The following is a 144,179-nucleotide window of genomic DNA, read 5'->3' as shown; positions in this document are numbered from 1 at the left end:
AAATAAGTCCTGGGGATGTAATGTACAGTATGGAGACTATAGTTCACAATACTGTATTGCATAATTGGAAGTTGCTGAGAGAATAAATCTTACTCATCACAAGAAAAAAGAACTTTTGTAGCTTTGTGGTAACAGGTGTTAACTAGACTTATTGCGGTGATCGTTTTGCAATATAAACAAATATCAATAATTATATTGTACACATGAAACTAAAATAAAGTTATATGTCAATTATACCTCCATTAAAAACTAAAAGTTTGGGGGGAATGATAACAGTGACAGGCAGAAAGACAGAAAAAGTAGTCAGTGTATATCCAGATGGTATTGATTGCTTGAGCAGGTATCAGATAAAAGGGATTTATGGCTAAACATACTTGATTATGACTGCAAGCTACCCACTAAAATTCTTATAAAAAATGCAATGAAAGTTTAAAAGCTAGCTAGAGGAGTAAAAGTAAAGATAAGATTATTAATTAAAGGTCAGAAGGAATTTCTTTTAATTATCTCATTGTTGAATTGAAAGTTAAATTCTTGAACTTTGCAACATAATCTCTTAAGCTCTAAACTGAAATTATTTCCTCACATACTTTTAAGTGCATTTTAATACAGCACTATACTATTAGAAATAGAGACATTATTAGAAATTCACACAGAAACAAATAATGTAATGAGAAACTTCATCCCATGGTCAATCCATTTTAGATGAAGTAGTAAAAACATATAATAGAAGTTTTGAATAATCTAAGTAATAATACTGAACATGCGTTCTTTTTTCCTCTGCATTTTTGTTTAAGGCCCAAGTTCTAACCTCTCCCAGAGCTTTTTTTGAGTGAGCTCCAAAATAATGATCCATAAATTCTCAGGGACATGGCACTATGGGCTGAATTGTACCCCTACCCCCAAATTCGTATGTTGAAAAACTAACCCCGGTACCTCAGAAGTGACTGTATTCAAAGGTAGAGCCTTTTAAAAAGGTAATTAAATTAAAACAAGGTTATTAGGGTGGCCCCTAATGCAATTTCACTGGTGTCCTAAGAAGAAGAAGGAAGTGGGACACAAAGAGACATGGAGCACGCACACAGATGGATGAGCACATGAAGAGGTCAAGGAGAGACTCCTCAGAAGAGACTGAAGCAAATAAATAAAATATTTAAAAAAAAAGAGAGAGAGAGAGAGAGAGGGCGCCTGGGTGGCTTAGTGGATTAAGCTGCTGCCTTCAGCTCGGGTCATGATCTCAGGGTCCTGGGATCGAGTCCCGCATCGGGCTCTCTGCTCAGCAAGGAGCCTGCTTCCCTCTCTCTCTCTCTCTGCCTGCCTCTCTGCTTACTTGTGATCTCTATCTGTCAAATAAATAAATAAAATCTTAAAAAAAAGAAAAAAGAGAGAGAGACTGAAGCTACTGAAATTTTGATTTTGACTTCCAGCGTTCAGAACTGGAATAAATATTTCTGTTGGTCAAGCCACTCAGTGCGTGGTATTTCGTTATGGCAGTCCTTGTAAACTGAGGTAGAGCTGGACCTATCCTCACCTCAGTGTTCTTTTTTTTTAATTTAAATTTAATTCTAATATAATTAACATACAATGTTATATTAGTTTCAGGTGTACAATATAATGATTCAACAATTCTATATATTACTCAGTGCCCATCATGTTGCCTCTATGCTTTAAAATATTATGTATATAAAAAAAGAATAGGCAGAAGAAAAGCTTAAGAGTAACTTGATATTTTTGTTTGTTTGTTTTAAAGATTTTATTTATTTATTTGAGAGGAAGAGAGAGAGCATAAGCCTGGGGAAGGGGCGAAAGAGGCAAAGGGAAAAGCAGACTCCCCACTGAGCAACAAGCCCAATGAAAGCAGATGCCCAACCGACTGAGCCACCCAGGCACCCCAAGAGTAACTTGATTTGAACTTTTTTTTTTTTAGGTAGACCAGAGTGGACGAGGGGAACAAGATTGATAAGCTTAACTACCTAAAACAAAAGAGCCACCAAAAAACTAATATTTATTATAAGAAAATTCTAAGCAAAACTAAAAGCCAAATAAAACAGGAAAATTATTTAATCTCCGTAGAAATCTTAAAAATCAACTTTATGTGAGTTAAACGTAAACCTTAGATAAAATTGATATATTCCTAGAAAAACAGAACTTACCAAAACAAACTAACTATATATATATATCTTCTATGTATTATAACCATTGGACAAATTGCATCAACATTGCAAAATCTATCTACAAAGAATAAATCAGGGGAGATGGATTTATAGGTGAATTCCTAGCAAACATTCTAAAACCAGATCATTCTATTCATATAAAAACCCTTCAAGGGGCGCCTGGGTGGCTCAGTGGGTTAAGGCCTCTGCTTTCTGCTCAGGTCATGATCATCAGGGAGCCTGCTTCCCCCACTTCTCTCTGCCTGTCTCTCTGCCTACTTGTGATCTCTCTCTGTCAAATAAATAAATAAAATTTTTAAAAAAAAAAGCTTCAAGAAAATTTAAAAAGAGGAAGCAAACATTTTCCAACTGAAATTAGTAGGAAAAAGCCAAAAAACATGAGGCCAACTTACAGAAGAAATGCAAAGAACAAATAAACATATTTTAAAAGATCCAAATGCACTAGTAAGCTAAAATTCAAATTAAAACCATAATTAGATGCCATTTTCGCTTCTCAAATTTGTAGTTATTTTGTGGGTGTAGCATGTTGAGGACTGGTAAGAGAACAAACTGTTACAACTTTTATGGAGAACAACCAGAGAAATTTGGCAAAATGTATTAAAAGCGTTTATAAAAATATGTTTTTAAATACAGTGATTTTCTACTTATAGAAATGTATTTTCAGCAAATCAGGAAAGTGGACAAATGGGTATGCTTACTATAATATGATTAAATAAGAGGAAAAATTGATGAAGATTTTAATATTCCTATATGAGAGAATGATTAAATATACCCCATTACATACATTCAAAAGAGTGGTTTGCACCATATAACTATTACATTTTCTTTTTTTAAATTTTCTTTATTTTTTCAGAGAGAGGGAGAGAGCATGCAGAAGTAGGGGGAGTGTCAGGCAGGGGCAGAAGCAGGCTCCCTGCTGAGCGAGGAGCCTGGGATCATGACTCAAAGAGAAGGCAGACTCTTAACCAACTGAGCCACCCAGGCATCCCCAAATATTACATTTTCAAAGGATATCTGGTGAACTAGAAAAAAAGATAATGATACAATAACAGATTAAACACAGCAGAACACAAAATTAGGGCTGAGATGCAATCCCCACTTTGTATGAAAAATACTGAAGAGAAAGACATTAATGACATCAAAACTTTTATGGAGGTTATTTTTATATGTTCATACATGTATTTTTGTTCAATACATATTTGTTCATACATATATGTTCAATACATATATATTTTATATGTAACATATTTTATATGTTATGGAGGTTATTTTTATAGGTTATGTTCCAAGAACATATGATATTTACTTTTTAAAATTTTTCTGTGGAAGGTTGAAGGTTTCTGCTAGTGTATATCTATATCTATATCTATATATATATCAGTTTTACAATCAGAAGAAAAGCAAATATTTTTTAAGGTGTCAGGGGCACTTACCTATGGTGTGAAATGTTCTAATTAGAGTAGGGATGGGGCAGGAATAATGGAAAAAGTTGGGCTTAACCAGTGATGGAACGCTGCAGGAGAATTAATGAGAATCTGTAGAAAGCACAAAATATTTGTAGATAGATAGACATAGATTTTAATCTTGGTTTAGCCACTCATTAGATTATGTCTTCCTTTGCAGCTGCTTTACCTATAGGCTCAAAAGTCTTCTTTTGAGGGCTCTTGTCTTAAATAAATGAGCTTATATATTTAGTATGCCTAGCACAATTCTAATATAGTACATGTTTTCCATAAAACTTAGATCCTGAACTCTTACTACTACCTGAATATTATCTTTTGATCTGTTAGTGTTGATCTTTTTGCCTAAGATCAAATTGATGTTACGAGTATTTCCACTATGACCAATTAAAACCTAGTTCCATAAGACCCTATCCTTGTAAGGTAAATTTAAAATGACATTTGGCACATCTGAATACAAAATTATATCTCCCTTCAGGCATAATTAATTGAGAGGAAATAATTCATCCAAAGAGGACTAAAAAATGTATTACCTAAGTTAACAATCATTTGACTGATCTTACTAATCATTTCAAAGTCAAACCAGTTATACATGGACACAAAGTGAGTCAATTTATTAATTAGATAATATCCTAATTGTCCATCTTATTGTCCATCAGTAATTTTTAAAAGCACCAAAAAATGCCATATTGTTATAAAAGGCAAAATAAGAACATTTTTTGTTAAATTATTTCATAAACTGTTCTCACATGTTCTTATTTTATTTAAGATTAGGTAGATTTTCACAGAAGTATTAATAGAATCAATAAATAGTGATAAGTAATCAGTATTTGCTGTTGATAATTTTTTGTATTGGTTTTACGGAGTTAATTATAAAGAACCTGAGGGGACACCAGGCACCATGTTTCTAAAATATCTGGCTTGTTTAAATATACACAAAACCGTATTATACATTTATACATAAATATTTTAGATTAAGGCACTGTTTGCATAATGACTTTGACTGGCCTATATTTCTACAATTTTAAGCAAATGTGCTTTGTCGTGAAAACTTGAATTAACCAAGAAAACATCTCGGTGTACAGAAAGTGATTTTTGGTTTTGGGGTCATAATGTTCTGTTTCTATCACAAAGCTGAAGAACTCAGAAGTGATGTTTGCCTGACTGTTCTTTTCAGCTGAATGGAATGGAAAATTACACAAAAATTAAACAAAGAAACTGCCTTGACTTTCTCAATTGCTTGGAAGTGGAATTGTTTATTCAATCATTTACATGGTGGCCTTGGCCCACAGTGCCCTTGATTAACATAAACTATTCTCCGGAGGTGTAAGAAAAGCAGCTGGAAGCATACATTTTCTTCACTTTGACCCTGCTAAACTCCATCTGGTCTGGATTTTTGCGCCCAACAGGTTTTGTGGTTTCCACCCTTGTCTTTTCATGATCCAACCATCTTTTTAGAATATGGATCAATGTCTTTCACTTCCTTACCTAAAATCTTCAAATGGCTGCCTATTATGCTTAGAATAAAATCAGAACCCCTAACTACAGCCTACAAGGCCCTACAAGCTCTGTCCTCTGACTTCATTTTACAATCCTGCCCACTTCTACACTAGGATCTACCCATACTTTCCTTTTTACTATTGCTGAAACACATCAAATTCATTCTCACCTCAGCACATTTGCTCCTGCTGTTCCCTTCACCCAGAATGTCTTGCCCTGAGACTTGCCTATAACTGTTTTGTCATATACCAGCTCCTCAGAGAGGTGTTCCTCAGAGAGATGTTCTAAAACTTCCTAATCCAAAGTGGAAGAGCCTTTCTGCCTAGTTACTATCCCCTGAGCCTATGGTTTTTTTCTCCATAACACCTGTCACTAGCTGACATTTTATTCATTTATTTATTTTCTTATTTATGGTCTTTCTACTCCTAACTAAAATTTCATCTTCATAAAAGCAACTATCTCGTGGATCATATTCACTGCTGTATCCTTAATATCTAGGGTAGTGATGAGCACACATTACTCAGACCATAGACACTAGTGACCTGAGCAAATAAATCAGTTATGCAACACATCAGCTGGGATTTTTTTATCTGCAAGCAACAGAAGTTAACTGCAGCCAATTTAGGCAGAACGGCATTTACTGGAAGGCTATCACATGGCTCTCAGAAGAGCCAAGATAGCTGGAGAAATAGGCTTAGAAGATAGGCAGAAAGCACACAGCTAGAGGGTCGGAATCACGGTGAAAATGACACCAGAAACTGACCAGAACAATGCCACCTTTGGCCCTGCTAGTCACAGGCAACAGACATTCTATTACGATTGTCCTCACCATCACTGCTACTGGATGCTGGTTGCTGCCTCTCTGATCCTCTGATAGAATCCTCTGCTTGTGCTTCTTTACTTCTTTTTCATGCTCAATTTCCTTGCAGTAACAATCTCGGTCACCTGTCTACAACCACATTTGAAGGTAAATTATAAAAAAAAATGGTTTCAAGCCTTTGGGACTTTGGTAGAGGAAGATGGACCTTATCACCATAAAATTAAAAAAAAAATGTGAGAGGCAAATCATTGCTTTTTGTATCTTATGATTAGCCATGACCCAGAAATTCATTGACCTTGCTATGCCCTTAGCAGGTCTTTCAATTGATTCAATAATCACATATTGAATGTCTTCTATTTTCTCTTTTGATAAATGGTTATTGAGTGGTTAGGGAAAGGTGATAACAAACTCAAGACTGGTTATAAATAACCCCATAAAATATAAAAGTCAGGCAAAAGCCTAATAATCTCAGGTATCTATAGGCAGCTTAAAACACTGATGAAAGAACATGCCTCCACTGCAAGGCCAAGGGTTCACAATCATGTGATTTCCTTTTGTAAAAACTCATCAGAGCAGACACAGAAGATTTGGACTCTAGATCCATAAGTTGTACACCCTTACTGAATGATTTTGGGCAGGTCTCTAAGCCTTGTTTCTTTACCTGTAAAGTGAGAATATGAATAAAATTATAGCCTTCTATTACTGCCTCATCAGGTTTTTCTGAGGATCATATAGGACAATATACAAGTATATTTCAAAGAATAAAAGATAGGCAAAATACATGTAAAATATCAGTATTAAAAAATAACAAGATCTATTGCAAGTGGGAGCCATATCAAGAACCACCATTTATTTATCCTTTGCTAGGTATTTCCAACATGCATGGCCCCTCATTTTCTCAATCTATCTTCCTCTCCCAACCTGCCTGAGAACAAGTATCTTTCTCAGGTCTGTACCAGATCTACTAGATCCTCTCAAGGATCCTTCTTAGCCTCATGCTTCCTATGGGGAGATTTTAGCTAAACTAGACATACTCTCGGTCTCCCTCCCTAGGGAGGGATTTGATTAATGAATTTGGGGGTAAGAAAGTGATCCTCTTTAAGACTGTTAAGTACAAATAAGTCATTTTTGCCCTATATATCATGTTGACCATTTTGTCCTATACTTGACAATATCTCTGCACAAAATAAAATTCTCATTATAATGAGAATTATCTATATGCATGATTTTATAAAATCTTAGATCTTAGAGATTTGATTTGTTTATGCTATGATTGGGTAGGTTATATACAGAATATTTTATGTACATTATTTCTAGGCAAATTTACCCTGAAAATATTTCAGCAGCTCTACCTTTATTCATAATCAAAGGAATAAAGACTTTCCGCTTGTGAATACTTTAAACCGTGCATTAATTTTAACTTGCTAACACGGTAAAACATGGGAAATGTTACAGAGAATGCATAAGTCATGGTGCTTACAACACAAGAGAAGCACAGTGGGCAGATTTTTTTTTTCTTTTTTTTTTTTAAGGCTCAGCTCAACAGGGAATAGAAAAAAGAAAACACAAATGTCTCTGCCCTGCTCAGGGAAGCCTAGCCTTTGTGTGCTGCTCTCCACTCTCTCACCGATGACCCCCCCACCCACACCATGAAAAGGCAAAGAGAAACTCCAGCCCTCATAGCTCCCCTGGGATTTGAAAGAACAAAAGAAAAGCAAACACTCCCAGGCTTCCAAGAATGACAGTTAGGCAAGAATAGTCTGTCTTTTCTTTTTGTTTTTCTTTTTGTTTCTCCCTTAGTATTAAACAAACAGACAAACAAACAAACAAAAAGATTAGTGAAAAAGCAGAAATCCTTTTAAAATTTATTTCTGTTTTGGGGTCAGAGTTTAGCATTTTTTGGCAAATTAGAGCAGAGCTTATTTTGTCCCCCACCTTTGAACATTTCAATTGTTAATTCCTACGCAGAGTTTGATTCTCTTGTGATCCACTCAATATTGAAAACCTCCAATTTCTTTCTTTTTTTTTTTTTAAAAAACCATATAATGTATTTTTATCCCCAGGGGCACAGGTCTGTGAATCTCCAGGTTTACACGCTTCACAGCACTCACCAAAGCACATACCCTCCCCAATGTCCATAACCCCACCCCGCTCTTCTAACCCCCCTCCCCCAAGCAACCCTCAGTTTGTTTTGTGAGACTAAAAAACTCCAATTTCTTGAGGTGTCTATATTATTAATTGAGTACCTTCAGTGAATGCTGATGTGCAAATGACTTCCTTATGGGACCTAAAACCTGTCAAAGCCTTATTCCTAGGACTTCAGCTCATCTTGCATGTCCACCCAGTGATATGCCATGACAATGACCTGCCGCTAAGACAGACAGCTTAACGAGAATATTATCATGCCACAGTTCTGAGCTCAGTTATTGTGACAGGCACTTGGACCCACCCTCGGCAGGTGATTTGAGACAGGCCAATGGATGGCTAAAGCTATGCTGAAGGGCTCAGTCCCAATCCACACTGAGGCAGGAGCTTCCCTGCCCACTTCTGTCTCCTGAACCTTACTCTAAATAGTAGGACATGTGTGGGAGCCACATTCGTGTTCAATCCAAAAGACACCACCACCAAAATAATATCTGGCTACCGCATTTAGTATCCTCATCCTCTAAATCCTGGCATGTTAAGACAGGTCCCCCTCTGTGAAATCCTTTATTTATGTTTCTTCCTGACAGTGGGAATCAGACATGGAGATGAGTCATCTAAAGAGAGCAGGATCTTCTTTGGAAGTTCTGCCAATTAAATACACAAGTGCCTTTGACTTAAGAGCAACCATACAGCCTGAATTGGATGCTCCTGACCTCTCCTGTCCTTAGCATCCTATTCTTACGGGTTTGCTCTTAACCCTCAGGTTATTCTTTTTTAGTATCTCTCTGGGCTCCCTTTCTTCTTTCCCTTATTGTGGGTATTGGCCAGTCTTCCATCCTTGACTCCGCTGTTAGCACGCTACACCATGAATCACAAACCAAAGTGCTCACAGGGATCTGAAGATAGCATAAATAAATGAAGCAGGCTGTTCGTGACAAAAATATGTGGTTCTCTTACTCTTCAATACAGTAATGAGCTGCCTTTTCCCTTATAAGGAAATGACAACAGAAAGAACACAAGCCCTACCTTAAATGGCAGCTGATACTTAGAGTCAGGGAGATACGGTGTAGGACGCTTGAGTCTGGGGAGTGGGAGAGGACAGCTGTTCTCAGCTATGGTCAGTGCCTGGAGATAGGTAATACGACAACTAGAGAAGATTTTCCATTTCTCAAAAGAATTTGGAAATCTAGATTCTTCTATATAAACTTTTACATGAAATCTCCAATATTTAATATTTTCCTCAAGCATAACATATCTGTATGCCAGAAATGAGTACACTGGCCAAAGAGAACACATCTCCATGCCAGATACAGTCAGTGGGTCACCAGTTGGCGGCTTCTTCACCACAGATTACTAAAGGCGGTAGTTTTCAAAATGCAGGGCACAAGTCATTACCAGATCATGTAATCAAGCCATGGATCACAAGTGGCATTTTCAAATGAAATAGAATTTTCATAGAAGAAAACAACTAAAAAATGATAAAATATATCACATTTAATAAAGATGGGTATTATTATAGGAGACACGCATACATATGCATCTGTGTGTGTGTGTGTGTGTGTGTGTGTGTGTACGGTGGGTCACTATTAAATTTTCTTTGACTGTAGTCAAAAGATTGGAAGGTCACTGCCCAGGTGATATTATTTCATTCCTTTACCTTCTATTACAACTTAAGGGTTAAAATGATTGTGGGGCACCTGGGTGGCTCCATTGGTTGAGCATCTGCCTTCGGCTCAGGTAAAGATCCTGGCATCCAGGGATCGAGTCCCACATCCGGCTCCCTGCTCAGCAGGGAGTCTACTTCTCCCTCTGACCCTTACCCCTCTCATGCTCTCTTCCTTTCTCTCTCTCTCTCTCTCCAATAAATAAATAAATATTTTTTTAAAAATGATTGTGAAATATGCATCCCATACTAAATTTTTCTCTTGAACTTTTGCCACTTGCTTTATTTTAAGATTTTATTTATTTGAGGGGCACCTGGGTGGCTCAGTCGGTTAAGCGTCTGCCTTCAGCTCAGGTCATGATCTCAGGGTCCTAGGATTGAGCCCTACATCAGACTCCCTGCTTGGCGGGGAGTCTGCTTCTCCCTAAACCTCCACTTCTACTCCTCCCCTCTCTCTCTCTCCCTCAAATAAATAAATAAAATCTTAAAAACAACAACAACATTTTATTTATTTGAGAGAGAGAGAAAAAAAATCACAAGCAGGTAGGAGGGGCAGAAGGAGAGGGAGAAGCAGACTCCCCACTGAGCAGGGAGCCTGATGTGGGCTTCATCCCAGGACCCTGGGATCATGACCTGAGATGAAGGCAGATGCTTAACTGATTGAACCACCCAGGCATCCCTTCAGCCACTTATTTTTAATTATCTGCAGGATATTATCACTTGGATAATCCACAGGTCCCACAAACACAGTATAACAGAACAATTAAAGTAATGCACCTTGTAGTCAAATGGATCTCAATTTGAATCTTAGGATTTGGGAGCCTATTTTCTCATATTTAAAATGAGGATAACTGAACTATCTGCATAGGGTTTGTTATAAGAATCTCTCCTTAGAACAGTGCCTGCACATACAAAATAAACAAATATTGCTTGAGCACCAAGCATATTCCAGACATTGTTTCAGACATTAGAGACAGGTAAGAAAACTCTGCTCTTCCACAATTAGACAGTGCTGGTTTTCAATAATTCAAGAAAGGAAGTTAAAATTAACAAAACATCTCCTCAATGTTTTCCCGGATATGCACAGTAATCCTTTTATAATGTAATCTATAAATATCCTTTTCCAATAGCTCTGAAGTGTACTAATTAATGACCACAAGGACGACATTCTTCTTCCTGCTGAATGTCAGGAGGTCTCCTCTCCTCTTGAGTGTCGTGAGCCTCCCCGGCCCTAATTTTGCTCTGCTAAGGAACTAGGGTGTAGAATAAGATGATGACTGTCTTGGACCATTGAGGCAGCTATAACAAAGCACCATAGGCTAGGCAGATTATGAACAACAGAAATTTATTTCTCAGGACGTGGGGCTCGATCCCAAGACCCCGGGATCATGATTTGAGCCAAAGGTGGACGCTTAACCAACTGAGCCACCCAGGCTCTCCTGGGGTTTCTTTCTTAAGAACAGTATCCACTCATGAGTGCTTTTCTCTCCTCCTCCCTCTTCCCTTCCTTCCTTCCTTCCTTCCTCACTTTCTTCTTTCTTTCGTTCTTCCATTTATTTATTTGAGAGAGAGAGAGAGGGAGAGAGAGAGAGAGCACAAGCACAAACAGGGGGAGTGGCAGCCAGAGACAGAAGCAGACTCCAGTCAAGCAAAGAGCCTGACCCAGGGCTCAACCCCAGGACTCTGGGATCATGACCTGAGCCAAAGGCAGATGCTTAACCACTTAACTGACTGAGCCACCCAGGTGTCCCCTGGCTTTTCTTTCATGACCTAATTACCTTCTAAAGGCCCTACCTCCTAATACCATCATCACACTGGATGTAAGGTTTACAACATATGCAACTTATGAATTTGGGGGAGGAGGAAGGGCGGAGACACAAATATTTAGTCCAAAGCAATATCCTTTTCCTTTGAGAAGCTTGTTGACAGGGAACACATGCACAATCTGTGGTAAATTCCTCATTAAACTTCCTGCCTCCAGATCCATTCCCTTTTAAAACATCCATCACACTGAAACCACGGACTCCCTATAAAATAGATTCTGGTCATAGCCCCTCACATTCTAACCTTTTAATGATCTTGTAGAGGGCTGAAATCCTAGTGGGATTTACCAGGCCCTGCATGATTATATCCTCACCTCTCAAGCATCATCTGGTCTCAAATTCTGTCCTCTTGTCAATTAGGACAACTTAAAATTTCTAATACATTTAGCACTCTCTGTCAATTGATACTGTCAGGAAGCCAAGCCTGTGACTGCAGTTGTCATGGTTATAGACTAGCTTCTGGCCTTCCAGGCATCACCTTCCAGACAGAAAGAGTAGAGGATTGAAAAATTCTGCCCGGGGTTGAACTGTATCACATAAATATCCTTAACTGAGACCAGGATATTATGCATTTTTATTTCCTATTTTCTAGTAGTGGAAAAGAGAAAAGGGATTGGAATCGGGTGCTGGGTAAACACTGCCTATACAATTGGAATGCTGGAGCTGATTCATCCCTTATGAATCCTTAATTCTTTTTTTTTTAAAGATTTTATTTATTTATTTGATAGAAAGAGACACAGCGAGAGAGGGAACACAAGCAGAGGGAGTGGGAAAGGGAGAAGCAAGCTTCCTGCTGAGCAGGGAGCCCGATGCGGGGCTCAATCCCAGAACCTGGGATCATGACCTGAGCCGAAGGCAGACGCTTAACGACTGAGCCACCGAGACGCCCCGAATCCTTAATTCTTGAATGTGTTTTTTCATGTACCTAATACACTAGGAGTCCTGAGTCGTCTGCTTCCTGTTATTTCTTCAGCTTATCTCTTAAAGTTTTTCTTTTCTTCTCTGAGTTGTGCTTTCCTTCCAATAAATTTATTAAGAGTTAATTTTCATTGTGTGCTACCGACAAACCCTAAATGATAGCATTTAAAAAATGATTCCAAGTGTTTAGAGGCCCAGGTAGTATCAAGCTGATGAATATTCCTCTCCTTTTTAAAAAAATTTTTAAAAAGATTTTATTTATTTATTTGACAGAGAGAGACACAGCAAGAGAGGGAACACAAGCAGGGGACAATGAGAGAGGGAGAAGCAGGCTTCCCGCCAAGCAGGGAGTCTGATGCAGGGCTGGATCCCAGAACCCTGGGATCATTCCCTGAGCTAAAGGCAGACACAACAACTGAGCCACTCAGGTGCCCTGAGTATTCCTCTTTTTATAGCTTAGAATCTACTGAGCACTTATCCCTGTCCATGGAATATCTCAGTAATCTACAATTCTCAGTAATCTACAATTCTCAGTAATTACATTTTAGGATCAAAATTTTAAAAGAATATTTATCAGTTGTTAAAGTATCCAAAATAAATTTATTGGAAATGTCAATATTCACTCAATGGAACATTCTGGTAAAATAAATTTTTCCATTCCTAAGATCCACTCTTATTTGTGCAGATTGGCTAGTGACTGGAACTGGTTAAAATATGGTGCCAAGGGGTTACTAGCCCTTTGTTAAATGAAACTCATCATTATTTAAATACAGTAATTTCATTAATCAACTGCCATTAACCTTAAGATACTCTTGATGATTTCTTCAACAAATCCACAAGAAAAGTACCAGGAAAAGAAAAAAAAATCTATGTGCTAAAATGTTTTAGAATATAAAATAGGACAGAAGAAAAATAGTAGAATAATACAGACTCTCGGTAAAAACTGCATTTGTAAAAATGATGATAATAGAATATATCATAATGAGAATGATGTCTGTAATGATACTGCTAATACCACTTTAGATAAGTAAAGACCTGTTAAAGATGAATTTTAGTATTGTAGAATCTGCTGCCTTACGATCTCTACAATGACCTTCTTACATTATAATCAAATATATCACCAAAAGAATCTAGGAAGTAAAGCTCTACTAAGAACTGCTAATAATGTAAACTTATATGCACAAACTACTATGAATATTTTGAAAAGAAAGCACAGTTTCTAAGAATTTAGAATAAAATCTAACCAACACTGCAAAATGGTCTAATCTTATTCCTTTAGCTGTTAGAATGCCAGAGCATGGCAACAGATTATTGAACAACTTAAATAAGTAGATTCAGCATGCTGTTACTGAAGCAATTCCAGTCATTTATATTACGGACTTTTCAACTTTTAAGCTAGGAAATACTTTATTCAAAATAAATTACATGAAAGCCTAGTATATGAAAACAGAATGAATGTGATGTTAAACATCTCTCAGAAGAGATATTTATTACAGTAATATTGGAAAGTTCAAGGTAGACATTTTAAAGCAATATGCCAGCAGTTGCTAGGAAAAAAGTAAGCCAGAAGTCTTTTGAAACTTTTTGCAAGACTCAGCTTTAAGAATTAGGGAGATGAGAGAAGTCAGAGCAAAAATAGTAAGTACACTATTCACTATTGCTACAGAAACATGAAGCCAGTATTTCACTAATTACACCTAGAGAAGGAAAAAAGGAAAAATAAAGCAGAAGGAAATTCCCAAATCACTTGAATTTGATTTGGGGATACCCCTGACACAAATACCCTGCAATCATGCTGGCTCTACCCTCACTTCAGCAGCCTGGGAATAATTTAGGAATGTGAAAGTGGAAGTCTGAGGTCATTCCAGACCAATAGTGGGTATAGAATTGCCCATTCATGTTGATGTTAATTTCTAATAATTATAGAGCTGGGAGCTCAGACGGCTGGATGGTTATGTTTATTCTGTTTCACTGTCCTGCTACCTCCATCTAAACCAGTCCCCAGTCCTCACCCCTACCCCCAGCCCCACTACAATCTCTTCTCTCTCTGCATCACTTGTACTGCCCTTGCCACCTCCCCCTTTTCCCATCAAACTCTTTTGGCCCAGAGATCAGAGTAGCTGTCATGGTCAGACTAGTTAAAGAAGAATGAATGACTCTATCTGTCTCAAATTAAAGGCAGCCTCCAGAAGTGCTTTCAGAGAGTCCATACTCCTTTGGTACTCTAAAGCTTCTCTCCTGACGATGTGGACATTTAATCAACCTGCTTGCATAACTTATTTTCCCCCTGCCTCCTGGCACCAAAATACTTGCTAATACATAGAAAGGAGAATCATGTAACTAAATGTTAGATAATGTAAAGATATTGAAAAGGAAAATAAGATGAAATTAACTTCTAGGGATCTACCATATGGGCTCCTGGTTATCAATCATTTTAATAGCAAAAAGCTTTTACACTACTTCTAATTCTTGGATTAGATACTAACTAAATACAAACACAGATGTAAACATTAAATGCCTCTTTAAAAAGTCAAGTGAAGGGCACCTGGGTAGTTCAGTGGGTTAAGCCTCTGCCTTCAGCTCAGGTCATGATCTCAGGTTCCTGGGATCAAGCGCCATATCGGGCTTCCTGCCCAGCAGGGAGCCTGCTTCCCCCTCTCTCTGTCTGCCTCTCTTCCTAATTGTAATCCCTCCTGCTGTCAAAATAAATAAATATTTTTTTTTAAAAAGTCAAGTGAAGGGGCTCCTGGGTGGCTCAGTGGGTTAAAGTCTCTGCCTTCGGGTCAGGTCATGATCTCAGGGTCCTGGAATTGAGCCCCGCATCAGGCTCTCTGTTCAGCGGGGAGCCTGCTTCCTCCTCTCTCTCTGCCTGCCTCTCTGCTTACTTGTGATCTCTGTATGTCAAATAAATAAATAAAATCTTAAAAAAAATTCAAGTGAAAAACTTACTCATTAAGTACCTTCAGTATTATTTGTACAAGTTTCTTGAAAAGAAGGTTAGTGACAGTTAATCATCACCTGATATTTATTGTGGAACCAGAATATGCAAACTATAAAGGAGGAAATCATCTGACAACACCCAGTCCAGGAAACAAAAACAAATCCATGCATAGCAGAGAACTACACAATAAAGCTTTCTGGTTCAACAATCAATACTATTAATTGAGGATCTACTATAAGCCATGCATTGTGCTAAGTATTGAGAACTCACAAAACAGGAACAAAGATCTCTCTGTGGGGCATACAAAGATAGAATACCCCAGTGGTCCAGGCTTGGGATTGTACTGCATTTAAATCAACAGAAAATCTGATCTTCTCTTTTATTACCCACAAAAGTTCTTGTCTATTTGAATATATGATCCTGGAGAATTCTCATTAAACTTACTCCTTTGCTATATTCAGACACCCTGAAGCTTCTGGGAACATCTCACACTTTGTCCCTGTAGAACCCTCATTCTCTCCTACTCTCCCCATTCTTGCCATCTGGGCCTCCTGATTGTCTTCTCTCCCTTTCCATGCTTCTGCCTATAATGACAGGTTTCACTTATTGATAATTGTTATGTGTTCAGGCAGAACTCAACTTTCGGAATCATCTGGTCTAATGGAGAAGTAAGAGCTATAAATAAATATTTCAGTACTGGGTGATAAGCATCAAAACAGAGACAGGCACAAGTTTCCAAGAACTATGATGGGGAGAACAACTCATGGTAGGCGCAAAGAGGTGGCGGTTAGGGGCAGGGACAGTAAGAATGGCTTTTATAATCAAGAAATGCCCTTTCTGCAAGTGAAAATATTGATGGTACCTGGAATCCCTCCTGAAAAAAAAAGCTAGATTAAAACATGAAAGTCCCCAATTTTTGTCTCCAATACAGAAAGCATTCAGTTTCACTGAACACTTTTTTTATTTAAAAAAATTGCACACCAGTTCTTGCCAGTATTTGATGATTCCTGTACACATAGTTTCTCTGGGTTTTATTTCACTGGCCTGCGTTAAGATAGCATTTTCTCCATTTGCTGTGCCCTTCTACCACCTCCTCCACAAATATTTGCAAAAGTATGTGCCTCCATTAGGAAACACTATACACACACACACACACACACACACACACACACACACACACCTCAAAACAAAAGTCATAAAATTTGTAAAATCAAAAATCATGAACTGATGAATTGTACAAGGAACTATAGCAAAATATGGAGGTGAACATAAGAGTTAAATTTATAAATCTTCAAGAAGTAATGTAAGTTCATCTCTAGATTTTCATAACTCTTCTCTTGCCTATAATGTATTTGGAAAGAAATAAGAATGTATAAACAAACAAACAAACAAACAAAAACTCTAGGAGACTGTTTCCATTCTTAAAGTCAATCCTAAAAGCTCTGAAATTTGACCCAAACATGGCTATGGAGTCAAAAGGATATAGAACAAATGATTTATCACAAGTAGTGGCTGTATTTTTAAATGCATCAAAACCAGAAATTCAAGATGTAGATTATAATGTAATTTTTAAGACTAGTTAAAAACCCCTCCCAGTGGAACAATATACTTATTCAATTAGTTCAGGTGAATAAATATTATCCTTTAATTGATATCTCATTTGTCTGACAACAAGCTGGAGCACACTGTTCACACAAGCTACATTTCTTGCTATAAAATGATAAATTTTAGGAGATAGGGTGCATAATGGAAAAGCAATTGTTCCAGAAGAGATGTGTATAACTTGTAATCTTAAAAAATTAATTCTGCCTGGGCTACATTCCAGTATTTCAGAACAATTATTACCCAAGGAACGCCTCCAAATGGTAGGAAACGAGAATGTATACCCCTGCATACCCACTCCCAGGCACAGCCCAGAATTTTGTGGGGTCCCCGAGAAACCTTTTTTCTTCTTTCTAAACAGCAATTTCATTAAAATACATGTTCTACAAGAAGGTGTGAATGGAAAAATGAGCAGTGGAAGGAAAGAGGCCAAGAAATGGAGTTGTGGAAACCATACAGTAAACAACTGCTGATAAATATGAACATTCCAGTATAGTTAAGGGGAGTTTAGAGTGCAGAAAAGATTCCTAGGATATTTTATTAATACACTTTGTTAAAGTTACAAATGCTGAAACCTAATTCATCCTTGAGCTTTTATGGTTAGCTTACTATTCTATTTAAGAATCTAGCAAATATTTACAATCACTTGCTAAGGCCATTTGAGTAATCCTGCTTGGTTCCCACTTACCAACTTGATAACCTAAACACCTTCAAGTACTGTAAACATCATTTATAAATTTAAAATATTCTATTTCCTTTTTAGTTAAAAAGATCTGATTGATAAACCGTTCCCAATACTTAACGAATTTAGACAAGCTAAATTGACTTTATGAATATGATAAAACTTGAGTCCTTTTAATATTCTAGTGATGTCTATATCCTTAGTAATATCCACCAAATTGATTATTCAATTACATACTTAAAACTAAAATTATAAGATTTCACTCTAAGATACTCGATTTTTCTCAAATGTATAAAGCACTAATTATGCATAAATTCCTACCATAAAAATATTAGTATTATGGTTCTGATTATTTTAAACATTTTATACTAATCCTAAATATTACCACAGCTAAACAATGTTTCTCTCTCTGGAGACAATGGCATTCTCAGTTTATTTGGTTACTTTTGATTAGTAATTTCAACTGAGAGTAAGATTTGCAACTTGAGAAACCCAGGAAAATTCTTACCAGCCACTATTTAGGTGGCTATTATTTGAGGAGTCGTCTTCTCAGCATGCTTAAGATTACCCAATGGCTGGAAATTTTGACCAGATGTAATTTTCATACAAAATTCCAAGGATCCACTTCTTACTGCATACAATTCCATGATCCAAAATAGGAATGGAGTCTTTATAACCACCTAGTGGGCCTTAGGCAATCCCCAACCCCCATTCCCATTGCCACCCACTTCCCCTCCTATCTAATCTCCTCCTACTCTCTTTTTTACTTTCTTTCTTTTTAAGATTTATTTATTTATTTATTTGAGAGAGAGTGAGAGAGAGAGAGCAGGACAAGCAGTGGGGGAGGGAGAGAGAATCTCAAGCAGACTTTTAGCTGAGCATGAAGCCTCACATGGGGCTTGATCCCATTGAGATCATGGCCTAAACTGAAAAAAGAATCAGACACTTAACTGACTGTGCCACCCAGATGTCCTCCCGCCCAAAATACATTTTTCTAAGCAGGAAAAAGGAAGAAAGGAGGAAGGGAGGAATGGAGGGCAGGAGGAAGGAAGGAAGGAGATGGAAAGAGATACTCGTTGCTCTCTTAGTCAATCGACACAAGTTCCTTTCCTGCTTTTGGTACTTGCCCCATGTGCTCATGCCTCAGGACCTTTGCACTGGTTCTTCCTTCTGCATGAAACAGTTGCCTCCTAGAAATACATGTGGCTTCCTGATTATCTTTAAGTCTTTGCTCAGATATCCCCTTTTCAAAGAGCCTATGCTGACTACCCTATTTAAAACCACAACCCTGCTCCCTCTATACCCTTTCCATGTTTCCTTTTTCTCAGTCACTCAACACATCTGACATACTATACAGTGTAATTATTTACTCATTTATTGCCTCTTCTCCAAGACTCCATGAGAGAAAGAATTTTCTTCTTTCTTAGTCAGTGCTGGATTCCCATCACCTAAAACAGTGCCTGACACACTGATGGTTCTCAAAAAAAAATTGTTGAGTGAATGAATAAAGGGAATGAAGAAGCTGACTTCTGGGTGTCACAAAGAGAGTCTGTGTGGATGCTATTTTTTTTGGAGAGAGAAGCTTTATCCTTTTTAAAGGTGCAAAGCCGCAGAAGCACTTGAGCAATGGCTTTGGCAAGTAACATGTGGATGTGGAAATAGCCCCTCCTGTTCCTCCAGCAAGCCTGTGATGACCTCTGCCTGTTTTCTAAGCACTGTTGGTAGTAATCATTCATGTTTCTGAGTAAGGTTATATATTTTTTTTAAATATTCTTTCATCAGAATTTTCCCTCTTTAAAATCAGCCTCATCCCTTAATTAGTTCAAAGTGGTAACTGAAGTTCACACCCCAATGCAATTCATTCCACTTCTTTACTGGAACCTCCCTGTTTCTCATTTGTTCCATTAACCATAAGGGGAGTTGAGAACGAATAAATTGTTTTCTCACGGTGAAAGGTCTGAATAGAATAATTAGACCAGTCAATTCCCAGAGTGCAATAGATAGATTTTTCTTTCTCTGATTCATGCCACATCTCTGCAAGCCACAGCACTGTTAGTTATCAAATATTCCATAGACGTTCTTGAGTGGAATCCCCTCTGAGGGTATCAGGGAAGCTTGGTACAGATCAAAAAGGACTTCACCTCAAAGTTTATTGTGCAGGAGGGAATTGTGTGAAGGATTCCTCAACTTCTTTTTATCACTTTAATACAGGAACAGAACAAAAGAAGAGCTCACTCTGTGGTTCTCTCTGTTCTGCGTATCTGGTCATCTGCTTTCTCTTTTTTATGGAAAGTACTGGATTGGAGGGAAGGATAGAACTACTTGCTATCCATGTTCCTCGATCAATATTCATTATGTCGGAGTAAGAACATCTTGCCCTGACTTGTACTACCCTAGAGAAAACCAGTTAAAGTCTCATAATAAAGACAATTCCCAAAAGGCCTGAAGACTAATTTGTGGTGGGGTGAGTGAGAAGCCCCAGGAAAGTACATACTTGGACTCAAAGCAATGAACAAAGGCATGAATGAAAAAAAAGTCAGGTAGAATCTTGGGCTTTTTCAAGACTATCCTTCCCGTGAATTCTGCTTTACTTAAACCAAAAGGTTAACATGTGCAATTTGACAGCCTGTGGATACCATATTAGATGACAGGATGCCCTCCATTCTCAGAAGAGGAGCTAAACTAAAAAATGGGCTATAACCTTGTGGAATATCTATTTTATAGTGGGTATTATCTGCTATATTTAGAGGAAATGAGGTCTTTGTTTTTCTGAGGTTAACCCTGAGGGTTAAAAAAATTTTTTTTTAATTTTATTTTTTTTAATTTCTTTTCAGCGTAACAGTATTCATTGTTTTTGCACCACACCCAGTGCTCCATGCAATACGTGCATTCCTCAATACCCACCACCTGGTTCCCCAACCTCCCACCCCCTGCCCCTTCAAAACCTTCAGGTTGTTTTTCAGAGTCCATAGTCTCTCATGGTTCACCTCCCTTTCCAATTTCCCTCAGCTCTCTTTTCCTCTCCATCTCCCCAATGTCCTCCATGTTATTTGTTATGCTCCACAGATAAGTGAAACCATATGATAATTGACTCTCTCTGCTTGACTTATTTCACTCAGTGTAATCTCTTCCAGTACCATCCATGTTGCTACAAAAGTTGGGTATTCATCCTTTCTGATGGAGGCACAATATTCCAAAGTGTATATGGAACACATCTTCCTTATCCATTCGTCCAATGAAGGGCATCTTGGTTCTTTCCACAGTTTGGTGACCATGGCCATTGCTGCTATAAACATCGGGGGTACAGATGGCCCTTCTTTTCACTACATCTGTATCTTTGGGGTAAATACCCAGTAGTGCAATTGCAGGGTCGTAGGGAAGCTCTATTTTTAATTTCTTAAGAAATCTCCACACCATTCTCCAAAGTGGCTGCACCAACTTACAATCCCACCAACAGTGTTAGAGGGTTCCCCTTTCTCTACATCCTCTCCAACACATGTTTTTTCCTGTCTTGCTAATATTGGCCATTCTAACTAGTGTACGGTGATATCTCAATGTGGTTTTAATTTGAATCTCCCTGATGGCTAGTGATGATGAACATTTTTTCATGTGTCTGATAGCCATTTGTATGTCTTCATTGGAGAAGTGTCTGTTCATATCCTCTGCCCATTTTTTGATATGACTATCTGTTTTGTGTGTGTTGAGTTTGAGGAGTTCTTTATAGATCCTGGATATCAGCCTTTTGTCTGTACTGTCATTTGCAAATATCTTCTCCCATTCCATGGGTTACCTTTTTGTTTTGTTGACGGTTTCCTTTGCTGTGCAGAAGCTTTTGATCTTGTACAGAAATCAGTGGTTTTCTTACACACTAACAATGAAAATACAGAAAGGAAAATTAAAGAATCAATTCCATTTACTATAACACCAAGAACCATAAAATACCTGGGAATAAACCTAACCAAAGAGGTAAAGAATCCATACTCGAGGAACTACAGAACACTCATGAAAGAAATTGAAGAAGACACAAAAAGATGGAAGACCATTCCATGCTTTTGGATTGGAAGAATAAACATTGTTAAAATGTCTATACTGCCTAGAGCAATCTATACTTTTAATGCCATTTTGATCAAAATTCCACTGGTATTTTTCAAAGAGCTAAAGCAAACAATCCTAAAATTTGTATGGAATCAGAAGAGACCCCAAATTGCTAAGGATATGTTGAAAAACAAAAATAAAACCGGCGGCATCATGTTACCTGATTTCAAGCTTTACTACAAAGCTGTGATCACCAAGACAGCATGGTACTGGCATAAAAACAGACACATAGACCAGTGGAACAGAGTAGAGAGCCCAGATATGGACCCTCAACTCTATGGTCAAATAATCTTCAACAAAACAGGAAAAAATATACAGTGGAAAAAAGACAGTCTCTTCAATAAATGGTGCTGGGCAAACTGGACAGCTATATGTAGAAGAATGAAACTCGACCATTCTCTACACTGTACACAAAGATAAACTCGAAATGAATAAAAGACCTCAACGTGAGACAGGAATCCATCAGAATCCTAGAAGAGAACATAGGCAGTAACCTCTTCGATATCAGCCACAGCAACTTCTTTCAAGATATGTCTCCAAAGGCAAAGGAAACAAAAGCGAAAATGAACTTTTGGGACTTCATCAAGATCAAAAGCTTCTGCACAGCAAAGGAAACAGTCAAGAAAACCCTGATTTTTTTTAGAGATCTTGAAAGTTGGTTGTCACTAGGTAAGCAAAAGATTTACATCTGGACAGATCACCCTTGTTTTAGAAAAACACTTAAATGGGCCCATCAGTTTCACTCATGTAATAAATATAATATAGAAACCATACCTTAGAGAAGAACTGCAAGGTCATTACTTACCTGAATGCAGATGCTGAAAGTGAATCAGGTACTATGTCATTACTTTTCCATCTGCTTTTTGCTTTTAATAGATTGTGGTTTAGAGTGATAGCTGTCTTCTAGTTTTATTGAAGATGGGGTTTCTATTTCTCTTTACCATTTTTCTTATTATTTTAGGATAATTTATGAGGGTTATATGGTGAAATGATTTTATTACGTCACTTTAAGACTGGAAGTAATATGCCATACATTTTAGATATTTGTGTTATCATTGTGGCAACTCTATGATGTGAGTATACTGGGAAAGACAAATTTTATTAAAATAAACAGAATTGAAGAGGCTTTCACCTTCTTGGGAAGAGGCATGGTTCATCCCTCTTTAGATAAAAAATGATCTTGGACTTTTACACATCCTCTGATGGAAAAAGGTTGGGCTTGCTAATTATTATTTGAATGACTGGGGGCTAGTCACAGAAGTTGCTATATTTTTCTGCCAATTACATATGATAAGGAAATTTGAGTTTCTTTAGGAAGCCTGGAAGAAAAGGGATTAGTGGTCTTAGAACTGGGAAAAGGAAAAGGAGAAGAGGAAAAATGCAAAGAAAGAGCAGAGGGGGAGGACGAAGGAGAGAAAAGAAAGGGGGAAGGAGACAGAGAAGAAAGGGCTGTGATGTTTTTGAGCCAATATCAGTAGGTACTGACATGGGAAGAAAGTTGGCCAGCAAGAAATTCCTTGTGCCCTTGTAGAGTACATATAAAGTGTACATATGTATAGAGCATTATGTTTAGTATGAAACATGTACAATAGATGAAAATATGTAATTATATTATTAGGAGCACAGATACTAGTAAAATGTAGTAAAATAATTAGGAAATGATGAGTTTAGTGTATCTGTTAACTTTATTTTAAACCTTATTTAATTATAAGTATACTTTAATTTTTAATAATGGCTATGTTTAACAACTAACTCACAAAGTGCTTAAAAATTTAATGACCAGCTCTCATGAGCCAGTAGGAGCTAGCTCCAGCACACCTGAGTCAGCCCACTGTGATTTGGAATGCATTCACAATTTCTAAGCATTCTTAGAAACCAGTGGATTTAAAAAAAAAAAAAAAAAAAAAACCTTATCCCTTAAAATCAAGGACTGAAACTTACATTTTAAACTCTGTACCCAGAAACTCTAGGAGATCCAGGTAGTACGTAATCAGAGTAATGGAAAAGTCTAAGAACCAAGGTAAGCAGATGAGGCATGAGAGTTACCAAGAAGTAGATATGGGTATGAGAATCAGCATGCAGCCACAGAAAGCAAACCCTTCTCAAACATACCCAAACTCAATATAAAGACAAATATATAGCCATACAGGGCTGAAATTATTCCTGGAAATGGAGAGTTGGGTTTTTTATTTATTTATTTATTTGTTTATTTATTTATTTATTTTATAAACATATATTTTTATCCCCAGGGGTACAGGTCTGTGAATCACCAGGTTTACACACTTCACAGCACTCATCTTAGCACATACCCTCCCCAATGTCCATAACCCCACCCCCCCTCTCCAAACCCCCCTCCCCCCAACAACCCTCAGTTTGTTTTGTGAGATTAAGAGTTACTTATGGTTTGTCTCCCTCCCAATCCCATCTTGTTTCATTCATTCTTCTCCTACCCCCTTAACCCCCCATGTTGCATCTCCACTTCCTCATATCAGGGAGATCATATGATAGTTGTCTTTCTCCAGTTGACTTACTTCGCTAAGCATGACATCCTCTAGTTCCATCCACATCATTGCAAATGGCAAGATTTCATTTCTTTTGATGGCTGCATAGTATTCTAGTGTGTGTGTGTGTATGTGTGTGTGTGTGTATCACATCTTCGTTATCTGGAAATGGAGAGTTTTGAACGTGCAAGGCAGGACAGGTGAATAGTTGCCCTTATCCAATGACATGGGCCCTGAAGTTGCCTTTCCACCACCTAGACCCGCTCTGTTACGTGTACTTTTGTTGTGGGGGGCTGCCCATGACCTTTGGAGATGCTGACTTCAACTCTAAATCCAAAGATGGGGCATATTATTAGGACCTAAGAAAAAAGATTCAGAGTATTCATACCACCTAGTCCTAGATACACTTTTAGACCAGCAAGACGGGAAGGAGAGTTTTTTGAATACATAGTCATTTATTCTATGGAAAATGGAAGTACGTTGACCTGAGAGTTGTCAGCAGTCTGTTGGGACCACAAAAGCACAACAGCTTTAGCATGAAACTGATACCGCTGAATGCTAGAAAGAAGGAAGGAAACCAGGCTCTTGGTGATGCAGCTAAACCCCTAGATCAAACTGATCCTAATACCCATATACTTCTAAACTTCTAGTTCTGTGAACCAATAAATCTTTAGGACTTAAGCCAGTTTGACTTGCATTTTCTGATACTGGTACTGAATGCATTATAAATGACAAAATCTTCAAAGTGATCAAGTAGGTGTTCATTGAGAGTCCAACATGACAAAACATGCCAGAGAAATCTGAGAAGTGAAAGATCAGAGAGGGCTGGTGTGGCTCATGAAGATGACACTAGTGTCTTTCTTCAGAAGTGCCCCTGAAGGAAATATAGATGTGGCAGATGAGAAAGAGAAGAGACTTGTTATCTGCAAGGAAGGCCTGACCAGCTGGGTAGGAATGGGCTAGGACTGGCTGAGCATGACCCTGCCCTGCCCTTTCCCCGGTCTGACAGTTAGAGGAGGGAATTCATTTCCTCATGAGCAGAGGCTCTGCCTGTTGCATCAGCTTACACTGAGCCAGCCTCGTGCCTGCTCCTCAATCATATATGGTAGCTAGAGGAAGTGAATGCCAAGTTGTAAAAATAGAAAAACAGATAATGGGAAGTTCTCTCTGATTTTCACCTGGAGAGATACGTGGAAGATGAAAGTGAGTAAACCAAACTGCCAGGTAATCCACACATCAGACATAGATTGTTACATGACCGACCTTCTTGGAAAAATTTGCTTTGTCAAATGTGATTTTTTTAGGGGGGGGCAGGATATTGATATTCTATAATTAGTTAAGAGAAATGTCTAGAATCCAAGTCAATGTACACAGTAAACCAATCAAAATCAGATCCATGCGATACACTCAGACTGGAGACACTGCTCTTTGACAATCTGACAAACTGGAGTTTGCCCCTCACTCAGGGGCGCCACCTGGACTCTTGTGCGAACAGGGAAACAGAGCTAATGAAGCAAAAGGAAGAGCAAAAATAGTATGTAGTCAAAATCTGAAATTTAAATGTAAGCTCCTCAGAAGTAGGCCCTCCTCTGGTTGCCAAGAAGAAATAGGGTAAAGTGTCTGACCATCCTTAATAACCAAACCTGTGCCTCTCTGAGCTTCTGGCCCTGACATGGTAGCAATTCTGCAGGATTTCCTGAAATAATGGCCTATAATTGCAGATAGTCCAGCAGGAATTTTAAATTATTTTTAATATGGTTTATATTTTCATCTATTTAGTACTCTAAAAATTGTTATTTATTTATTTATTTTTAAGTTGTTATTTATTTATATCAAAGTTTTTTTAGTATAGTTGATGCACAATGTTACTTTAGTTTCAGGTGTATAACATAGTGATTCAACTTCTCTATATGTTACTCTATATTCGCCACAAGTGTAGCTCCCATCTGCCACCATACAATGCAATTATAATATCATTGACTCTATTCCCTACCAGAAGTAATTTTAGATATCACAACCTATGCTGACATTTTTCAGAAGTTTTTCTTTCCTTTTTTCCTTTTCCTTCTGTTAAATTTACTGATCTGCTCTCTATTCCCCCCCTCCTCCATCAGTCTGGAAATTCTCACACAAACATACTTTAGAATCTGATCCACATGTTATTCTTTCAAGAACAGAGGAATAGGGAAAAAAATTCATATGTGTATTCTACAGAATACTCACTAGTATCTGGGACGTGGGAGTCTCAAGCTCAAGGCCATTCAGAGCTGGAAGAACCAAGACTAGAACCAGAGTTTCCTGAATCACGGGACTACTCCAGTACCCATGTGCCCCTGGGCCTCTTTGTACACCCAGGGAAAACCAGAAACATTTTCTAATCCAAAAGATCATTTTCTTATAAAAATGAGGAGAACATTATTATTAATCTTTTTTACTTATAACCTCCCTCTTCCTAATAAGAATTGAAGCAAACTTGTCATCAAATGCCTTTTCAGGGAGGCAGGGCAGAATTGGGTATGAATCTAAGCTCAATCACTGACCAGCTCTGTGACTTCTAGCAAGTTTCTTAGTCTCTTTGTCACTTGTTTTCCCATTTTCTATAAAAAAGGGTTACTGATACTTGCATTTGGGCATGTTGCATGGATTATAAACAATCTATAAAAACCACACAGCACAGTGACTGGTACAGAGTAGATCCTGAACACATTATACTTCTTACTATTTCAAAACAAACCAGTTCAAACATTTGGGAACCAACCTATGCTTCTAGATGACAATATGAGCAAAAAAAAAAAAAAAAAAAAAAAAAAAAAAATATATATATATATATATATATATATATATATATATATCCCCCATAGAAGATTCCTGTAATTGTATATAGTAGCTGTGAATCAAGTTACCAATCAAGGACAATATATTTAAATCAATCCTAATCAAATTAAAAATAAATTCTGATAACTTGCCTCAAAAAAGGAAACAATTAAGATTCCCATTAAGACAAATTCAGTAACCACAGAAGCATACAGAACCACACAAAAGAAGATAGTGGCATTCTTTCCATGAGTATATGACTCATTTTCAGCTCAAAGATGGTGTACAGGAAACAAATGCTCATTTACCTACTAGACGGCCCAGAGCTACAGATACAGACAACACTCCACTCATTTTTTGCATATTCAGGCAAAATATTTTGTCCTTTCTTACTGGACTCAGTCCCATTTTTGCAGGTGTAACTTTTATAAGCAACACGGCGGGGGGAAGTGTCATTTGAGAATGTATTTATTTGAAGCCCACTAAGAGGACACATCCACCTGGGTTTCTCTTTAACCTTCAGGCTGCAGTATGGCCTCACAGCCATGCTAGAGAAGCAAGGGCAGAGAGCCAAAAACAACAGAAAAAGAATATGATACTCCAAAATTATCTGGGAAGGACAGGTGTGCTTTTTAAAGCTGCTTTTTAAAGCAGCTTTAGCTTTTGCAAGCAGCCCAGATATAGCAGATAAACTGAGGGTCTCTAACTTTGCAGTAAGAGATACAGAATTTTCATATGGTATATGGGAAAATAAGTCACACAGTATATTGGACAGTTGTCCCTGTGTTATCAAGTGGCCCTGTTCTCTCATTTCACTAACAAATGTGCAGACAAACATACATTGTGGCAAATGCAAGGAAATCACTAGCTTGGTTTGGAACTTAAGCCTCCTCATTCTTTGGGGTGTAGCATTATTCAGGCAAGAAGAGTCCATGGTACAGCATTGCTCTTTCTCTCTAGACTCCTTTAAGACTCTGAAACACTACAATAGCTAATATGTTTCAGTGTATGAGTAATTCTGATCTCAGATAGACAATCATTGTGGAGGAACCGCCATGATAATAGTTACCTCATTTTAAAAAGAAGATTTCATTGTGAAATAAAAATATTCAAAATGGCCACCTATATTTTGGCAAAAAAAAAAAAATCCTCTTCTTAAAAAGTAGAGGGCTAATAAATATCTGTCAAATGTATGAATAAAAGGACAAAGGAATGTTTTCGTGGATTCTGATTTCTAGAGAGATACTATCTCAAGCATAGCTCATTCCTTTGGTGAGAATATTTAGACAAAACCTCATGGTTGTGCCACGAACCTCATGGTCAAGAGCAGATTCAGGAACACTCTTTGCCTGTCCCTTCATGCAATTCTTCTCTACTCTCTGAGAAAGAATGAAACAAAAAAATCCTCTCTTCCTGCTGTTTCCACCCCTGAAATACTTACAGGCTGATGTCTCCTTGAGTCATCACTGAGCTAAGCTGCAATCTTTTAATCCTTTCTCAGAACTCATTTTCTCCATCTGCTTAATCATTGCATTTACTTCTGACCCCACCCAATATGCTTATGTCCCTCAGACATAAAGTTCTAAAAATGGAGATAGGCTTCAAGGAACCAGAGGAATGCCTGGCAACATCAAGCCATGACAAGAGGACACGTTCTGCTGTGGGATTCTGGCACTCCGTCTCACCTCCTGGGTAAGCTGCAATCTAGACAGAGCTCCAGGGGCAGTGCTATAGCACAGGAGAATGTGCACTGCTTTTGGCCGGGCACACCTGGGTCCAAATCTTAGCTTTCTCATTGTCTACCTGACGCAATTTATGTAGCCTCTCAAAATCAGTTTCTTTGTCACAGGTAGCTTGGGAAATGCTAGCTACATCGTAGGACTCAAGTGAGAAATAAATTAGTTAATATATGTAAATGGACTATACCAAGTATGTAGAGGTCTCTACCTATACCTCTAGAGGCCTGTATATGCTAAACCTCACACATGGTCCGCACAGTGCTCCCAACAGCCCCCAAATCTAAAAGTTCAACCAATTTCTCTCAATTTCTTACCACATTCCATTCAACTTACCAGGAATTTGTGTCTACCCTTCCTCCATTTTATCTAAACTTACCCATTTTTCTCCATGGATGTGAGTCATGGTGGAATCAGCTACCACCTGACAGGATCGACCACCATTTCTTACCAGGACCATTGTAAGAGCCTGATTCTCGATGCATCTCCCTGCTTTCAGTCTTGCCCCTTATAAACCATTCTCTACACAGCAGTGATGTCATCTTTGTAAGATTAATTAGATCAATCCACTTCTTTGCATAAAACCCCACATAGGTTTCCCATTACACTTAGAAGAAAATCCAAACTCTTTGCATGGGCTATGGGGCCTAACTGGACGCATCCCTGCCTGTATCTTTAAAGTTAACCCTCTCTACTCTTCCATCCCTCATTCTGCTTTAGGCACAGAGGCTTTAAAAATAGTAGTAGTAATAATAATAATAATAACAATAATAATAATTTTATTTATTTATTATTATTATTATTATTTTATTTATTTTATTATTATTTATTATTTTATTTATTTATTTGAGAGAGAGAGAGAGCATGCCCATAGGCAGGGTCGGGGAGCAGAGGGAGAAGCAGAATCCCCACTGAGCAGTGAGTCTGATGCCGGGCTCCATCCCAGGACCCTGGGATCATGACCGGAGCCAAACGTAGATGCCTAACTGGCCGAGCCATCAGGTACCCCAAGCCACAGAGGCCTTTTTATTTTTCTGAAACTCACTGAGCTTATCCTGGTCACAGGTACTTTGCCCTTGCCTCCCTTGAGGCTTCAGTGTTTTTTCTCAGATCCTCAGATCTTCATATGGCTGATTCCTTCTCATTATTCAGGCCTAAGGCCAGATATCACCAAGAGAACCCCTCTGATCACCAAATCTCATGTTGTCTCTCCCCTGGACCCCAAGATAGTCACTCTCTAGTACATTATTTTGTCTTGTTTTCTTTATATCGCTTATCACTATTTGAAGTTACCATATTTATTTACTTACTTGCAGAATGTCTGCCTCCCTCAAGAGAATATTAACCCTGTAACAGAAAGGCCCTTGTCTACCTTGCTTATCTCTGTACTGTCACCTTCTAAAATAGGGCCGGGCAGAATGTAGGCACTCAATAAATATTTGACAAATGAATAGGTGTTTTAAAGCTTGTCCTGGAAGAATTGAGCTCTGTCATACTGTCCATAAACATGAAATCACCAAATAAGATATAGAGTCTCAAAGTATTCTCACAGAAGTTTAATATCCAGGTACTAAACTTCACACTGCCAGAAAATTCTGGAACATTATAAAGTGATTCAAAACACAGAGCATATTTTAATTCTAGTTTTGTACTACCTATCCTTGTGACCTTGGACAAGTCCGTTAACATATTAAAACTGATCTCCTCATGTGAAAAAGTAAGGATAATAAGACACACATTAGATGGTTTTGTGAGGAATAAATGAGCTAAGCCTTTAGCTCAGTTCCTGGAACATTGTGCACACTTAATAAATGGCAGTTATTATTGTTATGGGTATTGTTATTACAGTAATTAATTTCCGGCACCATACTTTACAAAGAACATTGACAAATTGGAGCTCATCCAGGGGAGAACAAACAATCCTGTGAAGGGTCTGGAAACTGCAACTTGTAAGGAACAACTGAAATTGCTGAGGATGTTTACCTTGGAAAAGATAGATTTCAAGAGGAACATGATAGCTTTTTTTTTTCAAAACACTGTAAAGAACTGTCTCATGGAAGAGGGATTAGATTTAGTCAATGCTGTTCTACAAGTTACAATTAGAGCCAAGGAGTGGAAGTTAAATCTTGAACTCTTCAACACCTAATAATCAAACTGTCCAAACCAATACAGGATTGACTTCTACTTATAAAAGTAAAAGAATTAAGGTAAGGTTACATATATTTTGATTCAGAAAATTACATATGAAGCCATTTACAATAACCACAATGAAGACTTTGTATCAATATAAAAATGTTTGGCATGTGAGTTGTAAAAAAGGAGACTAAAGTATGCATATATGCCGTGATCCCAATTCTGTATTTATCTGAGAAGAAAATGAAATGCGCTGTTTCATGAAGTAGTGTTTCCTGTCACTGCAAATGTTGAGGCAGAGGCCAGACCACCTCTTAGAAGAAATGGCATTCAAGAAGTGGTGTGTCAGAGAAAGGGCTAGGCAGGGAGAACCCCGAGAAAAATTTCAAAGTTCATGGGTCTCTGATCCTACAAAATTCATTGCTGAATTATGGTAATACAAAATAATGCTTTTTTTTAAGGAGTAAAGAGGTCTCTTCAAATATTTTCATTTTTTCCCAATTAAGCTACAGGGGAAAAAAAAAAAAAGATCGACTCTTAAAAGACCCAAAGTATTGGGCTCTGTGGCCTAAAGGGGATATTGCAGCATCAAGTAGTAGACGCTTGTGGCCACTATTTCTCTTCTGCCCCAACCAAAGCCTGTCCATCTCTCTGAATCTGATGTTCTGGAGGCTTCCCTGTAAAGGAGGAAGTCGCATGCTTTCAGGATCTGAAGGTCTATGATTCATCTTGATTATTTTGTTTGATAAATATGAACTTGGCCAAGAATTAGGAAGCACCTGAACTTTGTAAATATGAATGTCCAAGAAGACCAACAAAGGAATAACTTTAGGAGAATTCTGGTCCAAAAATCAAGGATGGTCCTATCCCCTGCCAGGTTCACAAAGTAATAACTGATTCCTTTCCTAATTCAATGGGTGAGAAGTTGACCTCTAAGAGACAGGCACCCATGAACAGGGTATTCTAGTAAAATCTCTTTGTTTTATACATAAGATGAAATTACTAGGTCACCTACATCGAATTCTTAGCCTCTGATGATAAAGACACTCTTTTTTCACTGTTGTTAAAGTTCCAGGCAGAGCTTTCAGACTGTCTACATCTTGGAAAGACCAATATAAAGAGGATTGCCATTTTCAAGCACTGAGGACATTGTTTGATCCTCTCTTGAGGTCACCTTCCCTCCCATTTCATACCTCAGATTATTTACAGTGGTGGTGAGAACTACTTTTCCTTTCATACCCAGTGACTAAGAGATGCACTTCTTGAAATAGAGATATTACGAAGTAATATCCGTGTGACCTTGGACACAAGGTGACCCCACAGAACTTCTCAAGACATCATATAAGTTACAGTTATAAAGAACAGAAGACAGTTTCATTCTCTTCAAGTCTTTGGTTATAATTCATATAGATTATCTTGTGGGAATGGAACAAATTAAATCTTGCTGTTCCATGCTCTCTCAGTGAGAGTTCTGACTTTTATATTTCAGACGAAGAAAGCATTATAATGTGCCAATGGTCAGGAATGCCCCTGCTTCTATGCCCAGAATTTTTTTTTAATGCCCAGAATTGACCTAGAGTCCTCAAAACAATGATTTTAGGCTTAAATAATTACCATTTGAAAGGAAGTTAGTCTTTTTTTCTTCTAGAATTTAGAATTTTTTGTTAATTTTGTAAATAATTGAATTAAAATTCACATTGTAGAAAATTAACCATTATAAAATGAGAAATTCCAAGAATTTAGTATACTCACCATTTCCTCCTTCCTGCAGTCCCTACCAGCCTGTTTTCTAGCTCTAAGGATTTACTTATTCTGGAAATTTCATAGAAATGAGATCATATAATATGTGACCTTTTGATTTTGGGAAGACAGATTTTTTTTTTTTTTTTAAGATTTTATTTATTTATTTGAGAGAGGGAGAGCACAGGAGCAGAGGGAGGGGCAGAGAGAGAGGAAGAAGCAGACTGCCTGCTGAGCAGGAAGCCATATGTGGTCTGGATCTCAGGATCCCAGGATCATGACCCAAGCCTAAGGCAGATGCTAAACCAACTGAGCCACACAGGCATCCCAAGGGAAGATAGACTTTTAATCATTTCCAGTATATACTTTAAGAAGAAGCTACATTTGTGTAAGGAAAGAAGCTACATTTGTGTAAGGAAATATATAAACATTATCATAACAATTTACCTAAAAAAACATTCTTTTAAGACATGGCATTTGCAAAATATCTAAAGTGCTTTTAGGAGCACACACATACAAAATGCATCTTAACTGTCTTTGTACTCAAAAGACCCACAGTTTGGGAAGAGAGTGACAAAGGAAGGGGACTGGGTGCCAAACAGGAGAGGCCACTTTTTTTTTTTTTTTTTTTTTCTCAAACAGGAGAAGCATGGCAAACAAGGGAAGCTTGGAGCTTCGAGGTCCTTTCTTGTCCATGTCAAGAAACGGTACCATTATTAGTTAGAATACTTGGTTGCAAAGTTCCAGAAATTAGCTTAACCCAAAATGGGGAAATTTTATGGTGAAGCAGACATTGTTTGTGACATGTAGTAGAACAGAGCCTAGACTCAAAAGAGAAGCTCAGGGAACTCCCTCTCTCGTGTTGGTTCCTTTATGCATGTTAGTGCCAATTTATTCTTTGCTCTCTGCTCCCGTGGGCAAAAAATGGCCATCCCACAGTTCCCAAGTTTCTATCTTCTCTGTTCAAAAGAGTCCGTATGCACGGAAGCTAAGATCATGGGATCCAGAGACAGACTGGGGTAAGTCTAAATCCTAACTCTGCCATTTAGGCTGCATGACATTGGGGAAGTTATTTAACCTCTCTGATGTCAGTTTAACTGAGAAAACATATTTAAAGATTACTATCATATAGATCTTCAAAAATATTATTTATTACTTTTATTATTATTATTATCATCATCATCAACATCATTAAAGAAGTCAGCCTTAACTGAGTTTTGGTCACAAACTCAGCTTTCTAGGAAAGAAACTGCTTGATCTAATTTGGATCTGGTGCTCGTCTCTACTCCATCAGTCATAGCCAGAGGGTACAGCCACAACTGAGAGCAATGGCTACCAGCAACACATTCCTGTGGTAGAGTGAGGAGAGTATGAGCTACAGAACCCAGGAGAAAAGATGGTAATCAGACAGAAGGGATATGGAGAGAAAAGTCAAGGCTCCTGTTCTGCCCAGCAGGCAGCTAGCTGCCTGTGGATCCCAGTCCATAGAAGGAGAAAGGTGTTGATTAGCTAACCCCCTGGGCTTTGAAATCATAGTTTACATTCTTTTTCTTCTTTTTTCTTTTCCTTTTTTTTTTTTTTGATAACTTCAGCTTGTTTGGGTTATTCTTTTGTTCTTTCTGACCTTTAGCTTTAAATTTTATTTTATCTTAATTGCTCTTAGCTCATGGCCTGCTTGCTGCCTTCCAATTTCTTTTAACTCATGTTTTCACTTTTGTGTGTGGGGGCGGGTGGAGAAGGGGTCAGTTATTGAACCTAGTTTCTGTATCATTTAATCTTTACTTTACTATTTTATCTTAGGTTTTACTCTAAGTTTTACTGTTACTTTTAAAGCTTTTTATTGTCTCCCATTTTTGTTCTCACAAATACGGCCAGTAATGCTTATTTTTTTTACATCCTGTAAAAAAATGCAGGCTGCTGGGTATTCACTTCCATTTACCATCTCGGCCAACCTATAAGGGTTCTCAGCGCCTGAGGCTGATCTTCACAAAAATCTTATAGCAACCCACATAATTCCCCTTTACAGGTCCCCTGTGCTGAGGTTTTGCCTCAGGCTCTTTCTCACCCTACTTTGCTTCCATCCTCCCAGGAGAAAGCGCCTCCCATCAGCAGACTGAGTAGGCAGGGAGCCCTCCTCCTCTGGAGAACTAAAAGCTTGCAGCTCTGCCAAAGAATTATTGAAATGGATACACCATTCCAGTTGAAGGAGGCCTTCTCATCACTGGGGAGCTGCAGGACTTGGCCCCAGGACTCCTCTCTTCTCGGTCCACATTAGGCCCTGGTTGATCTCTCAGATGCCATCCACATGCTGATGACTCCCAAATTTGCAGAACCCAGCTTCTCTCCTAAATTCCATAGAGCTAACTTCCCACCAGAAATCTCAACTTAAGTGTCCAAAAGGTATCTCAACTGTAGCATGTCCAAAACTAAGCTGTTGATTCTCACCCCCCACTGAACCAGCTCCCCTTGAAGTCTTCCCTATCTCAGATAATAATAACACCATTGTCCTAGTCATCTAGAGCCAAAATCTAGCAGGCAGCTTTTACTTCTCTGTTTTTCTTATAGCCCACATCCAATAAATCAGCAAATCCTATTGTTTCTACTTTAACCTTCCATCACCTTTCCCTGGAGGGGTTGGAGTAGCCTATTTACTGGTCTCTCTCCTTCCATCCCTGCCTCCTAAATTCTACTCCTTATAGGACAGCTAGAGTGATTCTTTAGGCCATATTATTCCCCTGAGAACTCCAGTAAGGGTCCTTTTCTTACTAAGACTAAAGACTTTGTCTTGACTATGAGCCTCAGGGTTCTACATGATCTGCTCTATCACCTAACTCTTTACTCCCAAGCTACCCACACTTGTTTCTTACCATTTCTCCCTGGTTTATTCCATTCTAGCTCTGCTGACTCCGTTGCTGTTGCTCCAACACCAATCATGCTTCCCCTACAAGGTTTTTGTATTTGTTCTTCCATCCTCCATCCTCCTGGAACTTTCTTACACCAGATATTCACATGGTTTAAACACTTCCTTCATGTTTATACGGAAAGTCACTTTATTGTTCTGCATAAAATAGTATCCACCTCACCATCCTGTCACCGTCCCTGCTTTATTTTTCTTCATAGTACTTTTTGCCATCTGCCTCAATTAGTTATTACCTGCCTCCCTTTATTTAAATGGAAGCTCCAGTAAAAGAAAAGATACTCTTTTCAATTTGCTCACTGCTATATTTCTAATACCTAGAATAATGCCTGTTACTAGAAGATGCTCAAAAGTTGTTTGAAAACTTGAGTTTTCAAATTGAATGATTAAATAAATGATGTGACAAATCCTGGCATTATTCAAGCAGCATTTCAAACTATGTGTGTGTGTGTGCGCGCCGCACGCGCCTGCGCGCATGCACTGCAGGGGCAGGTAATGTTGGGAAGGAGAGAAAACAAAAGTGAAAAAGTAAAAAGGAAGGCATCAACCATTGGCTGAACTCCACCTGTATGGCAGGCACTGTGTTAGGTGTCACTTCTGGGTTATTTCTCTTAATTCTAAATTTTATAAGATAAATGACAATGTTTTTTCAACTCTAGTAGCTTCTCTGAAACTTATTTCCCATTATCTTTATCTTTTCACTCAAGCTATAATACTACTTGCAAGAAACATAGCCTTTAGAAAACAAGTCTGCTAATCTACATATTGTATGTTTTCCCCCTTATCTATAGGAAATCCATTATGGCAGGTGAATTGACCATATTTATCATGGTGAATTCAAAATAAAATGTGAACCACTAAAGAGCGTACAAAGTATTATGGGTTAATAATGAAAGGAGGAATTAACCTCAATATATGGAGTCAAAAAAGACTTTAATGAGAAGGTAGAATTTGATCTGGACCTCAAAGAATTGACAAGCTTTGTAAAGTCAGAAGTCTGATATAAAGCAAGCTATAGTATAAAGAAAAGAACTTTAAAATACATAGTGTGCACAAAACCTTTCAGTAAATGTAGTAGGTGCTTCCAAGATGGCCCCATTGATCCTCACCCCCTGGTATTTATGCCGTTGTGTAATCCTCTCCACTTGAATGTGATAGGACCAAAGACTTACTTCTAACCAATAGAATACAGCAAAGGTGAGTGGGATGTCACTTCCATGATTAGGTTACACAAGGCTCTGACTTCTGTCTTGGCTGCAGATTCCATTGCCTTCTCTGCTTGTATGCTTTGATGAAACAAGCTTTCATGCTGGAGAAGCCCAAGTGGCAAGTCACTAGCCAAGAGACAGTAAGGACTGAGGCTAAGCTCAGTCCAATGACATTCCCCGGTCAAGACTTCACTGACACTGTAATTCCAGCCTTGTGAGAGACCCTCACTCAGAGGACCCAGTGAAGCCATGCCAGGATTTCTGAATGTTGCTTTAAGATGCTAAGTTTTATGGTAATTTGCTGTATAGCAAGAAATAACTAATTCAGTAAGGGACAAGTGAAAATTTGTATTTTCCCCCAAATATGTTTTGCAACAGATCTTCTAATTGTTAATTCAAGCATTTATTTAGTACATACTTATGATGAGTCTTCTTTATGAAAGTAATGTTGTTATAGTTACCATAAAGCCTGGAATCAATCACAGAAAGACTCTATCCTCAAGAAGTCTAGCAGGTAGGTACAGTATACTCACAAATTACTATAAAACAAGTAGACAGCGCTAAGCCACAGGAGTAGCTGGAGATGATTCAACCAGAACTCCTGATGGAGGGGCTTTTCAGTAGGATCATAGATAGTTGGGCATGCCAGTGGACCATATATAAACAAATACATGGAGGTAAGAATTGTGGGTTATGTACAACAGACAAACAGACAATTGTGGGGTATGTCCAACAGACAATGTGTCCTATTCTGTAAGACACATTCAGGATACAGGGGATGCGCAGGTAAACAGAAATGAGAAGTAGGCTTGGACCATGTTTTGAAGTTCTTTGAATACTGGGTGAAGGGCTAAGAACTGGTACATTTTGGGGCACCTGGGTGGTTCAGTCGGTTGAATGGCCAAATCTTGATTTCAGCTCAGGTCATGATCTTGTGGTCCTGGGATTGAGCCCGTATCAGGCTCCACACTCAGCAGGGTCTCTGCTTGAGGCTCCTCTCTCTCTCTCTCCCTTTGCCCATTCCCCCACTCACCCACTCTTCTCTCTCTCTAAAATAAATTAATAAATCTTTGAAAAAAAAAAAAGAGTTGGTATATTTTTGGAGCATTTGTTCAAACTCCATTTCCAAAAACAATGCAGTCCCAGTTTCCTTTATGAAACTTTCCTCACTCTGAAGTCAATACTTTTTAATATTGGGCCAAGGACAGAAACTTCCTGTATTTTTATCATGTTGCAGTTCATTCAGGATTAGTTATCCAGCAAGTCTCCATGAAATGAATGGCTCACTGCATTTTATAATGCAGTTTGAAGACCTATCATTGAAACAGAGATTAACACCATCTATAAAGTATTGGGTGTATTTTTACTAAGTGCAAATTATTTTGGTCTATGTCTTTATTTGTTTCCAGTACCAAAAACTCTTCTAATTATTTCCCCCCCAAATGTCACTTACTTTAAGTATTCCCATTTATTCATCAGGGTTTGGAGGTAGGCCACATGGCTACAAAGTATGTATTTATGTCTAATTTATACACAGTTCTTGCATGTACTTTAATCAAAGGTAGCTGAAATGGCACTTGAACAATTTTTACTTGAGCATTTACCAGCATTCAATCACTTCAAAAATCCATCCCAGAACATCTTGAGATTAATCTTCACAAGTGGCTCTCTCTACATCATCTCTGCTAGTTACAAAATTCTTTGTATAGGTTCTCAGTGTGCTTCATAAGATTTCTTTTCACCCAGCAGAAAATGGCTCATTTTAGAGTCTTTCATATATTACTTTAGAAGATAGCAAAAGGTTACCATTTTGCTCCCCTAATAGAAAGGTATTTACAGACTTCTGTAATTATACCTCTGTACCTATTTAAATGCCCCCAAACAACACAGAAGTATTCCCTAGACTTTCAAAGTGTCAAAGTATTTTGACCTTGTCTTTCTCAATTTTGCACTCTACATATCTAATCACATAGCACATGTAATCCTATTGTTATAGGATTAACTGTCCAAGGATCATATTACCATCTCCATATTTTACCAACTAAAAAATATTTATAATTCAGTGTCATAATTTTTTTTTTTTGATTGATGATGTTTAAGCAGCCTGGAGAATTAGTAGGGTCCTAAGCAGGGTTTGTAATTGATATTTGGAAGGCTGAAGCCTTTTCCTTCTCAAGAGGCAGTCTCATTAATGAGGGCTGCCTATTTGTACAATGCAGGAGGAGGAGGAGCCTGACATCTCTTCAGGGTGTGAAATTCTGGGGCTCTTTTCCCATCAGAACAGCTCCACAGAAGCAAAAGAGGCAGAATACCTCTAGGAAAGAAAGGCTCTTCAAACATAGTATTTACAATTTATTCATAATTCTCCAATCAATGTTCAAAAGAACTTAGTAGTTTACTCCCCTAAATCTCACATATAACAAAACAAATTTACTCAATTAAAATTAGTTCACTCTGGGGTGTGCTTAAATAGTAAGTTCCTTGATTCACTCAAAACTACTTTATAATATAATTGACACTGGAACTTTTTTTTTTTTAAATTGGAACCACTTTTAAAAATAGGTTCATTTAAGCAGTATAATTTGATTTTTTAAAATAACGGTTTATACCCCTATATTTTAATTTTTGTATATAGTTAATAACTTGATACAATGTCTGAATGGTTCAGAGACCAGGATACAAAGCATTTAACTTTTTCTCCTGGCGACCAGGCTTGGAAAAGGAACAGAGAGGAGAGAAGTTTTTGAATTTGAAATGTAATATAGCTCAGCTACATGAACTTTTAAAGACTCATTCATGTTCTTTAATTTTTCCAAATTATCAAGCAGCCAATTTCATGAAAAGCTTGCTTTTTTATAATTTCTTTCCTTCTTCAAATACATATTTCTTTTATTTCCAAATGCACTGCTTGAAATCAAAAGATTCACTTTTGGACTCTCTGTGATCTTGACTGATGTTAAGTCTCTCTTAATCTCAGCTTGTCAAGGTCAAAAGAATATTTACTTTTCATTTTTGCTATGATAGCATAGATCTCAAGTTTGTTGAATGCTTTCCTTATGGTTTTTCTGTTTATTAAATTAAAAATGCACTCATTTATAATATCTCACACAAATCCCTTCTTATATTTTATTTACTCCTCTATCCATAACATTTACCTACAATCTTCCTTTTTATCCTTTTTACTTTAAGTTTTTATATATTATTCCCCTCAACCCATTGCATAATAAATTAGTATATTCATTTCCATTCATTCTAAGCATTTTAGTTTGTTATCAATGACCAGAGTGTAAATAATTCAATAATTCAAAATTCATTACTAAATTTAGAATAAAACCAAATGAGGTGGTCATCAGGAGACAAACTTTTTTTTTTTTCTTTTTTTTTAGAGTGCCCACATGAGCAAGTATGGTGGGGAAAGGCAGGGAGAGGAATAGAGAGAAACTTAAGCAGACTCCACACCCAGCACAGAGCCCTAGGTAGGGCTTGATCTCAAAACCCTGAGATCATGACCTGAGCCAAAATTCAAGAGTCAGTGTTTACCCAAATGAGCCATCTAGGTGCCCCAAAAGACAACATTTCTGTCCAAGACTATAAATTCCAGAAAGACAATGACCTTTTGGTGTTAACTTTTTTATTCTGGGTGATGGGTGAACTTTCTGGCACACAGACTGCATTCAATAGGTATTTGTAGAATGAACAAACTATAGGAAGTCAGTACTATCATTTTCCTCATTTTATCAATGAGTTCACATCATTATTAAGTGGTAAAGCCAAGATCGAAAACCACGTGGAGAACTCTGGAGTTTTCTTGCATTATTTTCTCACATTCTTAATTACTGTGCAATTGTGCCTCTCCTATAAAAAAAAAGATAGGCATCTAAGAGTTCCCCTCTTAGAGTTAGGCTCTTTTAAATATTTGAGAAATTAACTAACCTAACCTATAAGAAAAAGAAAAGAATTTTACACCTTACATGAATATTCTTTTTAAGTAATATAATACTCTCATTCAAGCATGGAAAACACTGCCAGAATATTAAATATTTAGATCTTGGAAAATCATTAACGTGTAATTTCTGCTGTAGCATTTACTTTTACCCAAATGTCAAAGCCTTGTAATTGCAGGCTTGCAAAAGCAGTAAATAAATCAAAGGGTACACTCCTAAGGGTATGAAATATTGAGATCAATATTATGCTATTACTGCTTGGTTTGCATGTCAGAAGAGACAGGTGAGGCAAATACCAGGGAAACACAGTGGAGATCAGCATACTCAGCAAACACTGGACTCATCTCTGAGATGACAGTAAGTAGGTCCTAAATTTTCTGTCCATAAAACCTACGTGGCTAATTTTCACTTTAAAAGCTCCAATTTATCTTTTGGGCTGCAGATTGCACAATGATCCATTATGCAATGGGAGTTAAAGTCTAGTACCAGTTAGTTGTTTCTGAATGCCCATGGCTACCAACCCTTGACATTACTGTGTACAAATGATATGTTTGGTCAGGAAAACCCCAGAAGGTGATGACATACAAAGTTGGCAGGGATCACTATGGAGAAGACACATAACAACCAGTTATTGTTCTAGTAGGCTGCATCTGGTTTCATGCAGATTTGGTTTAAGATTTGAAAGTCTTTTGAATTATGAAATCCTAGGGCTGTGGCACAGGATCTCTGAGGCATAAATGCCCCTGCAGTTCATCCCTAGGGAGTGGGGGGTTGTGGGAATATATCTCTGAATCCTGGCAATAGTCTCCATAATTATTCCTAACTGTACAGTTATGGAGCTTAGTTAAACTGCCTCTTCCCCAAATCTTTGGGTAAGAATTCAATCTCATTTTCTTAAGAGTTAATGAGATCATTTTTAAAAGTATTTTTCAACTCTATGATGAGTTTCAAGTATAGAAAATCCTTGTGATTTAACAAAACAATTTGAAAATTAGGTTTTATATCCTATTTTTATGAGAAAATGTTGGCATTTTAAACAAAAAGAGTGGAGAGTTGTAAGGCAAATATTTACCTATTTAAAATAGTAAACTATTTCTAAATATCATAGAATAATTTACATAAAAGTACTATACCTATATTGTAAGTAGAAGCTAGCATTGATCTTATCAACTTAGTTACTATACTAATTTTATCTACTATATTTACTGTCATTTTTTATTCAGTCTGTATATATTAAAATATCTCTGACTTAATATGATTATCATTACTATCAGTCTGTGCTTATAAAATATTATTTATATATCACAAATATGTATACTTTATTATGTCACTATTTTTATGTTTTCTGTCTTTTTAAAAAATGATTATTTATTTATTTATTTATTTATTTATTTATTTGACAGACAGAGATCACAAGCAGGCAGAGAGGCAGGCAGAGAGAGAGAAGGGGAAGCAGGCTCCCCGCTGAGCAGAGAGCTTGATGTGGGGTTCGATCCCAGGACCCTGGGATCACGACCCGAGCCAAAGGCAGAGTCCTTAACCCACTGAGCCACCCAGGTGCCCCTATGTTTTCTATTTTTACGTGTAAACAGAATGATCATTAATTTGGAGGGTCACCTAACTCCCAGGCTTTATCTCTGGAAAATGAGAAAATGGTTACTTAGGAGTAGTAGAGCATGGCATCCCTCTTACAGACAGGGAGAGAGTAAAGTTTAACAGAACTACTGAATTGAGAAGCTTTGTTATGGCCAAGGAATACAAGAGGTCATTTTTTTTTTGTCACTGGTTGAATATTTTTTTTTTTTTTTTACCACCCAGTGTAATCAGTGAAACAGAGATAAATGTCCACACTACTCCTAAAAATTAAAAGCCAGAGTTCAGGGGCAGCTTCTTTAAAAAATAGATTGCCACAGAAAAAAGTTATAAGCAAGAAAAGTCTTCAGTTAATGAAGAAATACTGTTAACCTTGTATTTATTACAAGGTAGTGTGTATGACTCTCTTGGAATGCACTCTTTTACTCTTGTTCCTTGTCTAAATACACTGAAGTACTAGTCAACACCTGTATCCTGAGCACAAAGTAATGACTTCTGAATCCCTGAAAACTGACTACTTTCCACTTTGTCCACCTAAATATCAATCTTACAACTTCCATGAGAACAACTGTAACAGAATGTTAAATTGATTTTCCTATTGTCATAGAATTAGGGGCCCAAATACAAAGTATAATTAGGCCAATCTTAGTTGAGAAGAGATCATTAATTCAGGGCTAAGACATTGTAAACTTGATGTGTGAACCCCTAACACATACAAGGGTAGGGTTTAACTCATCACCTCTACTTTAAGGATATGACTGGTAAAGATGTCCTTAAGAGAGACTTGTCAGTAGGTATGCCTTTCAGCCACCACACACAACGGTATGCTGGAAGAAGAGCATCCACGCCCCCACCAACCAAACCAAATGAAGTGGGCTTTGGAGATCCACCCAGAAAGCTCTATCTGTGTCTTCCGAAAGTTAGGTGACACAGGCTGTTTTATCTTACTTGCATCTGAAAAACTTTAAACACGAAAAAATTTAAACATGAAAAAATCTAAACAAGAATCTTGATTTCTTAGAAAGCAGAGTGAGAAAAGAGGACCATAAAAGAAGTTAATTATTCCATCACCGATGGTGGAACAAAAATGTGTGTATTCTGAAAACCAGACATGGATTCTATCATAGGGAGCTGAGCTTTAATCTTCTTTATAGGGACCTTGAATGGAAGGATGCAGTGACATCCACAGAGAGAATCTGAGGAGTCAGAAGCTGAGGAGGAAACTCTACATGACTGAGTGTAGGAGGCATCACTTGGGTCAGGGACTGGCAGATGAACATGCCACAGCTGTGGGCACTCCTAATTACTCCTGAAATCCCACCATGAGCCAGTACTGGCGTGTCTTCCATGGCAGAGACAGTGGAGAGCCAAGGGATATAGGGAAGACTTTTTCAGTGCATTTCTCCAAACCATCCTTCACCTCCCTTACCTCAGAGAATCCAGAGGAAGCCTAGTAAATGAGGAAGGCGGGCAAGAACTGGGAAGAAGGGGAACAGGGACCACCCACGCCCACCTTTCCATTTCAGAGTTGTAGCCAAAACTGAGATTAGATGCATGAGATGCGAGATGAAGTATACTAGGCCATTTAATTATCTAGAAGTGATACTCATGTGACACAAAAAGCTATGAATCATCTAAATTTCAACCAAGGGAAGGGAAGAACAATTCAGCAGAATGGGTTTACAGGGACAGTAATGGGAAAGAATGAAGATGCTTTCTGCTTGCTTTCTGTCAGTCCAACTCATTTAATAAGGTGCTACATTGTGGGGTTTGGTATTTTTTTTTTTTAGGATTTTATTTATTTATTTGACAGAGAGAGAGATACAGTGAGAGAGGGAACACAAGCGGGGGAGTGGGAGAGAGTGAAGCAGGCTCCATGCCGAGCAGGGAGCCCAACATGAGGCTAGCTCCCAGGATACCGGGATCATGACCTGAGCCAAAGGTAGATACATAACAACTGAGCCACCCAGGTGCCTCTTGTTACATTGTGTTTACGCACACATTTTGTGACTAGTACTTTGGGGCTAAAAATTATTTTTCTATGAATAATAATAGTTATGATGACTTGTTGACAGCTTATGAATATCAAGACACTGTGTTTAGTATTTCTTCCATTTTTAAAAAAATTTAAATTTAATTAGCCAACATATAATGTATCATTAGTTTCAGATGTGGTATTCAATAATTTATCAGCTGAGTATAAAACCCAGTACTTATCATATCACATGCCTTTTTTTACAAGCATTATTTCATTTGAGCTTAACCATCACATTAGAAATTCATTAAATGGGGGCGCCTGAGTGGCTCAGTGGTTAAAGCCTCTGCCTTCGGCTCAGGTCATGATCCCAGGGTCCTGGGATCGAGCCTCACATCGGGCTCTCTGCTCAGCAGGGAGCCTGCCTCCTCCTCTCTCTCTGCCTGCCTCTCTGCCTACTTGTGATCTGTCTATCAAATAAATAAAAATCTTTAAAAAAAAAAAAAAAAGAAATTTATTAAATGCATTTTGCAGTTCAGGAAACAAGCACCTAGGTTAAATAACTTGTCTAAGGTCACACAACTAGGAAACTCAGTTTTGTCTGAATTCAGTTTTGTCTCCAAAAATTAGATTTTTTAAATTTTTTAAATTTTTTTATAAACATATAATGTATTACTAGCCCCAGGGGTACAGGTCTGTGAATCGCCAGGTTTACACACTTCACAGCACTCACCATAGCACATATCCTCCCCAATGTCCATATTCCCACCACCCTCTCCCTCCTCCTCCCCCCGGCAACCCTCAGTTTGTGAGATTAAGTGTCTCTTATGGTTTGTCTCCCTCCCGATCCCAGCTTGTTTCATTTATTCTTTTCCTACCCCCCTGAACCATCCACATCTCTACACTTCCTCATATCTGCACTCCACTTCCTCATATCAGGGTGATCATATGATAGTTGTCTTTCTCTGACTGACTTATTTTGCTAAGCATAACACCCTCTAGTTCCATCCACATCGTTGCAAATGACAAGATTTCATTTCTTTTGATGGCTGCATAGTATTCCATTGTGTGTGTGTGTGTGTGTGTGTGTGTGTGTATTTATATTTATATATTTATATACACACAAATACCACATCTTCTTTTTCCATTCATCTGTTAATGGACATCTAGCTTCTTTCCATAGTTTGGCTATTGTGGACATCACTGCTATAAACATAAAGGTACACATGCCCCTTCAGATCACTATGTTTGTATCTTTAGGGTAAATATCCAGTAGTGCAATTGCTGGGTCATAGGGTAGTTCTATTTTCAACTTTTTGAGGAACCTCCATGCTGTTTTCCAGAGTGGTTGCACCAGCTTGCATTCCCACCAACAGTGTAGGAGGGTTCCCCTTTCTCCCCATCCTCGCCAGAGTCTGTCATTTCCTGACTTGTTAATTTGAGCCATTCTGACTGGTGTGAGGTGATATATCTCATCATGGTTTTGATTTGTATTTCCCTGATACCGAGTGATGTGGAGCACTTTTTCATGTGTCTGTTGGCCATCTGGATGTCTTCTTTGCAGAAATGTCTGTTCATGTCCTCCGCCCATTTCTTGATTGGATTATTTGTTCTTTGGGTGTTGAGTTTGTTTAGTTCTTTATAGATTTTGGACACTAGTCCTTTATTTGATAGGTCATTTGCAAGTATCTTCTCCCATTCTGTAAGTTGTCTTTTGGTTTTGTTGATTTTCTTTGCTGTGCAAAAGCTTTTGATCTTGATGAAGTCCTAAAAGTTCATTTTTGCCCTTGCTTCCCTTGCCTTTGGCGATGTTCCTAGGAAAAAGCTGCTATGGCTGAGGTCGAAGAGGTTGCTGCCTGTGTTCTCCTCAAGGATTTTGATGGATTCCTTTCTCACATCAAGGTCTTTCATCCATTTTGAGTCTATTTTCATGTGTGGTGTAAGGAAATGATCTAGTTTCATTTTTCTGCATGTGGCTGTCCAATTTTCCCAACACCACTTGTTGAAGAGACTGTCTTTTTCCATTGGACATTCTTTCCTGCTTTGTCAAAGATTAGTTGACCATAGAGTTGAGGGTCTATTTCTGGGCTCTCTATTCCGTTCCATTGATCTATGTGTCTGTTTTTGTGCCAATACCATAATGTCTTGATGATGACAGCTTTTTAATAGAGCTTGAAGTCCGGAATTGTGATGCCACCAACTTTGGCTTTCTTTTTCAATATTCCTCTGGCTATTCAAAGTCTTTTCTGGTTCCATATAAATTTTAGGATTATCTGTTCCATTTCTTTGAAAAAATTGGATGAGATTTTGATAGGGATTGCATTAAATGTGTAGATTGCTTTAGGTAGCATAGACATTTTCACAATATTTCTTCTTCCAATCCATGAGCATGGAACACAACATTAGATTCTTAATCACTCTGTTTCTTCTGTAAAAAATTGAACTAGGTATTATATAAAATAACAAAATAACTAATGTTTTAAAAAATATATGTCCATGTATTGGGTGGAGCACTGGGTGTTATATGCAAACAATGAATCATGGAACACTACATCAAAAACTAATGATGTACTGTATGGTGACTAACACAACAAAAAAATACAAATGCAAATACAAAAAAAAAAGTCCATTTCCATTTTATCATATTACTCTCCATTTTTATATCAAAAAATTCTCACATATTATATGCTTTTATCTAGATGGCACAAATGAAGTTCAAGGGCAATATTGTTCAATAGAATTTTTTGCAATGAAGGAAATGCTCTGTGTCTGTGCTGTCTAATGTTATAGTCACATGTGACAGCCGGGCACTTAAAAGTGACTAATGCAACAGAGAAACTCAATTTTTAACTTAATTCAATTTTAATTTAACTTCAAATTTAATAGCTATGTGAGGTTAGTGGCTACAATATTGGAATAATCAAAGATAATACAGCAGGCATATCTTGATTGGTCCATCAGCTGACAGAGCCAGGTGGATGGGCACATAATGGAGGCTCTAGGCTATCTAAAGAAAAAAGCTCTAGATCAAGGAGGAGCTAGGTGACTCATTTGAGCCAAAAACCTCCCAGCAAAATATACCTAACATCTGGGATGATACTGAAGTTTCAAAGATTCTTTAAATTAAGGATTTCTAATAAATTTGGGGATGCTCTCACAGAATCCAAGCTGATAAGCTATACAATTAATTGTCTTAAAATGTGGGGGTTTTTTTCAGCACAAAAACAACAACAAAAACAACTCTAATTTCCCAGTGGTTAGATTCAGAGTAACCCAAAAATGTACTGTCTGAGAATCAATGCATGTGTCCCAATAGCTAGAATATTATAATTATTTGGGACAATATTTTGAGAAAGACATTGTGAAAATGATTCAGAAGACAACAGCAGTATGGAAAAGGGTGTGGAAAGATAGTCATATGAGAGAACACGGGATTATTAGCCAAGAAAAGAGAAAGCACAGAGCTGGTATGGGTACTGCCTTCAAGCAACTGAATGCTTGTCATACAGGAGAAGGGTCATGTTATTCTGCACTGTTCCAAAGGGCAGAACTAAGATCAAAAGGAAAAAGTTAAAAGATCAGGTGCCCCCAATGAAAGCAAGAGCAGAAAGTTGAGATGTCAAGTCTCAGAATTTGCTATTTAAAAAGCGATGTAGGCCAGTTACTATTTATGTTTAAGCAGGTTCTAGAAAATCTAAAATTCCAAAACTCAGAATTATAGTTACCATAGAGCTCATACACCTCAATGGACTTAATGAGAATTTATCATGGGATCCTTGAGAACACAAAGGTTGTTGTTAGCCATTTCTTTCTGTTCAAAAGAAAATGAGGATATTCAGTGAATATTTATATATTAGTTACCATAAAATTTAAGTTATATCTATATCTATCTGTAACTTGTCATCAAAATTTCAGTTTCTATTTAAGTACATTTCCAGAAAGGGCAAAGAACTCTTGTATTAGATTATGTGATTTAACAGTTCTAAGTTCTAAGGACTATAAATGTACAACTTTAAGACTATATTTCTATTATAAACATATTTGCTGGAATTTAGAAAAAATTCAGTGAGCTTTAGTAAAATTCTAAATTATGTTTCTATAGAAGGCAAAGTTTGCTCACCAATCTTGTGGAAATTAACTAAGACATCACTAATATATTTCTAATTAATTCAACCTATATGAAGTGCTAAGTAAAATCTCTTAGAATTAGAAACGTTACCAAGGGCAGCCTGGATGGCTCGGTTGGTTGGGTGTCTGACTCTTGATTTTGGCTCAGGTTTTGATCTCAGGGCCATGGGATGGAGTCCCTTGTCGGCTCTGTGCTCAGCTTAGAGCCTGCTTGAGATTCTCTCTTTCTTTCTGCCCCTCCTCCTGCTTGTGCTCTTTCTCTCTCTCTCTCTCTCTCAAATAAATAAATAAATAAATAAATAAAATCTTTAAAAAATGAAACATCAAAAAGCAGTCCTTTTTATAAATATTATTTTGCAAATAAGATACATATACTCTTGGGGCGCCTGTGTGGCTCAGTGGGTTGGACCTCTGCCTTTGGCTCGAGTCATGATCCCAGGGTCTTGGGATCAAACCCCATATCGGGCTCTCTGCTCAGTTGGGAGCCTGCTTCCCCCCTCTCTCTCTGTTTGCCTCTCTGCCTATTTGTGATCTCTGTCTGTCAAATGGATAAATAAAACCTTTAAAAAAAAAAGATACATAAACTCTTAACAGATTAATTTTAAGGTATAGTGCATCTCATTTTTTCCCAAAATCATATTTTTTCTCATTTCTGCCAGGAATTCTTTCTTTTCCCTTTTCTATTTATCCAATTCCCACTTATTCGTCAAGTCATGTGTAAGCCTCTTCTTGACCATGAAATCTTCCTTTGCCTCAGCCCAAGGAGATACTATGGCCATGTCTAAATTTCTCTATACTACACAGCTCTTATCATATGGTTTTCATAATACTTCTTACCGTTGTGTTTATTTTGTTTAACTATGTTGGCTCATTTATATTCTAGCATGGTGTCTTGTATAAAAGGCACATGGTATATGACGATTAATTGATTGAAAAGAACTGGAACATCCATAGTGGGAGAACCAGCCAAACTAGGAAGAAATTCTATCTCAGTTATCTTTGCTGCATAACAAATTACCCCAAAACTTAGTGGCTTAAAACAACCATTTCATTATGCTCAAAGATTCTATGTCAGGAATTTGAAAGAGCACAGTGGGGCTGGGATCTCTCCGTTCCATGGTGCCCAGGGTCTCATCTGGGAAGTCTAAGGCTGGGAGTAACTCAGTGGCTTAGGTTCAGAATCATCTGACTTGTTCAATTGCATGTCTAGGTTTGGATGGGAATGACTCAGAGCTTAAGACTGCCAACTGTAGTACCTATATATGACTTTTCCATGTGACTTGGCTTTATCACAGCCTGGCAGCTTCAGGGGAGTCAGACAGGGCTCCCAGCATAAGCTTTCCAGCCAACCAGCAGAAAGTTGTATTGCTGTTTTTAATCTGGCCTCTAAAGCACATAGTGTCACTACTACCACACTGTATTGGCAAAATGGTTAAAAGCCCACTCATATTCAAGAGGAGAAAACAGACCCCACCTTTTGATGAGAGGAATGGCACAAACACATTACTAAAAAGCAAGTGGGATGGGAAATACTGTTGCAGCCATTTGGGAAAGTATAACCACAATGCTGGTGTTTTGGTTTTTTTGTTTTGTTTTGTTATTGTTTTTTTAAAAGATTTTATTTATTTATTTATCAGAGAGAGAGAAAGAGAGCATAAGCAGGGGGAGCAGCAGGCAGAGAGAGAAGCAGGATCCTGGCTGAGAAAGGAGCCAAATGTGGAACTTGATCCCAGGATCCTGAGGTCATGACCTAACCTAAAGGCAGATGCTTAACCAACTGAGCCACCTAGGCGTCCCTAACCTACAACCTTTAAAGTCTTTGGAAAATGCAATTTCTGTGTTGGCTCTAGGCTATGAGAGACTACAGTATTTGGATTGCTCAATCTGTGACCAAGTGCTCTGGAACTAGACAGAGTCCATGCCAAGGTACAACCTGTTAATAACAACAGCAATAATAGACACCATTTATTGACACGTACTATTGAATACTTACTGAGTGCCCGACAAGCTTTATCAAATTCCATCCTCAAAACAACTTTAGGAAAAAGAGCCTACTAGTATGCCATTTTACAAACAAGAAAATTGGGACGCAATTTTGTGGGCACATGTAGCTTGCCCAAGGCCTGATATCAGCCATGCGTGTCTGACTCTGGATACCAAGTTCTTACCGCTGAAGTTGTATTGCCTCCAGATAGGAAATGACTCATCCTAAAGGGTTCAGAGCCTTTCTACCCTGCAGCTCTTTGTAAATACTTAAGTCTATCTGAGGAGTGTCACTTTTATCACTTACTCCTCCCGAAGCATATTCTATTGTTCCCCGGTTACATGTGGCTTGCACAAAACTTTCTGGAGACTCTGTAAAATCATTTCTCAGTCTGTTTCTCTAACCACAACTTGGTTGTAATTGCTTGTGGCATCTGTTTTCATCAGCTCACAGCGTCATTTCTTCCCTTGTTCCTGCCTGTAACAGCAGCATCAAGGCAGCAAGCAAGAACACATCCAGTTTTTAACCCCTAATAGTGACTTTAGTTCCTATGCTTGAATCCTATGTTAGGGCTTGTAACCTGCTCTGAAGCAAATGTCTTATTGCATGTATTTGAAAAAGGTTTACCTGAGTGCCTGGGTGATGGCTTCTCTGATTTATGGAGCAGATGAAGGTTCCTGCTGCTGCCAGTATTCTTCCCATCTAGTTAAACACAAATTGGTGAAATGTGAGATACCGCAATGTACTAATTAAAGAAAAACTGCCAAATGGTTAGAGAATAGAATTTCCATATAGATTTCCTTATAGCTATGCTTATCAATTTGTAGGAAACTAAGAACAAAGATTCTAATAGGGATCACACACATGTACAAAAAGGCCCATTTGATAAACTAATAATGGAAGGCACAACTGTGGATAAGCACATTTCTCTCCTTAGAGGCTCAAACGCAACAATGAAACTAACCAGGTACTTGAATGAAGTGATTTTTTTCCTTCTGAAAAGGAATCATGTTTCATCCCTACTTTCTAAATTCTTTTTTGTCTTGTCAGGCATCTGTCCCTTTATTGCACAAGAATAGAAAGCCACAAACTGCCTAAAGGCAGGTGGTCTAGCTTTCAAAGACACTAATACTCACCATTCAATTAGAATCTCCCAGACTGTTTAACTGGAATTGGCTTTTTTTTAGCATTAGCAGGGGGACCAAGAACGAACTTTCCTTCAGGCCAAGCACTGGGGAATAGGTATTCTGAATATCAACTTAAAAGCCAGGAAACAAGAAAAAAAAATATTTCAGGTAACAGAACTCAGCTCTATATATAGAATATAATTACTAACACCATCTTGGAGAGCTGTGGAGGAAAACACAAAGAGCTTTTGGCAAGTCCTGGTTCCTGGATAGATTTTTAAACATTCTATTCTAGGACACTATGTGGATATACCAAAGTAGAAGACGCATATCTGAAACAATGGGTGGGGAAAAAAAAGGAAAAACAACACTGTCTGTGGCAGCCACTGAACTATAGCAACCCAAGAAATGGAGGATGGATTCAATAGCAGAGATTTTTTCAGAAATTAAATGAGATTGTGTGGAGAATACTCATTTCAAGTTTCATAGATTGACGGAATTTAAGAGTTAAAAGGAATCTGAAAAGAACAGTCTGCCTAATTTTCTTATTTTGTGCTTTATTTTATTTGATAAGAGTGCACTAGGGAGGACATCTAGGAGGCTCCATTGGTTAAGTGTCTGCCTTCAGCTCAGGTCATGATCCCAGGGTCCTGGGATTAAAGCCCCACCTCAGGCTCCCTGCTCAGTGGGGAGCCTGCTTCTCCTTCTCCCTCTCTCCTTCCCCTTCTGCTCATGCTCTCGCTCTTGTGTTCTCTTTCTCTCATGCCTTCTTTCAAATTAATAAATATAATCTTTTTTAAAAAGTACACGGGGAAAATGGATAATTAATACTGTAAATAAGACTAGCTACAGGTATCCTAATTCCTAGGCTCTTATCATTCCTATCATACTTCTTACCATCTATATTTTGTAGAGTAGCTTACAGTGTTGTCATGTATGTCATTTCATTATATTTTTACATAATGTAAGATGTCAGAAAAAGCAATAGTCTATTTCAAAGATGATACATTTACCTAAATCCAATTAGGTATAGAAAGTTCAAGGTCTTAACATTAGCCACGTAGGTAACGATACCAATAAGACCAAACCTCAGGTCTCCAGCTTTCCAGTTTTATATTCTTCCTACTGATTCAGATGTCCCATGTAAACAGAAATACTGGTAATTTAGAACATTCATACGATATCTACTCTGGAGATTAAATGACTGTGCCCACTGAATATTGACTGAATATTCACAAACACTTGTTACACTAAATTCTATATAGTGATACCTTGGACCAATGTTCTTTAACAACAAATCTTTTCTTAAAGAAGTTCTGTAATAGAAAACAAAACAAAACAGGCAATGGGCATATAGCAGCAAGACTTCACAGGTGGCAAGATTTAAAACCAACTAACCAACCAACTACTTACTCAAGTTCTTTTTTGGCCTTGACTATTTTAGGAAAAGTATAGTGACCAAAGCTGAAACCTAAACTAGGGCAGGACGGGGAATAGAGCGAAAGGGTTTCTGATGGAGCAATAGGTGTAAAGGAGGGGCTGGGCGCGGGGTGGTGACAAAGAGTTTCCTGTTAGAAGAACCAAACAAAGATGGTGGGAGAAGAAACTGGGGACACAGTGGCAGAAGGTGGGACTGGACTGGAAGGCTGGGGCCACATCCACTGGGTGCTGCCAGCCCTGTCAAGACCCTGAACTCCATCTAAGGGACGGCTAGAGGACAATGAAAGGACTCAGTTGGGGAAGACGCGAATAGATGCGAATTAAGGAAAAATTACTCAGGCCAGTTAATGGGCCAGTTAGGAGGCTGTTACTCTCTTTCTGGTGAGAGATAATAAGGGCATAAAAATAGTTGTACAAAATTGTTGGACTCACGGGACACAATTTTGTGGCCTCAATTTCATACGTTGATTTTATATTACTTATCTGCTATTTTTCCTTCCTGTTGAAAATTTCAAGACACAGCCTATCAAATGCAGAGATGTTTTAGGAGCAGGAGCCTTCAGATCTACATGCTTCCTTGAATCCTGTGAGCCTTCCAGGCTCTGAAGGTGATACACTGAGGGTTGGTCTGGCTAAAACACATCACTCTCTTCCCATCCCAGACTTTACCCCAGCCTAGGCCACTGCTTTGAAATCTTTTTCCTAAATCCAACAATAGTTTTCTTCTTCAGCTCTAAATTTTCTACATGTTTTCGTGACATAGGCCTCTTTTCCATGGGACTCATTTTTTTTTAAGATTTTATTTATTTATGTATTTATTTGCCAGAGAGAGAGAGAGAGAGAGAGAGAGGGAGGTGTGGGGGGACGCGGGGGCGGGGGGAGGAAAGAGAAGACAAGACCAGGGGAGCAGCAGGCAGAAAGAGAAGCAGACTTCCTACTGAGCACGGAGCTTGATGCAGTACTCATTCCAAGGACCCTGGGATCATGACCTACGCCGAACACAGACGCTTAACGACTAAGCCACCCAGGCGCCCCAGGACTCTTATTATTTTGACCTCTGCTTTCTGTAAAGGAAGTCTGACAGAGATGAGCATTCTCCTCACTAACAAAAGAGTAAGTGATCCCAAGTTTGTTGATGCAATATATTTAAAATTGTTCTTTGCAATATGTGCACAAGTTTATCCTCTTCTCTTGGGCTCCCACATTCCCTCTGTGTCCCCTGGAGAGTCTCTACCTCTGTATCCATACAGTAACAACCCTGAGCAGCAGAGCTGGTCTCAGAGCTCACGTTGGCCTGGATACTGCAGAAGGAAGTTAAGTGTCAGGAGAATGAACTGGGAGAACCCTCAGATTCTGGGCTCTCTGCTGGTGTGCTATTTCCTAAAAATTCATCAGACTGCACATTACACACACACACACACACACACACACTTGCGCGCGCGCGCAAAAGGCGTCATACTTTAAAGATTATGAAGGTAAACTTTGCCTGATTTTAACCAAATTCATATTCTCCTACAAAAGGGCATGAAGATAGCTTTTTATTGTTTTGATTACCAGAATGGTTTTTGATAAGGTAACAATGGAAAACAACTGAAATGTTTGGGGTGCTTAACTTATGTCCTGTGGCTTATTAAAGGTTACATGGGTAAAAGCAGATTCCAATTCAGTTTGAATCTTTGATGAAGAGGAACTGAAAAGAAACTGACCTGAGTTTAAACAAGTCTCATTTGTACTAAATTTTTTGCATTCCCAAAGTGGTGTTATTTATGACTCCATTACTCTGACATTGGAAAAGGAATGTACTGAATAGAGCCATAGGGTCTTAATTCACTGCAGTGGTTGAGAGTGAAACCTCCCTGAGGAAAAAAAACCTGATATTCACACTGTCAATCATCCCACAAAGAGATAGATCCTACGACAAGAAACGAGAGCTTGAGAGAAATATGTCAGTCCCCGAGGACAAAGAGAACCTTTTTGTTTTCTAGATTAGGGACACATTTTGATGAACACTAGAGCCTGAATACTCTAACAGCTGCTCTAGTGACTGGGAAGGAATGAGCTGTCTCTGGCTACCAGATATGAAGCAAAAACTTGCTGCATTAGAAATTTCGAGAAGGATCTAGAACAGAGGCAGTGATTTGAGGTGTTTTATATAGGTTGCACTTCCCTTTTTTTTATCCTCAAACAATCCTGAAAATGCTCAAAGTCCTAAAAATCTTAAAATGATAAAACATACATTCTGACCGCTGTTTTAGAAAGGGGAATTAAGTCAAAGAATAGAGCCCACAGTTGGAGGGTACTGGTTCAATAGAGTAGTCTGCCGTTCCCAAGGCCACTATAGCATTGGCAGCAGCCATCTTCGTTGAAGAAAACCATACCCACAGAGTGATGCTCTCACAGAATTAGGGCAGCAGCAAGGACCAGCTGTGGCTAGATTCTAAACAAGTGGCATCTCAGCCTGGGCTAGGGCTGCCTGTGTCAGAGGGGCCTGCAGCTAGCTCTTGCTCCACCAGCAAGCAGGGTGAACAAACCTCATGTCTTGTGAGAATGATGAGTGAGCATGTATCATAGTTCAAGTCAGGTCTCACCCAGAGTATCACCATCAGAACACCATCCATAGGTTTGATAATTATGCAGTTTTCAGTTGTTTTTGTTCTTATTCACTACTTAATTTATATATGTGGTGTAGCATTGGTTAAAGATAGGAAGCTAGGGGTGTCTGGGTGAGTCAGTGGGTTAAGCATCTGCCTTCTGCTCAGGTCATGATCCCAGGGTCCTGGGGTCAGACCCTGTGTCAGGCTCCCTCCTCAGTGGGAAGCCTGCTTCTCCCTCTCCCACTCCCCCTTCTGTGTTCCCTCTCACTGTGTCTCTCTCTGTCAAATAAATAAATAAAATCTTTAAAAAAAAATCCTGCACTGTCCTGATGAAACCAGGACTCTGGATTATATTAAAATTATAATATTTAATAATATATTGATTTACTTTTTAAAAAATTATAATTATTTATATAATTATAGACTTATACAAGATGATGAGATGATTTTTTAAAACCTAAGGGAGTCAATGAGATAATATATTACTGTATAAGGAACTTGCGAGCCAAGAAAAGATATACCTAAGATAGTGCTATTTTAATCCAATATATTCATTTCACAAGTCCTAAGCCTAAATAGGCTAAAAGTCATGACCTAGGTATTAGAGTTAAACTACAGGAAACTTTCATGACCCTGAATTATACTAATATCTTGATGATGGATGGCAATTATCACCAAATCCATAACCATGCTTTAACCAAGGAACTAAAAATATAATTTTTAAAAGTACTTCTTAAAACTCTAACAATGTGAAATAATTAGCTCTTTTAATAAAAATCATGAAAAATAATTCTATTGTCAATAATACCCTAAGGTTTTATACCACATTTATTCATAGAAACTGTCTTGTCAATCTCAGTGGCAGAAAAGATCCCTAAGGGCATCAGAGGTGAGAAGGAAATATCTGGACTGGTGACCTGGGCTGCTCCATATCTGGAGGCCAATGGCGACGGCAGATTCTTTTTTTTTTTTTAAAGATTTTATTTTTTTATTTGGAAAAGAGAGAGAACATGAGCAGTGGGAGGAGCAGAGGAAGAAGCAGAGGGAGAGTGGCAGAGCACCAAGTTGTGCAGAGCACCAAGCCCAATGTGGGGCCATCCCCACAACTCTGATCCTGCAACTCCAAGATCACAACCTGAGCCTAAACAAAGAGTCAGCAGCTTAATCAGCTGAGCCACCTAAAAGGTGCCCTGGGGGAAGGCAGATTCTAATATAACAGACAACCAAGGCTGCAAGTTCATCCCCACTCAGACCCTTCAACATGATGGTTTACTTAAGTAGCAATAGCTGAGCATGAGAAAGTGCACTGAAGGAATAATCATCACAGTGCCCAAATGAAGATCCAAGATCTGGGTAAGCAGAGTCAATCCACAGCAGTGGACAAAAGTCCATCTGATCTGTGCAAACTAGTCACAATGGCCAGAATGGCCAGATCAGGCTTTAGTTCTCATTCTGCTTTCCACTTACAAACAGGGCCAACCCCTAAGAATTCAGTAAACTTCAGAATCCTTGGGCAATTTGGAGGAGCAGGGCAATGGCATCTCAATAAGACATCATAGGACATTTTGCAGAAGGGCAAAAGGGGCGCACTGAGTAATTAATTGGAAAAATAAGACAAGTCTTACTTGTACTCCAGGTAGATGATAATAACAGTTACAAAATTAATAACAGTTAATAACAGTTAACAAAAACCATTCTAGGTGGTATTTTATTGTGCTTAAATTCAAATTGTATGGCAATAGGCAAATGTAGACATTATAAATCATATATCTAGACAGCTTGGATATCTGATTGTAAATCAGATATCTGGATAGTTATATAATTCTAGAATGTTTGCGGGCAAATTGGAAAAAGATGAAGAGAAGAAAAGTTATGTCTGATTAAAGAAAATTAAAGGCACCAAGTGAGTAGAACAACAAAGAAAGGTGAAATAAGCTAACAATGGTGCCCAGTGAGGGAAAATCCTTCCATTGTTAGTGCAGCTTTTCTCCATAGAATTTTGTATTTACAGTAAACTTAACATAATCCCTTGTAGAGAAAAGAATGTAAGATTTGAAGACACAAAACTTGAACTCATACCCTTGCCTCACCATTGACCTTGAACATATCATTTAGCATTTTTTGTCCTGTTTTCCTTTACTAGAGGAGTAGGAACACCTTACTCACAGGGCCTATTGAAAGGAATAAATAAGATGACCATAGGAGCACGCTTGACATATATAAGACCATCAAATATGTTGTTTTTTTCCAGAAATATTTAAAATGATCTTGAAGAATACTTTTAAAGATAGAATGTATAAAAAATTAGAGAAATAACAAAGGAAATATGGAACTTGAAAAGTCTTGAAAGTAATGAGTTAACAGCCATTTAAAAGTACTCATTAGCATCTGATAACCTTTGCAGTTGGCAAAGTGCTGTTCTGAAGATTCTATTATTATATGTTATATAAGTTGCAATTAGTGAAATAGGGAAGAATGAAAACTCAATCTATCAGAAAATTGCCAGTTAGCAGGACAGGGATTAAGAATATAATTGTAATTTGAGGAGAGACATTAATAATTAAAAGGTCAAGATGGTTTACGCCTTAAGAACGCATGTAATAGGGAGTTTATAATGCAAATCATAGCTCCTATTAGCTATGTGAAAGGAAAACTTCACTTTGAAGCATGCAAATTTCTAAAAGAAAACAGGCTATCTATTTTCCCTACCTAGAAAATCCCTACCCTTCTGCTCTTTCGTCTGGTCATCACCATCACCACAAGCGACATTCAATAAATATACTCTGATCTCCAGCCCTCAAGGACAGTGAGTGTGGCAACAGACATACTTTACATGTGTGTTCTCACTACTGACACCCAGGGTGTCACCAACTTCTCCCCAGCTCTGTGCTATATGTGAAGCAGCCTTCTAAGGATGGCCACACCTATCTCCTCCAAGTGTGCTGGAGACTAGCGCCTCAACACCAGCTGGCCCTTCTGATCACAGACCACCCTTGCTTCCAGTCAATATACTGAAGTCATACTCACATAGGTTGCCAGGAAAAGGACAGACATTCTTTCCGTGAATGATGCCACTGTCCTCTTTCTGCCCAGGGACCCTTTGCTTATCCTCTCTACTGGTGGAGGTGTGTGGAGGACAGGGATGCAGTCAACACTAAAAGAGATCCCACTAGAGGAGTGCAGTAATTATGGCCAAGTCAGGTCAAGAGAAGGCATGGTTTAAAGATCTGTTTTCCTATATTTACATTATAAAATTCTGAATGGTAAATTTAACATGATGAGAAAATTAATTACTGCTCACATTTTCTTGCAACTCTGCATGAGAATTGTATTTTGTTTATCAACAATGAAACAGTATTCAACCTTTGACATTGGACATGACTACTCATGGGCAGCATGAAGAGTGATGCAGTAGCATGAATAATTGTATGCAATATTGAATCAGTAGTTCTAGAGAATTGTAGAAGCAAGAAGATCTACACTGTTTCTGTACAAATGACTCCTGGATAGTCATGACATGGTGAGTAATAAAACCATCACTGCCTTTTTTCACACAGTGGGAGATAGGAAATTCATGAGGAATTGTGGACCATTTGACAATAAAGAATACGAAGAGAGAATCTCTGGATCGGAACAGGAAAAAATGATGCTTGGACAGTATAAAAAAAACTTCATGTGTAGTAATGGGACAATATATAAATACCTAAGAATTTCTCTAAATCTTCATCAGTAAATCCCTACACTTTACATGAGCCCATACATTTTGTAATACATTTTAAAATCAAATTGTTTTTATAGACCTACAAAAATATTTTCTTAGTGTCCCAAACAACTGGTGGTGGCTTGGGGCTAGAGGATGCTCAGAGTGACAAAAATGGTGCTGAGTGAAAATTGGCCCCCACACTTGGACACAGACCCACCCATGTTCTTTGGTCAGACTTTAGCTCCCCAACAATCTGCTCAGGTATGTTCTTTTCACCAGTGGTGTTTTGGTCCTTTATTAAAATAAATCTCTGTTGGACCACCTTGTTAGCTGTCCAAGCAAGTTTTACATAGCCAAATTTGGGAAAGAAAACAAAGCTAACCACTGAGGTTAGCTTACATTGTTGACCCCCCCCCCCCTTTTTTTTTTTTCTTTCCCAAAGAAAGAAGTACAAAATGCACTGGTGATGTTGCAAAAACTTAAAGCAAAAATTTTCAAATATTTAAGTAATTACTCTGTAATCTGATATGGCAGATCAAAATAGTGTAGTAAGCATACGTCTATGTGTTGCCTGGCCACTATTATATAATTTGAAGCTAATGAGACAATATGCACTGGTGATGTTGCAAAAACTTAAAGCAAAAATTTTCAAACATTTAAGTAATTATTCTGTAATTTTTGAGTCACATGACTGGTGTGCAACAAGCACAACAAAGACCCTATTTGTCACTTCTTTCAACCTTGCAGAATGACCTCCCTTATGAGGATGAAGCCAAGTGTCAAACATGCCATCCTTGAGGGAATCAGAAGAAACCAGAGCAGTTGTGCTCATGGAGTATCCCCAAACTGATGTTTTCTTGCAGCCTATGTTGAGAGCAATATCCTTTAAGCTAAATGCAATATCCTTTAAGCTAAATGCAATAGTGTGTAATTCGTATATAAACACTGTGTTTGTCTTCATTTTCTCCTACCTTCAAATCCAGTTTTCTGTAGACCTAATTCACATTCCAAGTCTCTCCTTGCTCTGCATCACTAAATTGAGGTCCAATGGGTTACACGCATGCACACACCAAGAACAAGATTTAATTTTCACAGTCAGCACATAAGGTGTATTTTATGTCCCAACCTCATAAAAATACACACATGCAGAAATTTAACTGAACAAATGTTGGACACAGAGTAATTATCCTAATACATATGATATAATCTGATATTTTCTATTTTATTTTTAACAATAATTTTCATGAACTGATTAGATGATCTAATAATGGGCTTCATCTTGTGGTTTAAATTCATTTTGCTCTACATCCACTTTGCAGATTGTACCCTGGAATCCATCAATGCCTAATCAATGAAATTCATTACAGAATTATCTGCCCTGCAGGTCTACCACTCAGATTGCTTTCTTTCTTTATTTCTTGTGTCAAGTGAAAAAACTGTGCCAAGTATTTTACAGTTTTCTCAGTTAATCTCCGAATTCAAAAGGAAAGCATGTACCTTCACCTTTAAGTAAATCTAAGAGTAAAGGGCTTCTTTTCCCAGAAAGGTAAATATATACATTTGCACTTACAAACACATACACACACACACACACACACACACACACACACACACACACAAGCTAGGGATTAGAAAAAGGTCTGAAAGGAAAGACCCCAAATTTATAACAGTGATTTTCTTAAGAGAAAAAGATTGGTGAGAAAAAAAAAGTGAAAAGAATGAGGGACTATCACTTTTTATCTTATGTATTTATGTTTTACCTTTTATAATAGACTTGCATTATTGCTATGATTTTTAAATTAATAAAGCTATGTTTATTTTTAAAAATTTGAGAAACATGAAGATAAATGTTTTAAACTCTACATTACCACCATTGAGAGAAAATCAATACTAATAATTTGATGTATTTTCTTTTTAATCTGTTCTTCTGTGAACATACACACATAAACACCACACAGAAGACTACAAATTAGAGTGAATACAGATTTTTGTTCTTTTTCACTTAGCATTAAAATAAAGGATGTTTACCTACATAACTAAAAATTCTTCAAAAAGTTAACTTTTTATAATCGTTTATAGTTCATTAAATGAATATTTTATAAAACAGAAAAGTAGTCATTTATTATTAAAACTACTTCCAAAATTTTTAGGTAACTAAAGCAAAAATAAACAAGTAGGCCCATATCAAACTAAAAAGCTTCCACACAGGAAAAAAAAAAAAAAATCAATGAAATGAAAAGACAGCCTACTGAAAGAGAGAAAATATTTGCAAATCGTATATATCTGATACATATGTTATAACAAAATAGAGAACTCATACAACTCCATTGAGAAAAAAACAATCCAGAGGATTGTTCAGAGCAGAGGATCTGTTCAAATCCTTTCTTATTTTTCCAAAGAAGATATACAGGTGGCTAACAGGTTCTTGAAAAGATGCTCAACATCACTAGTCATCAGAGAAATGTAAATCAAAGCCACAATGAGATATTACCTCATACCTGTTAGAATGCCTATCATCAAAAAGACACGAAATAACAAGGCAAAGATGTAGAGAAAGGGGAGTCCTTATGCCCTCCTGGGAATGCCAACAGATGCAGCCACTGTGGAATACAGTATGGAGGTTCCTTAAAAAATTAAAAAATAGAACTAACTGACCTAGCAATTCTACTTCTGGGCATTTAAACAAAGAGAACAAAACAATTCTCTCAAAAAGAGATATGTATACCCATATACATTACAGCATTGTTTATAATAGTCAAGATATGGAAACAACCTAAATGTTCACTGATGGATGAATAGATAATGTCGAGGTATCTGGGTGGCTCAGTGGATTAAAGCCTTTGCCTCTCCGCTCAGCAGGGAGCCTGCTTCCCCCCCTTCTTTCTGCCTGCCTCTCTGCCTACTTGTGATCTCTCTCTCTGTGTCAAATAAATAAAATCTTAAAAAAAAAAAAGAAACTGTGATGTGAGTATGTACGTGTGTATGTATATTTGTATAATGGAATATATATGTATACTGTGTAGACACACACACACACTGGAATATTATTTAGCCATAAAAGAGAATGAAATCTTGCTACTTGTGACAACATGGGTGGACCTCGAGGGCATTATGCTATGTGAAATAAGTCAGAGAGAGAAAGACAAATACTATATTATCTCACTTATATGTGGAATCTAGAAAAAAAGGGGGGGGAAGCTCATGGATACAGAGAATATATTGGTGGTAGCCAAAGGCAGGGGGTGGGAGATGGGCAAAATGGGTGATCAAGCCAAAGGGTACAAACTTCCAGTTATAAAATAACTAAGTCATGGAGATATAATGTGTATCATGGTGACTATAGTTACTAATACTGTATCACATATATAAAAGTTGCTAAAAGAAGAGAAGTTACAAGTTCTTACCACAAGAAAGAAAACTCTGGAACTATGTATGGTGACAGATGTTCACTAGACTTATTGTGGTCACCTCTACATACAAATGTTGAATCATTATATTGTACACTTGAAAGTAATAGAATGTGGTAAAAGGAAAGATTATTTCCAGAATTTTTAATAAAACTATTTTAATAAATTATAAACTACCAAATGAAAAATAAAATTATTAAATTTCTACCACAATTCTGTATAATAGGAATTAATCCAAAGCACTTGTTTATGGTTCAAATATAAATGATAGTTTAAAAGAAGTGTGTTTTAGTATTATTAAGTATTTCTTATCCAGCCATCACATAAAACAGTTTAAAGAAATGTTTACCCCTTTAAGGCTATGATCAAAAAAATTGCAAAGTAATCAGAACCTAATGAAGTTGAATATCATTCATGTGTAAGGCTATATATAGATAAGAAAACTAGTATCTTACCATTAAATGGGGAAAAATATCTAGAATGGCCCTAGATTTAAACATAGTACACTTGAGGTATCTGTAAAAGTCTTGTAGTAATATAGAAATATACTGTAGGGGTTGTACCTGTCAAACTCAAAAGCAATGAAGTGGTTAGACTGTATATTTAGCAATAAGGCTAAAGTCAGGACTGATGAAGAAGACCAGACAAGCACAGTAAGTATGTGGAATACAGGGAGAAGACCACGGTCACGCATCAAAACCAGGACTAGATCCTTATTGACTCCAGCCTATTCAGACCTCTCTTCCTTTTAGCATTAGAGAGAATCTGTATGGTACTCTTCCTTTAAATCTGTATCACACATTTTGTATTTCTAAACATATTGTGAACTTTTCAAGGACATATACTACTTTTCTTCAATTATATATAGTATAGAGTTGGACCCTAAAGGAGCTCTCAGCTTCCATTTGCAGCAAAGACAGAGTCCATAATCCAGACCACCTTGTATAAAATGTGAATAAGATTTGCTTTAAATCACTAGACTAAATAAGATAGTGAGTAATTACCAGGCTATGATCCAGAAGAAGAGGGAAATCAAGAGAGTCAAGTCAAAATCTAGACTCACTTTTTCCCCTGGGGCACTTGCTACCACTGAAAGAGGCTGCCAAAGGACCGAGAGGCTGAGTAGTGTTCTCATCATATCCAAGGAATAGGTAGATAAAAGCTGCAGTCAAGGAGCTGCTGGACAGTACAAAGAAAGGCTTATAAATCTCATGCACTTTGGGTTAAGACTCTGGAGAGTTGTATTTTGGGAGTACAATGAACTATAAGTGGTCCTCCCTTTACAGTCAAACTTTCAATCCTTTCAATCCCAGATAAGAAATTGGGGATCCTGGATTCCAAGGGCCCAGAGGCAACCATGGAAACAGAAGTAAACCACCTCTAGAAAGAGATATTACAAAACCTTAATTCTTACAAGCAATTTTTTTTTAAGATTTGTTTACTTATTTTGGAGAGAGAGAGAGAGAAAAAAAAAAAAGCAAGAGCAGGGGGAGGGTTAGAGGGAGAGGGTAAGAAGCAGACTCCCCACTGAGTGCAGACCCCGATGAGGGGCTCCCAGAAACCTGAGCTGGATCATGACCTCAGCTATAATCAAGAGTCAGGCACTTAACCAACCAAGCCACCCAGGTGCCCCCCTACAAACAACTTTTAAGTACAATGTCTGGCTCATAATCAAAAGCATCCACACACATGACAAGACAACATCAAATACATGAGAACTACCAGAAAAAACAGACAATTTAAAAGGCCTACCTGGGCTTCAGATGTTGGTGTAATCAAACAGACTTTAATCAATAAGAGAAGAGAGAAGAACCACATGGTCCTCTCAATTGATGCAGAAAAAGCATTTGACAAAATCCAGCATCCACTCCTGACTAAAACGCTTCAAAGTATAGGGATAGAGGGAACATTCCTCAACTTTATAAAATCTATCTATGAAAAACCCACAGCAAATATCATCCTCAATGGGAAAAAAAGCTGACAGTCTTCCCTTTGAGATCAGGAACATGACAAGGATGCCCACTCTCACCACTCTTGTTCAACATAGTATTAGAAGTCCTAGCAACAGCAATCAGACAACAAAGAGAATTAAAAGGTATCCAAATTGACAATGAAGAAGTCAAACTTTCTCTCTTTGCAGATGACATGATACTTTATATGGAAAACCCAAAAGACTCCACCTCCAAACTACTAAAACTCATACAGCAATTCAGTAATGTGGCAGGATACAGAGTCAATGTACAAAAATCAGTTGCTTTCTTATACACTAACAATGAAAATACAGAAAGGAAAATTAAAGAATCAATTCCATTTACTAAAGCACCAAGAACCATAAGATACCTGGGAATAAACCTAACCAAAGAGGTAAAGGATCTGTACTTGAGGAACTACAGAACACTCATGAAAGAAACTAAAGAAGACACAAAAAGATGGAAGACCATTCCATGTTCATGGATCGGAAAAATAAACATTGTTAAAATGTCTATACTGCCTAGGGAAATCTATATTTTCAATGCCATTCTGATCAAAATTCCACCAGCATTTTTCAAAGAACTAAAGCAAACAATCCTAAAATTTATATGGAATCAGAAGAGACCTGGAATTGCTAAGGAAATGTTGAAAAAGAAAAACAAAACTGGGGGCATCACATTGCCTGATTTCAAGCTTTACTACAAAGCTGTGATCATCATGACAGCATGGTACTGGCATAAAAACAGAAATGTAGACCAGTGGAACAGAGTAGAGAGCCCAGATATGGACCCTCAACTCTATGGTCAAATAATCTTCTAAAAAGCAGGAAAAAATATACAGTGGAAAAAAGTCTCTTCAATAAATGGTGCTGGGAAAATTGGACAGTTATATGTAGAAGAATGAAACTCAACCATTCTCTTACACCATACACAAGGATAAACTCGAAATGGATAAAAGATCTCAACATGAGGCAGGAATCCATCAGAACCATAGAGGAGAACATAGGCAGTAACCTTGTCAATATCAACCACAGCAACTTCTTTCAAGACATGTCTCTAAAGGCAAAGGAAACAAAAGCAAAAATGAATTTTTGGGACTTCATCAAGATCAAAAACTTCTGCACAGCAAAGGAAACAGTCAAACAAAACAAAGAGGCAACCCACAGAATGGGAGAAGATATTTGCAAATGACAGTACAGACAAAAGGCTGATATCCAGGGTCTATAAAGAACTCCTCAAACTCAACACACACAAAATAGATAACCATGTCAAAAAATGGACAGAAGACATGAACAGACACCTCTCCAATGAAGACATACAAATGGCTAACAGACAAATGAAAAAATGTTCATCATCACTGGCCATGAGAGAGATTCAAATCAAAACAACATTGAGATACCACCTTACAACAGTTAGAATGGCCAAAATTAATAAGACAGTAAATAATGTGTGTTGGAGAGGATGTGGAGAAAGGGGAACCATCTTACCCTATTGGTGGGAATGCAAGTTGGTGCAGCCACTTTGGAAAACAGTGTGGAGATTCCTCAAGAAATTAAAAATAGAGCTACATTATGACCCTGCTATTGCACTACTGGGTACCTACCCCAAAGATATTGATGTAGTCAAAAGAAGGGCCATCTGTACCCCAATGTTCATAGCAGCAAAAGCCACGGTCACCAAACTGTAGAAAGAACCAAGATGCCCTTCAATGGACAAATGGATAAGGAAGATGTGGTCCATATACACTATGGAGTATTATGCCTCCATCAGAAAGGATGAATACCCAACTTTTGTAGCAACATGGACAGGACTCAGCAAAAAAAGAGATTTTGCTGAGTGAAATAAGTCAAGCAGAGAGAGTCAATTATCATATGGTTTCACTTATTTGTGGAGCATAACAAATAGCATGGAGGACATGGGGAGATGGAGAGGAGAAGGAAGTTGGGAGAAATTGGAGGGGGAGACGAATCATGAGAAACTGTGGGCTCTGAAAAACAATCTGAGGGTTTTGAAGGGGTGGGTGGTGGGTGGTTGGGTGAGCCTGGTGGTGGGTATTATGGAGGGCACGTATTGCATGGAGCACTGGGTGTGGTACATAAACAATGAATTCTGGTACACTGAAAAGAAATTTAAAAAATAAAATAAAATTTTTTTAAAAAACTATGTTTACTATGATTAAGGTTATAAAGATAAAATTGAGAATTTCCACAGAGCTGGAAACTATGAGAAAAGACATAGAGGATTTTTAAAAACACATAGAAATTCTAGAAATTAGAAATACAATTAAAAAAATGAACTCAATGATTGGTTGAACACTAAGGTAATGAAGAGAAAATTAGAAAATAATATATAAATGAGAAGAAACAATTTAGAAAGAAGCACAAAGAAAGAAACAAACAAGAAAAGATAAATGCAGAAGCAAGGATAAGGGGCATAGAGAATAGAAAGAGAAGTTATAAACCAGGTATAAAACCCAGTCCCCGAAAAAGAGGGACGAGAGCATGGGGCAGAAGTAATACTTGAACAACCATTGGTAATATTCTAAAACTGAACGTTCTAAGACACAGTTCAAGAAACCCTACAAATCCAAGGTGTGAAATAAAAAGAAATATATGAGTAGACACATCTTAGCAAAACCAATTATAATCAAGAACAGATTGTCTGCAACATAGCAGAAGAGAAAAGATTACCTCAAAAGAAGCAATAATTACACTGAGAATTGACTTCTCAAAAAAAAAAAAAAATCAGTGAAAGCCAGATATAGTGATATTTGTAAACTGCTGAAAGAAAATAAGTATTAATTTATATTTCTAATGAATGTAAAATAGAAACATTTTTGGTTAAATAAGAACTAAGAAAATTCATTACCAGCAGATCAATATTAAGATAAATAAATAAGGTCATTCTTTATGTGAAGAAAATGAAACCAAATGAAAAATAAAAGATGAAAAAAGAAGAAATGGCAAATAACATGGTAACTTTAGATGTAGACATATTTGATTGTTGTTTATGTAAAATAATAATTAAAATTAACTAAAGTAGCATTTAATTTGGAGGCAGTAAATATCATTAAAATCGTCTAAGATATTATATTTTGGGGGGAGCACGTTAAAAGTGACAGTTAACATCAGACTTTGATGATTCAGGAATACGCGTAACTCTAGGATACAACTGAAGAGTACATAAATTCTAAGCTAATGGATGAGGGAAATGGAAACAATTTAAAAGTATCAATCCAAAAGAAGGAGAAAAGAAACATAGGACAATTAAGACAGATAAGAAGCACATAATAGATGGAAGATTTAAATCCAAGTAGATCACAAATTATACTAATATAAATGTTAAATGTTTCAATTAAAATGCAGATTATTGGACTGGTTTAAAAAAAAAACAACAGGGGCACATGGGTGGCTCAGTGGGTTAAAGCCTCTGCCTTTGGCTCAGGTCATGATCCCAGGGTCCTGGGATTGAGCCCCACATCGGGCTCTCTGCTCCACGGAGAGCCTGCTTCCCCGCCCCCCATCCTGCCTGTCTCTCTGCCTACTTGTGATCTCTGTCTGTCAAATAAATAAATAAAATCTTTAAAAGAAAAAAAAACTACATGTATATACAAGACACACATCTCAACAGAGGGATACAGAAAAAAAAATTAAAGGATGAAAAAGATTGATTTTTCAAACAGTAACAAAAAATGTTGAACTATGGTAGTGCCCAGTTAGGTAGATTTAAAGGCAAAACCATAAAGAGGTAAAGAGGGACATTTTTGTTGATCAACAACTATATGCCAGTGAGATAACTAAAATTAAGGAGTGAAGCAAAGGAGAATATGGCACAACAGTTCTCATACATCCCATGTAGGAGTATGAAAAAGCACATTTGGAAGACATTCTAGTATTATGCATTAAAGAATAAGAAGTGGGGCCTTTGGGAGAGAAAAAGGTCCTGAGGTTGGAGGCTTCATGAAGAGATTAGTGCCCCTTATAAAAAGAGACACAAGAGATCTTGCTTCCTCTCTGCTCTCTATTGGTGAGGACACAGCAAAGAGATGTCTGCAACCCATGAAGATGTCCCTCACCAGGACCTTCATCTGGAGCTTCCCAGCCTCCAGAACTATGAGAATAAATATTTGCCATTTAAGCTACTCAGTCTCTGGTAATTTGTTATAGTGGCTCAAACTGACTAAGACAATACCCTATGACCCAACAAAATCTATTCAATGATCTAGAAAAATATATATGTACGCATCAGGGTGCATACTCAAGAATGTTTATAGTAGCACTACTCATAGATTCCCAAAACTGGGAGCTCACAAATTTTTATGAACATTAGGACAAATAAATAAATTAAAAATACTCATACAATAGAGTAGTATAAAGCATTTAAGATGAATAAATTATGTTACAAACAACATGAAAAAGATGTTCCACAAATACCTTACAAATACTATTTTTAGCAAAAGACGACGGACAACATAAGAATGCTTGATTTCCTTTGAAAAGTAATCATTACTAAATTATAGCATTTAGAAATATATATGTGGATAATAAAACTCTAAAGAAAAGCAAAGAAGTGGCACTATAAATTAGGATAGTGGTAATCTTTGTGAAGAAAAATATAGGAGTTATTAACTAGAAGGGAAGATAAGGGACTTTTGAGAAGCTGGCAATGTTCTATTTCTTGACCTGGGTGGTAGTTTTACAATCACTTTGTAATAATGCATTGAGTTGTACATTTTGGCTTGTTTTTCATTTTATCCTGTTTGTGTATGTGTGTTTTGTTGTTTTTTTAAATGTTCGAGGGGCGCCTGGGTAGCAAAGTCAGTTAAGCGACTAACTCTTGGTTTCAGCTCAGGTTGTGATCTCAGGGTCATGAGATCAAGCCTAGCATTGGGCTCTGTGTTCTGCAGAGTCTGCTTAAGACTCTCTTTCCCTCTCCCCTTTGCCTCCCCTCCCCAAAATAAATAAATAAAGCTTCAAAATGTTTGAAATAAACATATAAATAAAAGCCCTCTGTGACATTTATACTTTACCTGATATGATCTGGAAGGTAGTGGATTGGTCAATTAAATTGGTTCATTAATCTAGCAATCATTTAAATAATCATGCTGCCATACCCAGAACATTTAATTTTCAGTTAAAATTTATATAATTCTCCTCCTTGGTATTTATCCAAAATAAGTGAAAACGTACATCCACAGAAACACTTGTAATAGAACATTCATAGCCACTTTATTTCTAAGAGCTCCAGAATGGAAATAAATGAATATGTATCATTGCAATTTTCAATATATCTATATGATACATTGACACATAATTTGTGTCTCTATTATACAAAAAATACAAAAAATACTATTCTGCAGTATAAATGAGTGCACAACTGATTTACCCAACTATGTGAGTGAAACCAGTGATGTGCTGATCATTGGCTCTTTGGGGTAGGGAAAACCCTGATTTGTAGGGTCTGCCAATTTCTATGATGTAAATGTTCCCAATGCAATACTCCTAGTTCAGCTTGAAGTCCCTGAAAGCGGAGTTGGGAAGAGATGCACTCATGTGACTTTTAGAACTGGTTTGAGCAGACACCGGTACACCACAGGGAAGTCTCTCCGACATTATGCTGAGCAAAAGAAGGCCACACACACAGAAGTACACATTATATGACTTCATTTATATGAAGTTTTAGAAAAATAGTCTAAAATGGTAAAGAAAATCAGAAAAGTGATCACATTTAGGGAGTTGGGGTATGCAATTCTCTGGCAAGGGGCATGAGGAAATTTTCTGGGGAGACAGAAATGCTCTGTATTGTGATAGGGTTGTGTATCCCACAAGTATATCTACTGGTCAAAATCATACAGGTAAGGTTTGTGCATTTCCAAGTACATAAATTTTACCTCAAGCAAAAAAGAACCATAGAAAAATAATGAGAGTAACAAAGCTGGAGGAATCAGTGGAAGTATTAATAACAGTACAGGAAAGGCAGAAAGTTGATAATTACGGAAGCGAGGTGATGAGTTTGGAAGTTTATTATGTTATTCTATTTATTTTGTATGTGTTTAACTTCTTCTGCATAAAAAGCTTAAAATAACATATTCATAGATGAACAAAGATCCACCAATTTTTCCAATGTACTACTGTGACTTCTTCATAGACCAAGGGTCCTCTAGTTTTGCTTTGTGCTTGTTACAGAAAATAACCGGTATATTTCAAGTTGTCCTACCTTTTGAGTAGGAAGATAAAGACACACATAAAGCCATCATTATGTAGAATTCTAGATTGTCATGATTTTTCCTATATAGTTCTCCTCTTTAACAGTTGTCTTATCTATACCTAACTGGGTAGATTTTTTTCAGCTAACTAAATGTATTGTGCTTTTCCATAACATTAAATTTAGTTGCCTTAAAAAACCAATAAACTTCTTTCTTTTTGCATTCACATTTTATCAATTTATGATTTTTAAAGTGCGATATTAAAAATAATAACATACCTGGCATATATAGGTTTGGGAACAAAGTCAAATTTGACTAACCCTTGGTAAGCAAACAACAACTCAACAACTCAACTAATGCATAGGGATTCCAGGGTGCACAAGAAAATCCCAACCACATCCCAGGCTTACTGGACAAGCTGACACTCCCCATTCCCTCTGTTAAATACATAGACCAATGCCTATGGCTGTTAGATTCCTAGACTGTTTCACAGAAGCCTATTAACCCCTAATTTAACTCACTATTACCTTATTGATACACTTCAACTATAGCCAACTAAAATGTGTATCATTTTGTCTGTTGGAGAATGCACTTTAAGTACCCACTTATACACATTTCAGCCTTCTGATAGTAGTAGTTATACCTAGCAATGATATCTGAGGTCAGAAGGAAAGAAAGATATGATAGTAACTTATAAACTGAGTACCTCTGCATAAGTCATGCTGCCAAACTCCTCCAACAGTTGAGGAAGGCCAGACACAAAAGAGTGCATACATTATGACATAAGTAACATAAAGTTCTAGAAAGTGAACACAAAATTAAAAAAAGAAATCAGAAGAGTGATCATCTAGTTTACGGAGAAGAGGAATGAAATGAATTTCAAACATACACAAAGACCATTTACACTGGAAACAAGGACTTCAGACCAACAATCTTATTTTACACTTACAAGAATGGTAGAAAAGAGAAAAGAAAACTGGGCACAGCTCTGTCTATTTATCTGTTTATCTAGACTGAACTCACCTTAGACAAAAGGTTGTTGTCTATTGTGTTGTTTTACTTCCTGGAGGGGAAGTTAGAACATGAATAAAGAATGATTTTTCTTGTTCCAGAAGAGACTATGGTCAGATATACTCTGACCAATGAATATCCTTCAGTGGCTAACAATGGGCCTTCCTTTAGTCCTTTGAAACTCAAGAGAACAGGAGAGAATAACTCCATGACTGACAGCCGGAGAGGAGCTCTGAACACCTGTACAGGCCTGCCCTAGGGCCCACAGTTCCATTTGGGTGCACCTTTTGGAAAATCTAGGTAATCTGGCCTTCTCCATCTCTCTACAAGTTAACAATATTTAATTTCATAATAATAATAGCAATTCTTTATAGAACTTTTAATTTGTCCAGGGAATAATTACTTTTTATACATATTCTCATTTGACTTTTGCAACAATCCTGTATGGGAGACTCTATTATTGCCCACATTTTTAAAAATGGAAAAATGAGACTCAGAAAGCTTGAATAACTATCCCAAGATTGCTAGCTAAACAAGAGGAAGAGCCCAGATTCTCAGCCATGCAATCTGACTCCAGAGTGTATCTCATTAGCCACTGACAAGCTAAGTGACTAACACACTATAGGGAGCTGGGGGAAATGGCAGCAGAGTACTCTCCTCCCTTATACTTAGTATTAGCCAGCAAGCTAAAAGATGCAGCAGATGAATTTTGGCCCAAATATACCCAGTGAGCCAATGTCTCTAAAAGATGATGAAAACAGAAATGATATGATTAGTATCCTGAAAAACTAGCAGAGATCTTTTTAAATCATAGGATTCACAATCAAAAGATCAACAAGAGCTCTGCATTTTTTTTAGGCAAAAGGGAAAGGAAGAATAAGAGGGGAGGCCTAATTTTTAAAGGACATTTTCCTATATTTTAGAACATTATCATTTTTGCTCCAGGTTTCAAGAGGAAAGAAGAGTAATGGGTACCATTTCATATCCTTGCAATTTATATCAGACATGAATTATCCGAATTTAAATGCTTCCTATAGTGTATATTCGATCAGTTTATTTTACTACTTTGATGTTTTCACTTTGCCCAAATTCAGACACATTTGTCTCCTGTCCCTGCAGACAAAGGAACTATTACTAGAGGCAAAACACATATGCATGCATGTGACTGTTTATACAGATAGAGGATAAATATATATTTCTATCTTATCAAAATACAGACTTCTGACAAGTCAGAAAGAACAGACCATATTAAAACTATCACCATCAAACACAATGTCCATTGACCTCTAGGTTAAATAGGAAGAAAAAAGATTTTGTTGTAAAAAGGAACTTCTTGTTTATTACCTTGAGATTTTTTCCCCCCAAGATCTAGTACCAAAATATTACAAGAGGATAATGGCATGATTAGCCAGATGACCTTGGGCAAGTCACTAAAATTCTTTTTATCTTAGAACAAAGAGCTGAGGTCAAGGCTCAAACTCTGAGTTCTCCTTGAGCCCTGATTTTATGTAGGTCTCTGCTGCAGCATGGTGGGGTAAGCCTTCAATAAAAGAAACATTCCACGTGTTCATTCTACCTCCTCAGGCCCTTTCCCCATTCTGTAGGGAGGCACCTACAAAATGGTGGCGGTTGAACTAAGTGAGGCAATTGACATCTCTTATAGTTTGCCTCTAGCATTGCACCTGAGTTTTGAAAAGTCATCAGACATTAGAGGTATGTATTCCAAAGCCCTGTGAAACTCAAAATGTTTGATAATTCTTGTAAAAAACCAAAAAACAAAAACAAAAAAAACCTAGATTGAATTGCAATAGGAAAACACGTCTGGGTAACACTTACGGGAAGCTCCAGCTGATTGGGAATGAATGGGCTCTGTGCTCAGCAACAGCTGCAACAACACAGGGCTAGCCTGGGTAGATGGATGTGTACAGAACAAGCTGAGCTGGGGCCTGGAATTTCCCGAAATGAAATCCGAGAAGTATTTAGGTTGACCTTCTCTCTCTCAGCACAGCTGACCCTTAAGAAATAAGAGATGACACATCCCAAAGCACACTAAACTTTTACAACAGCAGCCCAAAAAAAGAGTTGGAAAATGCATGGGAGTCCTCCTGCAACGCTGGCAGAATAAACTGGTTGATTTGACTGCCTTCTGTTTGGGGAATAAACAAAGAGGTTATTTAAGAATCGTATATGCTGGGGCTGCTGTGGAATGCACAGTTTCCAGAAAACAGATGTATCTGTCGATTATAATCAGGCTTCCTACACTGCAGGACTCACTTTTCCACAGCAGTCAGGGTTACAATGACATAAAACAGAATGCCATGAACTTGTATTTAGAAAAGCTGATCTAAGAAAAACACAGTGGGGAGAAAGATTGAAGTTTTTGGAAAAAGATACATAAGCAGGTACAATATGGATGGGGAAACGTATTATTTTCCGATGACAGTCTCCTCAATGGTGTTTTCCAGAAAACTGTAGAAAAAATTTTCTTAGCAGGGAAATCATGGAAGTAAATGGAGTCACCTCCCGGGTAGGTGTATAAAGACACACCTCAAAAGGTATCTTTAGAGTAGGTTTCATATGTGGAAAGTGAGGCCATTATGAGCTATTGCTCCTCAGGTCGTCCACTTCCATCTGGCCTAATAGGATGGGATTTTATGAGGTAGAATAGAGTGGCACCTAGAATACCTGTCCTGGACATAAGTCTCCTCTTCGAGCTGTGACTGTGTAAAGTCACTTAGTCCTTGCTTCGCTCTGCTGGATCCTCATAACATACACCTAAAGGATTTTGTAAAAACTATGCTTCACTTTCACAAACATAAAAGAAATAAGAGCAGTCCTAAGGACAACCCGGCAGGAAGTGCTGGGAAATAAAATGCTCCACAATGATTCAGTTGGGAGGGAGCTTGGAAGTTATTTAGGCTCTTAGCTTCCATATGCTGGCTCAAGCCCTGTGTTCTTTCCAAAGTAGTAATCAAAGAAAATAGAAATCAGAGATAGTGTTGATTCTATGTTACATACAGAATGTCTATAGACATAGTGACTTTAGTAAACTTACACTAAACACATCTTACACTAAACACATCACAAATAAAGGAATGGCAAAACTCAGAGTTGTCTGTAATTCTCTTCTCCCATTTTCTTAATTCCACTCCTTTAAGTCTTTTGCCCCCAACAGCAATAACTGCCCTTATCAAGGCTAATAGTCATGTTGCCAAATCATGTGACTCAGGTCTCAATCTTCATCTTACCTGAGCCCTGAGCAGCATCTGGCAGAGCTGATCATCCCCTCCCTCTTGAAACTCATTTGTCACTTAGATCAGGACCATCACACTCTCTTACTACTATTCTCCCTTCTTGGCTAATCCTTCCTACTATCCTTCATCCTTCTTTATCTAACCTCTAAATACTGAAGTGAATTTGTAACATCTCTCAGGGTTTGTTGTATAGGACCTCAGTAATCCAAACTTAAGGAAAAACAAAAATAAAATCATGAATTATATGGAAATTGGGTGCACCGAGGAAAGCATTTCTTAGCAGCAGGTCCTCTCAGTGGCTGCACTGTTTCCAGTAAGGGGCAGACTCTGCTCCCTCCAGGCTCCAGGAAAATAGCCTGCTCCCAGGCCCTTGTTACTTCTGCAACATAGAAAGCAGAGCGAACTCCTCTGTGGGGCCCTTTGTCTTATTCACATGCTGACTCATGATGACAGGGTGACCATATAGTCTGAAAACATGGGCATATGTCAGGCATCCCGAAGTGACTAAATTATGCCTATTGCTGATAGGTTAGGAGAAAGTCCTCCAGAGGGCTGGTGCCAGAGTGGTAGGGCTGGATGCCTGTACAGAGACTGATGGAAGGCTGTATCACACATCATGCTCCTTGCAGTTTTGCACAGCACATTACACTGTATGTTGTGAACGAGAGATGACACATACTATGTATTGTAGATACAGAGATGAACATACTATGTATTGTAAGGCAATATCCGCAAACTACTTATCATGTGTATTCTCCTGTTTCCACGATTTTACTGTATGCTACAGACTGAATGTTTGTGTCCCCCAAATCCATATGTTGACATCCTAATCCCCAATTTAGAGGTGAGGGCTTTGGGTGATTAGGTTATGAGTGGAGCCCTCACAAACAAGATTAGTGCCCTTAAGAAAGAGGTCCTTTTTTCTTTCCACCATATGAAGACATAGCAAAAAAAAATTCAAAAATACAAAACAAAAAAAACCCAGCCAGCTATAAACTTGAAGTGAGCTCTCACCAAACACTGATCTGCCAGAACCTTGATCTTGAACTTCCCAGCCCCCAGAACTGTGAGAAATAAATTTCTGTTGTTTATAAGCCACTCAGCCTATGGTATTTTGTTATAATAGCCCACACACTTTAAGACACTAGAGAATCTACTCCCATTGAGCAAGGCAGTAAATGTGTCCTGACTTGTTCTGGTCCTCTAATTCAAACGTTTATTGACAATATGAGCAGAGGTCCTTTGCTCCTGAAAAACAAAGGAGTTTTTGACCTCTACACAACTAACTGCCCAGATAATGAACAAGGAAATTAATACTCACATAGTCCTGGCTGTACACGAGGCATAGTCCTGGAGACTTTCACACACCCACTCCATTTAACCCTTATGAACTCATAGGCAGAGATAGCCCTTAATCCTCATTACAACCCTATGAAGGGGATCCTAACACTTTTCCGGCTCCAACAGGCTAAGGAACTGGGATTTAAAATAATTTCCTCTGCCTTAAACTCATTATTGCTTCTACATCCCACATTATTTATTCCATTTTTATAAATGAATAAGTGGGGATCTTAAGAGGTTGAAAATTTGCCTAAAATTACATGGCAAGACTGAAATTCAATCCTGGATCTTTCTGATTTGAGAGTTCCATGTTCTTTCTGCTATATGGCAGAATAGCTATATGTATATTCAAAATTGAGGACAAAGAAAAAGGACAGAATAAATCAAAAGGGAATATGGGGCCTAAGTCCTTATGTCAAATAAAAATGAGCTTGATATGTCAAAAAAAAATGAAAAGACTTCAGAACATTCATTATTCTGTATTTCTATGACCTTGAGTAGTTGAGTTGGAACCACCTAGAATTAGAACCAAATTAATGTTGAATTCACTGCGATTGTTTCAGAATATAGGAGCACAGTGCTAATGAGGTCCAGATAAGAACTTCAGACTACCTAACTTTTCTGTTTTACAGCCCAAACTGCAAAGTTCACCCTACACAGTCAACTCAGAAACTCATCCTGTTGGTCACAGGTAGGACCCAGGTGGAGAGCTCAAGTCAATATATTGTTATAAGTGCCAGATGAACAAAATTCAAGGACATGTCCCATAGCTGGTTCATCAGAGCCACTAGTTTCATATTATATTCAAAGGAGAGCTTCCTATATTGGGCAGAGGAACAAACAACATGCATATCACCTGTGGATTTTATCAGACAGAAAGCTCTAGGGTGTGTAATAGCATAGTCGGAGCCTATGGAGAAGATATACTGCTCTGTGCTGTCCTCCTACTACCTTTTGGCCACAGAGCTCCCTGAGATGTGAACTTGATCCTGCTGGAGACATACAACAGGAGAACTGGGACACTGAACCATAATATCTACAGCAGCACTAAAAACGATCAGTTCTTTGCTTCAAAAGTAGTAAGAGCTCAACCAAATTTCCTAAGATTTGTAAATTTTTTAATGGTAAGTTATTTCAGAGAAGTACTTGTTAAAGAAAGGAAAAAAGAGCTAAGGTTTTAAGTCTAGCAGAGCCTCCATGAGGTTGGAAGTGTCTGTTCTTTCTTCAGCTCTACACTAATGAAAAGAGGTCAAAAGATGAGTGTTGTCAGAGAATGCAGGGTACAGTGAGGTACACGGCTTTATTTTTAATGTTCAAAAAATCACAAGTGACATTTTTCAGCAAATTACAACAACAGAGTGCAGCAAATATTATACAAGACTGCTTTCCTTCTAGGGAGGGGAGTTTAGAAAGTAATGCATCCCCTTTGGAAGATTTCATTTGGAGAACAAAAGCACCTCTGTCTGCAGTTGGTTCCAGGTGATTGTGATTATACTGGCTCATTCTTTTGCCCTAAAAAAGGGCTGGTCTCAAAGATGACTGGCCCTCTTGGTTAGATTTCTTGGCAGCTGGGCCTAGGAGAGGCCTCGGTACTTTTTCACACCCAGAGCATGTGAGGCCAGCGTCTTTTTTTTTTTTTTTTTTTTTTTTTAAAGATTTTTATTTATTTGCCAGAGAGAGAGAGAGAGAGAGAACAAGCAGGGAGAGTGGCAGAGGGAGAAGCAGGCTCCATCCAAGGACCCTAAGATTGTAACCTAAGCCAAAGGAAGACAACTGAGCCACCCAGGCGTTCTGAGGCCAGTGTCTTTAATGCTTTCTAAAATTAGTATTAGTTACCTGCTCTGGAGATCAGGATTGTTTTAGTCCTTAGGTCCTACAGCCTAGTGTACCTGGCCATTGCTTCCTGGCTTTCTGTCTTACTGCATATATTTACACATGCCCATCAACAGCTAAAAGTTGATCTCTACTTTCTGCAAGGGGTCTGGCTATCTAGTTTAACATTCCAAATGCTGATGGGAACTGCGCATCCTCAGCTTCTGTCTCTGGCCTCCCTGCCACTGTGGCATGGGTGTATTTAATGCTCGGGTTGTCTTTTCTTACTTTGAGTTGCAATTCCAACAACAGTATCTAGTAATGCTGGAAGGAGTCATCATTCTAATGCTGGAAGGAGTCATCATTCTGTATAGATTCATAAGAATGAGCTAGTGTGTAAACAAAGGAAAAAAGGCACCACAAATCTTCAATCTGCCTGAAGTTTCATCTAGGCTTGCCTTGAAATGTCCCAAAGTAGATGGGAAATGTGTCTGTAAATATCAGACACCGAATTCAGCTAATTCATTACCTACTTATTAAAGAAACACACCCGATACCTGCTAAATATTTACTGGCCCAGATGTTCCCTGCTATAATAGAGGTCAGTGGGCAAATTTATTTGTGTGTGCAGGCATCACTCAAGGATTGTTGTCTAAGCCCTCACTTTAATTACATAGAAATGATGAAACTAGTCAGGATCATAGTCTGTTGCCTCAGTGTGAAAAAGGCAACCCCTCCTTCTGGAATGTGGAAATTGAAGTTAGCCCCATCACAAATTGAATCAAACTGACTACTAGAGCTGAATTATCTACTTACAAAACGTCTTGCTCTTCTAGCCATATGGAGGGAGAAAAGGAATCCCCTCCTGGCATCTCAGACACAGCCTTATTCCACGGGGGTATAAGAAAGGTATTCTCTGCAAAACTATTCTGAAAGCCACTTAGGAGGGAGGATGGGCTGCAGTGTGCTCTGCTCGTTAGGTAACACAGAGCTGGACTGACTGAACACAAGCATCTCCTACCTGTTTCCAAATGCCCTCCTTTCTCCACTCTGAGTTTTCCACAAAGCTCCCCAGTGTTGTTTGTCTGGTCAACAGACACAGAAGGCAGTGCTGAGATTATTTCTTCAAAAAAAACAAAACAAAACAAAACAAAAAAAATAACTGGAAACAAAAGAGAGATAAAAATTGGATCTCAGAATTTGTCAATTTGTTCTGCTTTATATACAGGATGTTTGCCCTCTTATGCCATAGTTCTTTGTATTGTGTGACATTAGACCAGCTCCTCAAAATATTCATTGTTTAGGTAGACAAATATCATAAACTAACCAGGTAATATGAAATTGGTTTTATTTTTAATACCAATAGACTTTGAACAGAATTAATTAATAGGTCACCAAAATCTCAAAGTTTTTAAAAGTGCATACAAGACAACTTGTTAGGTAATAAAGCAAATACATTTATCACTTGGGTCATTTACTTTCTGTACAGGACTAATAGGAAAGACTAGAGAATTTTAAGTCACAATTCAATTCTAACTTTGGCTTAATTTATCTTTGGGGTTCACAGTTAACTTCCCTTAGAGTTTCAACTTCTACATGAGGATTTAACTGAAAACCCATAATTTATACTATCATTTGTACTTCCTGTCTCAATAGCCTCACCTTGAAACTGGGAAAGTTCCCAAGAATATAACGTCAAAGTCAAGTTGAACTACTTTTCAAAGGCTTTTTGGTGCCCTTTTCTAATCAAGGGACCTTTATTTACCTTGACTCATAGTTCCAAGGGCTTAGAAAAACCTTTGTTGCTAATGTGGCTAAGACGCAATAATTCCTTTTCAAATTGTCTAAATGTTAAGCAAATGCCATCCAGAATTAACTGAAAATTATCAAATGCCAGATTTGTAGCATTTGGTACCTATCTTTGCTTTTCTTTAAAAAAAAAAAAAAGTAGGTTGTTCACTCTGGCAAACAGAAAAATAAAAGAGCAATATATCTATTTTTAAAATTTCCAATGAACCTCAGTTATATAACATAATGTCAAGAGTTGTTTCAGTTGATAGTTTTCCTGATACCAAGGAGTTGACCATGTGGGGCTCCAAGAGCTATGAAGGAATGAAGAAATATATAAAAGATTCTGGAGTGTTTTCTCCTAATTTGCTAAGTGGCCTTAACATCTTTAAGCTTCAGCCTCTGCATCTATAAAACAGGGATAATCTTTTTTATGTGATACAAAAAGTACAGCTGGCACATAATAAACACTGAATAGAAAATCGCAGAGATGTGTGTGTTCTAGACCATCGTCTTCAGATACTACTCAACCTAGGGAAAGAAAACACCTGTTGCCTATTCTTATGAGGACTGATGCAACAGCAGCCAAACAGAAGCACTCTTAACTGTCTCTGTCTTCATTGCTGGCTCCATTTCCCCAGCTCCATTACTCCCCAGCCCCCTGGATGTCTCCCACCTGTCACCCAGCTGCTTCTGTCCCACCATCATGACCACTACTACTATTCCCCACTGTTTCTTTTCCTCTCTCCCTGCTTTCCTCTCTCCCTTCATTCCTTCTTTTTGCTTCTGATTCTTGTTTTCCTTGACTTCTCTGCAGATAGGCATCACTACTTAGCATACCCTTTACCTTCTTTTCCTTCTAGTCAGAAAACCGACCAATCACATAGCACATCAGCCTTTCGTTCTTCTGCACAATTTCATGCCAGTTGTTTAAAAGTATTTTTTTCCCTGCCACAAATTATTCTATTTCTTTCTATTCAGAACACTTGAAAGTGAAAACAGATCTGATCACTAGCTACCCAAGTTTTTGCTATATCTCATGCAAAAAGTCATAATCAAAATCAGCTATCATTTCTCCTTACTCTACAAGTCTGTCTCATGCGAATATTAAAAGCATTGACGACTGCCTTGTTTATTAATAATGATCTACAATACTCATGGAATGTTGTGTGTGTGCCAGGTATTATGATGAGTATTTTACTTGTAATAGCTCATTTACTTCTCACCATAATCCCAAGCGATAATGATGGTGATGGTGGTGGGGGTGATGATGGTAATCCCCATTTCATAGAAAAAGAATCTGAGGCTCATCTCTGCCCTTTTTTAGTCTTAAGTGGCTAGGATACAATCACAGAAGAGTCTTGCTTAGAAGTCTCCCTAATACCAGGGGAGTAGTCAAGATGGCAGAGAAGTAGCAGGCTGAGACTACATCAGGTAGCAGGAGATCAGCTAGTTACCTTATCAAACCATTCCAAAAATCTACAAATCCAATGGGATATTGAAGAGAAGAAGAATAGCAATTCTAGAAACAGAAAATCGACCACTTTCTGAAAGGTAGGACCGGCAGAGAAGTGAATCCAAAGCGACAGGAAGATAGATCACAGGGGGAGGGGCCGGCTCCTGGCAAGTGGCGGAGCAACGGAGCACTAAATCAGGACTTTTAAAAGTCTGCTCCACTGAGGGACATCGCTCCAGAGGCTAAACCGGGGTGAAGCCCACACAGGGTCAGCATGGCCTCAGGTTCTGCAGGGTCACAGAAGGATCGGGGATATCTGAGTGTCTCAGAGCTCGCAGGTATTAGACCGGGGAAGCTGGCTACAGAAACAGAGCCGAGGAGTGAGCTCTCAGCTCAGGGTTACCTTGAACTGGTTGCAGGCTGGGTGAGCAGGGAGCGCAGCTGGAGGCCAAGGAGATGGGAGTGATTGCGCGCTTTTCTCTGAGGGGGCACTGAGGAGTGGGGCCCCAAGCTCTCAGCTCCAGGCCAGAGATTGGGAGGCCGCCATTTTCATTCCCGTCCTCTAGAACTCTACGGAAAAGGTCCAGGGAACAAAAGTTCCCGAAAGCGAACCCGAGCAGATTCCTTAGTCTGGCCCCTGGTAAGGGCAGTGCAATTCCACCTGGGACAAAGACACTTGTGAATCACTACAACAGGCCCCTCCCCAGAATATCAACAAGAAATCCAGCCAAGACCAAGTTCACTTATCAAGAAGAGCAGCGGAATTCCAGAGGAGAAAGCAAAGCATGGAACTCATGGCTTTCTCCCCATGATTCTTTAGTCTTGCAGTTAATTTAATTTTCTTTTAATTTTCTTTTTTTATCTAATTTTTTTAACTTTTACCCTTTTCTTTTTTAACATTTTTAAGTAGTTTATCTTAACAATACCTTTCATAAAAAAATAATAATAATCTTTTTTGAACCTTCATTATTATAGTCATATTTTATCCTTCATTGTATTTAACTTTATTTTTTGTAGACACATAGGGTTTTTTCTTCTAAAAAATTTGGGATACAACTTCTTCTAATAGATCAAAATATACCCTAAATCTAGCTCCGGGCATGTTCTAGTCTCCAGCCCGAGCAAATTATCTCCACTTTCTTTTTCTTTATTCTCCCAACCAACTTATCTTATCAACTCCTTTTTCAGAAATTAAAAAAAATTTTTTTTTCATCTTTATAGGCATATTCCATCCCTTCATTGTGTTAACCCTTATATACTTTTTTCATTCTTTAAAATTATAGTTTCTCCTATAAGACCAAAATACTTCCAAAATTAAGTGGGTGACTCTGTTCTAGTCACCAGTCTAATACATATATTTTTTCTTTTTTATATTTTTTCTTTATTTGTTTTCTTTTTTTAATTTTTTTTTCTGAACTTCTTATTATCTCCTTTCTCCCCCCTCCCATGATTTGGCACTAAATTCACATGTCTCAATAGTTATCCTGAATGTAAATGATTTGGTTAAAGCACATTTTCCTGGGGTCTTTGCCACCCTTTTAGTATTTTATTTGCTCCTTCATATACTCTTATCTGGACAAAACGACAAGGAGGAAAAACTCACCACAAAATAAAGAACAAGAGGCAGTACCGAAGGCTAGGGACCTAATCAATACACACATTGGTAATATGTCAGATCTAGAGTTCAGAATGACGATTCTCAAGGTTCTAGCCGGGCTCGAAAAAGGCATGGAAGATATTTGAGAAACCCTCTCTGGAGATATAAAAGCCCTTTCTGGAGAAATAAAAGAACTAAAATCTAACCAAGTTGAAATTTTAAAAAAGCCTTTAATGATGTGCAATCAAAAATGGAGGCTCTTACTGCTAGGATAAATGAGGCAGAAGAAAGAATTAGTGACATAGAAAACCAAATGACAGAGAATAAAGAAGCTGACAAAAGAGGGACAAACAGCTAATGGACCACGAGGGGAGAATTCGAGAGATAAGTGACACCATAAGATGAAATAACATTAGAATAGTTGGGATTCCAGAAGAAGAAGAAAGACAGAGGAGAGCAGAAGCTATATTTGGAAGAATTATTGTGGAGAATTTCCCTAATATGGAAAAGGGAACAAGCATCAAAATCCAGGAGGTGCAGAGAACCCCCTCAAAATCAACAAGAATAGGTCCACACCCCATCACCTAATAGTAAAATTTACAAGCCTTAGCAACAAAGAAAAAATCCTGAAAGCAGCCCGGGAAAAGAAATCTGTAACATACAATGGTAAAAATATTAGATTGGTAGCAGACTTATCCACAGAGACCTGATAGGCCAGAAAGAACTGGCATGTTATATTCAGAGCACTAAATGAGAAAAACATGCAGCCAAGAATACCATATCCAGCTAGGCTATCATTGAACATAGAAGGAGAGATAAAAAGCTTCCAGGACAAACAAAAAAATGAAAGAATTTGTAAACACCAAACCAGCTCTACAGGAAATATTGAAAGGGGTCCTCTAAGCAAAGAGAGAGCCTAAAAATAGTAGATCAGAAAGGAACAGAGACAATATACAGTAACAGTCACCTTACAGGCAATACAATGGCACTAAATTCACATGTCTCAATAGTTATCCTGAATGTAAATGGGCTATATGCCCCAATCAAAAGACACAGGGTATCAGAATGGATTAAAAAAACAAAGCCCATCAATATGTTGCCTACAAGAAACTCATTTTAGACCTGAAGACACCTCCAGATTTAAAGTGAGGGGGTGGAAAACAATTTACCATGCTAATGGACATCAGAATAAAGCTGGGGTGGCAATCCTTATATCAGATCAATTAGATTTTAAGCCAAAGACTATAATAAGAGATAAGGAAGGACACTATATCAAACTCAAAGGGTCTGTCCAACAAGAAGATCTAACAATTTTAAATATCTACGCCCCTAATATGGGAGCAGCCAACTATATAAACCAATTAATAACAAAATCAAAGAAACACATCAACAATAATACAATAATGGTAGGGAACTTTAACACTCCCCTCCTGAAATGGACAGATCATCCAAGAAAAAGATCAACAAGGAAATAAAGGCCTTAAATGACACACTGGACCAGATGGACATCACAGATATAGTCAGAACATTTCATCCCAAAGCAAAGCAACAGAATACACATTCTTCTCTAGTGCACATGGAACATTCTCCAGAATAGATCCCATCCTGGGTCCTAAATCAGGTCTCAACCGGTATCAAAAGATTGGGATCATTCCCTGCATATTTTCAGACCACAATGCTCTGAAGCTAGAACTCAATCACAAGAGGAAATTTGGAAAGAACCCAAATACATGGAGACTAAACAGCATCCTTCTAAAGAATGAATGGGTCAACCAGGAAATTAAAGAAGAATTGAAAATAATTTATGGAAACAAATGATAATGAAAACACAACGGTTCAAAATCTGTGGGACACAGCAAAGGCAGTCCTGAGAGGAAAATATATAGTGGTACAAGCCTTTCTCAAGAAACAAGAAAGGTCTCAAACACACAACCTAACCCTACACCTAAAGGAGCTGGAGAAAGAACAAGAAAGAAAGCCTAAACCCAGGAGGAGAAGAGAAATAATAAAGATCAGAGCAGAAATCCATGAAATAGAAACCAAAAAAACAATAGGACAAATCAACGAATCTAGGAGCTGGTTCTTTGAAAGAATTAATAAGATTGATAAACCACTGGCCAGACTTATCAAAAAGAAAAGAGAAAGGACCCAAATAAATAAAATCATGAATGAAAGAGGAGAGATCACAACCAACACCAAAGAAATACAAACAATTATAAGAAAATACTATGAGCAACTCTACTCCAACATATTTGATAATCCGGAAGAAATGGATGTATTCCTAGAGTCAAATAAACTACCACAACTAAACCAGGAAGAAATAGAAAACGTCAACAGACCCATAACCAGTAAGGATATTGAAACAGTCATCAAAAATCTCCAAACAAACAAAAGCCCAGGGCCAGATGGCTTTCCAGGGGAATTCTACCAAACATTTAGAGAATTAATTCCTACTCTCCTGAAACTGTTCCAAAAAATAGAAATGGAAGGAAAACTTCCAAACTCAATTTTATGAGGCCAGCATCACCTTAATCCCAAAACCAGACAAGGACCTCATCAAAAAAGAGAATTACAGACCAATATCATTGATGAACACATGTGAAAATTCTCACCAAAATACTAGCCAATAGGATCCAATGGTATATTAAAAGGATTATTCACCACGACCAAGTGGGATTTATTCCAGGGCTACAAGGTTGGTTCAACATCTGCAAATCAATCAATATTGATTGATTGATAAAAGAAAGAACAAGAACCATATGATACTCTCAATAGATGCTGAAAAAGCATTTGACAAAGTACAGCATCCCTTCCTGATCAAAACTCTTCAGAGTGCAGGGATAGAGGGCACATACCTCAATATCATCAAAGCCATCTGTGAAAAACCCACTGCAAATATCATTCTCAATGGGGAAAAACTGAAAGCTTTTCAGCTAAGGTCAGGAACAAGCAGGGATATCCATTATCACCACTGCTATTCAACATAGTACTAGAAGTCCTAGCCTCAGCAATCAGACAACAAAAAGAAATTAAAGGCATCCAAATCAGCAAAGAAGAAGTCAAACTATCACTCTTCGCAGATGATATGATACTATATGTGGAAAACCCAAAAGACTCGTCTCCAAAACTGCTAGAACTTGTACAGGAATTTAGTAAAGTGTCATGATATAAAATCAATGCACAGAAATCAGTTGCATTTCTCTACACTAACAATAAGACAGAAAAAAGAGAAATTAAGGAGTCAATCCCATTTACAATTGCACCCAAACTATAAGATACCTAGGAATAAACCTAACCAAAGAGGCTAAGAATCTATACTCAGAAAACTATAAAGTACTCATAAAAGAAATTGAGGAAGACACAAAGAAATGGAAAAATTTTCCCTGCTCCTGGATTAGAAGAACAAATATTGTGAAAATGTCTATGCTACCTAAAGCAATCTACACATTTAATGCAATCCCTATCAAAATACAATCCATTTTTTTTCAAAGAAATGGAAAAAATAATCCTAAAATTTATATGGAACCAGAAAAGACCTCAAATAGCTAAAGGAATACTGAAAAAAAAAGCCAAAGTTGGTGGCATCACAATTCCGGACTTCAAGCTCTATTACAAAGCTGTCATCATCAAGACAGTATGGTTTGGCACAAAAACAGACACATAGATCAATGGAACAGAATAGAGAGCCCAGAAATAGACCCTCAACTCTATGGTCAACTAATCTTCAACAAAGCAGGAGAGAATGTTCAATGAAAAAAAGACAGCCTCTTCAATAAATGGTGTTGGGAAAATTGGACAGCCACATGCAGGAAAAATGAAATCGGACCATTTCCTTACACCACGCACGAAAATAGACTCAAAATGGATGAAGGACCTCAATGTGAGATAGGAATCCATCAAAATCCTTGAGGAGAACACAGGCAGCAACCTCTTCGACCTCAGCCATAGCAGCTTTTTCCTAGGAACATCGCCAAAGGCAAGGGAAGCAAGGGCAAAAATGAACTTTTAGGACTTCATCAAGATCAAAAGCTTTTGCACAGCAAAGAAAATCAACAAAACCAAAAGACAACTTACAGAATGGGAGAAGATACTTCCAAATGACCTATCAGATAAAGGACTAGTGTCCAAAATCTATAAAGAACTAAACAAACTCAACACCCAAAGAACAAGTAATCCAATCAAGAAATGGGCAGAGGACATGAACAGACATTTCTGCAAAGAAGACATCCAGATGGCCAACAGACACATGAAAAAGTGCTCCACATCACTCGGTATCAGGGAAATACAAATCAAAACCATGATAAGACATCCAGATGGCCAACAGACACATGAAAAAGTGCTCCACATCACTCGGTATCAGGGAAATACAAATCAAAACCATGATGAGATACCACCTCACACCAGTCAGAATAGCTCAAATTAACAAGTCAGGAAATGACAGATGCTGGCGAGGATGTGGAGAAAGGGGAACCCTCCTACACTGTTGGTGGGAATGCAAGCTGGTGCAACCGCTCTGGAAAACAGCATGGAGATTCCTCAAAAAGTTTAAAATAGAACTACCCTATGACCCAGCAATTGCACTACTGGGTATTTACCCTAAAGATATAAACGTAGTGATCCTAAGGGGCACGTACATCCGAATCTTTATAGCAGCAATGTCCACAACAGCCAAACTGTGGAAAGAACCTAGATGTCCATCAACAGATGAATGGAAAAAGAAGAAGTGGTATATATATACAATGGAATACCATGCAGCCATCAAAAGAAACGAAATCTTGCCATTTGCAATGACATGGATGGAACTAAAGGGTATGATGCTGAGTGAAATAAGTCAATCAGAGAAAGACAATTATCATATGATCTCCCTGATATGAAGAATTTGAGAGGCAGAGTGGGGGATTTGGAGGGTAGAGAAGGAAAAAATGAAAGAAGATGGGATCAGGAGGGAGACAAACCATAAGAGACTCTTAATCCCACAAAACAAACTGAGGGTTTCCAGGGGGAGAAGGATAGGGAGAGGGTGTTTGGGTTATGGACATTGGGAAGGGTATGTGCTATGGTGAGTGCTGTGAAGTGTGTAAACCTGGCGATTCACAGACCTGTACCCCTGGGGCTAATAATACATTATATGTTAATTTAAAAAATCCAACTAAAAATTTATTTTAAAGACCATACCTATGGGTCATAAACCTCTGGGGGGACTCGATTTACTGCAAAGAGTTCCCATATCAGCATACATAACAAGCAGAGTACGTATCTGTTCTTAGAATTTAAAAAGACTAAGTAGAGACTGTTGAGAGGAATAGTAATAATGAATTTGAAAATCTACTGAATTCATAGTCACTTCGTCCCTTTTAACCAGTTTGTATTTTCTCTATCAATGGATGAAAAATAAAGCAATTATGATATAATAATATATTTTACATTTAACATATTTAGACTAAAAAAGGAGGGACCTGGAAATGTTTGTATTTGAAATGACTTTGTTATTTTGAAAAGCAGAATTGTCCCAGCAGCCTGAAATGATGTCAGGATCTCTACATTCTGAGATCTCTGAGATCAGCTCACTGATTTATGGGGATGATACAGCTTAGCGGTGAAGAATGCTGGTGCAGGAATCATAGCTCTAATACTAATGAACTATGTCATTTTTGGCAATTTACTTAACTTCTCTGTTCCTCAGTTCCTCCTATATAAAATGGATAAAGTAATAATGTCTACCTGTTATTAGGATTTTTTTGAAGTATTACATCTGAGGTTTTAGAACAGTACCAGGCACAATATTTGTTTTCTGTTTGGTGCTCTTGGTAGAAACAGACCCAGTCATTTTAAAGATTCATGGACTGAACAGAAGGCTAACCCACTTTGGTTATGAGCAGAGTCTGAGATTTAACTTATCCCTACTCCCCACCCCTCAATGCCTTTGATTCTTATGAACTTTACTTTTTTCCTTTTTTTCATGTTCCTCTAATGTACTATATAATTTATTTAGCTGTTGTGCCTATTGCTTATTAACTGTCCCCCTCCAATAGACTGTAAGTTCTACAAGGGCAAAGATATTTGTTTTTTTCTACTTGCATATTTCAAATACATAGAACAGTTCATTGCACAAAAGTAATTGCTCAATAAATATCAGTTAAAGTATGAATAAATGTAAGGATAGTTTGTCAAATGTCTTTCCACAAATTTTGCCCATCTTCTACTTTTCTTTAGCCTCACTCCCCTTTTGAACTCTATTTCCAATTACAATAACAGTAATAAAATGGCAGATATTTATTGAACAGTTCCTGATTTCCAGATACTATGTCCAGAATAAAAAATTGCATTATCTCATTTAATCCTATGAAACAAGTACTATTATTCCTCTTACCTTACAGAAGCTTAAAAAGTTTAAGACACTTGTCCAAGGTCACATAGCTAGTTTAAATAAGGAACCAAGTTAGAACTCAGGGAAGTCTTCCATGGAATCTGATCTCTTAACTGTCACACCATGGTCTGTGTATGTGACTATGGGCCTCGTGCAGTGCCCTTTTCCATGAATGATGGAACCTAAGTTCAAAGAATAGGATCTCATCTCACAGAAGATACTTTTTCTACACATATCTAGAGCAAAAATCCCCACAGATTTAGTAAAGTGAAGCTGAGACCAACTATGTTTACCGCCATGCAAAAATAACATTCTATGATAATAATATTTCTGTCTTCCAACCCATTTCATTCACTTCATCATTGTGAACAACATGTCCCAGTGCATGCTAATCTACCAACCTAACCCCAGAGTAATGATAAATTACATCCTGCCATACACGAAGCCCTGAATTTTTAGCAGCATTTACTACTCAATATTAATTAACTTGAATGATCCACAAAGATTTGACTTTGCAAGGAGTTCCACTGTCTATGTCTTCAAGGTTCTGTAAGATTATGTCTCTGAGCTCTTGGGGTAATTAATTCCACTAGCAGTGAAGGAGAAGCCCTTGGGATTTGCAAATGAGACTTGGGATTTTAGCATTTCCTGGTTTCTGCAGCAACAGTGGCTTCAATGACAATCAGTCAGGGCATGGTGTTACCAAACTCTGTCACCCTTGTCTAGCCTTGGGCACCTCCAGTTCACTCAAAACAGAATCATTTAGTACATCTGAGAATATGCTCATTTTCCAGGCCTGTATAGAATTCAACAACATAAGGTGGCATGTGTTAGGATGGTATCCTAAAGCTCTCAGGCAATGAGACTTGACAAAGAATAAACCAGAGAGAAAGTAATGGAATTTAAGTTACAAAGTGAGCATTAAAACAGTTTACGATCAAAACTGTTCCATAGAGACCTACACACAGCTGGGCCCTCTATCTGTTTATGACCTGATAGTAGTGCATATATGAGAAGGAGTATGATCAGCACCATTGCTACTCAGCAGGAAGGGGAAGTTGGATGGGACTTGAGCCCTACAAGTGTTCTCTCTGCCATTCCTTCTTCTCTTTCTTTTAGTCCAACTGATCATAAACACACAATCAATGAAATGTGGCCATTTAGGAGTTAGTTCTTCTGTCATGCCTTATCTATCCTATTAGATAATCAAACTCATTTCAAGGGTAACTCTCTTGATTATTACAAAAAACAAACATACAAACAGATGAATTTGTGTTTCCATGAATGAAAGCTGGAATTAGAAGAACAAACTGGTATTGCTTAGTGAAAATTGACCAAAAACTGCTATTTAACACCTACTATAGCAGTTTAAATGATCTACATCAGAAGAATAACTCAATTTATTTTTCTGAGAAGCGGGATGTTTAAATAAAGAAAAATTTCATCAGTCTGATCTACTTCAGTACTTACATCAACTAGAGCTATATGAAATGGCAAGACAGGGGAGCTGCTTTTAATTATTTAGGGGAAGCCAATACTTTTCTTCTGTGCACCTAAATATGCACGCATCTCCTTTCTTGATAAAAATTCTCAAAAAAGTAGGGATAGATGGAGCACACCTCAACGTCATACAGGTCGTATATGAAAGACCCACAGCTAACATCACCCTCAATGGGGACAAAAAAAGAACCTTTCCCCTAAGATCAGAAAGAAGACAGGGATGGCCACTCTCACCGTTACTATTTAACATAGTACTGGAAGTCTTAGCCTCAGCAATGAGACAATAAAAAGAAATAAAAGGCATCCAAATCTGCTATGAAGAAGTCAAACTTCCAATATTTGCGGATGACATGATACTCTATGTAGAAAACCTGAAAGATTACACCAGAAAATTGCTAGAACTAGTACATGAATTCAGCAAATACGCAGATTATAAGTTCAATGTGCAGAAATCTGTTGCATTTCTCTATACCAATAATGAAGCAGTAGAAAAAGAGATCAAGGAATTGATCCCATTTGCAATTATACCAAAACCAATAAGATTCCTACCTAGAAATAAACCTAACTAAAGAGGTAAAAGATCTGTACTCTGAAAACCACAGAACACTTATGAAAGAAATTGAAGAGGACACAAAGAAATGGAAAAGTGTTCCATGCTCATATACTGGAAAAACAAACATTATTAAAATGTCTATACTACCCAAAGTAATCTACATATTTAATGCAATCCCTATCAAAATACTACCAGTATTTTTCACAGAGCTAGAACAATCTTAAAATTTGTGTGGAACCACAAAAGACCCCAAATAGCCAAAGCAAACTTGCCAAAGGAAAACAAAACTGGAGGCATTATATTTCCAGATTTAAAGCTATATTACAAAGCTGTAATCATCAAACAGTATGGTATTAGCACAAAAACATAGATCAATGAAACAGAATAGAGAACCCAGAAATGGGCCCAAAACTATATGGTCAACTAATCTCCAACAAAGCAGGAAAGAATATCCAATGGAAGAAAGACAATCTCTTCGATAAATGGTGTTGGGAAAACTGGGCCACGATAGGCAGAAGAATTAAACTGGACCACTTTCTTATACTATACACAAAAATAAATTCAAAATGGATGAAAGACCTAAATGTGAGATAGGAAGCCATCAAAATCCTGGAGGAGAACACAGTCAGAAATGTCTTTGACCTTGGCTGTAGCAACTTCTTACCAGGTATGTCTCCAGAGGAAAGGGAAACAAAAGCAAAAATCAACTACTGGGACTTCATCAAGATAAAATCTTTTGCACAACAAAGGAAACAATCAACAAAACTAAAAGACAGCCTACAAAATGGGAGAAGATAATTGCAAACAACATATCTGATAAAGGATAGTATCCAAAATCTTTTTTTTTTTGAAGATTTTATTTATTTGCCAGAGATAGAGAGAGAGAGTACACACAAGCAGGCAGAGAGGCAGGCAGAGGCAGCGACGAGAGAAGCAGGCTCCCCGCCGAGCAAGGAGCCCGATGTGGGACTCGATCCCAGGACCTTGGAATCATGACCTGAGCCAAAGGCAGCGGCTTAACCAACTGAGCCACCCAGGCGTCCCGATAGTATCCAAAATCTTTAACGGATTTATAAAACTCCACACCCATAAAACAAATCATCCAGTTAAGAAATGGGCAGAAGATATGAATAGACAATTTTCCAAAGGCATGCAGATGGCTAACAGACACATGAAAAGATGCTCAACATCACTCATCATCAGGGAAATACAAATCAAAACCACAATGAGATACAATCTTACACCTGTCAAAAAGGCTAAAATTAACAAAACAAGAAACAACAGGTGTTGGCAAGGACGCAGGGAAAGGGGAATCCTCTTGCACTGTTGGTGGGAATGCAAACTAGTGCAGCCACTTGAGAACTGTATGGAGGTTTTCAAAATGTTAAAAATAAAATTGCCCTCTTGACCCAGCAATTGCATTACTAGGTATTTATCCAAAGGATACAAAAATACAGATTTGTAGGGGTACATGAACTCTAATGTTTATAGCAGCATTATCAACAATGCTAAACTGTGGAGAGAACCCAAATGTCCACTGACTGATGAATGGGTAAAGAAGATGTGGTATGTATATTCAGTGGAAAATTACTCAGCCATTAACGGAGAAAAAAAAGAAGAAGAAGAAAGAAGAAAGAAGAAAGAAGAAAGAAGAAAGAAGAAAGAAGAAGGAGAAGGAGAAGGAGAAGAAAGAAGAAGAAGAAGAAGAAGAAGAAGAAGAAGAAGAAGAAGAAGAAGAAGAAGAAGAAGAAGAAGAAGAAGAAGAAGAAGAAGAAAGAAATCTTGCCATTTGCAACAATGTGGATGGAACTAGAATGTATTGCGCTAAGTGAAATATGTCAGTCACAGAAAGACAAACACCCTATGATCTCACTCATATGTGGAATTTAAGAAAGAAAACAAATGAACATATGGGAAAGGGGGAAAAGGAGGGATGGAAATAAACCATAGGAGACACTTAACAACAGAGAACAAACAGGTATGCTGGAGGGAGGTGGATGGGGGATGGACTAGATGGGTGATGGGTATTAAAGAGGGTACTTGTGATGAGCATACAGGGAAGAGCACTGTATGTAAGTGATCAATCACAGAAGTCTACTCCAGAAGCCAATATTGCACTCTATGTTAACTAACTAAAATTTAAATTAAAAAAATAAAGATGCAATTACCTTAGCTATGATGGGTAGTAAAGATTGGACGGACAGATGGATTAATTTATTCAGTAGATATTTATTGAGCACTTATTATGTTCTAGGTACTAGGAGACAGAAAAATGATGAAAAATAGATAAAAATTTCTAACTTGTAGAGCATATATTCTAATAGGTTAATTGACAGTTGACTGAATAAATTCTAAATGGGTAAAAGAACTCCTAAGTCCCTGTTAAATTGCTTCAGAGGCTAAAGGATTGTGCATTTATCAGAACAGACCCATAAGAATTAGTATCTCCAGACTACAGGATTACCACCAGCATTGATATCAAACTGCTCTTTACACTGATGAATGCTATATCCCATAAATGGAGTTCAAGGTTAAAGCTAAGAGAAAGTGTCAGAAAAGGACATTTGCTCTTTCTATGTGGGTACAAACAGATATATCTAAAAAGTAACATGTGTGCTCTGTGCTGAAATGTGATGGAAAAGCAGAAGACTGGTATTGGTCGTCTACTTATGAGAATACACTTGGATTTTGCTTACTATAAACAAGCAAAAGGAAATGGAATTATTCATGAATGGAGATATGGCATCATCACTCTCATTTCTAAAAGAAATTAAGCCTGCCTGGGAAAACACCTCTGAGGTGATATTTTTTTCCCATTAAAATTTACAGTACAGCCAAAAAAACAGTGGACAAGACTGTTAAGTACTAATATTCATCATAATAGTATGTATATTTTAATGAAAAAACTAAAGAAAGAATAAATTTCCTCCCTAAATCCGTATTCCATCTTTGAGATTCTTCAAGTGAAGAAAAACTGAATGTGTAAATCCTTTAGGACAGAACCTCATGTAGAACCAGAGGAAGTAAAGCACAGGGATTCCTGATTAGGAGATGAAGCTGAGTTGCTGATAGTATCATGGTGGAATTATCCTGGGCTAGCTATTATCTTCAAGTTTTCAAGTTCTAAAATTTAATTTTTATCATGGTACACAGAGATGTTCAGCCCTTTAGAGGTCCATTTACCCACTGACCAAACTCACAAGATTATGATGTAGAAACCATAATGCCAATTTATGAATTTTTGCTGGATATTATCTCCTGGTTGGAGTTTATGCCTTCTGATGGGAATGAATACCTAGACCTCCAAATTATCCTTCAAAAGGCTTAAATTAAAACCAAGCAAGTTACAAAGTCTCAAGACAGGAGAGATCTGCCAGACACTATGTGATTAGGATATGGGTGAGACGAGGGTTAGGTTCCAGATTTACTAGTGACTTTGGGCAAGTTCACTAATGCCACTTAAAGAACTAAGCACAACAACTGACACACAGGAAACATTCAATAAATCTTTAGCATTATTTATATTCCTTTCCAAAAAATTGATACTGGTTTCCTGGGACAAAAGCCTATCTTAATAGAGTTGTTGTGAGAATTAATTAAAATGTTCCAACAATATTAACTATTGTTTCGAGCTAAAGAAATAGGTCTTATAGCCTTTGCCTGAATAATAGTGCTTGACAAATATCAAAACTTCCCAGTGTCAAAAAAAAAAAACAAAACCACTTCCCAGTGTCAAGAGTGCTTTCATAAAATACCATCATACACCCAAGATCATGACAAGTGAATTATAATCCAGCTGAATGGGGGCTACAGTTTCCTTTTCCATCAGTCACATTCCAGGCACGCCTTTCTGTAACAGGCAGCATCTTCTGGACTCGGGGGTTTCCTAAATCTCTCTCAGAAAAGTTAATTTGACAGGCATGTTAAATTTATCCATTACATGACTATTTCTACTAGTTTAGCCTCAGAACAACAGGTGAGTTTTTCCCAACCATGGTACTAAATCCACTGATTTTCAAAAGATGAAGAAACACACATGCATCCAGATCACTTGAGCAGCTGGTTAAAAAAGCAGATTCCTGGAGTCATTAAAATGATGATTATCTTGAGCAGGGTGGGGCGGAGTTGGCCTGGGGAGGGATATCAGCAAACATTCTGGGGTGTTGGAACATTCCACAGCTTTATCTAGGCGGTGGCTACACAGATGTACACATACATAAAAATTGAGTGGACTGGAGGACTTCCGGTTTTCAGTTTCCCATTTAAGGAGCTTGGCAGTTGCCACTCCATCGTAGCAACAAACAAAAAGCTAAACAGACTGAAAAATCAACAACTCTTCTTGGATTTATGAGAAGGAAGGACACAGAGCAAACTGTTTCCCTCAACACTGGAGAGACAGACAGGAATACAATGAGACTAAGAAGTGGGAGCCATTTGAGTATGATGATGCCTTTTAGATAACGACACCAAAGACAAGATCCATGCAAGAAATAATTAATACGCTGGGCTTCATTAAAATTAACAGCTTCTAGGGATGTCTGGGTGGCTCAGTTGGTTAAGTGTCTGCCTTTGACTTAGGTCATGATTCCAGAGTCCTGGGATGGGGTCCACACTGGGCTCCTTGTTCAGTGGGGAACTTGCTTCTCCCTCTGCTTGTTCTGCCTGTTGCTCCCCCTGCTTATGCTCTCTCTCTCTGACAAATAAATAAATAAAATCTTTAAAAGAATAACAACTTTTATGAAAGACCATATCAAGAGAATTAGAAAAGAAGCCACAAACTAGGAGAACATACTTGCAAAAGTACTTCTGAATTTAAAGGACTATTATTGAAATATACAATGAAATTTTTTTAAATTTTTTAATTTTTTTATTAACATATAACGTATTATTAGCCCCAGGGGTACAGGTCTGTGAATCGCCAAGTTTACACACTTCACAGCACTCACCATAGCACATACCTTCCCCAATGTCCATAACCCCACCACCCTCTTCCAACCCCCCTCCCCCCAGCAACCTTTAGTTTGTTTTGTGAGATTCAGAGTCACTTATGGTTTGTCTCCCTCCTGATCCCATCTTGTTCCATTTATTATTTTCCTACCCCAAACCCTCCATGTTGCATCTCCCCTTCCTCATATCAGGGAGATCATATGATAGTTGTCTTTCTCCAATTGACTTATTTCACTAAGCATGATACCCTGTAGTTCCATCCACATCATCACAAATGGCAAGATTTCATTTCTTTTGATGGCTGCATAGTATTCCATGAAATATACAATGAACTCTTAAAACCCAGTAGTAAGAAAAAAATCCAATTAAAAAATGGGTCAAATCAGCCACAACAACTTCTTCCTAGGAACATCGCCAAAGGCAAGGGAAGCAAGGGCAAAAATGAACTGTTGGGACTTCATCAAGATCAAAAGCTTTTGCACAGCAAGGGAAACAGTTAACAAAACCAAAAGACAACTGACAGAATGGGAGAAGGTATTTGCAAACAACATATCAGATAAAGGGCTAGTATCCAAAATCTATAAAGAACTTAACAAACTCAACACCCAAAGAACAAATAATCCAATCAAGAAATGGGCAGAGGACATGAGCAGACATTTCTGCAAAGAAGACATCCAGATGGCCAACAGACACATGAAAAAGTGCTCCACATCACTCGGCATCAGGGAAATACAAATCAAAATCACGATGAGATACCACCTCACACTAGTCAGAATGGCTCAAATTAACAAGTCAGGAAATGACAGATGCTGGCAAGGATGCGGAGAAAGGGGAACCCTCCTACACTGTTGGTGGGAATGCAAGCTGGTGCAACCACTCTGGAAAACAGCATGGAGGTTCCTCAAAAAGTTGAAAATAGAACTACCCTATGACCCAGCAATTGCACTACTGGGTATTTACCCTAAAGATATAAACGTAGTGATTCTAAGGGGCACGTACACCCGAATATAGCAGCAATGTCCACAATAGCCAAACTGTGGAAAGAACCTAGATGTCCATCAACAGATGAATGGAAAAAGAAGAAGTGGTATATATATACAATGGAATACCATGCAGCTGTCAAAAGAAATGAAATCTTGCCATTTGCATTGACGTGGATGGAACTAAAGGGTATGATGCTGAGTGAAATAAGTCAATCAGAGAAAGACAATTATCCTATGATCTCCCTGATATGAAGAATTTGAGAGGCAGAGTGGGGGATTTGAGGGGTAGAGAAGGAAAAAATGAAAGAAGATGGGATCGGGAGGGAGACAAACCATAAGAGACTCTTAATCTCACAAAACAAACTGAGGGTTGCTGGGGGGAGGGGGGTTGGAAGAGGGTGGTGGGGTTATGGACGGTGGGGAGGGTATGTGCTATGGTGAGTGCTGTGAAGTGTGTAAACCTGGTGATTCACAGACTTGTACCCCTGGGGATAAAAATACATTGTATGTTTATTAAAAAAAAAAAAAAAAAAAGTTGGTAAATTCAAAAAAAAAAAAAATAATGGGTCAAAGACCTTAAAAGAGAGCTCATCAAAGAAGACAGATGGCAAAAAGCATGTGAAAAGATGTTCCACATCCCCTTGCATTTTAGGGGAATGCAAATTAAAACAATAATGAGATACCAGTACCCACCTATTAGAATGGCCAAAATCCAGAACCCCAACAACACGAAATCCTGGCTAGTCTGTGGAACAACAGGAACTCTCATTCACTGCTGATAGCATACAGTATGCTACTGCCACTTTGGAAGACAGATTGATGATTTCTTATAGAAATAAACATACTCTTAGCATTTGATACAGCAATCACACTGGCATTTACCCAAAGGAAGTGAAAACATATCCATGCAAAAACCTGCATGTGGATCCTTATAGCAGCTTTATTCATAATTGCAAAAGCAAATCTGGAAGCAACCGGATGTTCTTCAGTAGGTGAATGGAAAAATAAATGGTGCTACATCCAGACAACAGAATATTATTCAGTGCTAAAAAGAAATAGCTCATTTCTTTTCATGAATAGACCTCGAAGAATCTTAAATGCACACTACTAAGTAAAAGAAGACATACAAATGGCTATCAGACACTTGAAAAAATATTCATCATCACTAGCCATCAGGGAGATTCAAATTAAAACCACATTGAGATACCACCTTACACCAGTGAGAATGGCCAAAATTAGCAAGACAGGAAACAACATGTGTTGGAGAGGATGTGGAGAAAGGGGAACCTTCTTACACTGTTGGTGGGAATGCAAGTTGGTGCAGCCAATTTGGAGAACAGTGTGGAAATTCCTCAAGAAATAGAGCTTCCCTATGACCCTGCAATTGCACTACTGGGTATTTACCCCAAAGATACAGATGTAGTGAAAAGAAGGTCCATCTGTTCCCCAATGTTTATAGCAGCAATGGCCACGGTCGCCAAACTGTGGAAAGAACCAAGATGCCCTTCAACAGACGAATGGATAAGGAAGATGAGGTCCATATACACTATGGAGTATTGTGCCTCTAATCAGAAAGGATGAATACCCAACTTTTATATCAACATGGAGGGGACTGGAAGAGATTATGCTGAGTGAAATAAGTCAAGCAGAGAGAGTCAATTATCATATGGTTTCACTTACCTGTGGAGCATAACAAATAACATGGAGGAAATGGGGAGATGGAGAGGAGAAGGGAGTTGAGGGAAATTGGAAGGGGAGGTGAACCATGAGAGACTATGGACTCTGAAAAACAATCTGAGGGTTTTGAAGGGGCGGGGTGGGGAGGAGGTTGGGGGAACCAGGTGGTAGGTATTAGGGAGGGCACGTATTGCATGGAGCACTGGGTGTGGTGCAAAAACAATGAATACTGTTACACTGAAAAGAAAAAAAAAAGAAAGAAGCCAATCTGAGAAGGCTACATAACTGTTCAATTTCAACTATATGATTTTCTGGAAAAAGTAGAACTATGGAGAATACAAAGTTCAGAGGTTGTCAGTGGGAGGGTGGAGAAAGCAGGGAAGGGGAATGACTAGGCATAGCACAAAAGATTTTCAAGGCAGCGAAGACTCTGCATTTTATAATGATGGATATATATCTTTACACATTTGTCCAACACTGAGATAAATTATGGACTTTGGATGATGATGATGTGTCGATGTGGGTTCATCCTTAATAAAACATGTACTGTTCTGGTGAGTGATGTTGATAAAGGGGAGGCTGTGCATGTGTGGGGGCAGAAAATAAGTGGGAAATCTCTGTACCTCCCTCTCAATTTTACTAGAAGCCTCAGACTTCTCTAGAAACATAAAAGTCTTAAAAAACTGACTGAGCTGCGAACTTAAGGTAGAGCACTTACTGTCTGTGACGACTCAATAAAAAGATTTAAACATCAACAGAAATATCTGGCTCTACCTCAGATCTTTTGAATCAGAATCGCAGAAGGGCATGGGAGTCTTCATTTTTAATAAGCATCCTCAAATGATTCTAATGTACACTGAAGTTGGAGAGCCACTGATGTAAGAAAAAAAAAAAAAGCACATTTTCAATATCGAAGATCAAGAAAAATAACTGAAATCAAGACCATCCCAAGAAATGTGAGATAAATGCCATGTAAATACCAGTATTCATATATTCTGAGAGCTTGGAGATTTGACATCTCCAACATCTGTTTCTTGTGCTATCCGATAGGTCTCTACATGCAGCTCTGACATAAAAATTGAAATGAGCCATTGGGAGGTGAGGACCTGCTGAGAGCAGTGCAGCAGCCATTCACCTCTGCAGCGAGAGCCTCAGGCAGAAGTGCTTCTCTCCCCAATCTGATAATATCAAAAGCTGATCAAGTTACTGGGGTTTGAATTACAATGTGGTGCATCTGGGAAGAGCACTTGTCAAGAACATACCTCTTCCAAAAAAGCAGGGGTCTGTTCCAAAAAGAAGAAAAAGGATCTGCCTAATGGAGCTTTTTGAAAGCTGAGATAAAAAGATTTTCTTCCTTGTAACTGCCTACAGAGTGTCATGATTCCAAAATGCAAAGCTCTGCTGGCTCACAAACAGATGGTCTCCTGTTGGAGTGAATGGATTGCGAGCATATTTAGAGACCATCCAAGATTGCTGCAAGGATTTGTTTACAAAAGGCTCCTTTTGCTTTGGTGTTGCTTTATGCCACATCATTTTCATGCAATATTCACTGTGGTGTTATTAGGGCTGAATGCAGGGAAAGCCAGCTCGCCTTAAAGGGCACTTTGTGCCTGCAGGCTTGCAGCCTTGGGGAGGTCAGGCAACCTCTACACTGCAGTAGAACTGACCACAGGATTCCACTTACCTACCTCTTGTGGTTTCCTTTTACAGTTCTGGACCACTGGAGCACTCTTTTATAAAGAGGGCCCCAACAGAACAAACGTTTTCGAGGGTTGCAAACGGAATGAGAAAATAGAAATCTAGGATCTCCCTCTAGACAGTAGGGCTAAGGTTACGGTGAAAAACGATCCAGAGCACAACTTTCATTACTAATCCTCTCCATCTATACCCCCGTTCCCCACTCACAATAATCATTTCCTCTGTTCGAGCCCCGCCCCCAACAACACACCTGTTACTGCAGACCTATAATAACAGAGTGTATATTTCCCTGGGGAAATGGCAAAATGACTCAAGGTATTTATCTGTTGGCAAAACTGGGCCTCCCTCTGAGACTGTTAAATGTACAGCGATATTTTTCCTTGCATGAATCACAGCACTTTCCAGCTGGAAAGGACCTTGAGGATAATCTGGAGGAAGCTTCTCATTAGTTAGATACAGAAACACAGGCCCAGAAAAGCAAGCTTACCCCAAGTAACAGAGCCAGTTAGGGATAGAGCCGAGCTTCAGTTAATGTCCTCTGGTTAAATTAGGAAAGTCTTGATCACTGAGACTTTGTCAACAACTCAGTTCCTTTTCTTCTTTTTCTTTCTTTCTTTCTTTCTTTCTTTCTTTCTTTCTTTCTTAAGGCTTTATCGCTTATAGCAGCTTTAGAGTCACAGAAACATTGAGTGCAAGGTACAGAGATATCCCATATGTGCCCCTGACCCCACATGTGCCTCCCAGTCCTTTTAGGAGTCTCAGTGACTCCGGGCTTGTTCATGGAGATTAAACCAATTTACCAGCCTTTTCCCTCTCTATTTGTATATTTTTAAATTTGTATATTTTTAAATATTTTATTTATTTATTTGAGAGCAAGAAAGAGAGAAAGAGAGCATGAGCAGGGGGAGAGGGTGAGAAAGGGAGAAACAGCCTACCCACTGAACATATAGGACTGGATCCCAGAACCCTGGGATCTATGACCTGAGCTGAAAGGCAGATGCTTAACGGACTGAGCCACCCAGGTGCCCCATCTATTTGTATATTTTTATAGGATGAGGTATCAGACAGGACAGGATACCCTATCAAGGTCACATTAGGAAGAACTCCAGAAATGTTCCCATCCTCCTGTAACCAAAACACACTTGCCTCCTTCTCCCCAGAAATGAATCCTATTCCCTACCTCTTGGCAATGGGTCATGCCTCCCACTGGCAATACTATGTTTCCTTCCTAAGTTCTGGAATTTCTCCACCTGGACTTTCCTGGGATCCACCACATGCAGTCTCTTTTGAAACCACTTACTCTTTTCTTTATTCTATTTCTTTCTACTATCAGTTTTCTCAAACAGAAGCATGGGTCACTTTGGCATTCTTGGTAGTCTATGGTTGCATTTCAATAGTCTCCTACTAACTGAATGACAAAAATGTCCACAATATTCAATAAGTTGAACATTTTCATCATGCTCCATTGTCCTGTGCAATGAAAGCACATGTTCAGGATGAGTCATCCCATTTCCTGCCAACAATAATTGGCAGACATCCTGTGGCTTCCTTTAGTTTGTCATTTCTTAGTCTCAGCCATTGAATTTTTAAATCTTGAAACAGAGTGTGTGATTTTGTTCAAATCTGCAATTATTATAAGAAATGCCCTATTTAATCTGATGAGGGAGGTACATATGAAATATATATATATGTAATTCAGGAATTTAGCACTGCTAATTAATATGTGGTTAAGCCTATTTCTTTCTCAATAAGTATCAACACAGTCCACAATGCTTCCAGATTACCTAATTTATGATGGAGATCTTAAACACTTTCCTGATGTCATATCCTCCCAAAATTTCAGCTATGTTAGATAGTTTTTTATATAGTATTGTGCTTTAATTTTGATGTATGAAAAAGTCAAATCATCAAGTCCATGGTCATGAAGTACCCATGAGAGAACAAGGAATACAATGTGTGTCAAGGCCACCTAATCAGTGGACCAAAATCTAGCAACAGACCTTGAAATCTTTCATGACAGGTTCCTAAATTATCACCATTGCACTCCGTACTTAACCAAGCTCCCCCATCATTCATTTACATGCCAGTGTTCCTAAGGTTTCCCAGATATAAAGTGGAGCATTCTGACTCATCCAGCCTCTCAGAATCTTCCACTCAATATCACACAATGTCTGTCTGCTCTTCTTTACTTTTAGCCTCTATTCCTAAAGAGATAGCAAGAAAATGGAAATGAGTCCAAAAAAAGGGGCTAGAAATTCTTGACCTTGGTATTCTAATTTTTAATTATTGGAAAGAGAGACAGAATGATTAAGTAGAAAGAATAATGGATTTGGTGTCAGAAAAAGCAAAGTTCAGTCTGATGTCACTTACCAGCCCTGTGACTTTCACTGATAAATTAATCTCACAGAGCTTCCATTTCCTAATCACTTATGCAGAGATGGTGTGCTGGCTTACTGTGAGATGGAAAATCCACTGAATGTACTTGGTAAACTATACAGTGCCACATGAATGTAAATAGTATGACGCTGATACTTCTAACCCTGAGGGCAAAGGGCCTTTTAGGGATTTAGTGACACCCACACAAAAAGCTGATAATCATGTCTTACTTAGGCCAATGATCTTAATTTTTTTTTTTTCCTGGAAAGGAGAATGGAAAATGAACTAGTACCTGGGCTAAGTGACAGAAATTTGTTTAAAAAATTATTTCTCCTTTTTAATGTATGTCTCTTTTAGGACAAAGAGTTTGAATTTCATTAAAATTGATGCTTAGGAAAGATGGGACACATTTACCATGTGGTTTTCCATACCACTGGAGCTGCATCCTATGGCATCCCTGTGGCATAGTTTGTGGACCTGTCGCTTCCTCATCTGTGTTTCCTTAGAAGGTATCAGAGCTGTATTATAGTCATCTGTTTAATAGCCTGCCTCTTAGAGACAGGCACTTTGGTTAATTTCTTATTTTATTCCCAGAGCTTTGCATTAGTGCATGGTGTACTGTAAACAACCCTATACATATTTGCTGAATTAATCAATCGACTTCCTATTTTCAAAGATACATTTTGGGGGATGGTTGATAATTAATCTTCTAATTACTACTGACCTCCACTATAAACATGAAGAGGGCAAATGAGAACTTCCAAAGTGAAATAGCTAGACCCAAATCCCAAGACCATGCTGGCTTTCAGCTCTTCCATCCAGTGCCCCAGTTATCCTTCCCTGATGCGCAACAGTCTGCCTCTCGGCATCAAGGTTTATTTCATCACTGTTGGCCCATCTTTGCAGAGGAACACTACTGATGGTCTCTTCTACCCATTTATTTTCTGTAAGTCTCAAATTATGAACATAAGAAACCTTGCTCTAGTCTTTGTTCCACATTCCACAATGTCTGTTTCACACACACAAATTTCCCTTTGAAACCAAGGAGCATTCTGAGCCAGAAGATATCCTGGGGATGGGGGAAGAAGGCAGGGAGGAAAGAAAGAATCAGAGTCACCATCTGTTGACAACACTCTTGTGCAGGGCCAGTATTGAAGGTTAATGACATGTCACGCATCCTCTAGCGTCTGGTAACAAAAATAGGCTGCTCTCCCAGAATTCGATAGAACAGTTGTTGCGCTGTGGAAGATGTAACGTGTCAGCCAGCACTCCAGCAGGGTCCAGGAAGGCAGTTCTTGCCAAAAGCTGGATGAAATTTAACAGTGGTCCAGGAAAAACAACTTTTACCAAAATTCAGATGTGGAAGTGATCATTTTTCCCTGAGACCAGTAAAGGGCTATAAAAGCATTGACCTTCCAAAATGACCATGCATACTGGGTCATTTTTTTAAAGAACCCTTGAGTTTCAACAGTACCTCTTCGATATTTATCTAGTCCTTTCTCTAGTTATTAAAAATTAGGATTGTAAGCCTGTAATAAAAACAGGTCCAAGGGTTTACCAGCGTTCTCCCATGGTTTCTTTGGATGGTTAAATTATTGGCATTGCAGCTGATCCAAGGCAAATCTGGGTCCCAGCTTCATTGACAGCCTACTGTTTAATGACTCACTTTGCTGTCTCATCAAGAATTCACCCAGTTGAAAGGCTGCACCTTCTCAAATGTAATTGCACACTCTCCCCACATCTCATCTGGGCTTTCTTTAATTTTCAAAGTCCTGCTGAGTAACCTTTGAAAATTCAAGCCCTTTACCACATGGCGATCCACAGACATTTTAAGAGGAGGCAGATCTGCCTATCTTTCTGTTAATACCTAAAAACAAACTGTCTGGTCCCGGCATGGAGTAGAGTGGGTTGAATGGGGACTTGTATAAAGGGACAGAATAGGGGAATTGGAAAGTACCCAAGTTCTTCTGGATCATGTTTTTATAGTGTGACATCATTATTTTGTTTGAAGTAAAGTTTCTGGACTTTAGCTCTTCCTAACTTCAAATAGAAGTGTAGAATACAAATAAAAAAACTAAATGATTCTTTGATTATTTGCCAGTTTTGAGTATCCAAGCTCTTCTTATTCAAGAGAAGACATACCAGTAAAAGTTCAGTGGTGTGAAATGCTAAAATGATCACTTGCATGAAAGTCAGGAGATTTAGGTTCATTTTCAGGCTCTTCTGTGATTTACAGAAATCATTTAATTTCTCTGGGCCTCAAATTCTTCAACCCTAAAATTAAATTCAATTTAATCAACAGATTTTCAGCCATGGAAAATGGGAGAGAATTTGTATAGATCAGGACTATCCAATAGAACTTCCTGCAAAAAATGAAATGTTTTATATTTGTGCAATCAAATAAGGTAGCCATTAACCATATTAAGCACTATTGATACCATGACTGAAGAACTGAATTTTTCATTTTATTTAATTTTAGTCAATTTAAACTTGAAACAAATGTGTAGCTACTGGATATATGTCATATGGCTTAGGTTTAATTATTTCTAAAGTTCCTTATGAAAAGTTCTGTTTTGATGATTTCTAAACCTAGCTAATGACCCACAGTGAATCTTTCTTCTTGTTCTGTCTACCATGAAATTCACTTTTCAAATTATTTAGCATAGATTAATAACTTTAATCTTTATCAGTATAATAATTCAATAAAAATTAGATATCCAAATGAGCAAGATAAAATATATGTGAAACAATTTTGTAAATTCTAAAATGCTTTGCAAAATATAAAGCGTCACTAATAAAATCTGTCACAACTAGTTGCACTCCTTTGTCAAATATCAGCTGGCATCTATAGATTGAAAACTCTTCTATTTTCATATCCCAGACCAATAGAAATACCTTGATGGGATCCTGTAGTAGGTCAGAAAACACATTTTTTGAGTATATCGTTTTGAGTATAACTGATTTTTTTTTAGTGTAACTGAGTATTTATGAGTATTTTTTGAGTGTAACTGATATTTAAATAAATAATATTTATATTCCTTTTTTTAATACTGCATCCACCAAGGGTTTCAACCTAGATGTTGCCATAATCTATATAAGAAAATAATTTTTTAATTTTTATTTAAGTAATATCTACACCCGACATGGGACTTGAACTCACATCCCCAGATCAAGAGTCACATGCTCTTCTGACTTAGCCAGCCAGGTACTCTAAGAAAATAATTTTTATTAATTATATAACATCTTATAACCCGTGAGTGCATTTCTTCTGCTTCTAGGTTTTGCATCACACTAGCAGAGCATATAAAACATTGACCAGAATAAGTCCAAAGGGATGACTTACCAGAAGCCCCCACTTTGGCCTAGACCTAGACCTGGGTTTGCCTCTTTCTACTTCTGTTTAATCCCTTTTAGCCTCACAGCCTCCTATTCCTGACTTTCAGACTCTTCTACCCCTTACCATGTGGCATCCTAATGTTTTCCTCGAGTTCATAACGTTCTCCTTTTCTTCTCTCGTTTATTCTCGTCTTCTCTCTCCTGGCACAACATTTGCTCAGCTCTGTACCTTCAGTGACTATCCCTTTCAAGTTGGCTCTGAGAGGTCTCCTGGTTAGTGACTCAATGAAGAGCTTAAGCTAGCAAAGCCTAGAGATTATGCCTCTAGCCCCTCCTCAGCTCTTCAAGATCTAGATTCTAGACAATGGAGCTTTGACTTGAAGGAAAGTCCACACTTACCAACTATTAAGAAAAAAAAATTTTCCCATTTTGTCTTATTTTTAAGTGAGTCTCTAATCTTCTAAATAAGATATATGGTTCATAGTTTGGAAAAAGTTATTTTAAAAATGACTTTATTATATGTATAACTGGCATGCAATAAATGACACCTATTTAAGGTATAGAGTTTGTTAAATTTTGAAATATGATTACAACCACAAAACCATTGATACAACTAAGAAAATGAATATATACATTACTGAAAAAGTCTCCTATGTTCCTCTTTAATTCCTTACCAATACCCTTAACTTCCACCCTTATCTTTGCCCTGGGCTTAGGCAACCACTAATCCATTTGCTGTCACTATAGAAGACTTGGAATATTCTAAAATTTTAAATACATAGAATCATAAAGTATATACTATTTTTCATCTAGTTTCTTTCCTTTTTGTTGATGAGTACTGTTCACTTTATGGATATAACATACACATGGATCAATATACCATTCATTGACCTGTTGATAGACATTTGAGTTATATCCTATTTGGGCTGTTACAGATAAAGCTTCTATGAACATTTAAGAACAAGTATGGACACATGGCTATATTTTTCTTGGGTAAACATCTAAGAAGAAATAGCTGGATCATAGTTTTTAAGAAACTGATAACACTCAGCATAATCAGTATTTTTCATTTAGTCACTCTAATTATTGAATGATGGATATTTGTAGCTTCCTGAAGTTGTTTCATAGTTCACTGATGCCTTATTTATTTACTTTTTATTCCTTTTTGTCTTTATCTTTCATTTTGGATATGTTCTATTCCAATTCACTAGTCTTTTTTTTTTTTTTTTAAGATTTTATTTATTTATTTGACAGACAGAGATCACAGGTAGGCAGAGAAGCAGGCAGGGGCCGGGGGTCAGGCGGAAGCAGGATCCCTGCTGAGCAGATAGCCCGATGTGGGGCTTGATCCCAGGACCCTGGGATCATGACCTGAGCTGAAGGCAGAGGCTTTAACCCACTGAGCCACCCAGGCGCCCTTCACTAATCTTTCTTTTTGAAACGTCTAATCCACTACCAATCCCATTTGGTGCATTTTTCAACTAAGATATTATAGTTTTCCGCTTTGCAAATTTAATTTGGTCCTTTTTTATCTTCCAACTTTCTACTTAACATTTTCTTTAGTTGCAAGACTATGAAATATAGTTATAATAACTTTTCAAATGCCTTATGCTAATTCTAACATCTATGCTAGTTCTGGTTTGGTGTCCTTATTCTGGGCTATATCTTATTTCTTTGCATACCTGGCAACTTTTTAATAGATGCCAGACATTTTGAAATTTACCATGGGGTGTACATACTACATATCTTTGCACTCCTATAAATAAATATTTTTGAGTTCGTATTACTTGGAAAAAATCTGACACTTTCCAGTCCTATTTTTGAGATTCATTAAGTTGAACTAAAGCAGCATTTAGTCTATAAGTATTCTTCACTACTCAGGCAATCTCTCTCTCTCTCTCTCTCTCTATATATATATATACATGTGTGTGTGTGTATATATTTACATGTATTTATTTATATTTATAAATATTTAAATATTTATGTTTTTATTTATTTATTTGAGAGAGAGAGTGCACAAGTGGAAAGGAGGGACAAAGGGAGAGGGAGAGAGAATCCTCAAGCAGACTCCCTGTTGAGTGTGAAGCCTGATGTGGGGCTCAGTCCCAGGATCGTGATATCATGCCCTAAGCTGAAACCAAGAGTTGGGCACTTAACTGACTGAGCCATCCTAGCACCCTGAGGCAATAATTTTCTAAGTACTCTATCCAATGCCCCATGAGTTTTAAGTTTTCCAATCTGGCTTATGGGAAAAGGTACTATTTCTAGCCCTTTGTGAGCTCCTGAAACTTTTCTCTCTAATCTTCCTAGGAAATTCATTCCACAGCCAAGAACAGTTTTCTCATCACATATACACATCAGCATTCTGCTTAAAACTTGAAGAGCCCCTTCAGCAGGTTTCTGAGCTTCTCTCCTCTGTAGCTTCTTCTCTCCAGAACTCCGCCCCACAAACTTTAATTGTTTTTGCCTCCCGGCCTTTCAGTTTTACTCTTCAACTCATGGGGTCCACTGGCTCTGCCTGGGTCCTCTCTTCCTGCACAACAATCCTGAAACCCATTCACGGCAGGAATTTGGGACAATTATAGAGCTCTCCATCTCTCATGTGTCACTGTTCTTCATTGTTTGATCTTCACTGTCTTCACAACTTTTATTTCATATATTTTTCCTGGTTTTTTTTCCATTATTTCAGCATGGAGGGTAAATTTGTTCCCACTTTCTCTATCTTGACCTGAAGCAGAAGTTAATTAATTCATTTTGAAACGTATTTACTTCTACTCTACACTCTCAACCTAAAGAGGAGGAACACATAAAAAATAATTGTATCTTCACAGGAAATTTTATGAGTTAGGATATACCCAGGCCACCTACAGAGTACCAAACAAAGCTTCAGTTGGAAAACAGGGGAAACTGATTGGTCCTTCTTCGGTGTTTAGGTCCAGAAATGCAAAGATTTCTGGAATAAGGTCACATGGAGAAAGGCAAAAAGAAAAGGCTACTTCTGAGGAGAGACTGGTTATCACATGGGATCGTGAGTCCCCTGAAGAACAAAAGGAGAACACAGAAAGGAATTCATACTTAACTCACTCAAGTTTCTCCCCTTCCTTCCCTCTCTAGCTCTTGCCCCTTTGTTATGCTGAGAATTATAAGTTTCTAAAACCCTTGTTAATATGTCTTTGCTCTAGCCCCTTACTAATCTTATCCTCTCCTCTCATTTTTTACAAGCTAACACTCCTGCTTCTCACACAATTTCTCTTAGCTACAATTAGATGGGTGGGCAAGAGTTGGTACAGGAAAGCTGTCCTCTATTATGTGTCAGAAGGCACCATCCTTAAGGGAGAGGACAGATCTGTCCAGGACCTTTGGCAATACAGAGGGCTCAATTATAACTGGAGAGAATATTCGACTTAAATCTTTTTTTTTTTTTTTAAGTTTTATTTATTTATTTGACAGAGAGAGAGCAAGAGAGCACATCAGGGAGAGCTGCAGAGGGAGAGGGAGGAGTAGACTCCCTGCTGAGCAGGGAGCCTGACACATGGCTTGAGTCCAAGACCCTGAGATCCTGACCTGAGCAGAAAGCAGATGCTTAACCAGGTGCCCCCCCCCCATTTTTTCTTTTACTATTTTTCTTCCTTTTCTTTATTTTTTTAATAGATTATTAATTTTAGAGAGAGAGATAGAGAGGGGAGAAGGGTAGAGAAAGAGCAAGAGAGAAAGCAGACTCCCTGCTGAGCATGGAGCCTAATGCAGGGCTCAATCTTACAACCCTGAAAGCACAACTTAAGCTAAAACCAAGAATCAGAGACTCCCAACTATACCACCCAGGTCCTCATTTTACTGTTTTTCTATCAAGGGGATATGAATTTTAATTTTAACCTAATAACATAGGACTTCTGAATACCTAAATTTAGATAAAAAGTAAGTTTGACGCAAATGGCAAGATTTCATTTCTTTTGATGGCTAGAGCGTATCATGCTTAGCGAAATAAGTCAAGTGGAGAAAGACAACTATCATATGATCTCCCTGATATGAGGAAGTGGTGATGCAACATGGGGGCTTAAGTGGGTAGAAGAATCAAGGAAACACGATGGAATTGGGAGGGAGACAAACCATAAGTGACTCTTAATCTCACAAAACAAACTGAGGGTTGCTGGGGGGAGGGAGGTTGGGAGAAGGGAGTGGGATTATGGACACTGGGGAGGGTATGTGCTTTGGTGAGTGCTGTGAAGTGTGTAAACCTGGTGATTCACAGACCTGTACCCCTGGGGATAAAAATATATGTTTATAAAAAATAAAAAATTAAAAAAAAAGTAAGTTTGAAAAACAGATAACCCTTTTATTTTGATAGAAAAATGAGATTCTAAATAGTACCTTTCAACTAATCATTTTTACATTGACTTCAATATTCATTTTACTCTAACAGCACATCTTTTACCATAAATGTGAGAGAGATAGCACAAGTATAGTAAAACTCAGAAGAAATGCTAGACATTTCTTAATGAATAGAAAGATGCCACAGGTCAGGTCACATTCTCAAAACATAGTTACAAGTATTAAAAGACCATTATAAAATGACTAAAACAAACCAAAAAACCTATTAGTTCTGACTCTAACACTGGAACTATAAAACAATGTCACCTTTTGATGGTAAGAATCCAGTAACAAAAGTGAAAGGACTGCCTCCTTTTAGATTCATCACACACTTATTTCCAAATGGGTGTGTGAGGCATAGAAACAAATGGCTAAAAATGTAGTATGATGAGATACTTGGTATCATACAGAATTTTTATTATCTGGTTTGAAATTAGTTTCATTCAAACTGATATATATGTAGACAGACCCAATGTTGAAGACAGATTGATAGCAGATAAATGATAAGATAGATGGATGCAAAGAAGGATAGATGAATGAATGAATGGATGGGTGGATGAATAGATAGATGACAGATAGATAGTTATCAAAATGTCATTATTTTCACATTTTTTTCCTTGCATTAAAGAGTATACTGAGGTAGTAGGAAACAAACAGATAGTCTTTCAACAACAGTAACAAAGACAGGCTAATGTTATGATTTACAGCAGTGTTTCTCTGAGTGTCATTCACAAGTATATGAAACATTTGTTAAAGATGCAAATACTCAGGCCCCTGCCAGACACACTAAATCAGAATCTTGGAGATGTGGCCTGGGATTCTGAATTTTAATACACCTCCCAAGTATTTTTACTTCATATTAAGACTTAGGAACTCCAGGTTTCAGGCATGGATCCTACAGCAAAATTTCCTGGGTTCAAAATTCAACTCCACCAAATATCTATTTGGGGCACCTGGGTGGCTCAGTGGGGTAAGCCTCTGCCTGCAGCTCAGGTCATGATTTCAGAGTCCTGGGATCGAGCCCCGCATCAGGCTCTCTGCTCGGCGGGGAGCCTGCTTCCCCCTCTCTCTCTTCCTGCCTCTCTGCCTGCTTGTTGTGTGTGTGTGTGTGTGTGTGTGTGTGTGTGTGTGTGTCAAATAAATAAATAAATAAAATCTTTAATTTTAAAAAAATAGCTATTTTACTGCAAACGTATTACTCTGTCTGTTTTTTCATCTGCAAACTGGAGGTGATAATAAAAATAGTTCCTACCTCATAAGATTATCAAAGAGTTAAATGAGCTAATATAGAAAGTCCTTAGAATTGTGTTGGGTACAATATAAGTACTATCTGTGTAAGTTTAACAAATGTAACTAAGTTAACCGTATCCTATTACTATATCCTAAAGGACAGGAAGGAAATATCAACAGTAAGTTATAAGAGCAAAAACACAAGTTTGATCCACAGCATTCCCTATAGTTAATCATTTCAGGTTCTTTATTTCATTTTGTTTCACTTTTACTGGCAAAAGAACAGCCTTTTGTGAAGCTGTCCCTTACTGCCCCATAGGAGGATATGGTGGCACCAAGTAATTCCTCATCTGTGGCCAAATCACCACTGTTCTCCTTACTGCAAAATTCTAGTAAATCTGGTAATTGTCCTCCCCAAATTAAAGCCATATGCCTGTAAAGGAGAAATTCTTTTTTCAGCTCTTGTCAAGACACCTGGCTAACGCAGAAGTGATCTGGTTGCCTACCTGCCCTCTGGATCTTATGTGACTCAGGTGTTTCGACCTCACTCATACTGTCAGGAATCCACCTTGGCCCAAATCCACAATGTCTAGCAAAGACTAACTCTTGCTAAAAATTGGTGGAGAGGATTCTGAATAAACAAGATTCAGAAACTGTACTTACATTGTACAAAGTCATTGGTTAAGACTGGACAGAGAATTAAATATAAGCCTTTGAACAATGTCCCATTTATAATTCCACAGTTTCATTAACACTGTGGGCCAGGATATAAACAGAGCAATGAGAAGTCTGGCAAGGTGTATGCCCATTCTCTTATTACCCCACCTTCAAATTATCAGCATCTTCCAGCCTTCACACACCTTTCCATGCAGCCTGGCTTCCCTGATCCATGACTCTTACCTCTCTCTAGCCCTCTTGCCCCTCTTTGAGTACCTAAATTAAATCTCACCCTGAATCAATATAAATACCCACTATGATAAAGTCCAGCTTTCTTACGTTCACTGCAAAGCTTCATGCTGTCCACTCTCCCTCTCTCTGTGTTCTGTAGACATATTAAACTGTTTGCAAGTGCCCAAATGTGCCTCTGCCTCTTCCTACAGATCTTCCTGTATGCTTTGCCCTCTCCCTAGGACACATTTCTCTCCCACCCATGCCCCACCTATTCACTTGACTAATACCAACTCATTATTCAGAATTCAGCTAAGGCATCACCACATTCAGTGTCTTACCTAATCCAGTCCCTCCCAGTGTTCACATCAGTCAGGCCTTTTTCACACTATAAGTTTATTTATTCACTTTAACTATTTAACTTTAGTTAAATACCATTAGTGAGATGAAAATGTTGGTTCATGACTATGTGTTTAAGAGCGTCACAACTATGTAGCTCAATGGAAAGAACACATGCCTTAGAGTCAGGCAGATCTAGGCTTGAATGACAGTGGGGTCACTTACTATCTATGATAGTAGATGTGGTGGGCAACAAATTCCATAAACTAATTTATTTTAATTAGTATGAGTATCATAATTATAATTAGTATGAGTATCATACAAAATTCTGTATGATACCAAGTATCTCATTCAAATTCCATAAACTAATTTTGATGCTGGGCAACAAATTCCATAAACTAATTTAAATCCAAGTTGTACATCTGTAAGTAGAAATGATAATCCTTATTCTACAGATATGCTGTAAAATTAAATTAGATATTACATACAAAATATTTGCCTAGTTTTAATAAAAGGTAGCTTTTACTGTTGTATTAATGATGAGAATCAGAATTTATTCCTGTATGGATCAGATCAAAACCAATCATAGCTCATAGACAATGTGTTATAAATATCTGAAAGAGACTCTAAGGTCTCTCTCAAGTATCTGAGATTGGCTGCACACACCTGAGAGAGACCCCGAGGATATTAGTTTCCCATAATCATGTTGCAAATAAAATACATCAGAGTTTTTCAATATCAGGATTAATTTCAAATCTGTTGGTCCAGCTTCCAAGTGTTGCTATGGGAGAAACTGCCAAATGTGCTAAAAGTAGTGTATTCAGTGTAACATATTATGAATTAAAATCCTTATTGAGCATGGTACTAAATGCCATATATCCTTTTTTAAAAACTTAATCCTTAAAACCAAATGATAAGGTACTCACCATCGTCCCTATTTGACAGTTGAGACAGGTTCAGCAAACATCCAAGGTCACACACTGAGTGGGACACAGCCTGTAAGATTTTAGAAGATTTTTTTTTTTAAGATTTACTTATTTATTTCAGAGAGAGAACATACAAGCAGGAGGGACAGAGAGAGAAAGAATATCAAGCAGACTCCATGTTGAGTGCAGAATCTGACACGGGGCTCTATCTCATGGCCCTGAGATCATCACAATGTGAGTGCAAACCAAGAATCACATGCTTAACCCACTGTGCCTAGTGCCCCTAGAAGATATTTTTGATAGCAGAATCACTTTATTATCTATTACAGTGTGATAACTCACATCAAAGGCATGTGAATAAACTGAAGCTCTCCAGAGTTTCTCATCTGAAAGTTCCTCTACCCCAATTTGGTTCATTTTGTGATTTGAATAGTCTGAAGTGGTGGATCAGAGAGGTATTTGAGTTCAAATTTTCCACTGGAGCTGGCATTACCATAGTCTGGAATCTGCTATAGAAGACAGCTCAAAACAAGGTTTCAGCTGCTGCTTTTCTGGGCCTGCAGTCATAGACCAGAGACTCTGAAACAGCATGGCAGGTGTTATAATTGAGGGCACTAGTTTCAGTGATAGCTATAGAACTTCTGGACTCCCACAATGACAGCAATTGGTTTCTTCTTTCCATTTTGTAGCTAACCTTGTTGTTTGAGCAAAAGGAAATTGGTGATTCTCTGCCAACCAGTACCATTCCTAATTCATGATTCTTTAATAGGAGAATGGCTTATTCTTTTTTTTAATTAATTTTTTTTTAATTTCTTTTCAGCGTAACAGTATTCATTGTTTTTGCACCACACCCAGTGCTCCATCAATACGTGCCCTCCTTGAGAATAGCTTATTCTTAATCCATTAGTTCTGTAATTCATTAGTTTTTTTTTGCCATTAGTAATTCATTAGTTTATATAAAATTTATTTACTTATTTAAAAATTAATGAATTAATTTAAAATTCATTTATTAAGCACTTGCTATGTAATGGCACAGTGAGAGTCATCACAATACAGTGCCAAGACTGTGGATTTTTCAAGTCAGGTAAACAAGGTTTTGCATCCTACTTTGTAATTTACTAGCTAATAGCCCCCATTGATAAAAATGGTTATTACAGTATGAATTTTGGAGTCAGACAGACTTGGCTTAAAAATACATCTCTGCCCACTTATTTATTTATTTGATTATTTGTTGGTCACACATCTGCCTTTATTGTGAGCAGCAGGTGGGACATTTCCAGCAATAGTAAAAAAAAAAAATTTAATTTACAAAAGCAGGAATTCAGTGAAGCTGCCTGGTTGGAACAGCAGGAAGAGCTGCAGAAATAGGACTCCAGAGCCCATGAAGAGCAAGGCCACCAAGGAGATGAGGAGCTCTTTGTGGATATCTCAAATGTACCTGGTAGAGGTAACCTCATAAGTGAAGAACCAGGCTGTAAAGAACATGTCAGTGGCCAACAGCACTATGGTCAGATGGGGGAAGACAGCCAGGTTCACGGGGTTGGTGTATCTGGCTCATGACCTCCGGCTCCATTTTGGCAGGCACAGGGTAATCTACCACTCCTCTGCCTACTTATTTGATCTGTGACCTTGGACATGTATCTCTGAACTTTAGCTTCTCCATCCATAAAATGGAAAGAATAACAACTAATGTACAGAATTCTCATGGAGAATTAAAATGAGATGTGTCTATAAGGCACTCTATGCAGTACCTGACAGACAGTGGGTCTTCAACAAATTTACTTCTCTTTCCTCTCCCGCTCAATTCTAGGCACTATAGAAATATATATGCTTGAAATTTATAGCATCTATTAAAAAGGACAATAAAAGGAAAGGAAGCTAAAGTATTAAGCACCTATTTTGTGCCAGGCATTTCATGTGATATTACTGAACTTAGGTAAAACACATGCTTTCATTTATTTACTCATTCATTCATTCAAGAAATATTTCTCTGGCACCCGCTGTATGCTAGGCACTTGCTTCAGTAATGGAGACACAGCAATGAATACAATGGATTAAGTCCTGCCTTGAGTTTACATTCTAGAGATCTATTCCCTTTGCTGTTCCTTGATGTACAAACAAAAAGCTTGAAAATTTTTTAAAAAATCCAAATTAGATAGTAGAAAGGCTTTATGGAGGAGGGTAAGCATAAGCTAGACTCAAACGACCATAGTGTTCCAAGATAAAAGGTGAGAGTGGGGTTGGGAGGAACAGCATACTCAATAACCCAAAGGCAAAAAAGGTGGGACCCATGAGGAAGCATGAGTTTGATCTGGTCATTGGGTGTGGTGGGTAAAAGTGAGTAACAGGAAAGAAATTCTCTTGAAAATGTATATGGAAATCAGATGGTAGTGCATATGGAAAGGCTGACTGATGAGTCCAGACTTCATCTGTAGACTAGGGAGGTAATAAGATTGAAAATATGCTTCAGAAATATTAAATGGGCAACACTGTATAAATTGGATTAAAGGGGAGAGACCAGAGACAGCGAGAGACTCAGGAGGTTTTTGATTAAACATCACATATGTTTGGGTTTTTGCTGTTGCTGTTTTATGACCAATGACAAGCAGAACCTCAGGAAATTTAGGTAAATACTTTTTCATGAGAGTTTGCAAGGATAAAAAGTAGGTTTAAAAAAATTAAAGTACCTGTTTCATCTGAGAAAGCACTAATGATATCGCATAAAGAACCAGTTCCTTTGATACATGAAAGTGAGTGTCTTCAGTAGAAGAACAAACTAAATTAGACATCAGGGAGGATAAAACCCAAGACAACAGACCTTATGGTATAATTTTCACACTAAGTTGATTCTTAGGCCAAAGCTTTAAAAGGTTTGCCAGTAAATTCTGACTCCTTAATGGCTTTTTGTCATTAAAGTCCTTATCGTAAAATAAAAACAAATTAAACACGTATATAAGAACACTTGCAAGGTGGCAAATGCCCTCAGTCAATTTTTGCTCATCAAGGAAAGGAGGTTTGGGGACCAGTTTGTGCTCCTTCTGGCTAGCAGTGCTATGGGTCTAGCTCCAGCCTTCAGCTGATGGAGAACAACCCATTCCCAGACCAGCAGGTGTCACACAGCATTCTGCCTTCAAAACATTACCAGCCTTTGCTCCCTTTTCTTGGTTTCTGCAGAATCAACCCAAACACTCCCAGACTGAGGTCATTATCTTCTCCCATTCCTTCCCCTTCCAACTTCTTCTTTTTGCCTTCTTATTTGTTCAATAAAAATGTATTTAGCACTGTCTTATACCTGGTCCATACAGATCTCTGGGATCTCTGCTAAAGGCATCACTGACCAATAAAACTTTGGAGTCATCCCCAACTTCTCTGTCCCTGTTAGCTCTCATGTCTTCTCAGCAACCAAAGCCTTTGGAGTCCATCTCCCCAAGAGTCCCCTAATTGATCTTTACTACCTCCCTCTACCTCCTCTACCTCTCCCTGTACCCCCACCCTGTCTCTCTCCAATCCAGGCTTTCTTTCATGGAAGGATCCAACGCAAGGTGTGGTCCATAAATCATACCTTGCAGCAGCAGTATCACCTGGAAGCTAGTCAGATATGAAGACTCTCATGACAGAATCTGCATTTTAGCAGAACCCCCAGATGATTCATATGCACACGTCAGTTTGAGATCACAGGCTGAAAGCACAAATCAAACCCTGTCACTACCCAGCTGACATTCTAGTCCAGGGGCCAACAAATTATATCCCAAAGGCTTAATCTGGCTCACCACCTGTTTTTGTATCCTCTGCAAAGTAACAATGTTTTTTACACTTCTAAATGATGGAGCGGGGGGAATCCAAAGAAGAATAATATTTCACAACACAAGAGAATTATATGAAGTTCAAATTTCAATGTCTATAAATACAGCTGTATGGGGATGCACCATGACCAGGCACTGACATATTGTCTAAGGCTGCTTTTGCAATACAATGGCGGAGTCAGTAGTTACGATAGAGACTGTTATGGCTAGCAAATCCTAAAATACTTGCTATTTGGCCCTACATAAAAAGTTTGTTGACCTTTGTTCTAAGGAGAAAACATATATGGCAAAAAAAAAAAAAAATGCTAGCTATGAGATATAAAGGAAAAAAAGGAAGACCTGAACAAAATGCTGTCTCCCCTGGGTACCCATAGCAGTGCTTATGACCATCTATCATCCCACATGTCATTTTGTTGGTTTAGTCTTTGCTGACTGGGGAGGAGAGGCAGTTACCTTCATTCAGTTTTGTGGCTACTGATACCTCCCCTCGGAAGGACAGAGGGTGGGTTTTTAAACATAATGAGAGTAGGAGGATTATCCTGGGGATCCAGATATGAAGAAGGAATCATGAGGGATTTAAGAGTTAATAATTTCATATATAATAATTTCATGGACACTCTTTACACTTGAGTCCTAATTTCTAAGGAAAACAAACAAACAAACAAAAAATCTTCAGGCTTTGGAGAACTAAATGAAGCACCAAAGGGATACAGTACTTTGTTAGGGGCAATAATTCTTCCACTAAAAGGAATTTCTGAAAATTCCAAAATTTGGTATCTTAAATATCAACAATACCCCACCTGCAGGCCTTCTCTTAGCCATATTCTCTGATCTTATGTCCATATGAGACATTAAGAAGATCAGCTCAGATTTCACTCATTTTCTGTAGGCAGATCCTTTTAGGAACAACACTGTTGGAGCTATTTCTAGTGGCTTCCTCTTTGCTTAATTGATACATTCCTTTAGAGTCACTTTAAACCACTGAAGCAGGTGTAAGAAAATAGTCCGAATTCCAATTCCATCCCAGAATGAGAAAGAAGGGGAAGTCCACGGATCAAAAACCTCTCAGATAAGTTGTCATAGAGACACTGAACATCTTATGGACAGAAAGTGGCTGCCTTTCCATTCCTTGTCCCCCATTCCTACCTTTACATTTTTGGGAAAAGTTAAAGGAATGATTTTGCATCTGCCCCAAAGCAAGTTATATTGCCAGCTGGCAGTGTAGTCGAGTACTATGGTAGGTCCCTGGGCTACAGCAGGCAATAAGATATTGCTCCTGTCCTGGAGAAGTAGACTGCCTTGTAGAAAAGGCAGATGAAGAGGCAGATAACTGTAACACTGATTTAAATGCTACAGTTCACAGTAAAGGTACTATGTGAACACAGAGGAATGCCAAACTCAGCTTCTAGGGTTAGAAAGGCAACCTAGAAGAGATGTCTTGAGCTGAGGTCTAAAGAACAAATAGAAATCAACAGATAGAGGGCACAATGTTAGGACTAAAAGGGGTATTCAAAGCACAAAGATACCCAAGATAAAAGTAAATAAAAGGGGGCACCTGGGTGGCTCAGTGGGTTAAAGCCTCTGCCTTCTGCTCGGGTCATGATCCCAGGGTCCTGGGATTGAGCCCTGCATCGGGCTCTCTGCTCAGTGGGGAGCTTGCTTCCCTTCCTCTCTCTCTGCTTGCCTCTCTGCCTACTTGTGATCTCTGTCAAATAAATAAATAAAATCTTAAAAAAAAAAAGTAAATAGAAGGCAAGTGGGGTACAGTAAGAGAGGAGAAGAGAAAAGCCAGCAGAGTCAGGTAAACAGTGGTGTGTTTGCTAAACCAGAGAGTCTGGACTCCATGCTGAGGACAATGGAGGTGTACTGTAGAATTATTGGGGGGACTGACATGATCAGAGTTGTGTTTAGAGGGGCGCCTGAGTGGCTCAGTTGGTTAAGCAAGTGCCTTCAGCTCAGGTCATGATCCTAGAGTCCCACGTTGGACTTCCTGTTCAGCAGGGTGTCTGCTTCTCCCTCTGAACCTCCCCTCTCTCATGCTCTCTCTTTCTCTCTCAAATAAATAAATAAAATCTTTTAAAAAAAAATTGTGTTTAGAAACCAAATCGGCTGCTGTGTAGGAAGAGCACTGAAGAAGGTCAAGGTTGGAGATAAGGAGAAGAATTAAAATAAATGCTGCAGGGAAGAAATGCTAGTGACTTAAACCACCATCAAGACAATGGTGGCAGGGGAAGAACAAGACCAAAGTCACAGTATATGGCCATCAGCTTCTGCCCTGTGTAAAGCATGTTCCCAAGGTCAAGTGGTTGCTGACCAGACTGGTCTGCTAACCAAGTACTGTGGCCCCACAGAAGAAAGAAAGGGGCCCTCTTTCATTCATCAGCCAGATAAGGTACGATGTTATTATTCTCACAATGTCACCAGATGTATGGGCAGTGTTAAGGCCCTCTCGAAAATCAACATATCCCAGAGATTTTTTAAGAAGAAAGCAGTTGATCAGAAATAGGAGTCAGAGGGAGAGAATTCAAAGAGGACACTGAAGTGTTTGACCCTTGCATCTTGCCATTCACCACGGCAGGAAGCCCCCCTCAGCCCCGGCCCCACTTTGCCTGCTCAACGCAATTCCTTTTCTTGCTGTCATGAATCTCTTCGATAAATTCAAATAAGTTCATTCAAATAAAAAAAGAAATACATTTTAGTTGTATTTAACATTTTTTACTTATTTTATTCTTTGTCTTTTCCTGGTTTTATTTACACCACATCTGAGACAACATGGTATAGTGAGAAGAAAGTCAGCTTTGTGGTCAGACAAACCATGAATCTCAGCTTGGCCGACAGTTATAGGACCCTTCACTCTTCTGAGCTTTAGTTAATTCGTTTGAAAAATGGAGATGATAATCCTTATGGTAGGATGGCTATAAAAGGCAGTGTACATAAACCATCTCACCTTAGTATCCAGCACATATAGTAGTGGAAATGTAATACCTTTAGCTACTATTGTTATTATTTACTGATCAAATATTCTGTAGTGTATTTCTTTTTCTATTCCCATTTTCTGTTTTGATCTCAACTTTTATAGTTCTGCCCCTTTTTCTGTCAATATTATGACAGCAGTTAACATAGCTTCTAGAAGTGCTTGCCTCTTTGCAAAACCCTCCCACTTAAAGAACTTTTCAAATGTACATGTTCACCTCATAAAACTCCACTGGTAATTCTAAAACCATATCCAAAATACAACTCCTTAAAAATAATAGATTTACGCTTATGAGTACCGACAGTACATGTGCTTATCTGAGAAGTTTTCCTGAAATTTATTGGAAAATAGAAGAAGAATCTAGACCTTGTTAGGCCATGTAGCTTACATGATTTTTCATAAACAATAATTCTACCTTACATAATTTGGTTTAGAGAGCTTTAAATGTATACTGTGTGGCCAGCACTGCATGCATAATTTAGGGACATCATAAAGAAGAAAGCATGGTTCCTCCTCTTGGGAAATGGGGTTTCATTTTCTATTTTCAGTTGGGGATTTTAAGAAGGTGATTCTATTTCAATAAAACTGTATTTACTGAAACATTTAGGTAGGAAGCAAGATCTTAGCCAGGAATTTTTAGTTAATCTTCAGCGGCCTATGCATAAAAAGATGTTACTGGAAACACTTTCAGATTTGTTTTCCTTAAATAATGTGGCCCATTTTCATTTTGAGAAAAAAAGGAATTCCACAGAAAGAAAGGCTTGCATGACAGGCTGAGTCATCCTGTGTAGATTTTTTCCAGTAAGCTACATTATGCTGGATGCTGTTCAAGAGGGAAAATGTCAAACGCACTGGGGTTCAGTCTGGCATGTGGGTGGGTTTACTCAAGCACAGAAATCAAATATAGGCATTGGAGCCAATACTTTGGAAAACAACGGAATGGCTTACAAATCAGAGTTGGAATTTCCAGAAGTTTTTTTCAGCTGAATCCTACAAATATAATATAAGTGAACAATACACAGTGAACATTTTAATGACATTTATTGTGTTTCCTTATTAGAACCTTAAAATAGAAAAAATTAGACATTAGACATTATAACATTTAGCCTACTTTCCGTACAACAAATTATATGACACATATCTCTGACAGATTCCCATACTTCTGCTTAAAAACTTCTGAAGATTCATTCCTTTGTAAAACAGCCCCCTTCCTTTGACAGAGGGAATGCATAGGAAAAACCTTAATGGATATAAGCAAAGGTAATAATAGTGGTTACCTATGGATGAGTGAAATCATGAGTGTTTTTTTGTTCTTTTGCTTCTCTACATTTTCTAACTTTTGTATATGATTTTGCGTTTTTTATAATATGAAAAAAATAAGTACTAAAGAGCTATGAAGAATTCAAATACTAACATTAATACTGTTCCAACTTCCCACTATAAAAGTCAAGACAGATTAATTGGTTGAAAATTAGGCACCAAAATTACCAATGTTCCAATGTTCTGTAACTAGGAAATACCAATTTCAGCCACATCATTATGTCAACCAAGGTGTGTTGTTCAAATCATGTTCAGCTAAATTTTTGTTGGTCATATTTTCTTTATAAGATTTATTTGCCAGAGAGGGAGAGAGCATGCACCAAGGGGCAGAGGGAGAGAGAATCTTAAGCAGACCCTGTGCTGAGTGAGAAGCACAGTGCAGGGCTTCATACTAAGACCCTGAGATCATGACCTGAGACGAAATCAAGAATCAGATGCTTGGGGTGCCTGGGTGGCTCAGTGGGTTAAAGCCTCTGCCTTCAGCTCAGGTCATGATGCCAGGGTCCTGGGATCGAGCCCCGCATCGGGCTCTCTGCTCCACAGACAGCCTGCTTCCTCCACTCTCTCTCTCTGCTTCTCTGCCTGCTTGTGATCTCTGTCTTTCAAATAAATAAATAAAATTTTAAAAAATTAAAAAAAAAAAAAAGAATCAGATGCTTAATCGACCAAGCCACCCAGGTATGCCTAAGTGATTTTTTTAAATATCAAGCTTCACATTTATTGCTGTTAAGTTTGATTGTTATCATCTTAGTTTGTTCCTTCTTATGGGGTGTTAAGCGGAGCATTTAACATGCTGTAAGGGACAAATTTTTCCTGGATGAGAAAACATGTTCTGAAGAATTAATTATTTGTCCTCATAACTGCTTCCTCTTCCCTGCCTCAGAGGTCCTTGGCCTTCTCTCCCTGTTTCCAATAAATTATTAGCCAACTCCTGGTAAATCATATGTTTTAAAATAAATCATAAGTATTAAACACCTACTATGTACCTTTGTTTCATAGTAACATAGGTTACCCCACCTATTCTTCAAAATAGCCCATTTGGTATAGGTATCATTACTTCCATTTTTATAGTGGAGAAACAGAGGCTCTGAAATTAAAGCAATCTTTTTTTTTTTTTTCTTAGAGTCACACAGTTACTCATTGACAAGGATCAGATTTGAACCTACATGGGAGTGGGTTTAATGTCAGTGTTGCCTCCAGGTATTTTTGGCCTTGGCTGCCTGCCCTTACCCTTGCCTCTCTGGTCTCAGATAGACTCTGTCACCTTTCCTCTGATCTCCAACACTGACCTTGACACCACTCAGGTTTTTTTCCTTTGCATGATCCCTGATCATGTTCAATGCAGTGCTTCCCACCAGTCTGGAGTCTGGGTATCCAATGTCTAAGCCTAACCTTCAAGATCTGTAAGAGTTCATATTTGCTCATTTAGATTTTCTTCTACTTAGAAAACTTGTGAAATATCAATAGAGAAATTTTCCAGACTGACATACTTCCACACAGATAATTTGGGTGTATATTAAACAAACTGCAATTCATCTTCTTGTTGATGAGCCTATTTCAAATACCTTGCTGAAACCAGGCTTAGAACATTCTCTTGTTCTATCATTTTAGTAACTTCCACTTAGTAAACAGAAAATTGAAATCATACTGGACTATACCAGCTCAGGTACCTGAATAGTTCAAAAACAGAACGGGGTTGATGCAGACACTCAAGTAATGTCATCAAAACCTTATCTCTCCATTTCTTGGTTCAGTGCTCCTCTATCTCAGCTTCAATCTTGGGCCTTATATGGTACAAGATAACTGCCATCCACTCCCACCTTACATCCTCCTCCCCCAGTACATACAAATCACTTCCACTGTTTTAGAAATTATAGGAGGCATATACATGAGTAAAAAGGAGCTCTTGATCACAAAAAGGCAGCACATGTGGGGGCGCCTGGGTGGCTCAGTGGGTTAAAGCCTCTGCCTTCGGCTCAGGTCATGATCCCAGGGTCCTGGGATCGAGCCCCGCATCGGGCTCTCTGCTCAGCGGGGAGCCTGCTTCCTCCTCTCTCTCTGCCTGTCTCTCTGCCTCCTTGTGATTTCTGTCAAATAAATAAATAAATCTTAAAAAAAAAAAAGCACATGTGTTGGTATAAAATAGATCTGGATTTGAACTTGCACTTATCCTTGAGTGAGTTATTCAAACTTGGTTTCCTTAATCATAAAATGGATATACTATGCAGTTCATACAGTTGATGTGAAGTTGAAGTCTTAACATTTAAATAAAATAATGTAAATAAAATGTCTACCATAATGCCAGGAATATCAAAGGTATGTGACATATGAACAAAGGCTTGTACACAATGTTAAGAATATGAGTAGGGACACGGGCTCCATAATACTGAGACATCTCTAGTATACTAGTTAGAGAGTTAGAAGGCTCTAACTCTCTAATCCCAATTGGGGTGATGGGTTGGAAAAGTTTTCATGAATGAGATGTATTTGAAGACGATCTTTTTTTTTTTTAAGATTTTATTTACATATTCAACAGAGAGACAGAGAGATCACAAGCAGGGGAAAGAGCAGAGGAAGAAGCAGGCTCCCCAGTGAGCAGGGAGCGCAGTGTGGGACTTGATCCCAGGACCCTGGGATCATGACCAGAGCTGAAGGCACAGACTTAACTGACTAAGCCAGCCAGGAACCCCATGAAGTGGATCTTAAAAGGATGTATGAAATTATGATAAGTAGCTCTAAGAGAGAAGAGCCAAGGGCATATTCAGGATATGACTGAAGTAAAGGTTGTCAGTAATGGAAGTGACTATGGGTGCACTTGGAAAGGCAGACTGAAGCCTATTCTTGTGGGTTGTGGATATGGATAAGGAGTTTGTGTTTAATTCATTTAATGAACCACCCCCCCCAGAGAGACATGAAAAGGGTTGAGCTGTAGGAAGGAAGACTAACAGCGGTATACCCAATGGATAGCAAAATCAAGAGACAGAACGCAGAGGCAAATTAGAAACTATTTACAATCATTTATAACAGTCTGACCCCAGAAAGTCTCCCCCAGCCCTGCCCCCAACCCACCCCCATCAAGAGGGGTGACCCACATGTCCCTTTCCCCACTGGGTGTGGCAGCCACTCTGTAGGGCCTGCAGTCACCTGCTGGTGTGGCCACCAGCAAAATGACTGCCACCCTCATGTGCCACAGTAATGGTCCCCAGAGGAGTGGGAAGAACACACCTTTTGCCTTTGCATCACTCCACTCTAAAGGATCCCCAAAGCAGGGCTACCTGATGTTTTAGAGGAATTATAAATTCAGTTATTATTACAGCTCCTGGTGGCATCCTCATTTGACCCACTGGACCCACAAATCCCGAGTCTAGATTCATGTTCTCAGAAGAGTTCTCAACCTGGAGCTATATTTGGAGCATCCTGACTAACTTGCAAGACACATATGTTTGTATCATAATTAGTCCTTTTGAGTGAATGGCTGAGTATCATCTTAATTCAACAATTCAATGTTTAAATCATAACATCATCTAGGGGCCCTGCTCCATGAGATTCATTAAAAGTTTAACATTTCATCTGTTCCATGGTCAATACTTTACATTTTAGTATGAGAAATAATTAAAATTAAGGAAAAAATCACCTTTCCTTGAGCCCTGAGAGTTCACAGCAGAGTACATAGACCTATTAAATATTTTTCAGTGAATAAATTAACAAATGAACTATATCAAATGACTCAAGGAAAGCCATGAAAATAGAGCAAATGTTGAATTATTTCCTTTCTTCAACAACATTATCCACAGCTAAGGTAGAATGGTAATCTCACACTTCAGAACTTTGAATTCTAATGCAGGCTACATATGCAGTGAAACTAGAAATTCTATAAAACTGGAGTTGATATAGTTCAAACTGGTGCAGTGAGAACCCCAAGGAACCACGTGTCAAAAAGACCAAAAATTGGCCCTCTGTAAGCTTAACTGTTAAGATCGAATTTTTTTTAAAAAGATTTATTTAGGGGTACTAGGTGGCTCAGTCAGTTAAGCATCTGCCTTCAGCTCAGGTCATGGTCTCAGGGTCCTGGGATCGAGTCCCACATCGGGCTCCCTACTCAGTGGCAAGTCTGTTTCTCTCTGTGCCTCCCCTCATTCTTTTTTATAAAGATTTATTTATATCTAATGAATCATTGAACACTACATCAAAAACTAGTGATGTACTATATGTTGGCTAATTGAGCACAATAAAAACTAAATTTAAAAAAGGATTTATTTATTTGTGACACAGAGAGAGTGAGCAAGCACCAGCAAGGGGAGGAGCAGAGGGAGGGAGAGAATCCATAAGCTAACTCCATGCTGAGCAAGGCATCAGAGTCAGGACTTAATCCCGGGACCATGAGATCATGACCTGAGCTGAAACCAAGAAAAAAATGAGGGTTAGTCCTAAAATTCTTTTTGCCAAGTGCCTTTTGCAGTTGGGACTGAGTTGTAGGTTGTAATATAAGTAGCTAAGTAAATCAGTAAATCATTATTCTGAAATGTGCATAGAACTTTGCTTTTAAGTAAAGTTTTATTTCTTATACATTATATCATTCCATCCTGTTAAGCAGAGCACAGAATAGAAAACAGAGGAAAGGAGAAAGGTTATACATATAATCAAAGTTTCCTAATAAAACTTATAGGTATGGAGCTAAAGCAATGCTGTGAATTTCAATCAATGTGTATCTAAGTGAAATTTGTATGCTTTAAACATCATGAATACCTAGAGCTTATGGTTTGCAGACACTGAATTTTGCAGATGTGTAATCAAGGGAATTACCCTAACACAGGATTTATGAAAAGTAACCTTCTGAAACAAATCACACAAATTCTCTGTGAGAATAAAAAACAGAGAGAACATCAACCCACCGATTTGGGACAGAGGGAACTCACTTCCTTTTATATATATGAAGAAGGCCATCTTTATGTACAATCTGTTAGCCCCATTTAATTCCTCTGGTTTGCTTGCCCTGGCTCAGAATCATGAGCAAAAATAATAAATACACTAATATTGCACCTGAGAGCATTTATCTCTCTCAGTGGGGGAGAGCCAATGTCAAAATTATAAACCACGTCATACCTGAAATAGGTAGATAGCTTTTAAAAGTCAACCTAGACAAAGCACTCTGTTTACACTTCCTTATGTGAGTGAAGTACCAAAGCAAACTGGAAGTCTATGCTGAGCTTGGAATTTTTACACATACAGACAGACACACACACACACACACATTCTGCCTCACACCTAACCCCTCACTCTATTCCCCTACTCTCCCTTTAACAACATGTCCATTAAGCACCCCCTCCCCACCAGGTGCATTTGTTTTGTGGGAACTGAAGCCCAAGGGAAAGTAAACAGATGTGTACATGTATTTTCCATTACTTTATTCAACAAGTACTTGGAAAGTGTTTACTATGGTCCAGGTACAGTATGACTAGTAGGTACTATATGGCCAGTTGCTTTGTGGGTTTCCCATATCCTTCAGTAACCCTGAAGTAAGACAAATTGGTAAAACAACACTAGAGAGACAATGCCACTTTTCCCATTTTATAGATGATGAAATGAAGACTCAGAGATCTCAAACAGATTTCTCAAGGTCAAGAGCTTTGTAAGTTGTAGAAGTGGGTTTTGAATCAGGTCTGTTTTATTCCAAAGTCTACACCTCTCTGACTCTTCAATCATCTTTCTACTTATCTACTGAGGTGAACCAGCATCAATTCAGATGCTTAAAAAAAAATCCTGTTCAATGGGCACAAAAATCAAATAAATAATCCAATCTAGAAAAAGAAATCAGCAAGAAAAGAACAACATTCCCACTCACTCAATCTCAATTAAACAATCCATTTTGTTGTTGTTGTTGTTGTTATTGGAGGTCTTCCCCCCCAATTTTATGGAGATATAATTGACACGTATTGCTATATAAATTTATACCACATAATGTTTAACTTACATATATTGTGAACTGATTATCACAATAAGTTTAGTTAACACCCATCATCTCATACAGATACAATAAAAAGAATTTTTTTCCTTGTTATAAGAACACTTAGGATCCGCTATCTTAACAGCTTTCCTATCTGTCACACATCAGTGTTAACTATAGTCATTATGTCATACATTATAGCCTTAGGACTTATCTTATAGCTGGCAGCTTATACTTTTTGGCCTTCCTTCAATTCCCCTTCCCTCTACCCCCCAAGCTCTGATAACCATAAATCTTATCTCCTTTTCTATGAGTTTGGTTTTTCATTTGTGTTTTTAGGTTCCACATTTAAGTAAGATCAGCCAGTACTTGCCCTTCTTTGTCTGAATTATTTCACTTACCATGATGTCCTCAAGGTTCACCCATGTTGTCGCAAATGGTGGGATTTCCTCATTTTTTTTTTAAAGATTTTATTTATTTATTTGACAAAGAGAGAGAGATCACAAGTAGGCAGAGAGCCAGGCAGAGGTGGGGAAACAGGCTCCCCGCTGAGCAGAGAGCCCGATATGGGGCTCGATCCCAGGACCCTGAGATCATGACCTGAGCTGAAGGCAGAGGCTTAACCCACTGAGCCACCCAGGCACCCCAGGATTTCCTCATTTTTAATGGCTGAATTGTATTTCAAATAATTGATCTTAAAAGAACCTGTGATTCTTGTTCCATTCCTGGAGAAGCAATGAATAGGTAAATGGTTACTTCTCTGAGCTGCAGTCATTTGCTATTTGCTATTTATCACCCAAACTTATTTTTGAATTGCAATTCCTACTGAAATGAAAATTATCTGTTGATCAGAACAATAAGACATCAATTTACACACATTTTTAAAAAATTACTTTACTGAGTTAGATATCAGAGCTATTAAGCCAAGCCATCAGCGTTTCTTGTCCAGCCTTGGCAGCTTTCTCCTTGGCCCTACCCACAGTATTATTATTATACTTTGTCTCCTGTGTACGCAATAAGGAACCAAGTTCTGGGTAACTCTCCAGACCAGGATATAACTTATTACTGACTTTGAATACATGCAAGTGAGAAATGAACAAATTAGCCATAGGAAAGTACAACTTTATTTTCTTAGCAACTATAATGTTCATTTGGGAAATAACTGAAACATGCCAATAACTGAAACCATTCTGGAATTAAGAAATAAAATTCTTCCTCACTAAAGACAGTAGCAAGCAATCCTTCATCTGACACAGAATTAATCCCCTTTTGGTGAATACCTAAGGGAAGAACATCAAAATATTTCAGGAAGCCCCCCTCCCCCCCAAAAAAACACTGCAAATCAGAAAAAAAGTGATCTAAGTGAAAAAGAGCAAAAAGTGGCTTTGTAGAATTTAACAGGAAGACAGAGGAGAAATCTCGTAAGGCTTGCCTATTATTTGAGAAGGATTTTTTTATGCAGAGAGAGGGGAATGGTGCATTTGTGGTCTAATGATTAAGAGTAAGTATCTGTAAATGGGTATTTATTAAAATCAGGTGCAGCTGCAGATGACATAAATGACAAAGTAACATCGAGAGAAGTGCATTTCTCATGTAAATAGAGTTTGGGGGAAGACAGGCCATGGCTAGAAAGCAGCTTTACCATCTGTAACGCATGGGCTCCACTTCATTGTTCAAAATGGCTGCTTAACTTCCAGAAATTATGTCGCAATCTACCAGCAGAAAAAAAAGGCATGTCCCTTCCCTTTAAAAAAAGACCTTGAAAACTGCACATAATACTTCTGTTAACATTCCACTGGCCAGTCACATGGTCACAGCAGGCCAAAAGGGGAGCTGGGAAATGAAATCTTTTTTTTTTTTTTTAAAGATTTTATTTATTTACTTGACAGACAGATCACAAGTAGGTAGAGAGGCAGGCAGAGAGAAAGGAGGAAGCAGGCTCCCCGCTGAGCAGAGAGCCGATGCGGGGCTCTATCCCAGGACACCGGGATCATGACCTGAGCCGAAGGCAGAGGCTTTAACCCACTGAGCCACCCAGATGCCCCTGGGAAATGAAATCTTAATGCCAGATAGCCAAATGTCCAGCAAAACACTGTGGGTTCAGTTACCAAAGAAGAGAATACAGATATTAAGGGGTGACTAGCAAACTTTAATGCAGAACCACATAGGGAATAGACTTACAATTAAAGAAGATCCTAATTAAGACCTTACATAATAAGGTCTACTGAAGCCTGAAGCAGTTTATCTAGAGACACTGTCTCCCTCTTTGAATACTCTCAGGCAAAGACAAAATTAAAATCTCTTCTTCCCTTTGTAGGAGGCAGAGGATATGGGTTTAGAGATTTTAAAAGCCCCAACTGGCCTCCAATGTCCCTAAGGTAATTGTTTTCTTACAATTATACCCCCATTATTCCTCTGTTTACACCCATCCAGTGCCTCCCTACTGCCTACAGAATAAAGATCAAGCTCCCTGGAACCATGTTCTATGCCCTTCCTACATGATTTGTTCTCCACTTCACCTACTTCTTCACAAATTTTATTCAAACAACATTAAACTACTTCTGTATTCCTGAGTATATCACACTGTGTCAAATTTTTGTTCCTTATTCATTCACTCAAAAAATACATATAGATTGTCTGACATACCTCCACCCCTAGTAGTAAGCAATAGGGATAGAGTGATATCTAGTATGTAAATAATATTAGCAGCAAATATTTATTGAGTGCTCAGGATATATTGAGTGCCATGCTAACTACATGTATTATCTTATAATTGCTTATGATAATCCTATGATATTGTACCTATTTATCTCCATTTTATAGATGAGTAAACTAAGGCATAGAAATGTTAAGTAAGTTTGCTGGAGACCATAGATCTTGTAAGTTGAAGAGCAGGATTTGTCTGATTTCAGAGCTGTTCAAGTTTATAACCATAAACTACTTTGCACTGTCGGTTCCTCTGCCTGAAATGTTCACCCACCATTGCTCCACCATCCCCTCCCCCTCCGGCCCCACCACTGTTTCCCCAGTAGGCTCCCATTGACCATGTAAAACAAAACCTAATCTTCACCTTTTCTAAGAAGCACTCTTTTAACTCCCTTGGACAGTAAATCACTCCCCAACACCACACCTGGACATGCTTGCTTTTTTACCTTTCGTCTACAAATCTAGCACTGCCTCATCTGTGCTAAACAAAAAAATCACACAAATATATGTTGGGAAAGGATTACTCGTAAGGAGTTATCCATTCGGAGGGAAAATCAATCTAGATGTCAGATCAGATCATAAACCAAATAAATACATGTTGATTAGAGCATTAAATTTGTTGTTGTTGTTGCTGTTGTTTAAAAAAAAAAAAAGAAATCAAAGGATGAAAGAGCTAAATTAAGAGCAAATATTTATCAACACCTTGTAGGGGTAGGAGCTTCTAGGTTTCAAAGAATGAAAGAATTCATAAAGGAAAAGATCAATGGATTTTACTGTGCAAACCTGTCTAAAATGTCTGTATGTTGAAATATAACCAAAATTATAAGGAATTTTAAAAAACGTATTTGCTTCAAATATGATAGAAAAAAACTTGCTTTCATTTTTTAAGTTGCTATAACAAATGGAAATAATAACACTGTGGTACACTACAGCTCCACACGGCAACATGAATCAATCTTACACATGAAATGTTGAAGAAGTAGGTGGTCCCAAGAGTTCAGAGTAGGATTCTAGCCATATAAAGTTCAAAAATAGATGCAACTAAATTCAATTGTTTATAAATGCCTATAAGGGTAATAATAACATTAAGAAAACCAAGGGAATGATTAGTCAGAATAAGGATTGTGTTTACGAGGGCTTGGGTAGAGTGCTGGGGTTGTAAGTAGGACACAACAGAGAAGAAGGTGGTTTTCAAGGAGGGGCACATGCATCTTCGGGGTAGAGAAAACGTTTTACAAGCTATTTCTAAACTCAGGCTGTAGTTACATAGGAGCTTACTATATAATTATTCTCTAAACTGTGTGTATGTTTTATATCCTCTTCTGTATGTACAACATGTATTTCTCAATAAGAAAGAGAAAAAGATCTAAAAAAATGAATGAGCAAGCAACGTGTATAGAAACCACAAAAAGAGGATATGCAAATGACTAATCATCTTATGGGAAAATATCCAGTTTACCGGGAATCAAAAACGTGCAATTTTTCCAATGATACCTTGCCATTTCCTGCCTAATTTTTGTTTTTGTCCTTTTTTTTTTTAATGAGAGTACTCAATGCTGATGGTAACATAGTGGAAAGGGTAACCTGAAACACTGCTACAGGAAGTGAAAACAATTTGGCAAGGGTTAAACTGGTATTTAACCTTTAACCCACAGATTCCACCTTGAAGGTCTCTATGAGAAAAAAGTCCTAAATTGGAGAGGAAAAGCAATAAAGAGCAGAGAATGACAGCTAAAAACTTTTAAATCCTAATCTTCTAAAGTCTAATAATGGGAAAAATAAGTAACTCTACACTTAAGTGATAAAATATCACATAAAAATTAAAATGATGTTTATCAAGAATTATGGTAATATAGAATATGTTTATGTTCTATTAAAAGAAATAAGTTGGACACTTAACTATATATATAATTGGGCACATCTGTATAAAAGTATATTAACTCTTTTACCTAGAGGTGAAAAAGACTGGAAGGAAACATACCAAAGTGTTAACTGTGGTTTTCTTTAGAAGGTGAAAGCTATGGTAAATTTTCTTTTTCTTTATTTCTTTTTTTAAATTTCCCTTTGGGGCACCTGGGTGGCTCAGACAGTTAAGCGTCTGCCTTCAGTTTAGGTCATGATCTCCACGTCCTGGGATTGAGCCCTGCATCTGGCTCCCTGTTCAGTGGGAAGTCTGCTGCTCTCTCTCTCTCTTTCTCTCCTTCTGCCCTTCCCAGCTGCTTATTCTCTCTCTCTCAAATAAATAAAATCTTTAAAAAAATAAATTTCCCTAAATGCTCTATATTTTTTTATAATGAGAATACATCATCTATAACTTCCTCCCTTCTTTCCTCTCTTCATTTATAACCTTTCCTTCTCTCCTCCTCTCCTTTCTTCCTTCTTCCCCCCTTTTCCTGGTCCTTTCATTTAAGGTGCCAATCCTGACCCAACAGAAGTAGACTAAATAACAAATCAGTCAGAATTCTGACTTTGCAATATTCAGTCTGAATTAAACTTTTTTATTCACCTTACCCCTATCTTGATCTACAATGGCATTTTAGCCCCTGATCCACAGTTTTATTTCTAAAACTCACTATTCAGGTTTGCTGTTCTAACTTGGTGTTGAGCTGGGCCGACCATCAATGTCCTGATGTCTCTACTGTGGCCCCTGCATCAGCTCTCCAAAAGGGTCCTAAAGGAAAGCTCTGGTGTGCATTGCAACTTTCCTGGGGCTTAGTGATACAAAGATATTCTAAGTTTCAGTTCTGTGATGGATATCAATTACAGCATTGTTTCCTCTAGAAGGGATAGCTATACAGAGCTACACCTAGATCAGAATTACCTCAATATAGGGTAATGGTTAAATCATTGGTCTCAGAGTCAAAGAGATTTGAGTTTTTGTCCTAGTCCTGCCACTTGGTTGTTATGTGACCTTGAACAAATTACTTATTCCTCTATGCCATGTCTAGTCTGCAAAGTATGCATAATAATAATACCTACTGTAAAGCTTATAAAAATTAAATGGGATAACAGTGGTCAAAGATACAATGTCTTTGGAGTGAACTGTGGAGCATGGTGATTCTGGCTAACATTAACATATCTTATATTTGGAAGTTGCTAAAAATTCTCCTTACAAGAAAAAAAAAGTATAACTATGTGCAGTGATAGATGTTAACTTACTGTGCTAATCATTTTGCCATAAATACATTAAACCATTATGTTATACATCTAAAACTAATACAAGGTTATATGTCAACGATACCTCAACCACAACAACAAAAGTAAAACAAGAAAAAATTAACAGGATGGGCCACGCAAAACACTTTGCGCCTAGCATATAAAAGTGTCTTACAGGGGCACCTGGGTGGCTCAGTGAGTTAAAGCCTCTGCCTTCAGCTCGGGTCATGATCCTGGGGTCCTGGGATCGAGCCCCACATTGGGCTCTCTGCTGGGCAGGGAGTCTGCTTCCCTTCCTCTCTCTGCCTACTTGTGATCTGTGTGTGTGTGTGTGTGTGTGTGTGTGTGTGAAATAAATAAATAAAATATTTTTTAATAAAAGGTGTCTTACAAATAAATAAATAAATAAATAAAAAATAGAAGTGTCTTACCAGTGTTCTGTTATTAGCATAGGTGTAGCCTCATCTACCACCACTCTTCACTTCAAATTTTATATTCTAATAGAAGGTAAAACACTTATTTAGGACTTTTTATACTTAATTTTATTACAGTCCTTTGTCTTCCGTCTCCTGCCAAACCAACCGTTCTAATAACCTTCTGCAAGAAATACTGCTCTCCATTCTTCTTTGTAATCGATCTTTTTCAGCAAGTTATGAATCCAGAAGAGTCCTAAAAGTGGAGGAATATATACTGAGCAATGTTCCTGGAGAACTGCAAAGAGGAGAAATCGCAGTGTGTGTGAGAGCTACCTTGAGAAATCAAATCCGAGATAATTGAGAACTCCTCAAGCATAGGAAGCAAAGAAACAGAACATGAGAACCTTCAAAGCTGCATATGAGGTACTTACACCAAACCTGAGGATGAACCATGAAAAATCAGACTAGTGCCAAGGTTTGACTATAGAGTTCTGAGATTGATGGCTTTGTTTTAGCTCACTGGCTGACTCTAGGAAAACCATCAGCTAGTTCTGTTGTTTTGCATTTTGAGAATGTGGCAACTGATGGACTCATTCACTTGGTTGTTTGGCCATCTTATGAATAAGTAGTATATGCCTCCCCTTGATGATTACAGAGCAAGTGGATGAATTACATAGTTAAAATATACACTTTCAATTTCTTAGCTGGAAATGCCTCCTCTTTGTGCTGTAGGAAGACTCTGCCCCTTTTAGTTTGCTTCTGCAGGAAGTCTAGACCAGCTGATGGGGAGAAACCTGTTTCTTTATAAGACAAAATGCTCCCTACAAATTGAAAAGCTTTTATATCCCAGGACACATTATTCAAAACACCTTCAAACACAGCTTCTTATAGTGGTGTCTAGAAAAACACAGAACAATAGCTATGTCTTATGAATAAAATCAATAGTTTCCTCACAAACTAGAGGACATGGCATGCAACACAAAAAGCAATTACATTTTGGATCAGGCCGAGCAGTAACAGTATCAGCCTAACAACATTATCAGCATTTACCTTGTTAAATGTACATTCAAGGACACAGACTTGTTCATTTCTCTTGATATCTTACCGGATTATCTGTAAGCAAATGGATATTTTTTTTGTTCTACCTTTCTGGCCCAGAAAAGGCACCAAAATATACCGAGGCCTAGAAAAAGGCAGATGTTTTTTCTTATAAATGCATTTAACTTGAACATACAGCACAGAAAAGCCACAGAGACTCTGGATGACATATCCCATGCTTAACTATGTGTTTCACATTTATAGGTCATTTAGTCCTCATTCGCATTATAATTTTGCTGTGTTTCATAAATGCAAAATGAGGTTTAGTGCTTTTTGATATATGATTTCAGTTTATTACATTTCCATAAAGCTGTCCAATATTTACTAAGATTTTATAACTTTATTAAATGATTTTCTTCTACTACCAAAGAGATGCCATCACCATAGTAACAGTGTTTTTTCCTATATCCCATTTTCAGCTTTCTTTGGTTTCATCGAAGTGGCACATTTTTCATTAAACTTTGTAGGACATAAAGTCGTTAAGGTGACAGTTGAGCACTATTATGGCTGTAGAAGGAACATTGACAGAAACTTCACCCTTGGGCCATTTGAAACAATTATTAGGAAAAGCTTCACGATATACCAAATGGTTTAGAATTTTCAAATTTGCTTCTTTAAGCAGGTGACAAAGAAAGAACATTTTGAAAGTTCAGCTTGCCTCTGGACATCTCTCTGAGCTGTAGCACCCAGATGAGCAAGGTAATGCCTCCTTTTCAGTCTCTCAGAAGCAGCACTGGGGACCCCAGATCCTGATCTTCCCCCAGGGTGCTCAGTGTTGGGAAAGATTTGCACTGAGGTCAACACAAACCTCTAATCCCTGTGTTGGTTTCCATTCCCTTCTCAGAACTTAACCACAATCTATAACCACAGAATTTTTTACTTTATCTGTGTATTTGTTGGTCTCCATGCTCAAACTAGAGAAGAGTAGTAAGTTCCATGGGGGCAGGTGCATTTTCTGCTTTTTATCTTATACCCTAATCATTAAGCATAATGCCTGACCTGTGGGTTTAGGTACTGAATAAATAAGTAATTCAAATAGATGATGTCATTCTCCTCTCATGTGTAGAGTCCTAAACTCTGTAGATCTCCTGTTATCCAAGTATTTACTTGGAAATAGGTACTGGTAAGTAAAGTATTTTACTTCAGGGAGAATAAAGCTGCAATAAGCTTGAATTAGGTCAGTGTAAGACTTCAATATACAGCATCTTTTTTTAAAGTAGCTTTCATTCCAAATATACTTTATGTATCAACCACTCTTGGGCTAGGTACCCTGTCACTACTCTATCAGCCCCTCCCTGATGACATGGTCTAGACAAATTGCTTTACATGGCGGATATCTCTGTCTTCACTAATGTTGCAAAACAACCTGCTCCTGACTCAGCTTATCCCCCACATCATGGCAGCTTGATTCACCAAATCACATTTCCATAATGACAGCTTTGACTACAGCACAAAGAATATCCAGATACTATGTATGAAAAATACCGGCTTCCTGTATCAGAAGATATGATCTAAAAGGTCTCAAAAGAGAGAGAGCAAGAAACTAGCCTTGTATTTTCAGAATTATTTTTCTAATCTAAAGAAAGATAACTCCTATTTAAAACCAAGTATTGAGTCAATATACTTCCCAATTTCAAATAAAAGGGAAAATATTTAGATACCAAGAAGCCCATTCTGAGTTATTTTCATGTGGGAAATTCCCAACTGTTCAAAGCAGTGGCCCCATACTCATGATCTAACTGTGGAATCAGCTAGAACGGTTATGCTAAATAGGACAATCCTGGGCTTCATCCCCACAAGCAGCAGTTGGCTTGTTCTGCTTCATGGTCATAGCTGCACCTCTCATTCAGCAGTCACTCTATTCCAATGGTCAAAAAGGGAATTTAAACAGAGAACATGGCTAGATAGCATGCCAGCATTCTCACATTTGAGTCACAACAAACCAGAAGAGTAATTTTCACATAGGAAGGACAGAAGGGGGATGCCTGAGTGGCTCAGATGGTTAGGTGTCTGTCTTCGGCTCAGGTCATCATCCCAGGCTGCTGGGATCAAGCCCCACATCAGGTCCCCTGCTTGTGAGGAGTCTGCTTCTACCTCTCTTTCTCTCCACTGTTCTCCCTGCTTGTGCTCTCTCACTCTCTCTGTCAAAATAAATAAATAAAATCTTAAAAAAAATTTAAAAAAGGACAGAATATTAACTAATAGGTTAATAATATAATCAATACAATAAAAATGTTAATAAAGAATTCAAATTGCACTATTTGGGGATCACATGAAGATGGACATAAAAGTAATGGAAGTATCAGTCCTGAGTGTTATTCTATTAAAAAAAAATTCCCACATATGTGGTGTTTGAAGTTCAAATTTATAAATAGATTATCCAGATAAGGGAACTGTAATTAATTATAATGAACATGTTTTAATGGCATTTAGTTATTGATGTTTAATGAAAAAACAAAAGATAACTACATAATTTCAAATACAGGAGGGAATTATTCTTCAAAGAACCAACTTGGGATATTAATTATTCCTTTAACATCTTATTTTCTTTTTTTTTTTTTTTTTTTTTTTTTTTTTTTTTTTTTTAAAGATTTTATTTATTTATTTGACAGAGAGAAATCACAAGTAGGCAGAGAGGCAGGCAGAGAGAGAGGAAGGGAAGCAGGCCCCCTGCTGAGCAGAGAGCCCGATGTGGGACTCGATCCCAGGACCCTGGAATCATGACCTGAGCCGAAGGCAGTGGCTCAACCCACTGAGCCACCCAGGCGTCCCTAACATCTTATTTTCAAAAGAAAAGAATACTTCCATTTCTTCACAATTTAATGAAAATACAATGTAATAAAACAGTTAATATTTTTTACCCTGAAATTCCCTGTCTGAAAATCAATATTAATTAAATATACTATATTAAATGGGTTCAGAATAGAGAAGTGATGAAAAAACACAATCAACTATGGCCAACTATGGCCAATCCTATCTTTACTGATATATATTACCATGATATTGACAATTCAGCAAAGATAGTCAATGAGAGTCTTAGAGGAGTAGAATAATGTACATCTTGCAGTGAGTTCCACTTCCCTTTGATATCATTGTGTATGAAGCCGCCCCACTGCTTTCATTCATCCAGCAAATGCGCATTGCCTCACCACTATGTATCAGTTACTGTGTTGTGCATAACAGATACATAATGCAGGTGACCTAGTTTACAATCCAGGGGTGAAGATAAACAGATAACTAAGAGCTACAATAGAGTGAAGTAAATGCTAACAGAGGTACCCATGGCACAAAGGAGCACGGGCTTAACTATGTCAGGAGAGGGCATGAGGGCAGAGTCATGGTAAAGAGTAAACTTCAACCATCCCATGCTTCTATCACTTTCTAGCACCATACAGCTGATTCCCATATGATTATCAGCAGAGCTCTGGTGGGTGTTCACATTTCATAGTAAAATGAGGTAATTTTTAAAAAATTAATTCATTTCCATAAAGATAATTTATGCCATTTGAGGATTTCTCTTTCATCCTGAATTGTGTTCTTCTAAGTTGTTAATGTCCTTTCTCTCCTGAAAACATAGATAATACATGATAGGGCTGCATTCTCCTCCTTAACTGCTCTAATAAGTAGTGGCAACTCTATGTGAGTTCTCCAAAAATACTTCTGAAATTTTCCTGGTCAGTGAAATTCAAAAGTCCAGAAACCACTCTCATGGAGCAAGACCAGTTGGACCATGAAAGCAGGAAGTAGGCAAGCTGGTTGATTCATCAGTTGAGTGTCAACAGTAAAAGCTTTCTTATGCAATGTGTTCTGGGGCAGTAGTTAATAAATTTAATCCAAACACCAATTAAGATGCAACATCAGAAAATGTACATTTTTTGAATCTTTTATATTTCAATTTAAAATATTTGTTTACCTGTGTTAAATCTATAGGAAGGGTCTTTTGTTTGACTCTGGAAGTGCTGATGATTAGAGTGTTAAATAATCTTTTTCATATGAACCACTTCCAAAACTCCAGGTCCAGAATGTACCCTTTTATTTTTTTTAAACTGGCACAGCAATCATGAAGCAAGATGACTACATGGTCAATCCAGAATTTTACAAATTTTCCCCTCAATTTTTACAGATTATCTCCAACTTCATTTGATAGGCAATTTTATACTCAACCTATATTGTCTCTCAAAATATTCCATTTTGTTTTCATGGCAACAACTGTCTTTGTGTACTAATTATATGATGTTCATACAATTACAGTTATAACTGGATAACCAGATTGGGGAACAAAGATAGCTCACCCTTGCTATACTTGCTACTGGCAGGTGGTGACAAAAGTGTCTGGACCTGCCAGAGCAGGGCTTCTCAACTTCCATGTGCAGGCAAATCACCTAGCAATCCCGTTAAAACACAGATTCTGCTTCAGTAGTTCTGGGGTGCGGCAGAGTCCATAGTTCTAAATTCTGAGACGTTGCTGCTGCTGGCCACAGACCACGATCTGAGCAACTCCAGCAACTCTTTCTTGGTGGCATACTGGAATCACTTGAGTCCACCCTGAATGGATTTAAGTGGTCTAGAGTGGGACCTAGAAAACAGGATTTTGAAAACCATACCAGATGACTGAAACATACTAGAATGTAGCCTGCTAGCCCAAACATTCTATGAGGTGTGAGAATCAGGGAATTTCTTTCACAGAGGGAATGGAGGGTGTCAGTTACACAGTGAGTAAATCTGTTCAGTGAAGTCAATTAAGAGAACTACTACATATATAATCAGTGGATGTCATCTTCGTATCTGACATCCCTCAGGCACAATGTGTTATATAGTGTTTTTTTGTTTTGGTTCGGCTTGGTTTGGTTTGGTTTGGTTTGGTTTGGCTTTTTTTTTTTTTTTTTAAGATTTTATTTATTTATTTGACAGACAGAGATCACAAGTAGGCAGAGGCAGACAGAGCGGGGAGGGAGAAGCAGGCTCTCCGTGGAGCAGAGAGCCCAATATGGGGCTCAATCCCAGGACTCTGGGATCATGACCTGAGCCGAAGGCAGAGGCTTTAACCCACTGAGCCACCCAGGCACCCCTTGGTTTGGCTTTTTAACTGACTTCCTCTCTAAGACTTCTGATTTCCCCTGTATAAAAATCCTGGGGCTTGCGGAAAGGGAAAAAAACAGTAGAGTTAATAGTACCAACATCTGATATCCATTAAGCTACCTAGATATTAAATGTGCCTGTCCTCTTGGCTTTGGCTTGGTGTAGCAATTACACAAGAGTTCATAGGCACATCCCAAAGGCTCCACCTCCTAGGGGGACCAATCTAACCTGATTCAATATTAAAGATTAGGAAGTGGTGACAGAAACACAGAAAGCCAGAGAGAAAGGCACAGGAGGAAAAATGAGGGAGCTTCAAGCTTAATACCAGCCATTCAATTTATGAGCAAAGATAAAATACAAATAATATGAAATCAGAAACCATCACCTGTGAGATAATAGTTTAGTTATTTCTTGTAAATATGTAAACATGATCTAAGACTGTTCTGTGTGGGACTTGTTCAGCCATGATTTTCGTCTCTTGACAAAGAGCAGGGACCAGCTGTCCATTCTTGTAAACATAGTTTTATTGGAACACACCCCTGTCCATTTGTTTACATACTGTCAATGGCTGCTCTCAGGCTGTTTTGGGCAGAACTGCATTATGAGAGACACCACAGGTCCCATGAATACTAGAATATTTACTATTTGGACCTTAACAGAAAAAAATTGATGATCTCTACATAAAGGAACCATCATCAAAACTCCTTCATCCCCATTACCAACAAAACACAGTCTTACTGGGGCACCTGGGTGGCTCAGTGGGTTAAAGTCTCTGCCTTCGGCTCAGGTCATAATCTCAGGGTCCTGGGATTGAGCCCCCATGCCAGGCTTTCTGCTCAGTGGGGAGCCTGCTTCCCCTTCTCTCTCTGTGCCTGCCTCTCTGCCTACTTGTGATCTCTGTCTGTCAAATAAATAAATAAAATCTTCTTTAAAAAAAAAAAAAAAAAAAACACACAGTCTTACTGACAACTCCACACTGGAGCACCGCATGGCTAGTCCTGAAAATCAGTAATATTCTCTAAGCTTCATTAATGATCCCTCCTTAAATCACTTAAAATCTTTGCTGGGGAGGATATTTTATAGGTTGGCCAGAGTGTGCGGCCGTGAGCTTAGAAGGAAGTTGAAATGTAGTCCATAATAAAGGCAAGACCCAGAAAAGAAAGTGGGCTCATGAGAAATCAAGCTCTGGGTAGTGATGTAGGTCCAGAAATGGATTCTGTTCATAATCCCCTTTCCTGCTCTGTTTATGCCAAGCTATAGATCTTTTTAATGCAAAAGCAGTTATTTCAGCCTGAGGTTCAATGTTTCAGCAGGAGAGTTTCTAGGCACAGTTTTTTTCACATTATTCAACCTGGTCCTACTAATTGATTGCCTTTTGTTTAGAGTCCAAAACAGAACATTATCCTTTTTCATCAATTTTCTCAGCAGTCTGCAAACGTACTATTTATTGCATGTAAAATTCTACTTAAATAACATTCAATCATCTTTCCAACAAATTTCAATGAGCAATGTTCCTGGAGATGCTTAACAACCTGTAATGCCTATTCATTGTGGGGAATGCTTCTAATGACAAATGGCCAATATAGGAGCTCTTTAGGCTTATAATTTCTTTAGATGAATTTTCTTGACAGTGCTGAAAAATGAACAACACTATTGCAAATGAGTGTATCATGCATTCTCGCAGTTATTCTTAAAGCTGCCTTTGTTCAGACAGTATAAAGTGGGATGACAATTCTGTTACATAGTGGGTTTTTCTGGGGGGGGGTATAAAAATTCCATAGAGCATACTCATCAGTATGACATTTTAATATATTTATAGTTTATTTAAAATGCATTTCATCAAAAGCTAGTATTTGTAATTTTTGCTCAGTGTTCCCAAAATGATCAGGCTCTAAAAATGAAAGTATCTGTTATTCAAATCTGGATGTTGCACTTCTTGAGGTTGTGCCTGATAGGATAATTCATCTAACTGGCCCTAGGATATAGACTTCCTTACTAAATTACTCATATACAGATCACAATGCCTATGAGGAACTATTTTAAATAAATTATAGGCAATGGAATATACACCAGTTTCTCAGCACCCTAATACCAGCATGTACAAAAATCTATTGGGTACAGAGAAGGGAAGGATTTATTCAGCCTCAGGTGTTAGGAAGGCTTCACAAGGAAGTGACATTTAATGGAGTCCTGAGTTCAGCAGGGAGAAGAAAGCAGGGCACAAGAATTCTAGGCTGAAAGAATAATGTGCATAAAAGCAGGAAGACAAAAACAGTCATGCGTGACCAGGTACCATGAGAAATTCAGTGCCCCTGAAACATGAACTGAATGGGAGGGGGTGTGGGTAGAAGGGACAGGTGAATGAAGGAATCTTTGGTTCAACAAAGGACAAGTAGCTTAGACTGCCTTTGATTCTTTCCTGCCCTTTTTATTTCCAGCAGCCTGAGATGCTAGAAAGAACACAGTCTTCCTGGTCAGATTTTGTCTTGGTCATTTAACCTTGGGCAAGGTTCATTCATTAAAGTGTTGATTCAGAGACTCGCCTAGTCACTGCATCAAAATACAAATTCCCAGCCCCCTCCTATACCTCCTGAATCACACTCTGGAGGTGGCCCCAGGAAGCCCAGCATTTTAAGCTCCCAGTTTGTGAATCACCATCTTAAATACAATATTATGTGGAAGAAATCACCTTTGTTAAAAATACCCTAAGTGGGTGTTATTTCTTTTGGCCTTCTTTCTTCAAAGGAGGAAATAAAGAGCAGTAATCTGAAGGCTCTGAAATATTTAAAACAGAAAACCTTTAAAATCCCAATTTAGCTGGCTTGTGGTATTTGCAGGGGGAGGGAGAGATTATCCAAAGGTAAGAGACTTTTCTTTCTTTGAAGCTATATTCATGTGATGTGAATCAAACCATTCATGCAGAGAACAAAAGCACTTTTGACTTCAAGGGCCAGTTAAGATGGTAACTTAAATAAACAGGGAGGAAAAGAGATATGACAAAAGGTCAGCTTAGTCATAGCTTCTTGAGCTTCAACCCAAGTAGTGCCTAAGGCTGAAAGCTAAATTGAGTTTGCAATTATCCATCCTTACAGAGGTTCCTGGACTGAAGTCACCAGATCTGTAAAGTCAGTTCAGAGGGAGGTCTGGGAGCTATTTTCAATATTTCAAAATTTACAGTGCAGTGCTTCTCAAAGGATGGTTCAAGAAACTTGAGATATGAACCACCTGAAGAATGAGGACAGGACTTATCACAAATGAAGGTTCCTATGTCCCAAGCCAAAAGACAGTATTTCAGAA

General features: G+C 38.0%; 1 long non-coding RNA gene across 1 annotated transcript; it reads right to left on the bottom strand.

Annotated features, from left to right (window-relative positions):
• Positions 1–48,117: 48,117 nt before the first annotated feature.
• LOC116593114 lies at positions 48,118–140,165 on the bottom strand. Its single transcript, XR_004286759.1, has 4 exons — positions 140,096–140,165; positions 114,387–114,456; positions 51,121–51,195; positions 48,118–48,192 (listed from the first exon to the last, which is right to left on the bottom strand). It is a non-coding gene; the product is annotated as an uncharacterized LOC116593114 (long non-coding RNA).
• Between the last annotated feature and the right edge of the window lie 4,014 nt (positions 140,166–144,179).

This window comes from Mustela erminea, chromosome 6, assembly GCF_009829155.1.
Source record: "Mustela erminea isolate mMusErm1 chromosome 6, mMusErm1.Pri, whole genome shotgun sequence".
Classification (NCBI taxonomy): Eukaryota; Metazoa; Chordata; class Mammalia; order Carnivora; family Mustelidae; genus Mustela; species Mustela erminea.
The sequence above is the reverse complement of the archived record's forward strand: the minus strand, read 5'-3'. Positions and strand labels throughout refer to the sequence as shown.